Source organism: Phycodurus eques, chromosome 17, assembly GCF_024500275.1.
Source record: "Phycodurus eques isolate BA_2022a chromosome 17, UOR_Pequ_1.1, whole genome shotgun sequence".
In the NCBI taxonomy this organism is placed as follows: domain Eukaryota; kingdom Metazoa; phylum Chordata; class Actinopteri; order Syngnathiformes; family Syngnathidae; genus Phycodurus; species Phycodurus eques.
In genome coordinates this window covers 13,128,181-13,234,229 of record NC_084541.1, presented here as the reverse complement: position 1 = coordinate 13,234,229, position 106,049 = coordinate 13,128,181, and the positions used below count along the sequence as shown (strand labels likewise).

The window sequence follows — 106,049 nt, the reverse complement described above, 5'->3', positions numbered from 1 at the left end:
GTTTGAAGCCTGGGTGGGTTGCAGTTGCTCACAAGTTTAGGGTTTTGATAAGTTGACATTTAAGATGCAAGTTGTCAGGACATTAGTTCGAGCGCACTGATGTTTATTCAGCATGCTTATTCCCATATTATTCATATGACCATAATGAGCTCGCCAGCAGGAAGCACGAGTTTGCGCGCTCGGTGGAGGCTGTCCCTGCGCGCTCACGACAGCCCACGGGAGCGTGTCACACGCACGCGCGTTACAGAGAGAGCGAGTTGCGTTCGTGAGAGGTGGAGCATGGCGAGCCCCGGCAAGGAGCACCTGTACAAGGTGCTGGTGATCGGCGACCTGGGCGTGGGCAAGACCTCCATCATCCGCCGCTACGTGCACCACACCTACTCCAACAACTACCGGGCCACCATCGGCGTGGACTTCGCGCTCAAGGTGCTGCAGTGGGACACCGATGAGACGGTGCGCTTGCAGCTGTGGGACATAGCCGGTGAGTAGACCCCCCCCCCCAACGCCACACACACACACTTTTTACATCAACCAAAAGTTTTGTGACTTTACCAGTTTGATGATTTCCTGTCGAACACGTGGAAATTGTGTGTGCTCACTTAACTTCCTCAAATGTTGACTTTTTTTTAGGGAGATTTTAGGGATACAAATTTAAATATTAAAAGTCGAAATATTTTTTTTTTTTTGGGACAAACATTTAGGGGGCGGGACGCAATATTACAAGCATAACTTCGTTTAAAAAAAAAATAAAAAATAAATATATATATATATATTTGTTTTTTTTTTAATATATATATATATATTAATTATTTAGTAATTATTTGAGACAAACAAATAGAAAAGAGGTTATTTTTAAAATAAATACCTAATACATATTTTTTTAAAAGATAAAAAGTCAGATTTTGGGGGATAAAAGACCCTGATACATTTTTATTGAAAAGAAAATAGAATTTTACAAAAATAGTCATTTTGAAGATTCAAAAAATTAAATCAACAAGAAATAGATTACATCTATTTTGTAAGATAAAAAGTGATATTTTCTTTGATAAAGGATCATATTTATGTAAAATGTCATAATATTGTCAGAATAAATTTAGTATTTTTTTCATGAATCTGTATTTTTTTAAATAAATAATGCACTGAAATGAAAACATATTACCAGATTTTTATTTCAAAAAATACAATTTCATTCTATTTAATAATTATATGACAAAATAGTTTTTTTAAGATACATACATTTCATTTTTAGATTAAAAGCGAAATTGTTTTGTTTTTTATAAACGTCATAGCTTAGATTTATTATTCTTATTTTTTTCAATTTGTGATGTTACCAAATTAAATCTTTTTTCAAGATGAAAAGTAGCAATAGTAGCAGTAGTCGTATAAGACTGCAGCTGTGGAACATCACCAGTGAGTTTCATGGACATATTAAATGGCGTTGCGGGTTAGTTTAATCCCCGTCAAACACGAGTAACGTGTTTGCTCACTTGACTTCCTCAAAAATGTCTCTTTTTTAAATTCTAGCGCTTTGGGAAATAAGTGTGAGACAAGCATGCAAAAAAAAATGCTGCATCACCCTTACGCCGCACCGTTTAAAAAAAAATAAAAACTCAGGGCTAAGAATGAATACTTATTTTTTATGATATGAAATTTAAAAAAATGTTGGTAAAGAAAAAAAGGTTAAAAAGTCATAGCATTACAAGAATAAAATCATATTTTCCAAGATAAAATGTTTATTTTTTTCTATTTAAAAAAATTAATTTGTGAATATTCATAATTTTCAAGATAGAAAGTCATTTTTCTATAGAAAGTAAGATAAGATATTACTTCAGTATATATGACTAGAATATTAAAAGAATAAAGTCGTATTTTGTGTTTAAAAAAAGTTTAGCATTCACAATAATTGATTTTATTTTTGTTTATTATTATTTAGTCATATTTCACACCAAAAAAAAGAAACACTATGAGTATAAAGTGCTTATTTTTCAAAATAACCATAGTTTTTAGTAAAAACAAAAAATTTTGTGTCAAAATAAAATCATATTTTAAAAGTAATAGACAAGTTGTATTTTTTGGAATCAGTCCTTTTTTGTAAGAAAAAAGATGAATTAAAAAGTCATATTCCAAGAATAAAAATGTGTTTTCATTCATGACAAAACTCATTCTTTTAAGATAAAAAGTTGGAATTTTTAAATTTTAAAATAAAAAGTCATGTTAACGTAAAAAGTAGTAGTAGAACACAAATAGAGATTTTATTTAGATAAAAAGCTGTTTTTTGTTTGTTTAAAAACAATTATAATGTAACCAGAATGAAGTGATACTTTTGCAAGAAGTGGCAATAGTACAAGACTCAAATTGTAGTGTAATTAATTCCTAAACGAACGTCGGCCTCCTTCGCTCATGTGAGGCTTGTCAGCGTCAAGAAAAAGTCCTTCACGTGGACATTGCGAAACAATTGATGTAACGCACATACACAGCAGGTTACCAATGAGCTCTTTGTCCCGCTTGCACGGAGCGTAACATCCTCATTGGCTGCGTGCCCGTCATGTGATCAGCGGCATTTAACACAATGAGGCACACGCCAAGTATAGCCGAATATTACGAAGATAAAGTTGAGGGGTTTTCGAGTTAAAAGGTTGTATTTCCTCAAGAAAAAAAATATTTAACATAAAACTTATTTCAGGTAAAGTTGTAAAATAAGAATAAAATGTTATTTTTAAAAATCTATATTTTTTATTTAATGTTGCAGTGTTACCAGAACAATTTTTTTAAATTATTAAATCTCTTTTTTTCTCTTTTTCTTTTGGTGAGAATACGTTCATATTTTTGAAGTTTAAAAGTAATATTTCTTTTCAAGAAAAACTATTCTACATGACTAGCTTCATATTTTTTTTACTGAAAAAAAGTCAGTGTTACGAGAATGAAGTCTTTTTTTTTTTTTTGTCAAGACGAGAAGTCATGATTTTTAAGAAGAAATAGAGTAATAGTCTGGATTTAAAGTTCTTTTTAATTTAAATTAAAAGTTGGAATATTCTGTGAATAAAGTTGTAATTTTGTAATGATAAAATGTCATAATATGATGAGAAAAAAAATATATATACTTATATATATATTTATGTAGTTATTTTATTATTTTTTGTTACCACTGTCACTAATCAGTTAACAGTGGCAAAAAGTCTGTACGGTAGCTGTGTTTATTTTTTGTCCGCAAAGGAGGAAGTGCAGGGTGCACATCCTGTCACATGGCTGCCATTTGTTTCGCAGATGGGAAATGTCATGACGACGACAGCTAAAACCTGCTCTTACACACACACGAGCGGGTCTTGTGTAAATAGTCGTCGTTGGCGTCAACAAGCGTGGATCTGTGTGCACTGCAGGAATGTGCTGCCACGTCTTAAACTAAACCATCAACACGACAACAATGTCCATTAGTGTGTGTGCGTGTGTGTGTACCGTCGTGTGGAATTGTGTGTGTCACGGCAAATCAAGAGCGATTTGGTAACGTGACGGATGACGACTGCAATGGGCGCCTTCATTGTGATACTAAAACAGAATGTTACCAAAATGAAATTGTATTTTTCCAAGTATAAAGTCGTAATATTCCCAAAATCGAATTGTACCGTTGGGGGGAAAAAGTTTCAAATCATGAGAATGAAGTCCGATTTGTTAAATAATGTTGTACTTTTACAAGATGAAAAGCTGTATTTTTTTTTGAAGATTGTAATTTTGCTAGAATAAAGTTTCGTTTTTGTTTTTTAGATAAAAGGCTTATCTTTTTCCAAGAAAAAAGTCATATAAATTTAATTTGAATTAAAAATGTTTATTTTAATTTAAATACCGAAATAAACTTGTATATATATTTTTAATGATCTTACATTCATAATAAAAATACATTTGTATATTTATGAGATCAAATATATTCTTTAAAAGACAAAAAAGTCAAATTATTAGCGTAATAAAAGTCTTAATTTTAGACAAGAATTTATAATTTTTTCTCCAGAAAAGTTAGAAAGTTAAGAAAAACAAACAAAAAATAAACAAAAAACCTTAATAATCCAAGAATTAAGTTTTTTTTTTTTTTTTTTTTTTTTTTTTTACAAAACATTTTTTCAAGTTCTACTATTAAGACAATAAAGTTGTTGGGTTTTTCTTTTCAATAAAAATGTCATAATTTAAAAATTAAGTTTTCAAATTTTTTTCAAGATAAAATATCAATACTTTAAAGAAAAACTCAAAATATTATAATAGTCCTATTAAGTAGTTGTAATTAGATTTTTTTAAACCATACAATTTTGTTTGACACAAAACACTAGAAATATTACAAAACCCTATATTACAAAATTATGGTATGCAATAAAATGTTATCTTTTCCAACAAAAATAAAAAATATATAAATAAAAGTTTAAAAGAAATGTTTTTTTCAAGAAAAAAGTTGTAATATTTCGAGAGTAAAGTATTTTTTTGAGTAAAAAGTTTTTATCTAGAAAAAAAACATTTTAAAAAAGTGACAATATTATGAGAGTATTTTTTTTCAATATGTGTGCATGTTTCCAAGATGTCAGATTACAAAAAATAAAAACGTTTTAATACATCTTTTTAAATATATTTTACCCCCCAAAAGAATCATCATATGAAGTGAATCAAGTAGTATTTTTTGGGATAAAAACTACATTTATTTTTGTAGAAAATGTGGTAATATTCTGAGAATTAACTCTTTTTTTAATGCGTGTCCTTTTTATGATTGCATTTTTTTTTCAGATAAAAAGTCGATAAAATTCAAATTTCCAAAGTAAAAACTCATGATTAAAATGTACTTTTTTTTCACCCCACCCAGATCGAACATGTTAATAAATGTGCGTGTTATGGCGTAATGTTTTGCAGGCCAGGAGCGCTTCGGCAACATGACGCGGGTGTATTACCGCGAGGCGACGGGGGCGTTCATCGTGTTCGACGTGACGCGTCCCAGCACGTTCGAGGCGGTGCTCAAGTGGAAGGAGGACCTGGACTCCAAGCTGACGTTGGCCGACGGCCGCGCCGTCGCCACCGTGCTGCTGGCCAACAAGTGCGAGCAGGGCCGCGCGCTCCCCTCCAACGGAGTCAAGATGGAGCAGTTCTGCAGGGAGCACGGATTCGCCGGCTGCTTCGAGACCTCCGCCAAGGTCGCCTTTCATATTTTTCCATGCGTGTCGATGACATACAGTGGATGGAAAAAGTCTACACACCCCTGTTCAAATGTTAGATTTCGGTGATCTAAAAATAAAAGATGAAGATAAATCAATTTAAAAACTTTTTCCAAAATTAGCGTGACCTCTAACCAGTTGACAAATGACTTTTTGGGGGGAGAAAAGTAAAACTAAATAACTGGGATACTGTAATTGCACAAGTGTGCACACCCTCTTATAAATGGGGACGTCGCTGTGTGCTCATTCAAACTCAAGTTAGAAGGGAATCAGCACACACCTGCCACCCTTTAGAGTGCCTCTGATTAAGCCCAAATAAAATTCCGCTGTTCTAGTAGGCTTTTCCTGACATTTTTTGTAGGCACATCTTCCAGCACAAGCCGTTGTCCGCTGAGAGCTCGTTTATTGATGCTGCATTGGACAAAAATTATATTGAAAAATTGGGTAATTTTGTTTTCTTTTTTAAAGTCTATGTCATTGTTTAACACGCATTTTTAATGTAAGCTTTTTTTAAAATTTCAAATACCAATTGAAATTGGCGGCACGGTGGTCAACTGGTTAGAGCGTCAGCCTCACAGTTCTGAGGACCGGGGTTCAATCCCCGGCCCCGCCTGTGTGGAGTTTCCATGTTCTCCCCGTGCCTGGGTGGGTTTTCTCCGGGCACTCTGGTTTCTTCCACCGACCCAAAAACATGCATGGTAGGTTAATTGAAGACTCTAAATTGCCCGTAGGTGTGAATATGAGTGTGAATGGTTGTTTGTTTATGTATGCCCTGCGATTGGCTGGCAACCAGTTCAAGGTGTACCCCGCCTCGTGCCCGATGACAGCTGGGATAGGCTCCAGCACGCCCGTGACCCTAGTGAGGAGAAGCGGCTCAGAAAATGGATGGATTAAAATGTTTTTTATGTTGACAAAATGCAAATATAACTGAAATTTGTGTGATCTTTGAAAGTTGCTTTTAAATAACGTAAATAAATTGTATCTTTAAAGCATTTTTTACATATTATTACACGTTTAAATGCTATTTTGTTTAAAGACTGCAAAACATTTTGGAAATAAATTGAAAAAATAATGAATTGTTAAATATTAAAAATCAAAATGTGGAAAAAAAAAAAAAATCTGCTTGATTGTTTCAAAAAAAAGTTTGTTTTTTTTTAGATATTTATCTGCATCACTGTTAAAATGTGAAAAAGAAAATTGGTAGATAATGTTAATCCATCCATTTTCAACACCGCTTATCCTGGTTAGGGTCGCGGGGCGCTGGAGCCTATCCCAGCTGACTTCGGGCGAAAGGCGGACTACACCCTGAACTGGTCGCCAGTCAGTCGCACGACACATAGAGACACGGACAACCATTCACACTGTCACTGAGTGGGAACTGAGGCCACGCTGCCTGCACTAAAGTCAGGCGAGTGTACCACTACACCATCAGTGACCGTAGATAATATTACAAAATTAAATTTGCGTCACTTAAAAAAATTTAAGAAAAATAACTAAAATCAGTCATTACTAAGATTTAAACAAAAATTCGATAAAATACTTCATCAATGCCATTTTTACAAGTTGTTTTTTAATTAGAAAAAAATCGATATACATTTTCAAAACATTTTTTTTTTAAATAACTGAAGTCTGTAAACAAAAGTAAATTTGTATTTTGTTTTAAAATGTAAACGTGTACTTTTTTCTCAATTAAAAAAGTTGAAAAAGTGTCAGTCATTAGAGGGTGTACCTAATGAAGTGTCCCATGAGTCTGTAACGTGATCCTCCTCCTTCTTGTCACAGGACAACCTGAACATCGATGAGGCGGCCAACTTCCTGGTGAAGCACATCATGGCAAGCGAGCACGCCTTCCTGAGGAGAGCAGCCGCGCCCGAAATCACACTGAGACTCGACCGACAACCCCGCCAGTCAGACGGATGCGCCGGATGCTTCAAGTGACCTGAAGAAGTTCCACACAAACTCCATTTTGCACACCTTTTAGTTTCAAATCCTCTTTTTTTTTTTATTTATTTATTTTTTTTTTTTAACTTATTTGCCTTATTTTAACAACTGACACAGACGGAACTGTAGAATATTTCTTCGATTATCTTTCAATCATCAGTCACTTTAGTCACATCAAAATTCATAGGAAATTCTAATTTCATAAAACGAAAAACAATGCTGACGGAACCGTGTGTGAGTGAGTGAGAGAGAGAGAGAGAGAGAGAGAGAGGGGAAGATTTTAATCATTTAAAAAAATTAATGTTTGAACAATGATGCCCATTTTAGTTCTATTATTTCTCTTGGACTTTTTAAAAACAATGATGTAGTCACTTTTTTTTCAGCAGAAAAGTCGCAGTAGTACAAGAATATCGTACTTTATTTTCAAGTAATAAGTCACATTTCCAACACAAAAAAACAATATTGTGTAAAGGAAGTGATATTTTTTAATAGATAAAAAGAAACACTTTGAAGATGTGCAAATAAGGATTGTTTAAACAAAGTATAATACTTTATTGTGAAGTTTAAAAAATAATAAAATAAAAATTTTTGGGGATAGTTTACATTTTTTTTATACTAACTCAGTTTGTCATTGTTAAAAGATACTTTTTAATGGGTTAGAATTTGTTGTAAAACTGGAAATGTCAAGATAAATTATCTTAAATATTGTTTTTGTAACTGTGATAATAATTTTAATCTGCATAATTTTAATTTCTTAATATAAATGTATTTTTTTAAATTGAGACTATAAAACAATTTCTGAGGTTTTAAACTGTTTTGCAGTTGTACTAATGTCGTGGCTGCTGTGTGTGTGTGTGTTTTACTGTTTGCAGCATTAGGACACTAAAGGGCTAAAACAGTGTGTCATGCGTGTCCCACACATACGTTAAGTCACATCATATTTCTCCAAATATACAATTTTTTATTTATTTATTATTATTATTTTTTTTTACATTAAATTATTTATTTATTTTTAAACATAATATAGAATGTTATCTTTATTTATTGTACAGTTGCGCAGCTCCCCACATTACATTGTGCTAATAGTTGCTACGGTAACAGCAAGATGACAACCTGAGTAGAGAAAGTACTGGGATACGGATTTTACATCTTTCCTTATAGTCTGCTGCTATTTCAAATGAGAGGCAGTGCGAGAAAAGATTTTGTGCATTTAGTCGGGTAAAATTTATGATGGGAAATGCTAACGTGCTAACAGTTGTTTTGCTAACATATAGCAAGATAGCAATCTGAGTACAGAAAGCTCTAAGGATAGAGCAAAACAATTATAAAATGCTAACAGTTGGTATGCTAACACATAGCAAGATGACAGCCTGAGGGGGGGGAAGAAAAAAAAAAAAACGTGCTCAGACAGGTCCGGAAGGGGTTTTCATCTTGACGTGTAGTTGTGTACTACATTTGATGTGAATAGCTAAAATGCTAACCTGCAGTTGGTATGCGAAGATATAGCAAGATAGCAACCTGAGTTTAAGTACAGAAAATGCAATGCTAATATTATTTTGTCATCTTTTCAATGTCACTCCCCTTTAAAACTTTGTTCTGCGTGACAGAAATTTTCAATTAAAAAAATCTATCAGAATACAAAGACGCACAGTGGCATCTTAAAAACTCCACTGTGGCACAGCAAAACTCTTCCGGCATAAAAAGAATACAAATCCTCCTTTCTGTTTGACCGAACATTCGAACAGGACAAAGAAAGAAAGAAAAAAATAGCTACAGAAAATGCTAAGGGAGATTGATAAGGATGATACATCTCACTGTGAAGTCGGCCATCTTTTCTGATGAGAATCGCTACAAATGCTAACCGTTGTTATGCAAACATATAGCAAGATAGCCACCTCACTGCAGAAAGTCACTACACCATTACACCTGTATTTAGGTACTGTGTGTCGTGAGAATTGCTAACATATATAGCAAGATAGAAATCTGAGTACAAATAAAAGCACTAAGGCAGATCAAGTAGAAGTTTACAATCTTACAACGGTTGAACGGGTATTTCACGTGACATTTGTTTACATGTTAACAGTCGGTATGCTAAAACAACAAGCTAGGAACCTGAGTTTGAGTGCAGCAAATGCAAAACGTGCTAATACGCGCCCTCGAGGATTCGACATCTTTCCGTGTACTTGTGCATTATGTCTGATGACAATTGCACAAATTTTAACATGTAGACGTTAGATAGCAACCTGAGAAGGTAAAGCGCTACGGCAGATTCTGAGGAGTTTGCGTCAAACCCTAAAATCAAGTAGGCCTACTATTGCAAGTGTTAATTGCTAACGTGCTAAAAGTTGCTACCATACGGGCAACCTGAGTTTGAGTATAGAAAATGCCAACGCAGATTGATGAGGATTTTTTTGTTTCTCACCATGTAGTCCTTTACTATTTGTAATGAGAATTGCCAAAATTCTAACATACAGCAAGATTAACGGACTACGACTGAGTACGCGCAAAGGCAGCTCAATAAGGATTTTATACTCTTGCACCTGTAGTCAATGCTAACATGCAAACAGTCATGAAACGCATTCGGGATCTTCTTCCTGTTGAATTGCTCCACCATTTTGACAGGGATTAGAATCCCATTATCACGCACCAGCAACATTTCCCATAGATGACAACGTTTCAACTAAACGCGTTGTCGCCCCTTTCGCAAACCTCTGGCGCCCTCTGGTGACATTGTGGTCACCTTACAACTTTTTCATAACGACGCATTTAATGACCACACGGAAAGTCGGACATTTAATGACTCCCTATGAGAACGAAGAGTTGATTTTTTGTTACCCCAATAAAAGAGCCCAAATGAACATTTTAATTGTTTTACTTCAACACTGGTGACTATATACGTCATAAGTTAGAACATTTAAAGTGTTGTGTGTGTTTTGAGAGGAAATGGAATGAAGAAACGTCTTTGGCACCACTGTTGTTAGAAAACACAACAATTCTTCAAATCAACTTGAGTTGCTACTTTTACACACATTATTGTGGTCCAACTGGAAATGCTGTGTTTGATAGTAAATCCGTACATATTTGCACATGTAAAAGTTGCCAAGGATGAAAAGTCGGTAGTAAAACATTTACAGGAGAAAAAAAATTCAAAAACCATTGAAGAAATGAATATAAATATACTAGAATCTTTCAATTCCTGACTCTTGGCTGGACATTAATGGGTGAGTGTACTCGTTAAAGCACGGGTGGGCAAAGTACGGCCCGGCGCATTTACATCTTGTAATGTTTGCTGCAGTAATTTAGCGCTTTTCCTAAAATTAGTTAATTTGTTTTATTCATTTATTTCATTAAATATTTGTTTAATTAGTTCATTTTAAATAATATAATAACAATAAATATTTAATATTTTGAAACAATTGAATTGTTTAATTTGATAAAATGTTCGGTCAATGATACAATTTTAAAAAGGACAAATAATTGTTATTTAACAAAATGATTACAGCATACATAAACAGTTTAACTTTCTACGAATGACGCCTGTGTATTTTAAAATAAAATTTGGCTCTTGAACACAAACTTTTTCCCACCCCTGCTTTAAATGATCAAAACTGTGCCTCGTACAAATATAGATGCTGGTGTTCACTTCCAAATATGGTCAAGGAAGTTCATATTTATGACATAAAAAAAGAAAAATAAGACAAGAAATAACTGATTTTTAAAAAAATCAGCAATCCTTCATGTCCATTCTCATGTTCTCTAAATGTTCTTGAGTCTCGGCTGGCGTTGCGGAAGATAAGTGAGGCGTCAAGAGTAGGGCGTCAAGGTGTGATACGAGGGAGCAATGGGGGTCAAGGAGTCGTAGCTGCTCTGGCCTGAGGTCTCGGGCCTTGCCACAGACGCGCTCACTGAGTGCCGTGACGCTGAGGCGCGTGGTGGTCTCCAGATGATGAAGTTGGTTCTTCTCCACGAGGAGCTTCTCACGCTCGCACTTCTGAGGCACAAACACAAACACACGCATTGTACTGAACTCGTGTAATGGGCAGTTCGATTGACTTACTCAAGCAGCTGCCAACTGACTAAACAGCTGACTAAAAAAACTAACTCACTCACTTACAGACTGCCAAACCAACCAAACAACCAACTACTACTACAACAGGCTCTGATAGTGCACTAAATAAGTGCACTCCATTTATCATTTTACTACTTAACAAGCCACCAAACTAACTCACTCACTCACTCACAGACTTACTAACTAATTAACCAACTACTTGACTGACTAACCGACTGACAGACTTACTAACTCGCTCACCGCCTGACTAACACACTCACTTGCTCACTCACTGATTGACCAACCACCAAACAACTGGCTACTTAGCTAATTAACTAACTAGTAACTAACATGCTGACAAACTCACTGACTGCATGACTAACTCATTAGCTAACCCACTGATCAACCAACCAACCAAGCAAACAACTGACTACTACTTAGCCAGATAACAAACTGACTAACTGATTAACTGTCAGACCTACCAACTAAGCAATTAATTCACTTACTCAACTCAATCAACTGGCTAACTAAATAAATGACTGACTAACTAACTCATCACCTGATTCTGTCTTATAAAATTGTACAACATTGCCCCATTTCCTGTTCCCTCTATTGCTTGAAGACCGACGTATCGATTATTCGTGTCTGTTTGGCTCTTACCAGCTTGTTGATTTCCTCCTGCAGGTTGGCGATGCACTCCAGCTTCCTCTTGCGGCAGCGTTGTGCGGCCAGTCTGTTTTTGCTACGCCGCCGGATATCATGGATCAAATCTAGCTGCTGGCGTGTCAATGCGTGCTGACTTAGCAGATTCTGCAGGTCCACGCGGTTCAGACGCACAGCGTAATCCACAGAGAATGGAAGATTAACCTGATAAAAAAACACCACAACAAACGTGTTATCTGTGTCAGCACTCTAACAATCAGTCGTGCCCTCAGGCTAATAGTCTCTCTTGTGAGCACACTTGCAATCAGTCGCATGTTAGCGTGTCAATGATCACTCATGTTTGCACTCTTAACAGTCAGTTTAGTTAGCATGCTAAGGGTTAGCATGCCAACAATCAGTTGTATTAGCACACTAACAGTCTTGTAAGCACTCTTAGCACCATTATAGTGTAGTTAGCACTCTAATGACTAGCATTCTAACAATTAATCTTGTACGCACTCTAATGATTGGCATGCAAGCCATAAGTCTTACTAGCCCTCAAATGCTGCGTTCACACTCGACGCAAATTGAACCATTCAAGCGACATGCTTACATATAAAGTCATTGCAAGCGCATAAATAGGCACAAAACTGTGCCGGGCGACGTATGATGCGCGATGCAAGCGGGGCGAGCACGTGAAAATTTGCTTCTTCGCCCATTCACTCAGGTTGGAAAATGTGAAATTCAAGCCACAAATCGCATCACGAGAGCCAATCAACTTGGAGGATGGTGAGCGAAGGGCCAGTCTGGCGGTTGGGGTGTTGCGCTGGCCCCCATGGCCACTCAGAGCACATCGTCGCCGGCTGCAAGTTTCGTGGGGTCGTGGGCTGGAAGTGAACTAGGAAGCTAGGAAGGGAAAAAAAAATCATAGGAACCAGCCTGGGGATGCGTAGCACTGGCCGTGGCCACTCACAGCGCACCGTCGTCGGATACGAGGGCCGTGGGGCAGCAGGGAAAATGAGGCAAATGCGAGTATAAATAACTCTCACAATCAAACTCTTGCAAGTAACGCAAGGCGTAAGTTCACTTCGCTTCCAGTGTGAACGTGGTATAACAATCAGTCTTGTTAGCACCGTTAGCAACCTAACAATCAGTTCTGTTAGCACTCTAACAATGCTATTAGCACTCTAACGGTTAACACTTGAACAGTCTTGTTAGCACTCTAACAATCAGTCTTGTGCACTTAAGACATGATTAAAAACATAATTTATTGTACATATACACACACGCTAGCTTAGCATGAGCTCAGTTACATTTGTGACTGAACTGTCAATCATTAAATTGGGGATTGACTTGGCAATGACATCATCAAACCAAGCTCTGCCGGCCAATAAACAAACAATGGGCTGTGAGTGCACGCACGCGGGCACACACCCACACACATATGCACACACATTTACTAGTAAATAATTAACTGGTCAACATAGCAACCCCATGCAAACATTTGCAAACGAGTTTCCAAGAAATCCATGACTAACAGTAATTGTAGGTCTTTTCAGTATTTCTCCAGCAGCCCATTTAGACAACATACTAGTTGGGTCTGAGTCAATAGTGCCTGTACTGGTCAGTACTCACCTGTCTGGCCCGTTCTCTGGGGCACCATTCTCCGTCGCCGTCAGTCTCCGAGTCTCCATCCTCACCTGAGTTGAGAGACGACAGGCCCGACTGGGAGGCTCCCTCACTCTCGGACAGCATGCCTCCTTTCCACTGAGTTCCACCTCGCTCCGGGTCCTGATTCTGTGCTCGGAAGGGGTACTTGAGGTCCACCTGGAGCCAGCTCTGATGAGAGGGGCTCGGGTCGGACCCAGGGTACTCTGCTCCCTCCTCGTCTCCCGGAGCTTTACTTTTCAGGGTGACACCTGGGACTAGATTGGGATCACTAGAGAACCGTCTTCCTGGTTCTTGTTCTTGTTCTATGATTTTCTGATGGAATTGGGAAGAGTCGGACCCGGAATTTGTGTCCAGGTTGTCTCCTTTGGGATCTCTTGGAAGATCTGCTCCATCCTTGCATAGTCTTCCAAGACATTCAACTCTCCATGTGGCAACAGAAAATTTCATTTCTGGTCTTTGTTTACCATCTTTTGCGATGGTGTCCTGATGGAAAGGGCCTGCGTCGGACATAGGACACATGTCAACGTCCTTCCAGCCCGTTAGTGTTCTGGGACCTTCAACTTTCCGGGCGGAAATTGCTACCAGACCTAGACCACCGGAGAACCTTGTTCCTGGTCCTTGTTCTTCGACTTTTGTGATAGTGCTTTGATGAGAGAGGACAAAGTTGGACCTGGGTTCCAAGCTGGTGCCATATCCTGAATCCTCGGCTAGGTCCATGAGACCTTTTAGTCTACTGGGAACTTCATCTTTCAGGGTAGCACCTGGAACCAGCTTGGGATCATGAAAAAAACTTGTTCCTGGTCCTTTTTCATCATCTTCTGTGATAGTGTTTTGATGAGAGGGGCCAGAGTCGGACCTGAGATACTCTGGTCCATGCTGGTGTCTGGGAGCTTCAGCTTTCTGGATGGCACCTTCAACTTGATCAGGACCAGCAGAAAATCTCCTTCTTGGTCCTTGTTCTCTCTCTTCTGTAGAGGTTTTCTGATGATAGGGGCTATAATTAGACCTGAGACACCCATCCAGGTCCTTGCATCCTGCTAGTCTTGAAGTTAGTCGAGTTTCACGAGGTACCAGAACACGACCACCAAAAAACCTTGTTCCTGGTCCTTGTTCCTCTATGATGCTTTTCTGACATGAGGGGACCAAGTCAAACCTGGGACCCTTTTTGGAACCATTTCCTGAAGGTTCTGCTTCATTCTTGCCCTCTTTTTGGCTTCCAGGATCTTCATCTTTTTGGGTAGCAGCTGGAACCATCTTGGGACCACCAGAGAATAGGGGTCCCGGTCCTTGTTTTCTGTCTTCTGTGATGGGGTCCTGATAATAGGGGACTGCGTCGGACCTGGGACTCACATTGGCATCATTTCTTGGAAGATGGTCTCGATCCTTGCACCCTGTAAGTCTTCTGGGAAGTTCAGCTTTCTGCGTGGTACCTCGTACTAGCTCGGGACCACCTGAGGACCTTGTTCCTGGTCCTTGTTCTACATCTTCTGATATTGTGTCCTGATGAAAGGGGCCTGAATTGGATCTGGGACTCTTGTCCACTTTGTCTCCCTTGCTGCTGCCATTTCCCAGAGGCTTTGTTGCATCCTGGCATCCAGTAATTTCTGTTATTAGATTGGGACCACTGCAGAACCTGGTTCCTTCTTCAAAGGCCTCCTTTAATCCGCAATGTTTCTGAGGTATCTCTTTCCCACAAGCCAGCTGGAACTTGCGATACTTGGGTCCTCCTGTGCCCCCATCTGGAAAAAATGAGAATATGGCCCTCCTGTCATTCCCCTCCATGCAGCCAGGTGGAGCAGCTTCCCTCGCCAGTGGTTTGACAGCTTTGTGGTGATCGTCCTCCTCCTGGCTTTTCTGCTTCTTTATACAGCACCTCTTCCTCCTTGATGGCGGCGGAGGCAGGTCCGAGCTGAACTTGGGGAGCAGGAAGTCGAAACAGGCGTAGTCCAGGTCTCGGAAGCCCAGCACGGACGCTGCCTGGCGGATTTCCAGGATGTTGTGTTTACCGAAGAGCAGCTCGGACGTGTAGGCAAACGTCAGCAGCGGCTCAAATCCGCCCACGGTTACCTATGGAGACAGGAAAATGTACATCATGATTGTCTGCTGCCACTTTTTTTGGAATGTGAAACATGCCGAATAAATGTGGCTGCTACATTAGGTCCACCACCCAACGAAATCCAATACACCAAAGGATTGGCGTAGTTAATGTGTCCAATGGATAAACAATGTGACTTCATCCTCAGGAACAAACATTTTTATGGATTGGCCCCTTCATTAGGTACACCTTCCAATAAGATCCAATACAAAAACAAAAAAAATCTTCATAGTACTTGTTTATTTTTTTAGGTGTACCTAAGGAAGTGTCCAGTGAGCAACGTGTAGCGTAAACAAACAAGTAAAGTGACGTCATGCATAGGTTTTAGAATTTTTATAAACATCACCACTTTATTAGGTACAGCTTCCAACTTGAAGAAAAAAAACTTCAAAGCATGATTGAGGTTATTAGGTGGGAGATGTACCTAAACAAGTGTCCAGCGAGGCAACGCACACGTGTAAGCTCAGCATAGTGACGTCATTGTCAGAAAAAAAACATTGTTATGCATTGGCCACTTAATTAGGTAAGCCCTTAAAGACACCCAATACAAAAGAATTAGGTGTACCTAATGAGGTGTCCGGTTAGAGGCGTCATTCTCAGAAATAAACATCGTTCTACATTGGCCACTTAATTAGGTACACCCTCAACATCCAGGTGTACCTAATCAAGTGGACCAGGGAGCGCACGTGTCGTCCTTCAGGGGTAATCACTCGTGACGTCGCCCTCAGGCAGCTCTCACCTCGGGTGGCAGCGTGACGTCATCGTCCTCGCGCGCCTGGGCGCGTGGGAGCCTTGCGGCGAAGTAGTCGCTGCACGAGGCCAGCACGGCGCGGTGGGCGTGGAAACGGCGGCCGTCTACCTGCACGGTGACGTCACAAAGAGCGTCGCGCAGCCGCAGTTCGTCCAAGCGCCGCAGTACGCGCGCCGGGTGCGCCGCGCACGCGTACGTGTACGACGGCATCTGCGCGCGCGCGCACACGCATGCACACACACAACGGTGTCACAGCAACTTATCACGCATTAGAAATGAACTAAATGATGATAATAATGCTAATAATAAGCCAGGCTTACCTGTTTGTAGCCTCGTCCAGGTTCTTTAGAGGTTATGACGACTTTGAGATAAGCTTAGCGAGCTTCACACACTCATCTGTCAAAGTGTGTGTGAGGGAGTGAGCTAGTGTGCGCGCGCGCGTGTGTGTGAGTGTTGCAACAGCGCTGACTCATGCTGATAAAAGATGAGCAAGCATGTTTTCCCGTCCAACACCATTCCCGCCCGCCCTCCCGCTCTACGAACACACTTCCTGGAAAGACAAACTATAAGGCATAATACAAATAAATACCTACATTTAAAACATTACATTTTTCACAGACAGATTCCCCCCCCCCCCCCCCCCCCTATGTAATCCTCCTATAGGGGCCATTCATGAATCTGCATCATAATCATCATATCACTTTTTTTTAACTCCACTATATTAAAAAAAAACGCACCAAATGTGCAGAAAATTTAGTTTTCATTTGAAAATGAAATAGAATTGTTTAAATTCAATGCAGTTTTTACTTCAATTTAGATTAATTTTTTGACATTTTGTTTTTGTCTTTGTTATTATTGAAATGGACTGTACTTTTTGTTTTTTTATTAGAATGTTTTTATTTTATTCCACGTGCATTTCTCATTTAAATTGAAATGTATTTTATTTATTATTTTTATTTCTCAGTTGTTTTGTTATTATTTAAATGTCATTTAATTTTTGTGGGTTATTTCTTTCAATTTGTTAACTGAATTTTAATGGTTTCATTGTAATTTTTCAAAATGTATTTCAATTTTTTTTATTTATTTTAAAAAGTCTCGATAATGTGTACAAATGTATCTGAATATGACCATCAATTTTAATAAAGGCTGAAATAAATAAATAAATAAATTCATGTAAAATACAATAAATGTAACAATGTAAAATACAAGTCAAATAAAATATATAATGAAAAAAAATCATGATTTTAATATTAATAATCATAAATATAACTACACCTAATCAATACAGTCAATACATACAGTATAATAAACATTTGTGTTATTGTTTAAAAACAGGAAAATAACTCCTAATTCCTACCTAATTTCTGTATTCAAAATCTTTTCAATTATTTCTCAAGCAATTTTCTACTTTGGGTGGATTTTTCTTTCTTTCTTAGCTGTAAACTGTAATCATAAGAGACATAGATCACGATACAATACATCATTCTGTGTGCAATGAAAGAGTTTTACTTTTCTAATTGAACTACTGAAGTAAATTCAGTTTTTGAACCTTATCCACATTTATTGAAAGAACAATATTTGCTATTTTATGTTTTAAATATAGCTGAAAACAAGAAAAATAAAGCGTGTGTGTGTGTTTTAGATGCCACTAAAAGCAGAAGTGTGGTCAGATTGTGAAACAAGTGTCCCGGCGACCAATCGGGTGACTGCTTTAAATCAACTTCCTGTTTCCATGGAAGAAAGACTTTAAGCATGCGCGTGTTGGAATAAAGTTCGCTTTATTCAAAGATTGTTGTTGAGCGTTTCAGCTTCGACACATCAGCGCTTGCATCCACTTCATCCGTCAACCAATGGCAAGCTCGCCTCGTTTCCTTCTCGCCGTAACAGGAAGTGGACTGGCAAATAAGATGGAGGGGCTTGGATGACTCAGGCAGCCGATTATGACTTACTGGCTGGACTATTCGACTATTTACATCTACTCTCGAGTTCCGCATATCCAACTGTGTTTCAATGTACTGATGCATGCACACACATGACCCTATCCCTTTAAAACTAACCATAACCTAACCCAAACCCGAACCAAAACGCTATACATTCTGTTACATTTACTGAAGTAACTTTTTGAATAAAGTTTATTTGTGAGAGTAGTTTTAACTTGTACTTGACTATTTTTATGAAGAAGAAACACTACTTTTACTCGGTTACATTGAGCTACATTCCCCTAGCTACTTTTATTTGTATTTATCTCTTATTGTTATCGTGCGATCTATTGGTTTTGGGTCATCAAAGAGAATTCTGCCTCTGGCGCTTCGCACATGACTCTGTTTTGCCAATCCAACGTAATCACTAGCGACATTTGACTTCATTTCACTCATCAAACGGAGCCAGGAAGTCACATGACCGCGTGCGAAGTGCCCACGGCCTCAGACACAAGCAACGTTTACTGTGTGACAGATTTTTGTGTGAAGCTTGGCAGAAACAACGATCGCAGTGCTGGCCTCACATTCAATATATGTTCACTTTACAAACTAGAAAATGCTATGTGAGCTGTCATCTGTGTCTGCCTAAAAATGTCCGCATTTCAGCCTACAAGAGCTCTACTTCGAACTTCGCGGTTTTCTATATAATCTGTGCCTGGGGAGCCGATTGCGCTGTTTTGTTTGGGACTTCCAGGACAAAACCCAGCTATATACGAGGCTTCATATGTCGGGGTGAAAGCGCCGTATTGGGCAACCCGGTCTGTGTGTGCACACCGTGAGTCCGCGAGGTGCGTTCAGAGACACTGTAAATGGGAGCGAATGTGTTCTTTGGGACATAATTGTAAAAATTGATGACTAGGAAAATCATTATTTATATCAGTATGCTTTAGTTAAAACACTGCACGATCACACTGACATAATATGGAACTAATTATGTTTTTATTGGAAGAAAAAATATCTTGTTAATATAGTGTGTAATATGTTAATACAGTCAGTAATATGCAGTTATCATTGTCCTTTCACCATCGTTCCTTTCACAATGTGTTGTGTATTTTTGTTTTTCGCATTAAGGACAACATTCCTGTTTTTGTTTGATTTCCTCATTGAAAAAAAAGACTACTGGCTACTAGTCTGGGCTGAATGGGTGGCAACAATGAGGATATGAAATGGCAATATTTTGAGGGAAAGGCCGTCAGCAACAAAAAAAGAACGATAAACTAGTTGTTTTTTTTTGAACGGTGAATTGCTTTCAAATTTTTTTTATTGTGAACTATGAACTGAACTAGTTCATTTTTGGAACGGTGAACTGAACATTGAACTAGTTTGCGTAGAAAATGAACTTTCCCAACACTGCCCAGTTCATATTTTTGTGAATTTGATTTTCATGCTCTGATAAAAAAAAAAAAAAAACAAACAAACAAAAAAATAAAAATCTTAAAATTACACACCAGTTACTTGAGTACTTTTTTAAATAAATACATTACTCTTATTTGAGGAATTATTTGGCGGACCACTTTTTACTTGAGTCAGATTACTGTAAAGTAACAGTACGTGAGTACAATTTTTGGTTACTCTTTGGCACCTAATATAACCCCTAACCCTATTTTAACCCCCTATGCATGATGTAACTAAACCTAACCATAACAACCTAAAAACAACCCTAACCATGACCTTAATCACCTAAACAACAACAATTTAATGCTAAAAGAACCTAATCCTAACCTTAACCTAACCTTAACCCCCTGAACCTAAAGCCAAATCTCCTAAAGTCAACTCTACACCCCCACAATCTAACAATAATTCTGACAAACTACACAACGACACATAAAAGGAAGCAAGTAGGAAGTCTGACTTCGAGCGGCGTAAACCTTCGGAAATCCCAGTTTCATCAAACGCACCGTGCACATACTGCACACACATATCATGGAGGCCCGTTTTCATCTGCACAAATGCCGCCTTAAACTCTGTTTGGACCACATCACAGCACCTCGGGCTGCCTCCACGCAGCTCCCATTAAAAAAAAACAACCTAGCGGTTAACACGCGCTTAAATGCTAATCTCTGCTTCCACAAAGATGGCCGCCGACATCCCAGCACCAAACCGACAACAATGTCGCATTTGTGCCAGGATCGTTACAAAAAAATTGATTTTCTAGTTTCCAGCTGAGCGTGTGGTCAGGACGAGTCGGGCCTGCGTAGCCGCTGCAGTTGGCGCGACCGCTCACCGTGCGCCGTCACTAGCGTGCGGTTTTCCTCCGACAGACGCCGGAACTCGTCCTCCAGGCGGGAGATCTCGGCCGCCACCTTCTGGTCCTCCACCAGCTCGGCCAGAAGCTGACACCTGAAGACGACAACAGGTAGCACGGATGAAGGCAACATCGTGCTAGTATGTTAGCATCAATGTGCTAAAATGTTAGCGTGGACATGCTAGCAGGTTAGCAGATGTAAAAGTAGCCTCCGGACATCTTCACCATGTTATTCGCACTCCTAAGTACTTAATTCTGTTTTAACTTGGTGGGGGAAACTAGAAAAGTAATCCCTAGTAGTTTGAAGGTGAACTAAATTGTGACCAGAGGCGTCAATAAAACCCATCTTTATTTCACCTTTAACGTCTGACCTTTCACCTTGAATTGTTATTACAAATCAACAGGGTTCTTGCTCTGATGTGCCAGCATGTTTAGACAAGTCTGATTAAGCCTGGACAAGGAAGCGATCTCCCATTGATCTCATCTACCGTGACCATTTTGAGTTACACACCGTGAAATGGATTCTTGTTAAACAAAACGTGAATAAACAACAACAAACAAAGCCTCCAGAGAGTCACAGTATTTTCTTCCTACTCCCAAGAGTGGACTTTTTTCTTGAACTTTAAAAACAAAACAAACAAACAAAAAAACCATCCCTGTTATTTATAATGTTGTAGTTGACGTGAGGGGAGGCGTCAACAAAAACGTGCCTTTACTTCACCTTTCACGCCTGACTTTTCACCTTGCCGAGTTATTCGAAATCAACAGCGGCTTGCGCCGATGTATCACCCTTACAAAGCTTGAAGATGACAATTTCAGGATGCTCGGTCGGGTCTGACACAAGCCCAGACAAGGAACAAGTCTGTTCTTTGATCGCAGCCACCCTGGAATTCTTGAGTTACATGTACGTGATGGAAAATCTGCCGAGATATAAAACTATAATAGCTGAAAGTTAGTAGAATATCTAGAATCATGACTAGATGGGTCTGATTAATTGTTAGACAAGGAACTGGTGTGTCTTTGATCTCATCTGTACTGGCAATCTTACATGCCATTAAAAATCGATATGGTTCTTGCATTAGGACTATAACAACCAAAAACTCAAGTGCAGCCAAGGAATTGAGCTGCCATTTATCTCTTCTCCTTCGGCCATCTTGAGTTAGATACCATTAGAAATCAGTCGGATTCTTACGTTATAAAAAACAAAATCTTAAAGACAATAAACAATCGTGATTAGATGGTCAGATAGGTCTGCTAAAGCGCAGACTTTAATTTTTGAAAAGCAAAAGGCTTTTGATATGATCCGTGACAGGCAAAACTATGTGACCAGTCAGGATTGATTAGCCAAGTCAAAGGGGAATGACAGGAAGGTTTATAAAAAAAAAGTCAACAAACAGGACAAGTGAGGCTTGGGTACATATAGCAAACGGGTCTGATGGCTTTCGCTACGCCATCGTCACTCTTCGTCATCTTTGGAATTCTGACGCGAGCGAGGAGACACCCGACAAGTTGGACGAGCTACAATCCCGTCGAAAGCCGTGATTCACGCTCGCAGGTGGCGAGTGGGCAGGCCCGCCTCGACGGGTACGACTCACCCATTGGTATATATAGAAAAGTACATTGTTTCTCACACAAGCTCGGCATCGCTATGACTCAGTATGTGACTTTGAATTGTGTTCGAGTGTGTGCGCGCATATGTGTGTGTGTGTGTGTGTGTGTGTGTGTGTGTCGGGTGTGCGCCCTGTGTCGGGTTGCGGCGGACTGTAAATAAAGTGTCTATTAAAAGACGAGAGCGGATTGTTTGGCTAATCTGTTGTTTACGTCTGGATGATTGATGGCTGTTACTTTCAGCAGCGTCTATTTTGTGCATTGGACGTTTAGCATTTTACGTAGCAACAGTGTTGTGCTAATGTTGCAGTAATACATCCACGCCAAGGTGTACACAAACGTTGATGTAAATAATATTTTTAAAAAATACAAAAAATATATTGGAAAAAAAAAACACGTTTAAAAAATAAAACAAATGTAAATAGCGATTTTTGTGGCATAAAGCCATGGACTAAAAATTGAAGAAGCAATTCTTATCAAATGTTCCTATATATAATGAAATAACAATGAATGATTTGTGAGGAAAAAAATACACGTATGCAATATGCATAACATAATGAATGTACTTTTATGGCCTCAATAATTGCACTGATTACTCTATACTCTATAAAAACATTTATATATATATATATATATATATATATATATATATATATATATATATATATAAAGGAATGTACTGTTTACAGCACCATTTATGTCTATATAATATAAAAAGAAATATACCTTTTATAGTACCACTAATTGCTCTAAATATTATATAATAAGTATAATTATGAATACTGTATAATACACATGAATATATTTTAGGACATCAATATATGCTCCAAATATAAAAAAATATATCATAAACAATGTTTATATATAAATATATAAAATGTATTTTTTATGGCATCAATCAATGCACTAAGAACCCAGGAGCAATTAAAAATGCACTATTAATGTTGGAGTATAAATGCACATTAAAGTGGTGTAAAATAGGTGCACTAATTTTCAGGGACTATTACAGCAGCGTCAATTATAATAAAAACAATAAATATCAAAACATGATATTAAAACATGAAAAATATTGAAATGATACAAATACAAAATGACATAAATATGAAAAGTTTTGCACTATTTCTGCTGTCATAAATAATCTGTGTCGGCAAGATCGCTATTGATTTTGAACCACATTCTTGTACCTATTTGGGATGTAAACCTGCGCCATCTGGAGGACGAGTCATGTATTTCCTCTCGAAGCAGGCAGCACTTTTTGTCTACTGGGAATGTTGACAAACTCACTTGCGTTCCTCCAGGGCGGCGATGTCGTGTTTGACTTGGTGGAACTCCCTCGCCATCCTGCAGTGTTCCTTGTACACGTGCACGCTCTCCTTCAGGGACACGCACGGCGATACCGGCTAAACCAGAAAAAAAAAAATAAAAACACACAAAAACAAGCGTATTGCTATAGTAATACAATTTTGAAAAAGTTGCTAAAATGTGGATGGAATGGAGTTTATTTTATTATGCATGATTAATTTAACTATAATCAATTCACCAATTAAATCCTTAAATTGGTTATTTAAAATGCACTCCTTATATGTTTTAATTAATTTATTTAATTAGATAGTTATTTCATTTATTTACTATAAATAATAAAATAAAAAAACTTAAATTGTTAAATATTTTATAACGAGTAAAAAGGTTGACTATTTCTTTTTAATGAAAACAAATGTTCCTAAAATATGAAGTTTTTATTTTTAAATAAATATTTTCCTATTTTATTTTAAAAAATTTTCTATATATTTTAAATTTTTTTACCATTACAAAACATATTTTACTACAGGTTTTGTTAAAAAGAAGTTAAAATTAAAAACATGGAATTATGTAACTTTTAGGAGTAAATACAATTATTCTAAAAGTTTTTTTTTTTACAAAAATATTCGTACAATGTTTTTTAAATGTCTAACTAAAACACATTTGCAAGTACAATGTAGGTATTATTTTTTAAATCTTATTATTTACAATAAATCAATGACCCAATAGTTTAATGGCATAAATTAATACAAAATAATAATGATAACCAATTTGAGGGAGGAAACGGCGATATTAATGCAATAAATATGACACGACTCTTGATCATGTAAAATGCTCGGTTGGCCGAAGGCCAGAAAAATGGCAAAGCTGAAATTTCCCACCAAGAAAAGGACACTTGAAGTGCCACAAAATTGAGATCAAGTCACTGCATATTAATCTGTGTTCATTGCTTAAACCAGGTTATTCTCATTTCCCAGTTTCCTTGAATGCACCATCACAATTCATATTGTCTCCGTGACCTGCACACCGTGCGCCTCGCACACCTGAAGTCGTTGTTCGAGATCCGGGAACGTTTGAGCGATATCGTCGGCATCTCGTGCGTCTGTCGAATGAAAAACAAAAACACGTTCGGTGAGCACACGTCGCTAATTTACTTACTTTATTTGCTCATTTAAATGCACACATAAATCTGAATAAAAGTGCAGATAGAAAGTATAGCAGTGGTATAGTACTCCAGCCTTTGTTGGCTTTTAATTACTCTTAGAGGCCCCTGGTGGTTGTGGCGGCCCGAAGCAGGTGCTGGCGTACCTAATGAAGTGTCCGCTGGGTGTAAAGGAGCCGCAGTGGGCGTGCCGTAGCGGGGAGGGAATCAAACAGGCGGTCAGTGCGTGAAGTCATGCCAAACACACGATGACAATCCGGGCGTGACGCAACCTTCTAAAAGCGTCCACGCGGCCGTGCGGAACAACAAGAAGAACATTTGTGCTGCTATGCGGGACGTGACAACATGACAGGCCCGCAGGATGAACCCGGGTTGGGGGTTCGGGTGGCGGGTGCCGGGGTGGAGGTGGGGGGTTTAACACCTGTCTCACTGCAGATCGCTAGAGTGAATGCAGGGCGCGTGTGGGGGTGGGCCGGGCCTGCGGGCTCCATTTTGTTAGTCAGAATGCGCTGCATGTTTTCCAGACATGCTGAAAACATAGCCGGGCTTTAGAGCGTCTTAAATGATCAACCGGCACTTAAAATAAGTTGTTATCAGCATTTTGAGGGAGTGGAACACAGCTGCGAGTGTGTGAGAGAGAGAGAGAGTGTGTGTGTGTGTCTGTGTGTGTGTGTGTGTGTGTGTGTGTGTGTGCGTGTGTGTGTGCATGAACCTGATGTGTGGTCAAGGCTGAAGGAGATCCGGACTTCAGGTGCATCAGGAGACACTCTTCTGGTTGACGTGATCATTTAACCCTGCGTCACAATTATTGGCATTCATTAACATCATTGTCTTTATGCTTGATGAAGCAGCATATGGCTCACCGCCCCAATGTTGTTCTCGCACGCACTGTTGCGACTTAAAACAATTGTGTGTTTGTCACCACGGCGGCAATGCAATTTTTCCTCTATCGTGCAAGGAATAAACTTGAAAGACGACTCTCCGTGTTTGCCAACGGACTGACTGACTTACTAACCCGCAAACTGTCTTACTAAGTGAATGAATGACTGACTGACCCACAAACTGATGGACTAACTGACTAACTCGCTGACCAAGTAACTAACTGACTGATTGACTAATTACATGACTAACAAACTGACTTACTGATCCACAAACTTACTACGTGGCTTACTAACTGACTGACTAACCGAATAACAGACTGACTTGATAAATAACTGACTGACTGAGTGATCAACCGACTACCAGAGTGAACTACAGTACGAACTGACTGACATACAGACTAACTAAATAACTACCTAATAAATAAATGACTGACTAACTGGCTGTTTAAGTAATTGCCCTACTGATAAACCAACTGACTGACTTACTAACTAGCGCACTGACAGACTACAAAAGAGACTGGCAGACTTACTAACTGGTTGACTGACCGACCGACAAATTAACTGAGTTGATAAGTAACTGACTAACTGGCTAACTTACAGGCTGTTTAAATAAATAAATAACTGACTGACCTAATAATTGACTTGTTGACTAACTTACAAATTAACTTACTCACTGATAAACTGACGGAATGATCAACTAGCTAAGTGACTGGCAAACTTACTAAATATTAACTGGTGGATTGAGTGACTGACTGACTCATGAAATAAATGTCTTGGTAAGTAACTGACTGACTAACCAACTAAATGACTGAATTACTAATTGACTGACTGACAAATGTATGAACTGAATCACTGACTGACTGGTGAACAAACCGACCGACTAGCAAAGTGATTGAAAAAACAACCTAATTAACTGGTTGTTTGACTCACTGACAAAATTAACTGGCTTGGTGAGTAACACATGACTAACTGACTAACCAACTAATTGATCGACTTAGTAATTGACTTTCTGACTAAATGACTGCTGAATGAACTGAATGGCAGACTTAATGACTAATTACCTGGTTGATTGACTGACTACCTAATTAAGTAACTAACTTATTGACTAACCAATTTACTGTTTGACTCACTAACTGACTGACCAAATCACTAACTGACAATCCGACTCATTCACGACCTAACCAACTTATTAACTGATTTATTAACTATATCGCTTTTAAGATTATGATAGTATAAGGAAAATGCACATAAACTTTTTTTTTTTTTTTTTTTTTGCATAACCCTGCGATAAAACAGCAATGACACTGTCAATCAAAACAGCAGAATTTCTGGTGCGTCGCTTCTATTGGATTCCTTTGGACGGTGCACTTAACAAAAGTGCCCAGTACATGCAAAATAAATTAATAAAATGTTCTTTTTATAAAAATAAAAAAAATGCATTACTAAATAAATCAGTCAATCGTGCATTTAAAGGTGCATGGGTTACTTTACTAGTCTTTAAAGTAAACATTTGACTCCTGTCAATCAAACATGACATAATTTCCATGCATTACAAACAAAACAAAAACTGATTACCTGAAGCAGCCCCCCCCCCCCCCCCCCTCCCATAAAAAAAAAAAAACACACAACAAGTCTAATCAGGCAGGTCCGATCCACAGAGTTTTAGGGTTGGTTCTGCCGCTGGGCCCCCCTCTCATGCCCCCCTCCTCCACCACCACCACCACCACCTCCACCACCTCCTCCTCCTCCTCCTCGCTCCGCTCGCTCGCTTCGGGGGTCTCGTCTAAACCCGCTCCCGTCTACACACAAACTACACGAAAGCATCAGCAATGTGCCCACCGCCCTCCCCCCTCTCGCCTCTCCCCCTCTCTCCCCTTCATAATAAAATGTCTCGGATGACATGACTTGAACACCTCACCCCATTTCTGCTCACGCCTAAGATAGCTAAGATAAGATGACAGACAGAGGGGGAAAAAGTGATGGAATTACTTCAAGACGTGTAACATCATTGGGTCACTTCGGGCCACTTCATTAGGGACACTCCCTAATGACATCCAGTACAGCAGAGGATTGCGTCATAGCGCTTTCGTGACTTCCACTACGAGCCTATAGATGGCGGTAAATGCTATTCCGAAACGGATTTTTGTTGGCAACACAGCGCCATCTGCTGCGTCTGGTGGATCACTGCCCTGCTTCATCCCAATGTAAACGGACTGTACCAAAAAACAACAACAACAAAACAGACTCAATCTGCTCAATAAATGTGTCTACATAAATTGGGGAAATGACCACCAGTCATGTTATTATTATATTTTGTAATTTTATGTTATTTATTTGATATGTTACGACCCTAGTGAGGATAAGCGGTACAGAAAATGGATGGATGGATGTTCCATAATTGATATACTATACATTTTTCCTAGCAACAAGGGACGACGACAATAATCTAACCATTTTTATTGTTGTTTTTTTACAAATAAAGATTTTATATTATGATGATATGATGATTGAGCCCAATTAATTCTGCCTAGCAACTAGTGACTAGTCAACAACCAAGCGCTTTGGGCACTGTGACGGTGTCGATAAAGTGCTATATAAGTGCAGTCCATTTACCATTTACCGCTTTTGGAAATATTTTGTGAAATTTGTTTAGTTTTGAAGAAATCATCATTTAAAATAATTATATTTTTTTAATGTTACATAAACTATGTTATGCTACACCACTTTTATATATGAAATGATAATGTTTTTATGATGACGATTGAATCTTATGAATTCTACGGGGCAACAGGTGACAATTGGGAAAATGATCTGAGCAATTTTCTTGATTTGATTTATTTGTTTTTTTTACTTTATCATTTCAGTTGTGAACAATGAATAATTCAACTACTTACATTATGGTACAATTTTATTATAATTTTGTTTCATGTATTTGATATTTCCTCTACAATTTTAATATAAAAACTATTAAAGTATTATCATTATGGTTCTAATAATTCTGCCTAGCAACAGGTGAAAGCACAAACTTGACCAGGAAAAGAATCCCAGTAATTTCCTTGATTTCTTTTCTTTTTTTTTTACATTTTTAAATCAGTTGTTAAATTCGCATGACTCATTAAACACAAATATTAATGATGTACTAATTTACTTTAGTCCTATTTTATTAGTTTTCCTGCTGTATTTAAGCACCTGGTGTCTCTAATAAACAGAAACAAAAGCTCCTTTGCGGCGGTAATAAACATTTTACTGCGGGTGTTTATCTTTAAGACCTTTTCACAACACGAGGGCCTCATCTGGACGGCGCCGCCTGTTTAGCGCCACAAAAAGCTTTTGAACGCGTCGCGTCGGGGGGCCCAAGATAGACGGCGTGTCATTCAGGTGAGGTCATCGCGCCGCGCTCAGACGCGCTGAATGCCAAGGTCAGCGGCGTAATCCTTGCCCTCATTCATAACGGATTACACCCTGACGGGAGGGGGCGAGGGGAGGTAAAAAAAATAAATAAAAAATACAGCCGCCTGGGGTTCTGATCGAGAATCACCGAGATTACAGGCCTAGCTATTATACTCAATCCCAGAATTAATCTGGATGGCATACATAAAAATAAAAAAAAAGTGATTACATAAAGAGATTAACCAGAATCCCTCAGGATGAAAACTAACCTGTATGTTGGTACATAAGGGCTGTGGGGTACAGAATTCGAGTTTACCTCTCATACACAGGACAAATTGCTTGAAACATTCTCATACATAACAAAAGCACTCTTACGCATAAGAGTGAAACACTCACACTCACTCAAGAAACGCTGTCAGAGAAACACCTAAAATATTTTTCGCTCTCATATGCAATTGAAATGCTCTTACGTTAGTGACACTCTCATACACATTACTGAAACGCTCTCATATAAACAGGTGATTCCCCCCAAGTGTAACACTAACACATAATACGGAAACGCTGTCATGCTCACAAATGTAACGGTCTCACTTTGACTACTGTATTATTATTTTTTGCTCTCATATACAAGTGAAACCCTCTCATACGCGCTACGAAAACACATATTTGTGAAATGCTCTTCTCGACAAAAGTGAAATGCTCTCATACACGCCACTGAAATGCTGTCACATACACGAGAAAATTATATTTCCGCTCTCATACAAATGTGAAACATTCTTACATACACAAGCAAAACACTCTCCTACATACAATATCATATGAGCACATTTCAGTTTGATGTGTGATAGGATTTCAGGAGTGTTTGTAAGAGTGTTTCACTAGCGAAACAAGTTCAGCTGTGTGTGAAAGCGTTCCAGTAATCTATGTAAGAAGAACGTTTCACGTGTGTGTGAGGGAATTGAAATTAGCAATTGAAATGCAAACGGGGGGAAAAATGCAAGGTTACTTACTTGCTGTGGGATCCTGTGGTATGAAAAAGAAACAAACAGATACAAACACACACACATCATATACTTGCACACACACAATTATTATTATTTTTTTAAGTTTTAGTGTATTGATCAATCATGTGACTTTCAATTGTACAAGTACAACTAAACTACATCCAAAGGAAAAGTAGCTACTATCATCACCATTGACATTAATGGTGGAAATGTGAAATATAGGAAAGAAAAACAACACAATTGATGGGGAAAATTGATCCAAAAATGTACAAAAAAAATATTGTTTTTTGTTCGCAGTCTTTAAGAGTGAGAGTCCTCCGTTTGGCGACACTGCTGGGAGGCGGCCATTTTGTCCATCAAGGCCCAGAAAGACACACTGAAACATAAAATGAGATTCTTGAGTCAACACAACTCGGTGTCCTTTAAAATCAAACTCATCCTTGCGATTTTGTCCAATCACTACCAAATTTGAATCTTGCATATTAGAAAAACGGAAAACAAAAAGTTGTGAAGGATTTGACTTTTCGTCATTGGGTGTGGGTGGAGCATGGCAGCATTACTCGCCATGAATCAGAAACGTTTTGGGAAAATTCAGCCCCCGAGACCAGTTTCAGTTAGCACCACCAAATTTGGTAGGCAAGTCGATCATGAGTAGATCCACAAAAAAGTCTCAAGAAGCCATGCCCGAAAAGACACGAGAAGTCGGCCACTTGGGATTGAACCGGCCATTTTAGGCTCATTTCGGCCATTTCCAAAATGAGCTTGTCCAATTTTCAACCACATATATGGATATGGGCGTAGCATGATGAACAAAAAAAGGAACATTTGGAGAGTGGAAGCTGTGTGGCGGACGACAAGGGTGTCAACAAGGTCCGAACGATTAGAGATTGGAACAGCTGTTCTCAGGTATTACAAACCTCTTATTTGCACCGCTTTGCCACGGTTACTCTGTGTCGTCGCCAAGCAGCCTGCCGCTCTCCAGGTCGGTGGACAAGGACGTGCCCGAGGAGGAGGTGGAGCCGCGCCGCTGAAACTGCCGAGATTGCACCCCGTAAAAGAAACAGAAGGCCTGACGGGGCGAGCGTCATGCAAAGACATACAAACAACAACGCTGTTATATAGAACACTTCCTGTACAGGCAGGAAGTACCGCCTCGCTCACCTCCTCGATGTCAGCATTGCGCCGAGCTTTGTAGATGAACTCGCCGATGGCCACGAAGACGGACAGGACCAGGCCGGCGGCGAGCACGATGAAGATGCCGCCGATGTTCTCTACGCCCAACGCGTTGGCCTCCTTGTTGTCCTCCTCGGGGCAGCCGTTTCCTCGCCACCACTTCTCCTTCATCATGTGCAGCTTGCCCTCCTCTTGCAGCTGAAGGATGGCGATAGTCACTTTGTCTCTGTACGGAGAGCCTGGACAAATAAAGCAAGCTCTGTACAAAATAATGAAGCCTTTGGAAAGATGTTAATCAGCAGTTTTAATTGAATAGAAAGTTCCTCAATGTACTGAGTGTTCTCCGTTTGTCTAGAATACAGTCATCCCATTTGCAGGTAGTGCAAATGCGATTTGCGTTTCGTTGGCGACGGGCAGAAGCCTGGTATCGCCAAAACCATCACTTACCATGAAACCAAAAGAAAGATGTTTGTTCCACCATCAAGGACGTTAAGCCATTTTCAACACGCGCGGGGAATGATCAATAGAATTGATTCGTGAATAAAATATAACATTTACCAAATTTGGACGTAGGAGGTTTTGGTCTGTTTCCAGCGATTTGCATGTTCACTATTTGCAAATTCAATTGTTTTTTTACCTATCCACTGATATAATCGAAATTACTCTAAAATAACGCCGACTTCCTGTGTCTTTTCGGGGATGGCTTTTTGATTTCCAAAAATGTTCATGTTTTATGGCGTGTCATCAAAATATGCGAGAAGTCATGTTTTCCGGATTCCTGGTATTTCCTCACCTATGGGCGTTCCCACTCCGTATCCCTTGGAGTCGATGAGTCCTCCGATCTGCGTGAGGTTGCAGTTCCTTTGGCTGATGTATTCGATGCTGGTGGACTCCATCAGCATGGCGTAGTCGGTGGTGAGGACACGTGTGATGCCCTCCCGGTTGTTCTTGACCAATGCTGTGTTCTTCCTGCTACTCATGAAGGCCCACATCTTCTCGTAGGTGGAGATCTTGGATTTCTGCCGCACATAAACACAAAGATATGCGCAACTGCGTGTATGTGTGTTTGTTAAGACAAAATGGGGCATCTGTGCTCCAAGTCGCATCCGGCTGATTCAATTTGTTAGAGCCGTCAATACGGGCAGCAGCGTCTTATTCGACTGCTGGTAATCACAGGCTGCAATCCGCTGGGATAAAACCCAGCTGGACTCACTCGTGCTGCGTCAGTAAGGATGTGAAGACGCAGGCTGGAACACCAAGTCCACATTTATCGCTGGTAAAGACCTGACACCAGATCGTACAGTATCGTCAGTCAGTATTTTTTTAATTGTAGGACAGTCATTTTGCTCCTGAAGCTCTGCTGATGTACCATTAAGCAAGATACTCAACCCCCAAACTGCTCAGGTGAAGTCAATGCCAGCCCAGCTTTTTCCCATTTCGCTGTTCTGTGTGAAAGGTACCGATCAGGAATTGGGGTGTTGAAGTGGACCCACAAATTTTACGACATATTATTAACCACCCTAACATAACCATTACTGACTAAAACTAACCCTAAATTAAACTAGACTAATTAACCAACTAACCAACTAACTAACTAACAACACATTCAATGATAATAACCCTAACCAAAACCCATCCCTCACTAACAACAATACAAATGCTATTAACCTAAAAGTGACCTCTACTAATCCTAACCTAAATGCAACTCCCCTTAACCATAACTAACATAAACCACAGTAAGCAGAACTCAAACTAAGCCTAACCTACAGCAAATGCTACTATCCCTAACCTAAACACTACTAAATCTAACCTAATTCCTGCCAACCTAAACCAACCCTAATCGAAACATTAATAATTGTGAACAATCCTAACCTCAATGCTTCTACACTTAACAGTAACCTAAACACTAACACCACTTATCCCAATTAAACTAAACGCTACTAACCCTAACCAAAACTCTTAATAACCATAACCGTCACTAGCCCTAACCGAAACGCTACTATGTCAACCCTAACTATGCATAACCCAAACACTACTAACACTCTTCCTTAACACTAATTCAAACACTACCACCCCAAGCGAAACCTAGCCGAAATGCTTTTACCCTTAACCCTAACTTACCCTAGCTTCAACGGTACTCCCCTTAAACCTGACTAACCCAAACTTAAACGATAACCCTAACTATTTGGCTAGAAAAGCTAACCCTGATCTAAACGCTACTAATCCTAACTAACGCACAACGTAACATTCCTAATTAACCCTAGCACCAATTAAATGGTGAGTACTTACTTATAAGTTACATAAGAGTTACATAGCTACCCAGATGCAGCTAAGACATATCCCAATTGCAAGAGGTCGGAGTGTTTGTTCGTAAAAATAAGCAAACCTTGAAGAACGTCATAGTGGAGCCGTCCCTCACCGCCCCGTACTCGATCCTGGTCTGCTTGGCCAGATCGTCGGCCGAGTCGATGGGCGCGTCCATGCGCTCCACGGTGAGGAAGGCGGCCAGGTTGGCCGTGTATGACGAGATGATGATCAGGGTGAAGAACCACCAGATGCCCCCTACGATGCGGGTGGATAGAGCCTTGGGCATCAGCTCAGAGCCTGCAACAAGTTGATACTTGTACTACTACAACAACAACACCTAAACACATGTAAAGTACATTTGTTTAATCATTTCATTCATCAATACCTAACTGCTACTAACCCTAACCTAAACACCAATCCTAACCTGAATACTACAAACTATAACCAAAACTCTACTAACCATAACCTACAGTAAATGGTAACCTAAACACGACTAACCCTTATTAACCCTAACCTGAACTCTACCAACCCTAACCTAAATGTTAACTACTAACCCTAATCCAAAAGCTAGTAACCAACAAGCTAGCTACTACCAACGAGCGCCAACGTGATCATTAGCTTGTTGTTTTTTGTTGACCTTGCCGCATGAGGGCCCCAACACCAAACCAGAAGCTGTTGAGCAAGGTGAAATTGTTCTGGATCAGCGTGGACGACGGGTTGCACGGATGCGGGTTGTACCACTCGTAGGGGGTAAACCTGACATAAAAGGATAAAACCAAAAACTAGAGAGCAGAACAATGGAATGTAAAGTAATGTAATGTAAATGATATTACCTGGCGATGACAAAGAGCACACAGCTGACGCCGGTGCAGGCCAGCAGGACGTACATCCAGATGTCGGGCGACAGCGGATTGAGGAAGGAGAAGACGCCCGGGTTGGTGCCGTTCGGCTTGCGGTACAGGATGCTGATGCCCAGCGTCATGAAGGGTTTGGAGAAGTCGATCACCTTCTCACGTACGTACGTGATGGTCAGCGGCGCCACCGCCAGGTCGGCCACCTACGGCGGTAGCTGAGGTCAAATATCACTTCACGTTCCAACATGTAACTGTTAGCATTTTATTGTCAGTGCAAAAACCCAATGGATTTGGCCCTGTACTCACGTGGTCTATGAGTTCTCGTACCATGCCGTTCCACACGCCCTTGTCGTTCTGGGCCCCGTACTTGCCGTCGGCCACCAGACGGACCTCGTAGGTGAAGCCCAGGATGTTGGAGAGCTCCTTGAGGAGGTCCAGGCAGTAGCCCTCGAAGCGGTCATTCCCGGCTAGTTCCTTGTCGGACTTCTTGTACATCACGTACGGGTTCTCCTGTGTTTGACAAAGAAAAAGTCGTGACTGTTTTTCTCTCCTTACTTACACTTTCATCCCGGTCTTCTTCCTCACCAGGATGGTGGTGACGATGAGGGTCCTGTTGGCCAGCGAGTCGGTCACGTTGTTGTTATTCGTTGTTGACTTCTCGATTAGGTTCATTCCTTTCAGCGAGTTCCATGAGGCGATCTGGGGAGGGAAGAGGTGGATTTTTTTTTCTCTCACTCTATAGATTATTTGTAGTGTTTTCATTTATTTCTATTATGCAAGGTGGCTGTTAAGACAAATAGATGGCGTTATAAATTTGGCCGACGGTACAGATTCGCACTCGATCGACCGATCGCGATGACACTTGTTGATGATGTCATTGTATCTGCCTCAGTATGAAAACGACTTCAAGCAAGTCTGACCACGGAGCTGCCAATCATACGTGCGATTACATTGAAAAGTTACCTATCCTCCCTGCTTTCCCGGTAGCTCTGGAACTCGTGACGGAAAACGCTCGGCGCAGGTGTACAGGTGACGGAACGTGCCATGGACTTTATTCTTTTTTAAATCTAGTGATTATTTCTACAGCATTTTTTTGTATTTATTCTGATAGTACAAGGTGCCAGTTGTCACATTATTCATCATTTTAATCATAGGGCACATTCACGTGCCTGTGCCCTTGCATATTGTATTGTATTGTATTGTGTGCATGCCATCCGCTCACTAGACTGTGAATGAGCGTATGCTAGCAGTAATCCACACACACACGTGCACACGCACACACGTGCATGCACACACACACACGTGCGCACGCACACACATACACAAAGTGGACGAGGCATGTGACAGCTGGACGCTCAAATCCCTCCCTCCCCCTCTCAGCTGCTAAAGAGCAAAGTCACTGATGCGATAAATATTACGTACGTTAAACAAGCACACTTGACATGTCATCAAGTCACACTTGACTTTCTAGATCATTCAATGCAAACCAAAGAGGTGAGAGTGTACCAAGCAGACACAGCAGCGGTCTGACTCGTACTAAACAACTGAGACGACACCTGTCACATGTAGCAGAATGTTCTGGTAAATCTTCATTGTTTAGTTATTGATTATGGTATTTGGCTTTTCCATCCATCCATCCATCCATCCATTTTCAACACCACTTATCCTGGTTAGGGTCGCAGGGCGTTGGAGCCTATCCCAGCTGACTTCGGGTGAAAGGCAGATTACACCCTGAACCGGTCGCCAGTGAGTCGCAGGGCACATATAGACACAGACAACCATTCACAGCGTCACTGAGTGGGAACTGAGGCCACGCTGCCTGCATCAAAGTCAGGCGAGTGTCCCACTACACCATCAGTGGCTTGCTTACACTTTTCACTTCCTGTAAACGAGGAAGATGGTGACCATATTTGGAAACAAACCTTCATCCACCTTTTGGTGAGGCGACTCACGCCCTCCACGACACCCTGAGTGGACAAGGGGAGACATGGGTTAGCATTACTGTGCTCACATGGTGCAATGCATCATGGGAGCAGGTGGACCCCCTCACCCTGGCACTGCCATCCTCTTTCAGGCTGATGATGTCCAAGTCAAACTCCCGCCGCAGGCCGTCGCTCTTGTTGAGGACGATGTGGCCCGTCAGGCCGTCCCACTGTGCCTATGACAGCGGTTAACTTCTTTTACACTTGTATGACGATTAAAATAGTTAGTTCGTGGGTTTATTAGTAACTTAGTGAGCTAGCTAGCCCGGTAAGTAGTTATTTAGTTTGTCATTTATATAGTTATTAGTTAGTTAGCTAGCTAAGTCGTGTATCTAGCTGGGTTGCCAAGTCATTAGTTAGCTTGTTGTGTAGTAGTAGTACTTAGTTAGTGAGTTAGTTGGCCTGCTTAAGCAGTTAATCTGCTAAGTAGTGGTAGTTAGTTAATTAGTCGGCTAGTTATCTGCATTCCAAAGCAGTTAGTTTGCATTGATTAGTTAGTTAACTAGCTATGTCGTTAGACAGTGGAGTTAGTGGTAGTTGTTTCTACTTGTCTGGTAGTTAACAGTCAGTCCAGTGTCAAAAGTGAGTAAACTTGTTGTCTCTGGAGTCCCGTACCTCCTTGAAGAGGTTCATGTATCGAGGTCCAAATCGCCAGGGCTTGTGCCTGTGACACTGCAGAGAGCTGACGGTCATCTGAGTAGCACGCTGAGACGCCACAGACACCAGGAACACGGCGTCGTACATCAGAGCTGCGTCAGTCTGTAACACGGACACAAGGTGCGACAAACACAGTGCGACAAATATTACAAACCCCAATTCCGATGAAGTTGGGACCTTGTGTAAAAGGTAAATAAAAACTGAATACAATGATTTGCAAATCCTTTCCGACCCATAGAAGGCACTATGAAAACAAGATGGTTAATGTGCAAACTCCATATCATCACAATTTGAAATGTGGACTCGTCAGACCACAGCACACTTTTCCACTTTGCGTCAGTCCATCTCAAATGGCCTCAGGCCCAGAGAACCTGGCGGCGTTTCTCTGTGTTGTTGATATATGGCTTTCGCTTTGTATGATAAAGTTTTAACGTGCATTTGTAGATGTAGCGACCAACTGTGTCAACTGACAATGGTTTTCTGAAGTGTTCCTGAACCCATCGGGCAACATCCTTAAAACAATGATGCCAGTTTTTTAATGCAGTGCCGCCTGAGGGATCGAAGGTCACGGGCATTCAATGTTGGTTTTCGGCCTTGCCGCTTACGTGCAGGGATTTCTCCAGATTCTCGGAATCTTTTGATGATATTATGGACCGTAGATGATGAAATCCCTAAATTCCTTGCAATTGTATGTTGAGAAACGTTGCTCCCAAACTGAGAAACGTTGCTCCCAAACTGTTGGACTATTGTTGACAAAGTGATGAACCTCGCTCCATCCTTATTTGTGAACAACTGAGCCTTTCGGGGATGCTCCTTTTAGACCCAATCATGATACTCACCTGTTTCCAATTAACCTGTTCACCTGTAGAATTTTCCAGAGGTGTTTTTTGAGCATTCCTCAACTTTCCCAGTCTTTTGTTGCCCCTGTCCCTAACCTACCTACCTACCAACATGTGCAATTAGTAGGGCACAGCGTGTTAAAGTCTAGTGCATTTTCTTACGGTCATGACGCCGTCCATGAGTCCGCCATCTTGCTTGGGCCCCTGCAACCTCTCCATGGCCCACTTGTCCAGGGTGGAGGCTACCCAGGGGTCGTCGATGTTGAGCAGCCTGAAGCCCGTCATGTTCACCCCGCTGTACCGGTACGGCTCCAGGTCCAACGCAAACAAGTCCTACACCAAGCAGGAAGTAGTGGCTTCCTTCCATACATTTTCTATACATAGGCTACAGTAAATTGTACATCGGTATTCCTTGTTGCTACTCACCAAAGTGGTGAAGAAAAAGTGGTAATATTCTGTCATCATTCCCATGGACGAAAGCTGTCGTATTGCAACAAAAATATGAAAGTAAATATTTATATAGTATATAGACATACATATACAGTAAACAATTTTGTCACACTGTACCTGAGACCTGCTTGAGGACCTCACAGCTCATGCTAACAACAAATACTAACGACTGTATATAAATACTTCTAAAGAAACCTGTTTGAGTAGTTCCGAGGCCATGCTGTAGGAGCAGTCAAAGAGGATGAAGAACTCTTTGTCCTTCTTGAGCTCTTTGAGGAGCGGCCTGGCGTCCTGGTTGCCGGGCGTCAGCTGGCGGATTTTCATCTTCAGGTTCAGCTTGGCGGGAGCCTTGATCAACTCCTGCATGCGCATCAGACCTAAACAACAAACACAACAGTTGATTTTGTTCACTGCAACCAAGCACTAATGGAGCGCCAGGCCGTTGTGTAATGATAGTTAGTTAAACAGATAAGTTGCCAAATATATACCGAACTGGAAATGTTTGATCCATTGCTTAATAAAGCTTGTGCTGCCCGTGTAAAATGTCACGATGTACCAGTGCTGTCCTGGTAGACGACGGTGAGCTTTTTCCACTTGAAGAAGTTGACCACATCCAGCAGGGCCCTGGCGACCGCCCCGTACTCGGGGTAGAGGTTGATGAAGAAGGTGTCCCTGTTGTCCACCGACGGATGTTTCCAGCGCGTCTGGATATGCGGAACCTCCAGAGTGTTGCAGATGGACTGAACCGCACTCACGGAAGAGCTGTGAGACGGACCGAACACGGCCACCACGCCCAGGGACAGCTGGTCGCACACTGGACAAAGCAAAGGGACAAATGCATTAGTTAGTTGGTTGGTTAGTTAGTTAGCTGGCTATCATGGGCCAAGTAAGAATGTATTGCACAATTGGTATAGTCCACTTCATAATAACGACTGCCATTTATTGTGTATTAGGTAGGCAGCTAGTTAGTTAGTTAACTTTTGAAGATATTAACCAGTTAGTCAGTGAGTTTGTTTGTATTACATTTGTTGGTTAACTAGTAAGTTAGTCTGTTATGTAGTAAGTTAGCAGGCTCGCTCGGTATGTAGTTAGCAGGCTAAGTAGATACTTGTCACTTGATTAGGTACTCAGCTAGTTAGCCAAGTAACTAAGTAGTCAGCTAGTTAGCATCCTAAGCAAATAGTTAGTCTGCAATTACTTAGCTATCTAAGCACTTAGTCTGCCAATTAGTTAGGTACCCTGATTGAGGTGATGTGGTGAAATTAAACATAATAATCAATAAGAGGAAAACATTCTTGTAGTTACCTCTGCGCGAGGCCTCAAAGCCGTCTTTGGGGTTGATGCGCTGGATGTCGTAGGTGAGCGTGACGTTGGGCATCAGCGTCTTGTTCCTGTTGATGTTGTTAACGGCGAACTTGAACGCCAACTCGTCCAAACTCACCAACTCACGCTCGCGCGTCTCCAGGATCCCGCCTGGTATCACAGAATATAGTATAGCACCATCACTAACATACCAGTCCAAAAACAAATTAAATCTATTTCTTAAGGTTGCCTGTGAAAAAAAAAATATTAAAAACTATTTTTAGATGCATATTTTTTGCCAGTTGATTCATTGAAAAATAAGTCAATAAAAGTTGACTTGCATTTGTTAATTAATATTAATAGTTCAAAATAATGGATTGATTAATTGATAATTAAATCATGCAATTAGCAGATTTGCAATTAAATAATTATAAAATATTAATAAACAATGAAATATCATTAACAGACTTGCAAAAATTTAAATATGATCAATTCTTAATACTTAATAAATGCAATATAAGACTAAGTAGACCTTTAAATAAAAACTATTATGCATATTTAACAATATATGTATTCTTAATTATTAATATAATATTGAACTATTATGCATATTTAACAATAAAAACAAGAGACTTGCACATTATTTTCGTGAAAAAAAACAGACGAGTTGCACTTTTAAAAAACATTAAGAACTACCAGAAATATGTAATAATAAAATAGAGACCTACAAAATTAAGCAATGAATAATTCTAAATATTGAAATACTGTACAGTAAAACTTTAGGAGACTTGTTGATTTTTTTTTTTTTTATCATCAGCCATCAATCATTCTTATAAATAGTTAATAATACAATAAAACAGAAAACTTGAAAAATAAAAAAAGAACTGATAAAAATATTTATATACAATTAAAATAGTATCAATATTTAGTAAATACATTTTTTTAAATGTAGACTTAAAAGAAAATATGTGGGAATACACATTTTAGATATAATACAATACGAATAGTCATATACTTATATTTTAAAAATAAAGTCCTAATGTGAGATTGCAATAATGAAGCGCGCGCGCGTGTGTGCGTGTGTGTTGAGCTCACCAATGCGGAGAACCTGAGCCTCGGCGAGCCACATGTGGACCAGCAGAACCGGAACCACAAGAACCAGGAGGTTTATCATGTCCTTGGTGATAATGCCGTGCAGTCAGCATTTGGAACTCTCTCCAGCCTCTTCTTTTCCTCTGATGACGATGATGATGATGATGATGCAGGTCACCTCCACCATCTCCTCCACAGCCATCATGTCAACTTGAAAACAACCAGAGAAGCTGCACGAATAAAGTGCAAAATGTCTGTCAGCCCAATTCCCAGCCCAACATAATCCTTATAAAGTCCTTAAAAGTCCACAAATTGGCGAAGTGTCAACACACACAGTTGACTCCTGCTGAGTAAATAGCACAAAGCAAACGCTGCGAGTTCAAGCTACATCCGGCGGACTTCTTCATAATAAGACACGACCGGAAGTCATCGTACGAACATTCGTTTCACCCCTAATACTGTACTGACAACTGTCTATATTGTGTGTGCTTTATTTTTAATTTACTAACTCATAGTCAAGCAAGCTATCTAGCCAACTGACGAAAACACTACATGGCAAACTAACTAAACCTTAGCAGGCTAACTAGCTAACCACTTCACCAGCCAGCTAGCTAAATAACTACTTAGCAAGTTAGCTAACTAACGAGATAAACAAAATGAAAAATTTAGTGGCTTCTTCCTTGGGTCATGATAATCAATTACATCAAAATGATATTGTGAGACAAAGGCATTAAAAATATAGTAAATAAGCCATTTGTTTTTCACTGAAGGTAGCATAGTGAGGTGAAATCCTGTGATGCGTTTGTGTTTTCTGTCTCCTGTTGGTGTTGGGTTTTAAGCAGCAGATGTGCTGTAGTAATCTTCAGGTTACACGCCAGATGTCAGATTATCTCCTGAGAAACACAACTGGATCACTTCCTGCAAAACACACAAAATTTATACAACGCCCCCCAATGGCCCCTGAACGTCTCACATAATAAGAAGTGGCCTGTCATATTTTTACATGGAATATAAAGTATATGGCACAATTTAACAAATAAAACACTTGCTATACAAATAAAATATATAGTAGCAATAAAAGCACAAAATATTTTATTTTAAATTATTAACAGCGGATACATGCAGCTGATGCAAAAGTTGATTTTAAAATGTATTTTAAAATAATTTGAAAATGTATATCTATAAATTTATATTTCAGAGTATACTAACAATGTGTCCAATCTAGGGTTAAAATTTTAATCGTCAAAGAATTTAATATGAATAAATTCATAAGATTAATTATAAAATGATGTAAAAATGCAATATAATCATATTAAAAATATTTACAAATAAACGCAGTCCTGTGTACTAAGATTGAAATACGTGTTTAAGTTAAAATAAAAAACATTCTAAATAAATATGAAATCCATACAAACAAGAATAGTAAAAATAAAAAATACAATAGAGCCCAAAGAATAAAGTGGAGTTGCACATACAAAAAGTGTAAATGTAGAAAGTTTATTGTTGTTGGTGTCATACAAAGGATAATACTCCACGTGTGTAGCAAAAAGTACAAAGACGATTCAAAGGGGGACACGCGCGTGATTGTGCCTCACAGTCCCAAAACTAAACTGCATCACAATTATTTGTACAAATTTTTTTTAAAGAAACTCCATCCAAGCAAAAGCTCACTGTCTTCATGTGACTGTCATTTTGTTCTTAAGTGCAAACGACAAGCAAGTGAAACAGCGGCACCAGTGGGAAAAGAGGAGCAACTGCAGGCATGACCTTCAAGTAAATTAGGATCGTGGTAGAACGGTAGTAGGGTTTCAAAGGGGGCGTGTCCTGTGGGATGACGCGATTTCTTGACGGACATTAGCAAGAGGCATTCACGGTAAATTGAGCCACACACACACACACACACAATTGGGGATAGTAAGCTAGCATCAAGTGTTGCTACCCTAACTTTAGCGCTATTGCTTTTATTTTGGTAGGTTTTGCTATCTTTTGTTTATGTTCACGAATAAAGCACTTTGATTTGGATACTGACTGGTTTAGCATTACTTTTATTTTGGTGGGTGGCAACTTCCTGTTTCTATTTCCTCCCCGTGAGCTTGATTGGACTTAACCGCGGATAATAATTTTATTTGTGAACAAAGGACTTTGATTTGGATCTTCCGTGACTAGTTAATTAGCCTTCTTTTTTCAGCCGGTATCAACTTCCTGCTTTTGTCCATTACCACCGGCTAATGACCATCTTTTTGTGAGCAAATAAGTTTGATTTGGATATTTTGTGACTGGTTAGGTGCCGTTATTGCTGTGATTTTGGCAAGTGTCAACTTTCTCGTTGTTCCTTTGCCTTTGGCTCGACACGACCCTCAAATCAGTAAATTCCGCTTGCATATCAAGGGCCTTTTTGCGAACAAACTACTTTGATTTGGATGCCGAATGGCATGTTAGGGTGGTTTAAGACTGTAGTGCAGACTGTGTGATAAACAACAAGAGCAGAAAGGGAATAAAGTCAATCCTAACTATATTTTTACAAAGTTTTACACCAAAAGTGAGTTTTTGGGAGTTACAAATACAAACATCCTGACCACAAACTCCAACGGTGGCCAAGAACCTCCTGCGGGGAAAAGTGAACGACTCGCAGCCTTTGTGTGCCAACTAAAAAAAAAAAAAAAACTAGTCATAAAAATAGAGAAGTTTCAAGGTTGTGCGTGGAAAAATAGACTTTTTGGCCCTAAAAATACGTCATCTTGGAGTGCTAAATACCAATAGGATTCTTGCTGGTAAACTGGATGTGGGTTTTCACTTCAAAATCAACAGGATTATATTTTAAAAGTTTTGAATCACATTCTGTTGGCTTTTGAATAAAAGCCAACAGAATTCTTGCTGGTAACCTATGGATTTGAGTCTATCCTTCAAAATAAATAGGCTTCTTATTCTAACAGTATATTCTAGAAGTTAGAGGTGACAACTGCCTTTGATTTCATCAATCTTGACCAGCTTGTATTGCTAAAATGAATAGGATTCTTGCTGGAAACTGCAGATTTGGGTCTAGCCTTCAAAAATCAATAGAGTCCTTGCTCTAACAGTGCAATCTGGAAGTTTTGAGGCGACAAATGCCTCTGATTTCAGCAACCTTAGCAATTTTGTACAACAACAAAAAAAATCACTAAGATTCTTGCTGGTAAACTGGATTTAGGCATATCCTTTAAACGCAATAGGGTTCTTGCTTCAACATAGTGTTGAGAATTACAATCGGGCAAGGGCCGAACAACCTCACAGTCCTTGAGGACTGGCATTTTATATCCCGGAAAAAGAAAAAAAAAAAAATCAGTGGGGATCTTGCTGTAACAGTAAATTCTGTCAGTTTGAGGTGACAAACAACATTGGTCTCAGCCACCTGGGCTATCATGTATCGTTAAAAACCAACAGGATGGGTCTATCCTTCAAAATAAATAGGGCTCGAACAGAGCATATTCTGAGTACCAAGGTGGCAAACTAAAAAAAAAACAAATCAAGACGATTCTTACAGTGAAGTTAAAAAGGGGCTAGACTGATACTTGGTGATCCTCATGGAGGGGAGAAGTGTATAAAACGCACACCCGCATTGACGCAGGTGTACCTAATGAACTAGCAGTGCACCCCATCAGCCGCCATTGGCGGGCGAACAACAGGCGGTGTCAGAACACGTCCCTGTTGCAGCCGAAGTCCTCCCTGCGCACCCACACGGTGTCGCGCTCGGGCCCCCGTTGCGCCGCGCAGGCCTTCAGCACGCCGCGGATCTCCATGGCGTCCATCTTGGCGTCTAGCTCGGTGGCCTGCGCGGCGGTCGCCCCCTCGCGCCGCGACTTGCAGTACTCGTCGTCGTCGCTCAAAATGTCCGTCTCCTTCACCTTGGCGGCGTCCTCGTAGGGTCGCAGGTCGAACTGCTGCTCCAGCCAGAGCTCCGAAGGCACAGGTGCGTGCTGGGACGGCGGCGAGGGGGCGCCAAGGGCGGCCGAGTCAGAGTCCCGGTGGAGGTTGTTGTTGTTGAAGACTGGGTCTGTGTCCAAGACCAGGTCTGTGTCGATAGTGAAGCGGTTTCGCAGCAACTTCCTGCGAGCCAGAGAGCGGGACGGAGCCGAAGCTGCGTACACAAAACATGGGAAGATTAGAGACATGTTTTATTTTGGAAGGCTTGCTACTTCCTGTTTTCTCCTCCCATAGCCATTGGCTTGCTAGAACTCTTACCATTTAGCTTTTTTTTTTTTTTTTTAACAACTGACTTAAATTAGGATATTCTGTGACTAGCTTTTATTTTGATAAGTTTGCTACTTCCTGTCCTTGTTCAATTGCTGTTGACTAAATAGGACACTCAGTCAGCATATTGGTGGTATTCAGTATGTTTTTGTGATCAACGTTGCCGTTGATTGAACTCAATTCTCAGGTACCTTTTTGTAAATAAATGACTGAATATATATATAATATATATTGGAAATGGTGATTGCTTTAGTATTAATGCTTTTATTTTGGTATGTTGCTGCTTCTGTTTGATGTACCATTGCTGCTGACAAGAGTGCTACATTAGCATCTTGCGCTAGTATTGGACTTAGTGACAAGGGATGTACATCAAGTATTGATTTGAACGAAATACAAACGTAACAGCTTATTTTCCTGAAAAGTGTTGAGGTCACCTGCTCGGTTGACGACGGGCCTGTGTGCCCCCTTGAGGGCGCAGAGTCGCTTGCCCCCAAAGGGCACGTACTGCTGGCTGAGGGGAAGAGACTCTGTCTTGAGCAACTGCCGCCGCTGCTTCTCCCTGAGGATGGAGTGCACCGCCTTCAGCAGATCCTTCTTGCTCTCCGCAGAACTGAACACAAAAAGAAAAAACGGGGCATCGGTGCATTCAAAACGGCTAGGAAAAACAAAACATGGATTTAATTTTGTTTTTATAAAATCCAAGTGGTGACTTAAAGCCGAAACATTGAGTCAAGAACTCTGGGACACTTAAAATAAATAATATTAGCTAAATAAATGAACAAATGAATAAATAATGAAATAAACCATTTTTTCAAAGTATGAATTAATGTACTATTTAATTTCATTATTTTTTAAATGTAATTCTTTTTTTACTAATTACATTTGTTATAAATTCTCCCTAAAAACAAAAACAAAAAAATAAAGAAACAACAATAAAATTAAATGTGTATTTAAAATTTTAAAAATGAAATTAATAACTACAGAAATTACAAAAAATAAAAGTCCAAAATAAAAAAAGATACATCACAAAAAACAAGAGAACAAAAATGAATCGTAGTGATAAATTAGGTTTTTATTATATAGATACAATTTAAAAAGTAAAAATAGTTTGATTTCATTTAAAGAAAAATAGATACATAGAAAATAAAACAAAAATAAAAAAGATAAAAGGGATGAAATAATACCAACAAAAATATATTACTAAATAATAAAACAACTAGATTAAACATAGTAAGAGTCTTTAATTGGTTAATAAAAGTTCAAACCTGCAGCACAACTGGAAGGTTCTCTCCGGTCGCCCCTCGGATTCTGACCTGGTGTGAACTATTTCACACACAGCTGCGCCTTCAGAGTCTACACAGATAAAAGACAAAGATGAAATGTAACCTGCTTTCGCAAAGGAAATAAAATTGCAGTCATTAATCTATTTTCCCCACTAACTGCTAGGCCATTGGCAGACGAAACAATTAATGGTGATGATGTAACTTATTATCAGCTGCAGCATTAGCGTACTTGTGAGGGCGCGGACTTGCAGCGAGTGGGTGCCGATCATGTGACGGAAGCGGAACGGATCCCGGTCATCGTTCATGGATGATCGGTGAGAGCCGCCCTGAGGAAGAGGAGTCTACTACATTAACATGGCAACAGGGGGCACTGCAGTACACTTCATTTTTACGTTATATTTATATTAAGAAAAAATAATATGGATCCTCACCACTTTCTTTCTATGCTTGGCCGAGTCTTTGTACACAAACACCACAGCGGTTTTGAAAACTAAGGGACAGAAATAAATTCCCAAAAAATATGAGTCAGGACATCATGTAGAAATAAATCCACTTCCACGGGGCCGCGCCAGGACAATCTCATTTTTGCCGTGATGATGATGTAATAGTCATAATATTAATTCTCTGTATGGAGGCCAAGCAGGGTGCAAAAGAATAAAAGAGGGCAACGCAGGGAGACTCTCTCTTTTATGATGTGATAAAATTATAGTGCAAAGATCATATTGTGTGCAAAGTTCTCATTTCCACTGTAAACACTATTAAGTATTTCTGTAACTATTCATGTTTACAGGGGTAGATATAGACGCAAACAAAATACATTTTTAAAACATTAACCCACTATGCCCCCCAATATAAAAATAGATATATATAAAAAAAACAATACATAGCTTTAACATTTTATATCAAAATTACTAAAATAAAAATTGTCAAATTATAGTTTTTAAAGAATTGAAAAACATTTTACACAATTACACAATATATTGTTTTAAATATATAGCTCTACAATATATTTTGATATTATATTATGGTAAGAATTTTAAATGTTAAAAAAAAATAAAAAAATGCAAGGGGCACTTAACATACTCAAATATATTAAAAAATATATAAAATAAGACAACACAATAAAAATATCCAATAATGTATATTACAAAATATGACAAAAGCTTCCAAAAAAGCAGTTTAGTTTGGGTAATTATGTTCTATAAATAAGCTTTAAAATAGAGTTTGAATAGTGAACCTAGAAGGGGGACTTAGGTACATCACAGACGTCTTGATTGAAAATGGAGCCATGTTTCTATAGTTTTGTAGGTGTAGATTACCAAAGGCAGCCAATTCTGGGTCTTTCTTGCCCTTTCCCAAAGAGGCCGGAGGGTTGACCCAGACCACGCTGGAGTGCATGAGCAGATCGCCCATGGAGAGGTCTCCCACCTCCTTCTGCTCGCTGATGAGCTGATCGAACACGGCGCCAAACTCCTCGTGGAGCTTCTGCATCTCGTTGATGTGACTCGCCACCTTGTTCATCGCCTTCATGGCCACTGAACAAACATGCATACGCACGTCATGTATGAATCCCTTAATAAAGGTCTAAAGCAGTGTGTAGACTCCCTTAATCGAGATCCAAACAATGTGTATCTAAACAATGTGTGCTCTAAACCAATGTGTATGCCTCCTTTAATCAAGGTTTAAAGCAATGTATGATTCCCTCAAGTAGGGTCAAAACCAGTTTTCTGACTGGCTTAGGTGAGGTTTGAACCAACGTGGATGACTCCCTCCATCAATGTCTTAAACAGCGTATGACTCCTTTAAATGAGCCAACACCAGAAACAGCGTATGACTCCCTTAAGTGAGCCGAAACCAGAGTATGACTCCTTTAAGCAAGATCTGAAGCAGGATCTGAAGTGTACGACTCCCTTAAGCAAGGTTTAAAGCAGGGTACATGAGGTGGGGTAGGGTGGTTGGTTGGGGGGGTGGCATTGAGTCCTCGCGGCCCCTACTAAGTGTCCGGTTGTCGGGGCGCCTTTTTGGGGCCGGCGGACCGCCCTGGGTTCCTCGGTGTGGGACGTGTCCCGTCCGCTGGGCTGCTCTCGGGTGGACCCCTGGGCCTGATCCCGCCCCTCGATTGATTCGGTGGGTGGGGTCCTCAGCCGCCGCGGTGCGGCCACAGCAATTACAGGACACTTCTGTCAGTCTTAGTGCATGTAAAACGGTATCAATTCACTTGCATGTATCCGCAGGCACACACCCCTAGGACTCTTTCACTGGGTGTGGGGTCACGCACTTACTGCGACAAATAACTCATGAATATGCAAATCGCTTGTGTATCCCCTCACTTATACTCTCTTCCTCTAGACTTTTATAATTTACATAATTAATGCCACCACACTTCAGCTGTACAGTCGGGTTCACGACCCTTGTCCTTCATGCTTCTTCTCCTGTCCTTGATCCTATTCTATATTGTCCTGTCCTTCCCTCACAGGGTGTAGCACTACAGCCCCATGCAACACTCAATGTTGCATTGTTGGAGATAATGTAATGATTTACTTCTCGCATCCTGTTTACAATTCGTGCTCTGTCTTTTGTCTTTGTTTCTCTCTCCCTTCTAGAAACTTTGTTCTGTTCGACTGATCAAGTCTGATTCTCAATAAACCTCAATTATAATAACACAGCGGAAGCTTAAAAACTCCATTGTGACACAGTAAAACTGTTCCGACAAAAAAGGGATACAGATTTTCAATTCTGCTTGACATAACAGCCAAACAGGACCCAAAAAAAAAAAAAAAAAAAAAATGTGTATGTCACCCTTAGGCAAGTTCCCAATATATGACTCCCTTGATCGGGGTCTAAAGCAGTGTATGAAGCCCTTAAGTGAGGTCTAAACCACAGAGTACGACTCCTTTCAGCAAGGTCTAAAGCAAAATGTATGACTCCCTTAAATGAGGTTTGAAACAGAGTGAATCATTCTCTTAAAATCCTTTATAACAATGTACATGACTCCCTTAAACAAGGTCTAAAGTAAAGTATGGGTCCCTTAAGCAAAATATAAACCAAATGTAAACTGCAGTGTATGACTGTTAAGCAAGGTCCAACTAGAGTGTATAGGGCGGTCTAAGAAAAGTGTATGACTCCCTTAGATATCCATGACTCCTTTAAGTAAGGTCTATAAAGCAATGTGTGACAAATCTCACTGTCCAGGTGGTAGTGCTCATCGCTGTCAGGGTCCGTGAGGGAGAAGAGCTCCCTGAGCAGCAGAGGGTACTTGAGGACCCTCTGGATGGGCTTGATCAGGTAGGACTCCAGAGTGGACGAGTGCTGCTGCTTGGGGTTCCGCTCGGACAGGAACGCCTTGAAGTCCGGGTCCGTTTTTGCTAGAAGAGTTACAGAAATGCCTTCGATGTTCAGGCTCAAAACCAGAGACCACTTACAGACTGGAAAAAGGCTTGTTTACCTTTGGCGAGGACCTTGGGCACCTTAGTGTGGCTGGCGCAGAAGGCGCTGTAGATCTTGAAGCGGTCGGCATAGTAAAGGAACGAGCCGCCCAAGGAGAAGAGCACTTTCTGTGGAAACAAGTGTATGACTCCAATCGGCGTGCTCTAGACCAGAGTGTATGACTCCCTTTAGTGTGGTCTAGACAAGTGTGTGCGGCATGATTCTAGTTCTAGCAAAATCAGTGTATGACTCTCTTAAAAAAGGTCTAAACCAAAGTGCATGACTCCATTAAGTGAGATGTAACGGTGTATGACAGCCTTTAACTGTGTGTAAACAAGCGCATGACTCCCTTATCAGGTCTAAACTAGTGTACAACTCCCTTAAATAAGGTCTAAGCTTCTTTTTATCTCCACCTTGAACTGCTCCACTCTCTCCAGTCTGTCCAAATTGGGCACCAGTCTGATTCCGTCCTCCAAAGTCCTCAGAAACTCCACCTGGAAGTCCACCATCTCGCCCAGGTTGCCGAACAGAATGTCCAGCTGCCACAGAAGAGTGCAGATGTTATAATAAAAAAAAAAAAACATGATCACGGTCTGGTAGCAGTTGACGTGTATAGGATCTTACCTCGTCCTGCGTGAGGAAGCTCTCCTTCTGCAGCGGCGTCAAGTAGCACTCGATGAGGCAACGCAGGTCCTGCACAGATGAGGAGGAACAAGCTCAGACGCCCCAATGGGGAACAAGGACGGAGGGTATACGGGGATGAGTCACCACCGACTTTGACGTAAGTCTTCTCCGTGTCCACCAGCTCGCTGATTACTTTGCGCAGCTTGTCGGCGTGTGAGAGCTGACGCTGAGTGCAGGACGGCGGCAGGGCCGACACCGGGCTGGGGGACAGGGATGTCGAGGAGGAAGACGAGGATGAGGAAGACAACATCTGGCACTCGGGAGGGTCATGGAGGCTGCGGTGGTGGAAGGAGGACGCCTGTGCAGTGTTCTGAGGGGAGTTGCACATGCATTCAGTATTACAGGCATGCTGGGAGATGTCAAAGACAAACTGAATTGTAGTGATTACAAAAAAAACACACCCTTAAGCAAGGAATTTAGCGAGGGTATAAAACTCCTTCAAGCGAGGTCTAAACGAGAGCTGCCTCCCATTGGCGAAGTTAAAACCAGGCCCCTCTGACAGCTACTTCTATTTGACACAGTTTTATATCACATTGTCCATATTTGGCTAAGACTGCCCCCTTTCCTCTGATTGGTTGACTCAGTGTAGAGGAAACGCATAGCCTCTCACTTGTGAGAGGCTATGCGTTTGTTATGTTTATAGGACTGGCCCGGGAGCGGAAAAGGAAGTCGGAGATCTTTACAAGTGACGTAGATAAGCTTGAGAAATACGAATGACCTGATTTCAGGCCTCTTGGCAGAAAAACGTCTCGAACTCAGGAATGCGTGGATGATTTGAATTCATATGTCACGTTTAATGAGGCACCATCGAGACAATATTACATTGCAAATCCTAGAAAAAGTTGGTTTGGCAAAATACAGGACCTTTATGTGCGATCTAAACCAGAGTGCACAACTCACTCGTATAAGCCACTGTATGACTCCCTTAAGCATGGTTTTCCCATGTTTGACACCCTTAAACAAGGTCTAAATCAGTGTAGGATATCCTTAAGGGAGGTCTAAACCAGTCTGTGTGACTTCCTTAAACAAATTATACATCAACATCCATGATCCCCTTAAACTTAAGAGTGTATGACTCCGTTAAACAAGGTCGAAAGCAGAGTGTCAACTTTGACCTTTGTACAAATTGTGCCTTGCGTTGCGCACACAACTAATGTAGAGCTTTAAATGCGAGACGTACCCAGGTGGAATACAATTAAGAGTGACAGACGGGCAGCGGGGGTGGAAACAGACCCGTCTCAGCGGATTGCATGCCTCGTCTCTCGTTCACGCTATGCTAATGACAAAGCCCATTTTCCGTAGTGGCATTCAAACCCGTTTGGCAGCACGACCGCATCTGGACACACACAAAGATAGTGATCTTCCATGCATCCACTGTTGTTCCTTCTCAACTAAACCACAACAAACAGCCATAGAAAAGACCAAATCTAAGACACAAAGCAGAGTGCATAACTCCCTTAGGCAAGATCTAAACCTGACGGGTAGTATGATGTATTGTTGGAGAATTGTCGTTGCAATGTGCCATGCACAATAGTCACGTTGCAAGGTCAGGCGATGTCTGAGGCAAAAGAACTCTGGTACCCAACATGCACTGCACACAGAACAGCCCACAGTGTTATTTACCAATCTTCTTGTATGGGAAACAATTTCATGACTGCATTTAATGTGCAGTAAAGCTCTTCAGAATGCAACGAATGAACACAACAGATTACACCGGGGGTGGGGGGTGAAATTGCTCTGACTAAATTTGAAGGAAAAAAACTTAAGGTGCACACAACAACGTGTGTCGTTTAAAATAATGCACTCACATATGTAAATAATGATGCCTATTATGTTAAAAACGTGTAAAATAGGATATTAAAAACATGAATAGTGGTAGGAATGTGCTAATGACTACAGAATAACTGTGCATGAAAAGAAATGAATTTAACTTTATGTCTGGCTGGACTCTTACCTGCTTTGTACTACAGTGCATTTAAAAAGAAAAAGGCTTGTCAAAAATGACTCGGTTCTGAGAACCGGAGTTCAAATCCCGGCCTCGCCTGTGTGGAGTTTGCCTGTTCTCCCCGTGCCTGCGTGGGTTTTCTCCGGGGAGTCCAGTTTCCTCCCATATCCCAAAAACATGCGTGGTAGGTTGATTGAAGATTCTAAATTGCCCGTAGGTGTGAATGTGAGTGTGAATGGTTGTTTGTCTATATGTGCCCTGCGATTGGCTGGTGACCATTTCACGGTGTAACCCGCCTCTTGCCTGAAGATAACTTGGATAGGCTCTGGCATGCCCGTGACCCTTGTGAGGATAAGCGGTACAGAAAGTGGATGGATATGATAAACTGCCCAAACAACAGAGAGAGGGGAAAAAGAGAAATGTGTGCTAGGTTTCACGTTGCAGTTATGTTATCCTGTATTTTTATTGTTACATTGCAATATATAACGCATGGTTACAAAAAACAAAACCAAAAAAAAAAAAATCGCAATGTCATTTTTTTCCCCAGTATCGTGCAGCCCTAAGACCATGTGCCTCACCGAAATGAAGTTTAAAAAAAAAGAGTGTATGACACCCTCAAATACTCTAAGGTTGAAACTAGAGTGTGTGACTGCCGTGAGGTCCTTAAACAGAGCGTACGACTCCCTTAAGTGAGGTGTCACTCCGAGCGGTCAGAAGAATGAGCTTCAGTGGACTGACAGATGGATGGTGGAGCAGAGACAGATGTCAGCGCGAAATGGAGATGCCACTTCACCGCCAGCACATTAACAAGCGAGCTGCTGCTACCCCATTAATGATGTGCTAATGCATGCTATCCATTGCACAACATAACAATAAAAATGAGCCTTCAACACAAACATAGGGCAGCTCACCAGGTGTAAAACATCACAGAGCAACTTGGACGCCCACTTGGAGTTCATCCTCGTCTTCCTCTTTGACCTCCTGAAGACAGACATGCTGGCGGTCGGATCACAGCTAAAACTTCCGTCCAGGGGTATTCAACAAAACCTCCGAACATGAGTTCATAAGCCTTCAAGTTTCAGACTGACAAAAAGAAATCCCGTCTCAATCCGGGGTGGAACAAACAAGTCGAGAAGAAGAAGAGTCTCCTCTGTGAGTTGAGAAACCGGAGAGGAGGAGGCAGGGAAGGGAGGAGGGAAAGGAAGGAAGTGCATACACTCACTTGGTTATGTAAGCAGAACTGACAGCAACAACAGACAAGATGAAAGATTGATGAGATCAGCACTAAATTCTGTCATTAAGATTCGTGCATGATTCAATCATCTAAAAAGTTCCATTCCAGACCTGCATCAAAGAAATGTCTTTTCCTTTGATCCGTCGCCCCACTGGTTCGCAATGTTTTCCAGAGGACTGTATTGTAATTTTTGCCCTACGGACAGACAAACAAGCGGCCATGATAACTTCCTTGGTGGAGATATAATGTATCTAATTAATTTCATTTGGATGCATGTGTTACAAAATGAGAAATAGCCCCAATTCCAGACCTGCATCAGAAAATCATGTTTGTTTCCTGTCACCCCACTTTGGCAAGTTTTCCAGAGGCCCGTTCAGTAATATTTTGCATACTCCGCTAACAGACAAACTAACAGCTAGCAAGTCCTTTTATTCATCCCCTTCTGCATATGTCTGAATTGTCTCATTAAAATTCTATGAGAAATGTCCTCTAAAAAGTTCCATTCCAGACCTGTACCAAAAAAATTATTTTTTCCCTTGACCAATCAACCTGCTTCCCCAGAAACTTTTCCAGAGGTCTGCTCAGTCATTTTTGCATAAGCTCACTACCAAACAAACTAACTGCAACAACACCTTCCTTGGTGGAGGTTTTACGCTCACTGGCTGCACAATTTCATTCCAAAGTCTACACAACCTGCACAGACCAGACCGCACCTGGCGTTGCACTTCTCACACACATACACTGTTATGCAACACCTTAACGCCTTAATTCCAATTGACTGATGCACACATGTGCCGAGTGCCTCTTTACAACACCTCATTCGCATTACAGGTAGTTGGAGGACCACCCGTTTGAAAACAAATGTTACAAAAACCTAAAAAAAACAAAAAAAAGCCATGTGTCTTGAAGCACAACAACTAAATTACATGAATTCAAAGTTTAAAAAAAAAGCATTACCTTATCCCCAAAGCAGGTCTTGCGCCTTCGGCTATGGAGCGAGTGCATGTGTGTATATGTGAGTGTGGAAGTAGTGTTGTGTGGAGGGAGGAGCTGGGAGGCAAGCGGCAACCTGTCACCATCACCGCGCCCGCCAGCGAAAAGTGGGATAAAAAGAGATTAGTTACGCACAGCATATCATAGCTCTTGGCTTGACATGTATTAAATACAGTGTATATGAATGTTTGCTCAGAAGTGTGTACTTGACAATGATGACAAAGCCACTTGGATAAATTTTTAATTGGTTGATGAACTGATATTTTTCATTGAATTATTGAATGACTCACCTAGATTTTTAAAATAATGAAATGATTTGTATTTTACAAATCAAGAGTTTAAATGCAAAAGCAGACCTCATCTTTTGTGAATTAACGAGTTCTTTCATTTCTGATTTTAGGTTAAAGCTAATTTTTACTCAGAGTATTCTAAATCAATATGAGAAATTAAGATGTTAATTTGGGAAATGTTTTAATTGTCTTTGATGTAATTTCATCGCAAAAATCAGACAACTCAAATAATTTTGTTCAAAAACAGACAGGTCCAAAATTTTACAAAATTACACTAAAAGGACGAACTTTTCTCTAAATCGCTCTTCACGGCTTTTGTGTTTGAACTCTAAACATTTTACAAAAAATAGCAAATTTATGACATTATTATTAACAAATATATTTTTTAGATATATTGGACCCCCGCTATTCACGAGGGATAGCAACTGGGCCCGACCGCAAATAGCGAAATAAATAATTCTATATGCATGAAAAAAACATCCATCCATCCATCCATCCATCCATCCATCCATTTTCTGAGCCGCTTCTCCTCACTAGGGTCGCGGGCGTGCTGGAGCCTATCCCAGCTGTCATCGGGCAGGAGGCGGGGTACACCCTGAACTGGTTGCCAGCCAATCGCAAACAAACAACCATTCGCACTCACAGTCATGCCTATGGGCAATTTAGAGTCTCCAATTAATGCATGTTTTTGGGATGTGTGAGGATACCAGAGTGCCCGGAGAAAACCCACGCAGGCACGGGGAGAACATGCAAACTCCACACAGGCGGGGCCAGGGATTGAACCCGGGTCCTCAGAACTGTGAGGCTGACGCTCTAACCAGTCGGCCGCCATGAAAAAAACAATTTAAAAAAATAAGAATATAAATGGGGGATTAGGTCAAAACACTGCGAAAAAGGAGGGTATTGGGTTAAAAAAATATGAATAAGTGGGTGTATTGGGCTTCCCTGCTAACGCTACTGCCCCCGCGACCCAACCTTGGATAAGCAGAAGAAAAAATGGATGAATATTATTTTTCTTTATAATAATACAGTGATGCAAAACATGTGGTCCGGTGACATCATACGTAATCTAACGCATTACTTTTTATATTATTGTCAGATTACAGTTACTTTGATTTATCTGACAAGTTACTTTTTTTGTTCATGAAAAGCAGCGCTTAATATGCTTTTGGTATTAAAATGTGCTATTTTTGCTTAGACAACAGATATTTACCATTAACAAACTACAGTGCTTGGGAACATGAGGCAAGTCAATAACCAAGACACTTGATTCAGTCACGGAGCATGTCGTAAGTGTAAACCAATTTTCAGCCTTTGTTTTAGTAATGACTAATAAAACAGACAAAAAAAATACTGTATGCTTAACTATCCATAACTAAAATGCACACAACGACTAACTACAATATAGAAAAAGGGCGAAATATTTATAGACGGAGCCGTCTGGGTCAGTGATGTCACGTGACGTGTTGCACGTTTTCCGTACATAGTCAACTCACGTGTACCCAAGCAGCCAGCGAAGCAAACACAATGGACGGTGACGAGGGATTGGCATACTTAAACTGGAAATACAGTCACTACTTTGAGTTTCTCCAAAGAGGACAATACTAAGGTTCGTTGTACACTATGCGCGCGAAAAGTGTACTGAGAATGGTGTGCTTGTTTATATTTAGGTGGCTATTTGGGATGTCAAGTCTGCACTAAGTTGCTCATTTAATGTGGCTTCAACTACACTCATATTTAAGTTATTTTTCCATGTTGATGACATCATTCTGTAATTTGTGTGGCGTACATTACCAAGTAATGGGTACGGTTAAGATAATGCTTTTTTCTATACTGTGGCCAAGTGATAATCCGGCCACTTGACAGCTGCTGAAAGTAAGTAAAGTTACTTTTTTTCTAATTTAGTTACTTTTGAAATCAAGTAATCAGTAAAGTAACCAAGTTACTTTGTCAAGGTAACTGTGGCAGCACTAATGTATATATATATTTTTTAAAGAAATTTAAGGCATTATTAAAGCTACTGATTACATTTAAGACCTCTCATTCACCTAAAATATGACTACTCTGGGTGGACAATAATTTGGGTGGACAATAATTTAAGAAAATCCTGCAATATTATTTTTGAATGAATTACATTTTGGGGGGATTTTTGATCAAAAGTAGAGCAATAATTTTTTTATTGTGTGGTGTGGCATTATTAAAACATTTTGAAAGGAGGATTTGAGCATACTGTGTCACTAGTGGATAATTAAGGCCATCATTTTGGAACTTCTATGGTTTCTATCTTGAAATAAAGGCCCTATATATAAATATAAGTTATTATTATTAAAATAACACTATTAATTGTTAGTTATTTACTGCTAAATTAATTCATGAGGACAGGACTCTCTCTAGTGGACAGACTGTGACAGTACAATAACCAGTTATGATCAGACATGATGAGATTAAAAATTTTAAAAAAGAAGTGACATTTGAGAAGATGCTAAAACTAATAAAGGAAGCAAGCAATGTCTGTCAATCAAAGAAAATCCTAACCCCTTGAAGGCTTAAATAGCACATTTTTCAAAAGTCTCCAGGTGTTTAAAAAAAAAAAAAAAAAAAAAGAAGAAGAAGTATATAAATGATGAGCAGATCGACTTTCTCTGCCCTGGGAATGACGACAATCACCACTATCATCATCTCCGTGATTGCTGTTATCCCAAGTGATCAGCCCCCCTCCCCCCACTACATACCCCTCCTCTTCTCGCCCTCTGGTTATCACATTTGTAGGCAGCGATGGTGCTTTTGTCTAAAATAATGAAGCTCGCCGTCGCGCTACACACTCATTTGTCTGCGCTAAATGACAATGAAGTGACGACCATGTCTGGATAATTAAAAACGGTGCCGCCTTCGCTACCGGGTGAGATGAGGTGAGACAAAGCAGGGACAAGAGATAGAAAATTACAATGGGGAGAAAAAAGACATTTGCCAGGATTTTGTTAGTTTGTCCACAGACAACATCCGAATTCCTAAATCCTGTATCCTAATGAGCAGCTAAGGTAGAATTTTAAGGGCTAAAATTTCTAATTTAAAGAAACCGTTAACGTTAGCTTCAGCCACCTGACAAGACAACCATTTTACATTAACTATTAATATTAGCTTTCGCCAGTTTATACAACACACATTTATTTTACATCTACCATTAGCTTTAGCTATTGAACACAATCAGAGCACAGCTCCATTTGAAATACACTCTTATCTTTAACCAGCTTACACCTTCATACAGTTTGTGTTAGCTTTAGCCACCTGAGACAACTACAACACTGCTCTATTTTACATACATTCGCTTTAGCCAGCTAACATTTTCTTGCATAGATAAAAATTGCTTTAGCCGTCTAAGAGAACGACAGGGAACCTCTTTATACATATACAGTTAGTGTTAGCACAAGCAAGCTAACACAATGACAGCGCACATCTTACGTACAACATTAGTTGGCTTTAGCTCTAGCCATCTAACACAACAAGAGGACACTTCTATTTTTTAACAAAACAGACGACACAATGCACACTATTTACATACACCATTAACTTCAGCCAGCTAACACATTTACAGTGTTAGTTTTAGCCAGCTAGCCACAATGCATCTCATCTAAATTCAACATTAGCTTTAGCCAGCTAACATTCATACACAGCATTAGCTTTAGAATTAACCACCTAACATGACCACAAATCATGTCTATTTTTTTACATGTGTTTTACACCATTATAGAGCATTAGCTTTAGCCATCTAACATAACCAAAGTGCACTCCTATTTTACATACACCGTAAGCGCGAGCCAGTGAACATGTTCATTCATGGGTTAGCTTTAGCTTTGTAAGACGACCACGACCCACCTTTATTTGACATACAGTACATCACATATTTCACTTAAGCCAGCTGGCACGTTCATACACAGCGTTAGCTTTAGTCATCTAACACAATTACAGCACACTTCTGTTTTATATCCAGCATAAGCCTCAGCAAGCCAACAAAACTACAGCCTAAAATGTGTCTTGTCATTCATCCTCTGCTCATGCCTAACCTTCCAACAGGCTCATGTAAAAATAAAAAATCCTCCACAAAGGTAACTGCTGTTGCCATGGTGACAGAGGTGACAAGCGTATCCGGGGAAAGGGGCAACGAGGTCTGCTATCCTGGTAGCAGCAACCATCACAATGCCGACACACTGATGAGAGGCGACGGCCGCTTAATTACTAAATCATACGCTCGTCTCACACCTATCTCTCACCTGTCTGTCAAAATTTCACATGCAAGCACGCACGCACGCACGCACACACACACACGCACACACACACACACGCACACGCACACGCACACACCGGGTCTACTGTAACATGTATTATGGCAATCTTTTGGAAACTGTGTGAAAGGGGCTGTAGAAATATATAGCTATTGTGTGTCAACATGCACACAAACAAAGTAATGTCCTGCTTCGCTGGGTCTCTGTGTAAAAAAAACAGTGGCGAAGATTTTACGGTTTTTCCTGTTAAAACAATTCTATGGAAAAACTGTGTGAAAGGGGCAACAGATTTTGTATGTGAATGCATACACAGGAAAGGCAAGGTCCTGCTCTGCTGGATGTGTGTGTGAAAGAGACAAATAAATGGGTTATGTCTTCGATGCTGAAATTTTCGAAAAACTGTGTGAAAGAGGCTTCAAATATTGTATGTAAACACGCACAGGGATGAGACAATGTCCTGCTTCACTGGGTTATGTGTTAAAGACAGCAGACAAATGTCTACTCTACTGGTGCCTCGATAAAGTGAAAATTGTGTGAAAAACTTTGTGAAAGGGGCTATAAATTATGTATGCAAACGGACACAGACATGGCAATGTCCTGCTTCATTGGGTTCTGTGTGAAACACAAAGTAAATAAATGTTGGCTCTACTTTTTGTAATATGCCAAATCTACAGAAACTCTGAGTGAAAGGGACAATATAGACATTGTGACTGAACTTGTAGACAGAATTGTATATCCACTTTTGCTACAAGCAAATCACTAACGTCTCTTCTGTCACATCTCCGAATTCTATAGCTTTGGTCATGTGTGAACTGGCACAGACATGGCCATGTCCTGCTCACTGGGTTCTGTGCGAAAAACAAGCGAATAAATTCTACATGTCTGATGAGAACATTTTCCAGAACATTTGTGTAACAAGGGTAATTGACATCGTACCTTCTGCACATAGATCTTCTCTTCAGGAGGATCTCTGGGACTCTGTGACGTGCCCTCGTCCAAACTTTCATCCACCGTCAGACCCGACACGTCGTCCAGGATGTCCTCTGCGGACACACAAATATAAAAATGTTGTGTTTGTGGCATTATTAAAGACATTTTTTTTTTAGCCATAATTAAGGCCTTCATCTGTTAGTCCCTACTTTTGGTCCCACAGGATATGTCTTTCTCGTCATGAGTAAATAACCTCCAGCTGGAGAGTTTACTCCCATCTGTCCTGACATGCGACAGTACCTCATGAATATTAATGAGGGTCCTGCAAGTCATTTATTAAATAAATAAAAAGAGGTGCCCTTGTGCATGGATAAAGAGGACAGGTAAATAATTAGTATTAGCTCACATACCACTTTAAAGAGACCATCTAGAAGGGGGTTTTAATAAGGTCACAAAATTTAACATGTAACTTGTACATGTATAGAAGCATATGAAATATCAAAGCACTAAATATCACAGTTTGGATCTGACCCTAACTTGAAATCCTACTTGAAAAGCTAACCTTATCTATCCTATCAGTAATATTGTTTAGTATTATTTCAAAATGTTTGTACCAATAAAGGTGCTTGCTCCTAATAGATGCCTTTGACAGACATACTTACCTTGGCTCTGTGAGAAGATGTCCGTGGTGGCAGCACCGGGCTCGGCGTCGGAGCGTCGGGGCGCCGGGGGCGGGCACAAGGCGGCTGGGTCCAGGCGGGGTAGGGCGCCCACGCTCAGCGTCAGGGCATGGCAGGCGAACGCCACCCGCATGTCGTCCATCTGCAGGGCGGCGGCCGGCTTGCCGTTCAGCAGCAGGATCTCGTCACCAGCTCGTACACCTTTTTTTTTTGGGGGGGGGGGGGGTTTGGGGAAGAGGACTCAGTTGGCGTTACCTCAAAAATAACCTTTTGTTTCAGTAGGTGCTAACACGGCTCCTGTCCTGTCCTAAACCTTAATCGTGTTTTTGCAACCTAAGCCTGACTTGAAAACTTAATTTGAAACCTTAACCTGTGTTTAACGTAGTTTAAAATCCTACCCCTCACTCAAAGCTCTTTGATGCGCTAACCTTGCCAGGGTTATAAACCTTAATTTAAAATCCTCACCCTTGCTTCAAACCCTACTTTTAAACCCTAACTCGGTCTTCAAACCCTAATTTGAAACTAATTGAAACATTAACCCAGGCTTGAAACCGACTGTTCATATACGTTCAACAAAGTAAATTTTTTTTTTAAAAATCTAACCACCAACCATATCCCCCAACTTGGAACCCTAAACCTGGCTTGAAAGCCTAAACTGAATCCCTTACCCTTGATTGAAACCCGAACCTTGCCTCGAAATCCTACTTTTAAAACAGTCGGTCATGACGTTTGGAAGCACAAAGCACAGGAACACAAACATCTCCTCCAGCCACCTGTACTGCTAATTGACAGCCAATTAGCAGCCAAGAAAGACATGACAGACAGGTCACCTATGCTCACACACACACTTTTGTACACAAATGACACATTTAGCCTAAAGTTATGACCTACTTGTCTGCAATGTGAAATGTCAGCTGTATAGTGGAGCCTTTATCGGACTGAGAGAACTAAAGCCCCCAGGCCCGACTGTGCGGCCGCTCTGTGCGTGTCACTACATTAAGAGAGACGGGGTTGGGGTAACGCCTGCAGTGTTGGCCTGGTTTTCTTACGTGATTTCTTTCCGTCTCCGCACATTCTGCTCAGTGGATCAATGGAACATGCTGGCTGACCCACTAACATTGTGAGCGTGTGTGCGTGTGACACAGCAGGATGCGACGTTAGCGTCATGCTTGGCTAGCTGGAGTGAGAAGGGTCTTGGCACCTTTAGCGGAGGCGAGTCCTCCCGCTTTGACGTCAGTGATGTGAAGCCGCTGCGTGCCGTCCTCGTCCATAACAGACACAGAGAAACCTGGAAATGGGAAACAACAAAAAAATGGGAAACTTCAAATCCTAATTTGAAACCTTAACCCCGGCTTGAAACCTTAAACCAGGCGCAAAATCCCAACTTGAAAAGCCATGGCTTGAAACCTTAAACCTGGCTTCAAACCCTAAACCTGATTTGAAAACCTAATTTATAACCGTAATTTGAACCCATAACCTTTATTTGAAACGCTAAACTAGGCTTGGAACCCTACTTACCTTTACCCAGACTTGAAGCACGAATTTAAACTAAACCAGCCTTGAAAAATGACTCAACTACTGAAACCCTTTTTTGAGACTAACCTTTGTTTTACATCCTAACCCAGGCTTAAAACACTACTTTCAAACCCTATTCCAGGCTCGAAACCTGACGTTAAAACCCTAAACATTGTTTAAAACCCTGACCAAGGCTTGAATCCCCAATTTGAAAACGGAACCCTGACTTGAACTCCTAATTTGAAACCCTAAATTCTAACTTCATACCCTATCCCAAACTTAAAATCCTAACACAGTCTTAGATCCCTCATTTGAAATCATAACACAGCCTTAAAACCATAATCATTGCTAAGAACCTTACACTGAACCTCTATTGTCCCATTTAAAATGCAACAGTAATGTAACTTTTGACCATCCAATCATTTCCTTGCTCAGAATGCGTGCGAAACTCTACCACAGAGGTGCAGTCCATTAGGCTCCACGTGGCAGCCGAAACGGAGCGATTAGATCCGCTTGATACAACCAGCGCTCATTAATGAGAACTGTCACAAAACCAATTCGGCACGCCTCGTCGTCGCAGTTTTGAAACAAGTCTTTTGCGTCAAGGCGGCCTACCGTAGCCCAGCGTGCATGACTCGTCTCGGTCGAACTGGATCAGCCTGGTGGCCTTGGTACAGATCTCAATCTCCTGGTACAGCTGAAACCAACAACAAAAAACAACGGTGTGACGGTCATCGCACTTGAGATCTATGTTTTATTAATCATTCTTAACAAAGCAACTGTGCATCAAAGGTCACGAGATCAGGGTGTGTGTGTGTGCGTCCGTATGTCAAGATGTGAAATGAGAATGTGATAAGCGTGGGTGTTGATCATAGAGGATGAAGAGAACTCCAGGTGAAGGTCGCTATGTGGTCATAGGGCTTCAACAACTGCACTGAATAATATGGATGCTCACGTTGTTCTTCTGTCAGATAACAAACACAACAAGCTCATTTGCATAATTTATCACACACAGTACGCATTAATTTTGATGAGGGAGCTGTCTCAGATCCATTTAACCAAGATATAAGTGTCTAAAGGTGTTAAATGTGACGTTGGAATTTTAACGTTTACACGAATGACAAATGAGAAATCTGGATCAGATATGGATTGAATTTGGATTTACAGGCTTTTGACCCTGATTTCACATTATCTAAATCAAATAATGTTTGACAGTGGTATTTTGAACATTTTGAAATATTTAGCAAATAGCCCATCAATGTTTTTAAAAATAATGATCACCATCACACAACATCACATTTTCAACTAGATGATTATTGTTAAAGAGCTAATAGCAGGCTACTTGGATATTAAAAAAAATATCAAATATGAAGTAACAGGATGTAAAAATCAAGACTGCATCAACCTGATGACATTTAACCAAGATATCAGCATCTAAGCGTCTTAAACAGGACTATATACAGTATCACTGTTTACACTGATGACAAATGCCAAATCTGAATCAGATGTGGAGTATCATCATTTTTACATGCTAAGTGTGGATTTTCACCATAATGTAATGGCAAGATTTATGAAAGAATGCCTAACCATCATAAGGATTTCTATTTAAATATTTAAATAATTAAGTCAGTGATAGAGTACCATTTTAATAACTCACCACATCGTACACGTCCTCGTCAGGTTTGGGCACGTAGAGGAGTGTGCGGTCAGCCACCGCCACCTTCAAGCGCAGGTAGTGACCGGAGGGATCCACTTTGTTTTTCTGCAGGAGAACAACAACATTGAAAAACGTCTCAAGTAACATGCATGGATCCTAAAACCTTTGGATTCTTATGATCACCTTGCAGACGGCGCTTAAAACCTCCAGTGCCGTGTCGCCGGGCTGCACTACGGCCAGGACTGGCTGGTCGCCGGGCAGGCACACCCAGGAGGGGGCCAGGCTCTCTGGGAGCCACACGTCAGTGTCCAGGGCCAACTGGGGAAGACTTTTTACTGAGCTCTCCTGGTCCTTCTGAAAACAGGCCAATGAATATATACATGTATTTTGTAGATTAACTCATTCACTGCCATGAATTTTTATATTTGTATATACTCGAAGATAAAGATTAAAGGGTGAATCTCGGCTTGTAACAACGATTATGAAGTAGAGAAATGGCGACTCGGAAGTCGGACAAGTTTAGGCATCTCACACTCAAACAGAGCATGTGTATGTATGGTATAAAATGTGTTATGTGATGCAGTAGGTAGCAGAAAGTGTGTGGCTTGATCGTGAGAAACGATGAGACAGTTCATGGAGTGATTGGCAAACACCATGTAAAAAAAGCCACACTCGAGCCATTCTCGAGCCATTCGTTGAGTCAGCGTCGTTCACGGCACATTTCTTAGTTGTATAGCTGCAAATAAATTTATATTTTGCCATCAAAAGCCCTCTCTCAGTCTTGCTTTCATTGTTTTATAGTTTTACAAAATCAAAAAATATTAGCCTACTGTTCTGCTTGACATCTTTCTTTTCACAAAAAGCTTGTTTTCTCCACTTTGGTCAGAAACTGGTGTTTTTGCTAGAACCATCCCATGTTCTACTGCTGACTACCAAAGAATGGAAAAAGCTAGAAACAAACTATATTTTCTGGTAGTTTTGGTGCTGACTGTATATAGTAACAGAAAGCAATATTCTATGGGTCATGAATGATTGGTCAAAAATCGCTCAGTGAATGAGTTAATGTCTAAATTGCTGGCAACAAAAGTGAGTGAAAAAAGACAAGCCCCAATTAGCTATTTTGCCTCCACTCTCATGTCACCTTTTAGTGTTACACGTTCTCAGGTGTGAATGGGGAGCAGGTGTGTTAAAAGTTTGTGTTACTGCGCTACGTAGAAGATGGCACTAGGTTATAAGAAGACCGCCAACACCCTGAAACTGAGCTGCAATATGGTCGCGAAGACCAAGCAGTGGTTTAACAGGACAACTTCCTCTAGACACTCTACAGTAATACAGTCATTTATAAGATATACTAGATAATAATAATCTCACCGAAGAGCCAATGGAAGCTGCTGGTGGTCTCAAGCATCTGGAAGTCTAATTACAAAATCTCATTTGTGATCCCCTTGAGCTCCCCAAGTGGCTTTAAGGTTGCATGAGTGTGTGTGTGTGCATGCATGTGTGTTTGTGTGTGTGTGTGTGAGTGCAGCCAATTTGGCAGCCCTATCCGCATCAACAGGACCTCACACATGCAAATATTTCTGATCATATTACGTGACAGCTTCCAGCACCTTATTTTCTCTTCCTTTTTCCCTTTGCTAATACACGTTTTTCAACAGCCGAAGGGGTCCGCGTCGGGAAATCCCCCCTGGTCCTTGACTCCCCCTAACGCAGCTCGGCACCATCTGGCCCATATTGCAAGATGCTTCCGCCGTCAGCAGGATTTGCCGGAAAAAACGTGAAAAAGCCGTCAGCTGTGACCATTTGGACGACTGTAGCATTGGTGTGTTACAGTAATACGCCCTAACCGGCCTGAAAAGACAGCAAGTCTGCCAGTTTTTGTCATTGCGTGTTGGCAGAGCTTGGTGGTGAACTTTGATGACTTGACATCACTCAAAGTTGGATGGCTCGCCATAAAACACGAAACTCTTAACAAGCTAGCTCCTCAAGGTCTTGAAAATGCATCCCCTTAACAGTTTTAATTAGCAACATGGAATTTGCGAGTATACCCACTAAAAAGTCTCAGGAAACTATGTTCTCAAACGCACAGAAATTCAGACATTTTGGTTTAAAGTGACCATTGTCCCTTTAATGCTCATTTTGGCCATTCCCAAGGGTCTTAACTCAACCTAAAATTAAAGTGAAGATAGTCCCTCAGTGGGATTATCAGGCAGACAAAGACCGGTTGACAGCCTCCGAAACCCGTCAACTTTGGCTCGCCCCGAGCGAAGGAGAAGAAGAGACGAGAAGGTGTCAAAGAGGGATGAGGATGTGCTGTTTGACAGGCTGAAAAGATGGCTGGGAATAGAAATAATTGCATTACGTGTGGATCAGACGCCGGGTGGTTAGCGAGAGAGTTAATCCGGCAGATAGCGTCAAGCGAAAGACAGAACCTCAGAGGAATGCTCATGGATGTGGAAGGGTTCAGCCATGGTTCCCCAAATATGACACAATAAAAAGAGAAAAAAAATAAATCACAAAAGGGATCTGAGTGAAAGAAGGTGGAAAACTGCAGCATGTTGCTGCTTACGGCCTCGGGGCAGAGGAGAAGCTTGTGACCCATTAAACAAACGGAAAGACTCATCAGACGCTAAGTGAGGAAAAAGAAACCTCTTTTTTGGGAACAAAAAGCAGCGTTCTCTCAAACCAATGGAAACGTAACAAAACAAGAAGTAGCAACCTACCAAAATAAAAGCCGTACTAGCACTAAACAAGTCAGACAATATCCAAATCAAAGTCTTTTTGTTAACAAAAAGCTGCTCTATATGCTGGCTGATCGTTCTATCAAGTCAACGGCAATTAAACAAAGAAAGGAAATAGCAACATTCCAAAATAGCAGTAAGCCACAGCCACAAAATATCCAAATCAAAGGCCTTTGTTTACAAAAAGCTACCGGTTGCAAATCCCATCAAACCAAAATCAATGGAATAAAAACAGGAAGTAGCAAACCTATTACAATAAAAGCCCTAAACCAGATACAGAATATCCAAATCGGTCCATTGTTCACAAAAAACTCAACTTCTCTACGACTGTACATTAGTGAGATGAATTTGCGTTTGACAAAGTATAGAAAATATGGCAAAATCAAATAAAATCTCACAGATTTGTCGCTGGCCGAGTCTTCACACGTTGGTTCCGTGGGCGCTTTACCCAGCTCGACACCGTCAATGAATACCTGTTAAGATACGCGATTCACGATGAGCGCACTGAAAACTAGGATGCACGATGCAGGGAGGTTTTGTACGTGTTTGTCATGGTGTACTTGGCTGATGGTTGGGTGCTGCGCCTTGGACTTCCTGCGGGAGGCGGTGTCGAGGCCCCACAACGACGAGAAGCGACTGCGGCGTTTGCTGAAGGTGCGAGAAGGCGTGGCGTGGCTACGCCGCTTCACGCCCATTTCCGTGCGCGCAGACACCTGTGAGACCGCATAAGTACATTTCATAAATTCAAATTTGACACAATTATCGGTGTATACAAGTTAACACATTATGTTTATTATCGTGAAGAAAATGATAGAAAATAGAAAATAAAATTTGAAAAAAAAGTCCCCAAGAAACTATGTAAACATCCAAAATGCTACTATTTTATAATTAGTATATGGTGCCCGTAACACTAAGAACAAAAATAGTTACTATTACAAAGAAAACTATAGACTTTAAAGATATATTTGGACTGTGAATGTAAACACATTTACATCAATATCTTCTATAAAAAAATATTTTTATCATTACTCTCACTGTTATTGTTATTAAGGAAAAATATATACTCCGAAAGAAATGTTTTGATTGGAAAGTAAACTTAACAATGGAAAATTTGTAGAGAAATTATTATTATTGTTATTATTATTTCGACAAGAACATATAAAAAACTATTGTAAAAAAATAGTATGTATAATATAAAAAATAAAATATTATGTAATACTAAAAACATAAACTATAATAAAATATGTATTCAACTATAAAAAATTTAATATAGTGTAAAAGATTTAAAATGTGTATGTATAAAAATGTAAAAAATTTAGGAATTGAATTGAAATATTATGAGAGAAATAAAAATAATCTGTAAAAATATACAAAGTTTTAAAAATTCTGTACACAAATATAAAAAATATATGGTATATCTACAAATGCTAGAAATATTGCACTTTTACAGATTTATACATGGTATTGCACTCAATTAATATTTTGAATAACTCAGGTGATGTATGTATACTAAAAGATTACTGCACCACAAAAATTGCATTATACAAAAAAATTGCATTATAAAAATCTATTGTCAACAATAATATGTAAAGCGACAGTAAAGATTTAACTCATTCACTGCCATTGACGGCTGTTGAATTCAGATATGCATGTTAACATGGAGGACTGGCAGTGTTAAATACTTCATAGTAACGTCTGCAAATAAAACGGATGGTTGAAAAAAAATCAATTGTGTGTTGATGTCTGACAGTGTGAGACAGCAGGGAGGAGAGAGGGGGCGAAAGGGGTGTGTGAAGAAGATAAGGAGACAAAGGAAGTCAAGGGGAAAGGATGGCGGGAGGGAGGAAAAGACGGAGGTTCGAGAGAGAGGGGGAGAGAGTTAAGCCTGTTTTGTGGGAAAGCGCCTCAGGGACAGTTCATATTGATCTGCCAATCAACACTATCAACTCTGATGTATGTGTGTGTGTGTTTGTGTATGTGCAAGTTCTTTGTTTCCTGGACAGGACTCTCCGCTTCCCGGAAAACTCGCAGCTTTGACGTGAATTGTTGACTCGGTCTTTACCGTCTTGGCGAGGTTACAACCATACAACTGCAGTCTTAGCAAAGAGGAGAAATTGCATCGACGCACAAGGTCTTCTGACTATGGCATAAAAATAGTCTGTAATCTGACTTTGTGATTACAAACATAGTTTACAGATACTTGGGAAAAGGGTCCCTTCAAAATAACTTTAATGAGCTACATGCTGCTTAAACCAACTAGATGCTACATGCTGCTTAAACCAACTCTAAAGATTATTATTAGTTTGTGGCAGGCTGCTCTGGTAAATTTCTATTTTTTAGGGATTCCAAACATACAATTGTTTACAGTAATTTGGAACATGGCGTATGCGAACACCCTTGCCTACTTAGCCACATGCTGCTTCACCAAGTCATTACTATCCGATCCAATGTAGCAGCGTTTTTGGTTGTATTTCATTTTCCTTGTGATAACAGACATGCATGCAATTGCTTACAAACGGGACTAACCTTGCGTAATGAGCCACATGCTGCTTCACCAAGTAATAATCTGATCACGTGTAGCAGCCTGTTATAGTAAATTTCCATTCTCTCACAATGACAAACATACTGTACAATTGAGTCATTTCTTTGTGTCTCTAAGTGGTACCAGCGCGTGAAAGGAGGACACGGAGAAGATCCCCAGGCGTCCCATGGCCAGCTTGGTGGGCCGTGAGGCAAAGCCCAGGAGGCGCTTGGGGTTGGGGGGCTCGCCTCCCTGCAGGCTGGCTAGGTAGCAGCGGCAGCGGAAAAGGTCCATGTGGAAACGCTCCAGATTCTGCTCCCATAAGAAGATCTGAATGGACAAAAGGCCAGATCAGTTTAGAGGCGAGAAAAGAACATTCCGCCTCGCTCGAGAAGTGAGACGTGGGAGTGATGATGATGATGATGATGACGTAGCCCGCGACTGTGCAGTGCATCACAATGTGGGCCGTGGGAGGTGAAGCACATATAATAACAATAATAAATAAAGTACAGTATGTACTGTAGTTGCCTTTTATTGATGTTATTTCACAAGGCTAAAGCCACATTTTCAAGCAATGGCTGGTGCTCTATAAGACCTAACTGTCAGGCTATTTTAGCCAATCAGACGCCTGCAGAAAGTTGTTTCGGGAAAAGACACATTAACAACAATCGGTCAAGGGAGAAATATTCTTATGGTATTAAGGATTTTTAAATTCTAACAAAATCGAATGCAATAATTAAAAAAACTATATAATACTAAAACAAAAAAACAAAAAAAAAAACTATCATTAAAACTAAAAGTAAATGTACATTTTTTAAATTAAAACAAAATATATTAAATGCCATTCAATAAATTTAAATTCAGCCCAAAAATGAATTAAATGAAACAAAATAAAACAGTAATTATAAATAAAATAAAATACTAATAAATTCAAAATAAATAAAATTAATACAATATATTAAAATGCAATACATGTAAATAAAACATAATTAAAATATTATAATTAAATACAATTATAAAAAAAAGTATTAAAACTAAAAAAAAGCAAATGTACATTTTTAAATTAAAGCTAAGTATATTAAATGCAAAACATTCATTGAAATTAAAACTAAAATAAATAAAATGTAAACTAAAAAGATAAAATTTTAAATAAAATAAAATAAATAACAAAAACATTAAATGAAAGAAAAACAACATAAAAACGAATTGTCATTGTCAACACCGCTTATCCTGGTTAGGGGTCGCGGGGCGCTGGAGCCTATCCCAGCTGACTTCGGGCGAAAGGCGGACTACACCCTGAACTGGTCGCCAGTCAGTCGCAGGGCACATATAGACACGGACAACCGTTCGCACTCACATTCACACCGTCACTGAGTGGGAACTGATCCCACGCTGCCCGCAGCAAAGTCAGGCGAGTGCACCACTACACCATCAGTGACTAAAAACTAATTAAAATAAATAAAAGTAAAATATTTTTTTTTTTGAAAAAAAGTAATGTATTTCAATAAAATAAATGTAAATTATAGCAAAACAAAATAGAAACAAACTTAATAAAATTAAAATCGTAATACAGTACAATAAAAAAATACAGATATATGTTTTCATTTTATATATCAAAAATTGTGGGGTTTCTTTCTTTCTTTTTCTTTTTTTTCTTGGTCACAATATTCCCCAAAAGTTTCATTTTTAAAGACCTAAATGCCAGTTTGTGACAATTTGTGTATGATGAATAGAAAAATTAACAATTTTAAACAATTTATTTTCTAAGCTGCCAGGTGCATGCCAAAGCCAACAGGTGGCGCTATAAGCCCCAACTGTAGACCTGAATAATTTAATTTAGGGAAAAGACATGAACAACAATGCGAATGGAAAAATCATACTACTCGTAGAGTTATACCTGAAAATCACACTTGACTACTAACCTCAATAAAACAATGACAAAAAATTCCCACCAACTGCTATACCCTATCATTTTTTGTTTTTTTCCAAAAGGTCAGATTTTTGTGGCCGAAAAAGCAGTTTGTGTGACATGTGGAGGCCAAAGGCAATAGACAAAACACCATTTTAGCCTACCTGCTCTAGGATGGTCTTCCTCTTCTTGGCGTCGGTGACGGTGGACAGCTGCATGTTGCCCATCTTCTTCATCTTCTCGTCCATGTCGATCTTCTGCTCCAGCTTGCGGATCTCGCCGCGCAGCAGGCGCACAGTGTCGTCGCGGTGGTGCTGGCGGGCCAGGGTGGCGGCGCACGCCGAGTGGATCGCCGTGATCCAGTTCTCCAGCTCCGTCTGACCCGACGTCTGAAGGGACGCACGCGCGCAGTCACATTAAGGACTCCGTTCTGTGCCGACGGAATACATTCATCTTCATTGTCATTGGGACAGGAGGATGAATGCACACGAGGCAACACAGCAATAATACAAATACATAATAACTGCGTGCTAATGGACCTTTTCTGCTGCCGGACATATCATCGAGTGGGGGGTGGGCTGATTGAGTTCTTCTGCCGCCGGACCTTTCGTGACTGACGAGGCAAGCGGGGTGGCCGGTGGGCTTGTTCGTCAGCAAGGTCGCTTCTTTGATTGGCTACATTCACGTCTCACGTTACAATTCATATTCAATATTTAACGCGTTCAATAGTTAAGATTGTCAGCCCCGACAAAAAACTAAACAAAATGTTTTACAATATATAATTGATAATAATTGATAATAATGGCAACAATCAAGAACTGTTGCTAGAGTTAATTGAATATAAATTAATTTACATATAAAGTATAACAAAAGTGAACCAATAACATTAAGCTCCATCTATTGTTAAAAAGTCAGGTTGTATGTAAATGAGGTACGGATGAGGACGTGTGATAAGAGCAAAGCAGTCAGCCACCCTAATAAAATGTATTCATTGCATCTTTGTCCTCCATTTTGCGAACGTGACAGGTGCCAGCATACAAATGACGACTTGTCATAGCTCACAGTGCTCAGTGACAGCGCGCCCTTTAAACACATCAACATACCATACGTACCATGCATATCATACATATTTACACTTCCGCTGACCTGGAAGAGGAAGGCGTCTCCGGCCGAGTTGCTGAGGCAAAAAACAAAATCCTTCTTGGGGTGCTCGGGCACCGCCTGCACGATGGCGTTCTCGGCCCACAGCGCGTGTTTGGGAACGCTGGTGTGGTCGATGCCCGAGCGACCGTCCGACTCGTACAGGAACAGCGTGCAGCCTGGAACGCACGCAAACACCGGTCATTCATTTCATGCCTTACAAATCACATCAAGAAAGAAAATCTCTACTTTAAGTGCATACTCCCGAATCTTTATTTGACTGCTATGGGGTCTCAGTCACAACCCAGATAATTTGTCTTACATTGTAGCTGTGCCTTAGTGTTACACTCCATAGTCTCCACTTCACTGCAGTGGCACTTAGCCTCCCCTTGTTCCTAAATATTACTCCGCAGTCTCCCCTCGAATACGTTTGTTGCTGTGCCTTAGCTCCAGACACTACAGTATTATACACTGCAATCTCCACTTTGCTACAGGAAACGTCAGTATACTCTCATATACATTAGCTTGTACCCTGTTAGGTTGTTATACTCCGCAGTCTCAATTTTGCTGAAGTGGACCTCAGTCTCCCTTTGGATATGTTTGCTTACCCTGTTGCTGGGGCAAAATAAACTGTATCAGCGTGTCCTCCAACAGATACACACTAGAAGTGATCTAGGTGGAGACGAGGCAGGCGGTTGTTGTGTATTACTCGGGGATGAGATGGATTAGACACGGATGCCGGCATGAAATTAAACGAGGCAGAGGACAGAAAACGCAAAACACAGAGGAGGAGGCACAGCAAAGAACCCCTCTCAAGGTCACAGGGACTGTGTTGCCTTTAGTTTGAGGGTGCACAGACCTTTTAGCGAGACCCAGTAGTGTTTCCACTTGCGTCTGGCGGCCGGCTCCACCTTCTTGCCCTTCTTATGCACCAGGAAGTTCTTGACGGCCAGCGCTCCCGCCTTGCGCACCGTGCCGTGAGCGCAGCTCGCCGCCACCGCCGACTCCGACGGGTAGGCGCTGCTGAGTGTGCCGCTGCTTTGCTCGTCGCTGACCGCCGAGCTCGCCTCCTCTGAGCGGTCCCAGCCTCGGTGCGCCTGAAGGGGGAGAAATGATCGGATAAAAACTGATTTATTTTGTCAAAATATGAATCCTTTATTTAATGAGAGAGGGCAAGCAATTGGAGAATGATACAATGAATAAACAGTTTAAATACAACCTGCTGGCCGCTTTCTAAGAAGTTTCTGTCTATTTCTCTCTCTCTTCTATCTTATTTCGTCTCACAAAAAGGTACAATGCCAGAGATAGAGACAAGGTCTACATTTTTATCTTCACACTAAAACCAAGTTTATATGAGGTCTATAAAGGTTAAAAAATGGCATTTCCTAAAAAAATAATACAAAATAAATAAAGGTGTGAGGGTCCTGCAGAGCTGCACTATTTAAAGTGTAATTTGCGATCTGTAATTACTACATTCTTTAAAATGTAAAAAAAAAAAAAAAAAAAAATCTAACTCCATACATACATTTTCTCCTCGCTCCTCACTGCTGGAGCCTATCCCAGCTGTCATCGGGTAGGAGGCGGGGTACACCCTGAACTGGATGCCAGCCAATCGCAGGGCACATACCAACAAACAACCATTCGCACTCACAGTCACACCTATGGGCGATTTTAGAGTCTCCAATTAATGCATGTTTTTGGGATGTGGGAGGAAACCGGAGTGCCCGGAGAAAACCCACGCAGGCACGGGGAGAACATGCAAACTCCACACAGACGGGGCTGGGGATTTAACCCGGGTCCTCAGAACAGTGAGGCTGACGCTCTAACCAGTCGTCCACCGTGCCGCCATAAATGTAACTCTTTAGTCCAAAAAGAAGTTTTTTTTTTTACGTTTTCGTGAGTGTTGCAGGTGAGAGTTGGTGTGCCAACTCAATGTGGATGTTGAAGGGGGTGGGCGGTTTAAAAAGGTTGGTAAAGACAAGACTGCTCCAATAAAGAGAACCCTCGGAATTAAATTTTTTGTTCTTGGAGGTTTTTCAAAATATTTATGCAACACTTCGTCCAAAACACAAAGGAAGACTTGAAAATGCATGAGAGTCTTGCAAGGGGTGAGCAAGATTAAAAATGTGATCTGATGAAATGCAATCCAAATAATTGAGTAAGTATAATTACATTGTTTTTTTTATATTGTTTGTTTAAATTAAAAGTCAAAAACATTTTGTTTTGCGTGTGGGCGAGACAGAGTGGGTGCGACAACTCAGTAATGAACAACTAACATAACCCCTGTAATTGAAATTGTTCAACATTTTGGAATTCAACCTCAAATTTTAAGGACAATTAGGTCTAAAATTTGAACAGGAATCATTCTCCTTGTCTATTTTGTCTATTATAGCAATTATTATTTTGGGGCTTTTCTCTTATGCACATGTCGTATCTCAAGGGGTTGAGTGATGACAACGTTAAAGAAAATAGTAAGAATAAATGAAAAATTTACTTCATAGCCATTCAAAGCTTTGCCACATACTCTATTGTTTTTAAGTCAGAACAATTAGCTATAATGTGATAAAGTATAATTGTAACTGACCCAGCCGGCACGGTGGACGACTGGTTAGCACATCTGCCTCACAGTTCTGGATCTGCCTCACAGTTCTGGGGACCCGGGGGGTTCAAATCCCGGCCCCGCCTGTGTGGAGTTTGCATGTTCTCCCCGTGCCTATGTGGGTTTTCTCCTGGCACTCCGATTTCCTCCCACATCCAAAAAACCTGCGTGGTAGGTTGATTGAAGACTCTAAATTACCCGTAGGTGTGAATGTGAGTGCGAACGGTTGTTTGTTTCTATGTGCCCTGCGATTGGATGTACCCCGCCTCCCACCCGAAGATAGCTGGGATAGGCTTCAGCAGTCCAGCAGCCCGCGACCCTAGTGAGGATGAGCGGTAAAACAAGATGGATGGATGGATGGATGGATGGATGGATGGATGGATGGATGTAACTTACCCAGACTTGATTGTCCAGCTCTTTGCGGAAGTTCTCGTAGACACCTCCGCCACCTCCTCGTGCCTCCGCCGCGCCAGCGCTGCTGCTACCGCTGTCGCTGCCGTTGCGAAAGAGGGCGTTCTCGACAGCCGAGTACACGGAAAAGGACGCCGACATGGCCTTGCAGCGCCGCGACAACTGCTCGCCGTCCGTCGGCACTTCTGGCTCGGCCGCCACGCCATCAATGCCGCTGTCGCCGTACTCACTGCCCTCTCCCAACGCGGCTGAAATGTCCTGTCGGGAGGAGGATGCCATGTTGTGTGTAGCTTATACAGGGTACATAAAAGACAGAATTCATATTTAAAGTAGTAATTTTTGGACATTTTTCAAGGGTGTGCGCTGGGCACAATGGGAATGCCAACTCAGTCGGGACATTGAGGTGAAATTGTTGGAATTGAAATTGTACGGAATTTAACCTACATTTTTGAGTAAAATTTGGGCAGAAATGTGTGTGGGTCCTCGAATGGGTGCGCAGAATTACATCGGTTACCAGTATATGCATGCAATATGGTACAACAAATAATTTATTAATTTTTTTACACTTTTTATTCAAAAGGAGCCTTTTTTTAAATTGGGATGTTTGGTGGGAGGAGGTATGCCAATGTTATGTAAAGGCTGGACTAACCCAATAAAACAGACCCTCACAATTGAAATTGTACCAACAAGAAACAAACAAACGGCTATTTGAATGTTTAAGGTTGCCGACACCTGGACTAACCCAATAAAAGTGCACCCTTTGGTTGAAAAATTCAAACAAGAACTGAAAATGGGTGCGGTTTCTCCAGGAGGTACGCAAGACTAACATTTTAATCTGTTTATATGTGATCTGGAATAACAATTATAAATTTACATTGCCCAAGATGGTGCGCCAAATAGGGGTTGATTTAAAAAAAGAAATGTTTTATTTGTATTTTTTTTTATTCATTCAAGACGTCAAAAACTACATGAACAAATCATTATAAATACAAACCCAAAACTACACATCTTTAACACCAAAGACATTTGAATATCTATACATATACACATGCATACAGACCTACATATACACATTTTGCTATACCTTCACATATACAGTACACCTACACATATGTTAAGGAATATACATATAACCCATTTTAAGTGATTTTTTTTTTCTTTTCATGTTCCCTTTTTGTGAATAGTCATTTACAAAATAAATACTTTCCCAATGTTAACACCCTATCTTTATATCCATATTATGCACACACAATATACAAACACACATATTAATACACAAACTATACATACTGTTATGTCTATTTCAACATGTCTGAAAAGGGGTAGGAAGAATGATTAAAGATGTTTTGTTGTTACGATTACAATAAGATGAAAATCAAGTCGAAATCGATTAATCATATAGCCTAATGTATAAGGACATACAAAGATATATAAAGTAAAAAAAGAGGGGGGTGGGGAGTCTGGCGCCAACTGAAGGTGAAACTTTCCCACTAATGGAATGATGACGGTACGTCACCCAACATATAGAAAGAGCTTGTTGGTCTAAACACAATGTGGTCATTTACGTTATATATAGAACGTGTGTATGTGCTAGAGCATTAGTGTGTGTGTGTGTGTGTGTGTGTGTGTGTGTGTGTGGCATCTGTTTCCGCTGGAAAGTTTTCCACGAGAGGTTCAGTGTCCTCCTCAGAGTTCGTCTTTTAAGAAACTGAGACACTATTCATTTTCCTCCATGTTTTGCCGCCTTGTGCTTCTATTTATAGCTGCTGCTCAACCCCCCTGACACACACAGACACACCAACACATGCACAAACACAGCCGGGTGAATTTGTGATGTGCACTTATAGAGTGCAGCTTGGGGTTCTTGGGAAGGAAGCTTCTCTTGTTATGGACTTTTCTACGGAATGTGACTAAGACACAAACTCTTGTTTCAACAAATCTCATGGTGACTTTTTAGTCAAGCAGCTTTTGGCTAAATTGAAACGACTAATTCAATTAATATTTAAAGCACAAGTGTGCATCAGCCTTCGTCTGGTGTGTGCAAGAAGTCTGGAGAGAACGGAAACAAGGCCAGCGCAACCAACTGTGATAAATACTAAATGCATGTGTTATTTACTTTTTCATCGTTAAAAACTAAATATAAAAAACTTAATTGTAGATGTAATAAGAAATGTTTTACTCATAGAAATAAAGAAAATACAAATGTTGTACAAGACCACATTTTAAGAATTGAATAAAAACGAATGTGTAAATAAATTATGAGCTTTAACATCTGCAAAAATATTATGACTCATAATATAAATAATAATATTAAAATATATTTTAGACAATTAAATAATTATATTAATAAAATATTGTTATACGTTTTCATGACAGCAAAAATAGACTCCCGACCTAGAAATGAGTACAATAATTACAAATCAAGTAAAAATATTTATTAAAATAAAACATTTTGCTTTAGAAAATAAACACATTTAATTAAAAGGTTATTTAATTAAATAACAACGCATTATTAAAAATACATTATTCCCTCATCATTTTTTATGATAAAAGTAATAATCAATTAAATTAAAACAATTATTTTAAAGCCTGCAAAATGACTTTTCCTTCACATAAAAATAAGTATACTAAAACTAAAATTACATTTGAATTTAAACAGCAAATGAGTGATGAGGTCATACTCTTTAGACGTTTGTTAAAATGCGGGGCAGTGTTTACCTGAGTGGTTTGCGCGCGGCGTCCCTGAAAAACAGGACGCGTCGGCGGGGCCGCCAAGCCGAGCCCAGTCAGGCCCTCCGAGAGGCAGTGTGAGCGTCGGCAGGGGAGCGTGAAGGCTCCGTAAGCGCCGCCGCCGTCCTCCTCGCTCGGGGACAGCGGCCCAGTCTCAGCGTTGACATCGCGACCTCCGCTGCCGTCCTGCTCGCCGTCTCTGCGGCGGACCCTTTGATCCCGGAAGCCCGCACTCTGGTGGCTGCACAGGTGGTCCAAAGACGAGGCGCGCTCTGCTACACCTGTCACACACGCATGAGGAGTCCATAAAGCATTATAAATGATGTAAATATGCTTTATTAGTGTCACATTAAATATGACGAAAATATGGAATATTGGCGGTGACTAGACATTAAATATGGTGTACATTTAGTAATTCAATGGCGAAAATTACATTCAACTTAATAATCATTTGTTATGACTGATACATACATATTTCATGACCTATTTAATTATTTAATGGTAATTTGATTAATTTAATGGCATTATTTTAATCCATCAATCCAGCCATCCATCCATTTTCTGTACCGCTTATCTTCACTAGGGTCGCGGGCAGCATTATTTTCATTTAACAAATGTTTTCATTTACCTGATATTTTCTTGTATTTATTTTTTTTATTGGTATTTGTATAGAAATGTGTAATTATTCAGTGGATGTTTTAAATTAAATGACATGACAAATGTATATAATGGGATGTTTATCTATTTAATTGAAGTTCTTATGATTTCACAATTTATTCAATTGATGACTATTAATTTATCTGATATGTATTTATTTAAACACATCTGGTTACGTTTTCTTTATTTTTTTTGTATTTATTTAATGACATGATCTATTTAATGGCATTTTTATTTATTGAAATGGTTATTATTAAATTATATTTTGTATTTAATTGATGCCATGTTTAATTTGGAGTAATCAAGCAGATGAATTAATTTTCTAGAACTTATAACTTTTTTATATCTATGAATGAAATTTGTATTTTTAATGGTATCTATTTACATGTTTAATTATTGATGTATTTTTTTTTTACATTTGATGGCATTTTCATTTATCCATCCATCTTCTGTACCGCTTATCCTTACAAGGGTCGCGGGTGTGCTGGAGCCTATCCCAGCTATCTTCGAGTGAGAGGCGGAGTGCACCATAAACTGGTCGCCAGCCAATCGCATGGCACATTTAACAAACAACCATTCGAACTCACATTCACACCTACGTGCAATTTAGAGTCTTCAGTCAACCTGCCATGCGTGTTTTTGGAATGTGGGAGGAAACCGCAGTGCCCAGAGAAAACCCACGCAGGCACGGGGAGAACATGCAAACGCCAACAGGCGGGTTTGAAACCCGGTCCTCAGAACTGTGAGGGGGACCCCAGTCATCGCATTTTTATTCTTTCAAATGTATTCAATTAATTATTATTTAATGCCACATTTATGCATTTAATATAATTTGTAGAAATAAACATTGTTTTAAATTTCATTTCATTTGTATTTATTTAATGGCATTTTCATCAGTTTTTTATATTTAAGAATGAAGTTTGCATTTCTGGCGGCACGGTGACCGACTGGTTAGAGCGTCTGCCTCACAGGACCTAGGTTCAATCCCCGGCACCGCCTGTGTGGAGTTTACATGTTCTCCCCATGCCTGCGTGGGTTTTCTCCCACATCCCAAAAACATGTATGGTAGGTTAATTGACAACTCTAAATTGCCCATAGGTGTGAATATGAGTGTGAACGGTTGTTTGTTTATGGGTGCCCTGCGATTAGCTGGCAACCAGTTCAGCGTGTACCCCCCCTCCTGCCCGATGATAGCTGGGATAGGCTCAAGCACGCCCGCGACCCTAGTGAGGAAAAGCGACTCAGAAAATGGATGGACGGATGGTTTGCATTTCTAATGGCAATTTTTATTTTTAATATTAATGAAAATGAAATTAAATTATGTGTATTTTAAATTATGTTTTTATTTATTTACAGTTTTAATTAATCCTGTATTTATTAAATGGCATTTTCATTTATTAATTAATTTATTACAGTGCATCCTTGAAAACAGCATGAAATAAATGAAATCAGTCAGTCACCCATCAAGGAGGTGGTAGACAAGATGCGAATTGAGTACCTAAAGATGATGAATCAGTGCAGCCCTGTGTAAATAGTTATATAAATGTCGCGCATTGCACCTTTGGGTCCTCGGGGCGGTCGGCTGAACGGCTCCTCTTCCTCCGCCTCCTCCTCCTCTTCCTCCTCGCCTCCGTCCACCATCTCCTCCGTGCTGGTCATGTGTTCTTGGCTGAGATCCGACAGCGAGAACTCCAGGCTGTCCTCCCTCCACATGTCGGCCGACTTGGAGCGCATCTTCTTGAAACCGGCGGGCTCGTCATCGTGAGCGAGCGTGTCCGCCTCGGACGTGTCGGGCGTGGGCGTGGCCGAGGCGTCGTGCTCCTCGGGCCTCAAGGTCATGGCCACGCGCTGCGTCCAGTGCGGGTTGACGCCTAAGTCGGTCAGGCCGCCCGCATCCTCGGCATCAAAGGCTTCCGGGCCGCTCTCGGCCAGCGAGCGCGGGATGCTGGGCGTGCTGGAGGAGCGAGTGGACGCTTCAGAGTTGCGGTGCCGCTCCGGCTGCTTGGCCGACAGGGAGTGGCGAGGGCGGCGGGCCACCGACTGCTTGGCGGCGGAGGACAGGCGGAGAGAGCGCGATGACGCGTGCTTACGGGAGAGGTGGCCGGCCGAAACGCCGTGGAAGGCGTTCTCGCCGTTTTGGCTCTCCACATTTCCCATCGTGCAACTGCAGATTATTTATGACGTTTATCAGTCAGTATCAGTATTCAACTTTCTGTAAATGTGAAAAATTTTCTAAAGAAAAAAAATAAATGTGTTTTTTTTAAGAACTATACGACTTAATTTTGGAAATATAAATCTTTTTCTAGATGTAACTTTTGAAAATATTCAACTTTTGTTTACGGAACAATATATTTATATTGTGTATATATCTTGTTTTTCAAAAATATGTTACTTATTTTGGAAATTTATATAGTAGTTTGTGGGAAATATACAACTTTTGGAGGAATATATAACTTAAAATAGATTTTTTTTTAAAAATCAGAAATGTAAAGAATTTTTCTGAAATATATATTTTTGGAAATATACAACTTTTTTTATTATTATTATTAAATTATAACTTGTTTCAGAATGCTAAAACTATTTTTAATGAGAAAACACGACTTTTTACGGGAATTTGTGACTTTGATTTAGAAAATATATCACTTTTTGTGGAAATATTTGCCTTTTTTCTTCAAAAATGTACTAATTTTGTCATAAATGTACATTTCCGAAATGCATGACTTTTTTCAGCAATATGTGACTTTTTTGGGAAATCAACTTTTTTTATAGATTTTTTATGTATGAATTTTCAGAAATGTATAACATTTGCAATACATATGACTTAAAAAAAACATACAATGAAATACATGATTTTTTTTACCTTAGGTATGTGTTATAATTGTTGCAGTTTATAGTACGTGCTGGTTAAAATGTTGGGTTAACTTAATTTTACACTTGTGAAACAGTATGTGACTTACAAGATTGGGCTTTATTACTATGGCAAGAGTTTGACCCTGGAACAGAATTAGTTCAATTTCCCTTTTTTTTCTAATCTTCTTATTAACCAAAAAGCAAAAAAATTGTACTTCGTGTTGGTGCCCTTAATCCAGGCTTTTACAGTTTCTTTTCCTTAAAATTAACAATGGTTGACAGAATTTTACGCTTGTAAGACTGTTTAAATTTGACTCAAAACATTGCCTATACAATTAAAGGTTTTATGGCAACAGTTTCCTGTGGGGAAAATGTTTACCTGTTGTCAAGGTCTGGGCCTCAGCGGCATCTCGGCCTCACCATCTTGCCAGCGCATGATTCTCCACACGTCACGCTCACGAGGTTGCGCTGGGGTGGGAATATTAAGACGACCAAGCACACATCACGATGACCTAAAAAGCATCAACAAACATTGTCTAAAGCCTGCCACACACTGAGTGTTGCGACCAAACCCGACCGACTGAACTCCCACGCAGTGTACGTGATTCGTAAACTATTTTCACGAGTGGCTGATTACTCAGCTCCTGGCTTTGCAGCGATTCAAAATTTGAATCGCAGTTGTGTGGTGTTGCAACTAGCAGATTACCGCCAATCAAAATGCATCTAAACTTTCACACGCTAAAAAATACATTTCCGGGTTTTAAGAAAGCGATACCCGGCCGGCCAAAAAAAAAGAGAAAAAGTTGAGTAGTTTTTAGTAAAAAAAATATAATTTTGGGTTAAAATAGTATAAATTTTGGATAAATTGTGTCTCTTCTTAACAATTGAGTATTATATTTTTTGGGGAAAAAAATATAAATATAAAAACAAGTCATGATCTTATGAGAATTAAGTTGTATTTTTTTATGAAATTGTATTCGAGAAGAAAAAAATATTTTTAATAATGTAGCACATTTTCAAAGGGAAAAAAGTGTATATTTTTGGGAATATAGAGACACCTGGCGGCACGGTAGGCAACTGGTTAGCACGTCTACCTCACAGTTCTGAGGACCGGGGTTAAAATCCCGGTCCCACCTGTGTGGAGTTAAGCGGAACAGAAGATGAATGAATGAATGAATGAATGCATAGTGGCACCTTTTGTAAAAAGAAAAAAAAACTAAATTTTTTTCACAACGCAGATTGCGTCTTTTTTTTCCTGAAAATAAAACACTTTTCTCTTAAATATGATTTTTTTTTCCTGGTAAAATGTTGTGATATGAAATTGACCACATATACTTCTAGAGATCACATTTAGTGAAGCTGAGCCTGAATAATGTCTTAAAAGACATCCTTCAGGTGCTCACCTCCAGGATGTTCAGGTTGAAGTCGTGGGCGTGTCCTACGGCGGATTTCCAAGTCCTGCTTGGACTGATTCGGATGACCTGAAACACAGGGAGAAAAAAATAATGTCAAAAGTAAAGACAAGAGTGAGAAGTTTGCACGCAGTACATCAAGTCCCAACGTCAAGCCACATTTCTTTGAACTACACCCTGGAAACTCACAGCTTCAACCACAAACCACTCGGGCATGTGTGCACACGCCAACGCCAGCCGCCCTGCAATCTTGAAAAAATTTAAAATAAATACAAACACTCGTGCGCAGCTAAGCACGGCAAGCAGAATGAAAGGATGAAAGCGCATATGAGAGTATGATGCTATGTGATGCGTGTAATATATAACAGTTAAAAGACCACGGTGGACAAATGGCAACTTAATTATTCATATGCAAGTGGCACGGTGCGACATCAGTTCTGTAACTGAGACGCACAGCCTTGTGGTGTCGTATTAAAGAAAAACATTTGAAAGGAACATTTTGTTAAATAATACCGCTTTGTTTATGCAGCTCAAGTTAACGTCAAAGCAAACTTCATCCAGCAGCTGCAAATTTTAACATGTGAAATCCTATTTTGACAAGATTCTTATTCCGTAAGCCTACTAGCATAATTGCATAAGACATTTTTGAACGTTTTCGGAAAACAAGAAAAAACAACAACTAATTCAACAAACAAGATGAGTCCAGTTGCCTCGATTTAACCTTTGCGGAATACCATAACCTGGATGACTGAGGATCTACACTGACATAAAGAAAATACACAATTTTTAGCAAGCACATTGGTATTTCTATTGATATTGTGACAATTAGTTAAAAATGACTTAGGCAATTATGCTATTAGGCTAACAATTTGTTTTGAATTGTTTGATTTATTCAAACTGAATAAACTATGACAGAATTTTGGGGGGGGATATTAAGGAGAAATTATATTTGGGTTACAGTACATAATTAGTTACTCTAAGTAGGTTATTTAAAACAAAAACAAAAAAAAGCAGCCAAACAAGCTGTAGTTGTATATCAAAATACAAACTGAATGAAGGTTATGTGGCAAAACAATAATAAAAAAATAAGTTGTTACTGTATGTACAGTAGTCACTGATGGTGTAGTGGTACACTCGCCTGACTTTGGTGGAGGCAGCGTGGGTTCAGTTCCCACTCAGTGACGGTGTGAATGTGAGTGCGAACGGTCGTCCGTGTCTATATGTGCCCTGCGACTGACTGGCGACCAGTTCAGGGTGTAGTCCGCCTTTCGCCCGAAGTCAGCTGGGATAGGCTCCAGCGTCCCGCGACCCTAACCAGGATAAGCGGTGTTGAAAATGGATGTATATACAGTATAATAAAAAGTGACAGGAAGTTACAGTGATGTCATGAGATACGAGTGGCCGTTGTTTGGCCAATTCTTTTGCTTTGACAGCAGAAATTTGAGATATGAGCACTGCATGGTGGGAGTTTACTGAACTCACAACAAGCAGCAGTTTGAAAGATAGTGAACAATTCTTCAAAAAGAGCTGAAAGCTTACATAAGTCACTTGCAAAAACTAAACATAACACACAGAAAATAATACATTGTGCATTTAAACAGACACATAGCTTTGCCTTAATAAAGTGCATTTAGCTTCAAGCTAACAAACAATGTAAAACACACCGCTAACGAATAGCATCGGCGAAGTGGCGTTATAATAGCACTTTAAATCAATGAATATTTGAACACAAATGGTGGAGCAACACATGAAGACATAATATAATAGTACTCACAGGTATCTATTCTTTATCCTCTGTGAAGAATGACTTATTTTAATTGAAGACAAAAATGGCAAAACTATGTTTTTATAAAGTACAATATCATACAGTTCTATTTTTCTTATTAAAAATTACATTATAAACGATTTTGTTGTTGTTTTTTGTGTAGGGAGGCTGAAACGGATTAATGGTATTTCCATTAATTTCAATTGGGAAAGATGATTTGAGATACAAATGTTTTAAGTTAGAAGCGTGGTCACTGAACAAACTAAACTTGTATCTCAAGACACAACTCTGTAGGGGGTGGGGAAAGTTTGTCAAAAAAAACCAACAACTAGAGAATGTGAGGGGGCGTGGATTTGTTTAGAGACTTGGGGGCTGGGGAGGGATTAGTAAAGTAAGGCTACATTCAAAATCCTGCTAGCAGTTTTAACACAGCAAACTCCCCCTTTCAGTGCCCGGAATCACACCATCAAAACCAAGAAGGCAAAACCTTTTGGCGAAGGTTACGTATTGAACAAACTACAACTACTTCCTGTGCAAAACATGACCCCTTGAGGACTTTCAATTTCCATGCTATTTACATACTGTATCTATCCAACATGTGTGCTTTGTGTAGTAAAGCTGTCCGACTACACAGCAGCACTGACAAAAGTGTTGCTTTTCCTCTCAGTGTTTACTCTCTTTTATTGGCTTTTCTCTGTATCTGCCCTACAGCGAAGTACGTGTGTGTGTGTGTGTGTTTAGGGGTACGCGGCTATGAATAGAAAGGTGTGTGAGATAGAAGCAGACGATGATACTGGGTGAGGGGGTGGGTGAGGTTATTGTTGCTGAGCTTTAAGTGGATCAAAGTGTTTCTGCCTCAGCCTGTCAGTGTATTCACTCGCAGTATTGCAGGCATTTTTAAAAAATGCAAACTAACAAATACCTACAGTATTTAAACTCAAAATAATGAAATATGGTCACTGATGGTGTAGTGGTGCACTCGCCTGACTTTGGTGCAGCGTGGGTTCAGTTCCCACTCAGTGACGGGATGTATGTGAGAGCGAATGGTTGTCAATGTTTATATGTGCCCTGCGACTGACTGGCGACCAGTACATGGTGTAGTCCGCCTTTCGCCCGAGGTCAGCTGGGATAGGCTCCAGCGCCCCACGACCCTAACCGGGACAAGCGGTGTTGAAAATGGATGGCTGGTTAATGAAATATTGGCTTTAATTCTTATTATTGTGAGCTGCTTTGATATAACTGGATGACAATGTGGCATTTTTAGGAGGTTGGGGCATTTCGTCAAACAAACTACCTATATCTACCTTACATAATGAAATATTGACTTTAATTCTTATTATTTTTGTCCGTTGGTTTAATCAACTGGCCGACAATGTGTTTTTCTTTTTTAGCCCCAACAGGTCGCAGTTTAATCGTGAGAGCTACCAAAATCTAACCGAAGAAAATGAAATATCGGCTTTAATTCTTATTATTCTTGTCAGCTAGGATTTACTAAATATCAATGCAAACTACCTCAACCTATATCTATACAACATGACATTTTTAAAATATTTTTTCTTATCAGATGGTTTCATACAAAGGGACGAGAACGTGGCATTTTTATCAGGTAGCAGCATTTATTTGTAGTTACCTTATCAACACTAAAAAAAACCAGGAACTCTTGGCTTTAATTGTAATCATTCTTGTCAGATGGTTCAACAACAACGTGGCATTTCTTTGTATTAATATTTTTGTAGGTAGCAGCTTTTATTCATGTAAACTACCCAAGGTAACTCTACCTCATCCACTACAACAAAAGGAAACACTGACTTTTATCCTTATTATTCTTGACAGGGGATTGGATGACAATGTGGCATTTTAAAGACCTTTGAACACCTGATTTAAGATTATGTGTCATTATTAGGGATAATTAAGGCCTTTGTTTTGGAGGGGGAAAAAAGATTGCGACATTTAATATTGATGCTAATGAATTGCTCACAGTCGACTGTCAAACTGTCAGTGTGTCAGAAGGCTGATGGCAGATAAAACAGTAACAAACATTCCCGTGAGGAAAGTTTTTTTTTTCCCCCAACACATAGACTTATCATTATTATTTTTGTTACGTCTTTTGTGGACATGCTTCCTGGTGTACAACATTGGCTTTTTTAAAAGAAGAAGTGGTCCCAATGTGAATCATTCTTGTATAACGACACTTTGCACTCCACCCACAGTCATAAATTATCATCATAGAGAGGTACGCATGACTAAGCGCCATCGCCTCCTGGAGCAACAACAACAACTTGTACCATCTGTGAAGAATTAGAAATAATGTATTGCTTTGATGGGCTGGATGTTCTGCTAAGTGGTTGTTTTAAGGAGTAACTTAGCAACCAGTTCTGAACCTGCTGGGTGGTTTGGAAAGCGGCTGCTCCTAAATTTGCTAAGTGCTAGTAAGCTATTTAGTCACAGTGATAGCATTCAGCATAAACTGGTAAGAAGTAGCACTCGTAGTCATTTACCTGGTTTCGTAGACCAAGTAAATAATGTAGGAGTGACAGTAGCCTGTCCTAAACTACAGAAGCTAGAGCAGCTGGTTCAAAACCTGGTAAGTTGTAGCGCTAGTAGCTACTACTAAACCTGGTACCTGCAAAGTAGTCTTACTAACAGTCCTGCACCATTTGTAACATGAGACCTTGGCAGCTTGACTGATTTCCCCTGACCTCCACGTGCACCCTTGGGCTATGTTTACTCCCTCGAAGCCCCAAAATCCAATAGCATCCCGAACCAGGGAGGCAATCGTGCAATTATCTTGTTCTGAAACTGGTGAGTACAGAAAGACCGGTTCTGAAACTGCAAAGTACTCCAAGTAACAGTCCTGAACCTGTTGTAATATGAGACCTTGGCAGCTTGACTGATTTCCCCTGGGACCCTTGGGACACTTTTGCCCCTCCGAAACCCAAAAGCCACTGACGTCGTCCCTGGGTATACCCTGCCCTTGGGCCTTTTCCTGCACCTTTGACATTCCTCACATAGTTAACTCCCCCATCTACCCCTGTCCATTACAGCAAGTGACTAAAGTTAACACCCTCTCTGTGGGGGGCAGGAATTCCTGAATGGAACAAAACTGGGGCGGCACAGTGAACAACTGGTTAGCGTATCCACCTCAGAGTTCTGAGGACCCGGGTTCAAATCCGTCCTCGCCCGTGAGGAGATTGCACGTTCTCCCCGTGCATGCGTGGGTTTTCTCCGTGTAGTCCGGTTTGCACCCACATTCCAAAAACATGCATGGCAGGTTAACTAAAGACACTACATTTCCTGTAGGTGCAAATGTGAGTGTGAATGGTTGTTTGTTAATATGTGCCCTGCAATTGGCTGCCGACCAATTCAGTGTGTACCCCGCCTCTCGCTCACAGTCGGCTGGGATAGGCTCCGGCACACCCGCGACCCTAGTGAAGATAAGCGGTTTGGAAAATGAATGAATGAATGAACAAAACTGGGATATGGGAAGCAGCTTCTCCTGCAGCGTTACACATAAATTCAAGATCAGACACGCATGCAGGCTTTCCCAGGAATAGATACATGAAGACTAGCTCTAGCTTAGCACAGCATAGTGATATGTAGTCAAGCAGGCTCCACACCCACAGTCCCTCTGTCTGAGACATCAGTGGTTGGGTTCCCTGAAAGAGGGAGATTAGGTTCTTATTCATCCTTTCGGGATCTGACGAACCATCACAGGCGCAAATCAGCCGCCCTTCCCTTCCTCGCAGGCTCCACTCCCGACGCACAAACAGCGTCCCTGCTGCATAAATCAAACAGCATTTAAAGCTTCATCAGTCCGGTGATGAGTGGCACAACAAAGCTTCTCATTTCCACATAAAAGTACAAAAACACTAGGCGGGAGTCGGGATTACCGTCACAGAGTTTGAGACGCGCAATCGCTGCCAATTGCTGTCAACGAGCCAAGCCAATCTCACGGGAATTGTGACAGCCTGTCCTAAATCCCGGTGGCATCGTTTCTGCACGCCATTTCGGTGATGACATACCACCGCTGCCACCACTGTGTCATGTGGTGTTAAAGACGCTCATAACCCTTGTCAGGGAGCTCGTGGCCAAACGGGACAGCTCACGCCGACTGTATGAGAGAATGTTAGGCCTTGGCTGAGGTCTGCACGCGAGTAGTCTTTAGAGATCAAACCACAGAGTCAAACAAGTTGGAAAGGGGAACAAAATGACAACACTTGAGGGTCAAAGTATCTGAGAATCAAGTGCAATGATAAGCGGCACGGCGGGATCCGCTAACTGCCAATTCCCTCCACTCTGCTCCTCAAGTGGCACTAACCTCATTAAAGACGCTCCTCCGTCGAGCCGGGAGATTATGCCGCACGCTTCCCAGTGCAACCGACTGCCGCCAGTACCACGTTACAGTCGGGGATTACCATAATTTAAAATAAAATCCCCTCAGGCAAAAGTACCCCTGTTGAACGTGGTGTGGGGGGACGAGTGTGTCTTACAATTCGCTACATAAGCACAGATCCTACATCCCAAACACCAAATATTTTAACCTTCACTGATGAGAGAACCACCAATTTTCCAGCTTTGGAGGTAGTAACAAAGGTGGGACGGTTTAGGCTACGTTTACACTGCAGGGCATGATGCCCAATTCTGATTTGTGTTAAATCTCATCTTTTTATGTCGTCATTCACATTACAAAAACAAATGCGGCTTCTACTGTGGACGGAACACATCCGTGACATCACATGCATGCACACAACTGTGAGACTGCGTGTTTACGGAAGTAAATGCAGCCCCTCGCAGAGGTCTCGTCATGACGCATTTGTGGCAATTTCAAGGATTTTGCGCAACCAGTGCCCACATTTTCTTATATTTAGCAATTCTAAAGCATCTTCTTTTCGCCACTGACTGTTTTCTGCTGCTGCATCCACCATTGCCGTTTTGTGGTGTGTATGCTTTGTTGAACAATTGTGACGTTTGTTGCCTTTTGATAACGTACACATCCGATGCGCACCACGTGAGCATCCATACTGCACTCGCGTCAGATACTTATCCAATTTATATCCACATATGAAAAAAGCCCGGGTCGGATTTGAAAAAATGGGAATTGTAGAGTTCACACTGATATGAAAAAATCTGATACATGTTTATGGGATGTACAATGGTAGCTATGTGAAAGGGAATAGCGTAAACACCAATACAAAAGTGGGGGGTGAATGCAACCCATCAATTTCCCGGCTATTGAGACGTAACGGTGGCTCTGTGAAAGTGAAAAGCGGAACACAATGAGAGGGAATAGGAGGACGAAGATGACCTGTCAATTTGCTGGTTTCGGAGGTAGTAACAAAAACAATTTCCTGTTTTTTAAGACAGTATCTGATTTATAACGGTGGCTGTGTGAAAAGGAATAGAGGAACCCATCAACACAGCAAATAAATAGAATAGAAAGAAAAGAAAAGAATAGGGAAACATACCGACACGGAATGGTGGGGGACATAGGAGACCCGCCAATTTGCCGGATACGAAGGCTAAAAACATTGGCATGGAAAGGCGTGGGATTAGCAGAAAGCCAGAATTAATTATTGTCATCTAATTATCTGAATGCGGCATGCTGTCTGGACTATGTGAAAGCGCACACAGAAAATTGCCATTTCTGTTGTGTTTGGCGTGAAGGACCAAGGTGAGTAATTGCTATGAAAAAGGAAGCTGTATTACAGTCCAGCGTATTTTCCCACGTGAGAGCCCATCTCCACAAATCCACAACAGTTTAACCGCGCCGCTGCCAGACAGACATGTATGCATGTCAGCAAATTGTGGGGTAATACCTCCTGTTCCACTCGCCGTCCTCTGAAGAGTCGGCGAAATAACAAGAAGGCTGAGTGGGCGAAAGCCCGGGATAAGAGGGTTTTAGGCAAAAAGGTAGACATGATGGATGCGGGGTGGAGGGATAGATGGTGTTGATGGACTGATGAGAGGCTGTTAGAGAGGGGAGAGGATGGAACGGAGGTGCGCAGGTAGACTGAGGAATGATGTTTGGGGGAAGGTGAGCCAAGGGGTAGGAGGGTCAGGGGGATTTCCTGTCTGTGGTGGTTCCGCTCGTGACTGCTTCTATGCAACGTTATAATAATACAGTATGTAAATTATTTTATTATGAAGAGTAAACACTTAAGGTATCTTGTTTTTGAAGCGATCCTACATACAACAATGTAAAGAATATTCATAAATAAAGAAGACCATAGACAACACAAATAAAAAATGAGAAAACGAAACAAAGCAACAATTTTATATTGTGCTGCTTATTTGTGCATCCAACATCTCTGCAGATCTGCTTAGCTTTTGGCTAATATGTCCCCTTTTAAAGAAACTAAATCCGATGTTGCTGGAACCGAACAGAAAAACTGAAATATTAAGTGGGATTTGTACACGCTGAGAACCTAAACCAAGGGGAGAGAGGAGCCATTTGTTGAAATGTGAGTTAACTCGACACAACAAGGCGACACTGTTAGCGCTCAGTGAATTAGGCAAATATTGCTGAGGTTCGCAAAGAAAAAAAATTCTCCAACTGGAGAGAGCATGCCACGCTTTGGCACGGTCAGCAAAGACACGGAGGGAGGCAGGGAGGGGCTGAGAGAAAGCTGATGTCACAACAACAATAACAATGTTGACGATACTTCTGGTGTGTAAGAAAGTAGTGAATTTCACAACTGTGCATCATACAAAACTACGGTTGGATGACACAGGCTGGGAAAGTTGAACCCACGACTAACGGCTAATAGCAGAGCTGTTGATGGAGGTTCCCCAAACCTTAACCACATGAAAAACAGCGGCCGGACTTAAGCTTGCCGTATTTGTCGCTGGTTGCTAAGTGACCGAACAGGAAGTGGTCTGGTACCTTTTCCCTGTTTGGAAGTAAAAGCTGCAGCTCGGCAAAATATTTGTCACCTTTACAACGAAAAGCCCTGGCTTTACTTTTACTGAGGATGAGGAGGATTATAAAAGGCACGGCAGGATCTCAGGGAATTCATGCTCGTCCATGAGCTACACTACTTTGATGTGTACTTGTGTACTTCAGGCTTCAACTAATAACCTAAACTATCAGGAATCTAGTCAAAGAAATCTAAATAATGCCATTTAACATTCAAAGTTGGCTAACAATCACATCTACTTTTTAAAAGCTATGAAAGTTTACCAACCTAATTGGCATACCATATGTCCACGTAAAAGGTACTCACTACAGTTTTTAGGGTACCTCGGCAAAGTGCAGTGCGTTGATTATTGGACAGAGAATGGTCACTTCGAGACAAAAGACCATGTTGGTACCGGCATGTAAAGTGGGGTTGTAATAGAACTGCAAATTGGCCAACTTCCGAGGTAGTATTAGAGGCCCCGTTCACACTGCCTGTCAAAACCTGCTTTTTCCTCCCCTGTATTGTTGTTCTGTGTGAAAGGTACTTATATGGAACATAGTGTTGAAATTGCACTCCACAATTTTCTGAGGTAGTGCAGGACGCATACCAGAAGCCCCTTTCCCACCGCCGGTCATAGCTAGCTTTTCTCCCTTATGCCTCAGTTCTGAATAAAAGTTATTCCCAAGGAACATGGTGTCGAAGTCGTTGAAGTCGTTGTGCAAATTGGCCAGCTTCCCTATGTTGCTATTCTGTGTGAAACATATTGTATCAGTAGTACCACAGGCGAAACAAAGGCGAGAACGACAGTTGTGTGGAATGGAATGGAGAAATTTATGTGAATGTGAAGTTTAAGACTTCTCCTGCCTTGTTGTGGTGAAAGCAATTGTGGCTTTCCAACAACTATTTTATCCATCCCACAGACACGACAGTGACCTGTATCGTTGGGTTCTGTGCAAAATGCACAGGCGTATACATCTCTGATACCCCAATTTTGTGATAAAGGGGCTTAAGCCCGCTATTATCTGCAACAAAGCAGGTGGTATTTGGCAGTAAAAGAGAAGTCTAGGGGACAAGGGGGAGGAGAGGGGGAAGTTATCTTCGCGCGTCCCTGCACCTGAGTCAACACAGCGCTCTCAAACAAAATGAAGCCGAGACAGAGGACAAAACACCGCGACGGCGAGGAACTCTCAGCGAGAATGTTGCAGACAAACGGCATGCGACTGGAAAGACCTGAACACAAATCAGCACCGTTGTTAACAAACTTAATGAGGTATTCTGAACACACTGATGCCAGCGCTGACGATTTATTTTAGAAAAGGGAATGTGAGAAAGCCCGCATGCACGCCACCCTCCTTCCTGTTCAGTGCACATCTGCCGCTTTTGTTTTTTTGTTTTTTTTGTACGTTTACAGGCGTTCACAGGGCGTGGTAGTCAGGTGCAGCCAAATCGTGCGCACCTACACCCAAGATCATTATGATACTGGTTCTACCAAATACTGTAAACACTCGTTTACAATAAACTCAGTGTTGGGTTCCTGTCTTTCAGATGTAATTTGAACATGATCCCACTTTCACTCAATGTCACTGTGCACTTGTATGAGTGACAGGACTTTTACACAATACACAACGGATCATTCTCTAACTTTGACTTTGTAGCTAAGAAAATAGTACCTATTCCTAATTCATCCAGGTTTTCTGTACTACCTTTCCTCCCAATTCCAGCTGATCAATGACACTTACAGATCAAATTGTCGATGTACGTATTTTTCACCAATTGACCTAGTGTTGAGTATTTGGAGTCAATTTGGAGTCCTCGTGTACATGTTGACAATCATTTAGAGTCATAGGACATTTGCGTTTTGTAAAAATTAAGGTTCACTTGAAAGTCTTCAACCATTCTAATGTACGTGTTTTTGTAAAAATACAGTTGTAAATCAACCTTATTTCCACTAAATGTTCTTATAAACAAAGAAAATTTAGCTGTCAACGAATGTAACATACACCTTTTGAAAAAACTGAGCACACAAACTTAACATACGTGGGTTTTTTTAACAGTAAAGAACATTTTGCTATCAAATAGACAATTTAGACTTATCAAGTAATGTAACGTGTTTTAAAAAAAGAGAGCCATCAACAAATCTTTTTATAAAAAAATGGAGGACAACTTAAGAGTTGTCAAGGAAGTTAAAGTATGTACTTTTGTGAATATTGAAGACAATTGAGTCATGAACAAATGGAACATATGTGTCATAAAAACTGAGTCGTCAACCTTTTTTAGGTATTTTTGTAAACATCAAAGACAATTTAGATTTGTCAACAAATGCCAATGTCAGTCGGCAACAAACCTAACGTACGTACATATTTATGTCAACACTGAACACAACTTTGTCGTCAACACGTGTTTTGTAAAAAGGACAGTAAATCCAACTTAATTATTTTTGTTAAGATTGAATAAAAAAACAACAACTCTTCAACAAACTTAACACAAAATAATTTTGTAACTATTTTGGGGAACACTGAAGACAGCTTTGCCGTCAACAAACCCAACGTATATTTTTCGTCAACATTGAAGACTACATGGAGTAGTGAACAAACTTAACATGTTTCTGTAAACAGTCTTCAATGAACCTAACAATGTATTTATTTTATTTTTTTAACTCTGGGAGGAGATGCAATCATCCCACATATTCAAACCCAGAACCTTCTTGCGAGCCTATGAGTGCTAACCACTGGACACACCAAAGTTTACTCCCTGTACCATCCGTAAGTGTCTATCCAAGACAAAATACTTGAGGTTATGTGGGGTAAAAGTTTATAATGGAACTTGTTTTTTTACCCACACTTCTAGATTTGATGGGAAACTCAAGTCAGCAACGTAAAGTCTTGCTTCAACGCTTCACTTAAAGCAACCACCGTTAGCATGCAGGCCAGCTTTTTAAAGATGTCTTGGGACTAAAACAAAAGTGGATGGCATAGGATCCAGGTCAGTGGGTCCATTTCCTGGTATAGAGAGCATGAGCGCGGGCGCACACACACACACACACACACACACACACACTCACACACTCTTGCTTATTGTTGGGCCTCGTCACTATGCTGAATGGAGCCTGGCCTCTCAGTGCATTTGTGACCCGCATGAGCTCAATGTGACACTGACACTGAGTGCAGGGCCTTAGGGTAGGGGGGAGGACAAAGGCAATATGACCCTATATACACACAAAAATAAGCAAAACACACACACACACACATGCCTAAAAGGCAAACTACATGGCACTATCAAACAACACCGTAAAGAATAGAAAGCCAATGCGCCACAATGAGCCATCATCACAGCGTTTGGAGAGCAGTGCCTCGCATCACTTCCAGGTCAACAAGCGGGAGCGGAAAGTGCCCACGTGCTAGTCCGGCGTGGACGTCACAGAAGAGGAGACTAAAGCCTCTTTCGTACATACGGTTTCAGCAAAATTGCCGCATCAGTGACAGTAGATCGAGAATTTATTTACCTGTTTCGCACAAAAAAAACTCAGCGACAAATGCTTTCAAAGTAACAAGGCAAGTGAGTGTTAAACTTCCTGGTCCCGGCGTTCCATTACTGCCTTACATGCATCTGCCATCTCGCATCTGCTCGGACTACCGAAGCAGGGAACTTCACGGGGCAGAACCTTTCACACAGAACAGCGGCATCAGTAAAAAAGCCATTGTGTTTTTCACACAGAACCCAGCGAAATGGGACATTGTCGCATCTGGTGTGACAATTAAAATAGTAGAGATGGACATATACGATTACTATCGTAAATGTTTAAAATCGATCATTCTATTGATCATCCCAATCAATTAATCATGTATGCATGTGCTTATTACGTGTTTATTTTGTTACTGCTTGAAATCGATTGAAAGTGTACCGGCGACTGTGTCTATCATTTCTCCCATTGCAATACAATATGTTCTAACTAGCGGTGGCAGGCTTCATCAAAGTAAGTAGCTAACATCGATACCTTGTGTTGGCTATCGTAGACGTGATGTTGTAATATGTTAGTTCTGCTTTGCGGAAGACAAATTGCTCTATTATATCTTCTTTTTTTTTAGGTGAGAAATGATCGCAAACTGTAGAGATTCACTGTCTTTTATGCACTTGTTCCTCCCAGCTCGTTGCCATAAGATCAACTAATACACAGAGTGGTGCGTGAGTCTGCAGTATAATTAGTCTGTGTGGAAAAATGCTCAGTGCGAAGCGTCGCGCTTTTTAAAATTTATTCTTATTTATTTTAGTTATTTGATTCATCTTTTTCGCCCAACTTCACCACTTGATCCCGGCTTTCACATGCCCATCATCCCACCTCTGTAGCGTATTGGGTATTACCTGCCAAACTGGAAAATTTGCAGCTCTACTTCGAACTCTCCCTCCCACCAGTTTGACATGCAGAGTGAAACACATACAAAGACACACACACACATTTGTGGTGTTTTTACATGTAATAATCATAATCAGCATTGAAAAAAATGCAAATTAAGCTTCGAAGATGAAGGTAGAGGAATGCACGCGCACACACACAAACACACACATTGTAGACACAAACAAGCGCATCAGCTGCCATGTGGACACGTGTGTGCTGTAAGGCGACGACACTCATTGAAGACAATGAGTGGACACGGCGGGACTGTCATGCTGACGGAGGGATGGACAAAAATGGAGGAAGGAAGGAAGGAAGGAATGAGGGAAAGAGGGAGGGAAAAGTCCACAGTCATCAGGAGCAGACAAAAGGGAGGAAATGAACGAGGGAACGCACCCCTCCCCACTTCGTCACTCCTCACGTCAAGTCATGTGCGCGCGAGCAAGACGACAACCTGCGCAACCGGACGGGTCGCATGGCAAACCGACGCGCGCACACACGCGCACGAGCGTGCACGTCAACGTCCATGAGGCGTGTGTTGCGCAATGCTTCTCTCACTCTCGACACGGTCAAAAGTTTTAAGTTGTTCCCGCCTTTTACCGCTTTCTCTTCGACACCAAACCCATTCTATCCATCTATCTATCTGTCTGTCTGTCTGTCTGTCATCCATCCATCTTCATCTATTTATCTGTCTAGCTGTCATTCTATCTGTCAATCAATCCATCCATCTGTCCATCCATCTATCTATCAGTCATACCACAGCTAAATCTATCAAGCTACCGTCCATCCATCCTGTCTACCATATCTATCTGTCTACAAGCACGCAAACCTTTGCTAGAATGAACATCGAGTAGAAACATTCCAGCGCATTACTGCCATCGACTGTCACTTCTGTCAAGCCTACTATCTCGAGGACACACACACACGCACACACCACAAACACTCCTTGATTGCATGTGTGTAGACGTGCACACGGTGGGCGAAGGGGGGGGGGGGGTGTACATAAGCCTCGTATTTGCTTAGCAGTAGAAAAAAAGGAGGAATATGAACATGAAAGGATGGAAAGACGAGCTCATGTTCCTCCCTCAATATGACACATATACAGTATTTACTATTCATATTCATCCATCCATCTTCTGTACCGCTTATCGTCACTAATACATTATACTTTTTCATTCGTGTTGTTTTGATTTTAAGGCATCCCTCTACCGTGCACATGATGCGTTCATGCACTGCTGACTGGGTGATTTGTACTTATAGCACACCTGTGTATTTAATGGGCATCCCCACTGTACAAACACGTGCCTATTGTAACATATAACATACGGAGGGATTATTGATGCATTATTGATCCGTGAAGAGGCAAAAGTACCTTAAGGCATTGTCGTCCGTGTCAGCCTAAACAAGCTCACTTACTGTATTTATAAGCGCTATAGGTGACTTAGCAGCAAGGGGCAGAGTATCAAAGTGGGTCACTCACTACACACACACGCACACACACAAGTGCGCATGCACACGCAAACACACACACACACGCCGCAAGGCTTGCCTCACTAAGTCCCATCCCCCTTTACACACACACATTTGCACACGCACGCATACACACACACTATATTAGCTTTACTGTACGCACACAGCACATGGTTGTGCGACTGCGCGCGAGCGCACACACACACGCACACTTCTACACATTGACAGGGATAATCAGAGTGAATGAGATAATGACTTCTTTGCCTCCGTTCCACAGCCCCGGGCTTCAGTTAAGTCTAAAAACAAAGTACACACATTTGCGCTCAATTTTAGACACATGCACTTTTACACACGCACACACACACACACACACACACACACACACCGGTTTTATCCGCCGCTATAAATCCTTCCACGTGTCACCTCTTTTGAAAGACACCACTGCAAAGTGACCAGGAAGTGACATATTTTCAATATAAATACACCAGATAGTGAAGCCAGAGTGTGTGAAAAATAAACAGCAAGTATCTACTCTATTAGATATTTTACCTAACAGGTAATATAGCGTAAAATGCGGCAAATACTAGGATTTATTGAGGCAAGAATGTTCAAAAGTGATGTTTTGCAATATTTTCTGGAGCATATGTGTGGAATGCAGGTAAGGGAGAGGGCACAAGAGGTAAATATGTGTCTAAAATCTGACACTATTGTGCCTTGAGATATGAGTTAAATCCACTTTGTGACCATGCTAATAAGTCAAAACACTATCTCAAATCATCTTTCCCTATCGAAATGAATGGAAATGCCAGGCCAGGATGTCAGGTCCAGCCTCTCCCAAAAAACAAAAAACAAAAAACAAAAAAACAAAAACAAAAATTTCGAAGTGTTTTTTGATCAGGGAAACAGCACAATAAAAATCTACTTTATCAAAACATACTGTAATGAATTAAATAAAATGTAAAGAATCAATCGTTTTTGCCACGTTTTTGTTCCAATTCAATGGGCATTATACTGCTCCTACTCATAAGTGTGCCTGGGTCACCTGGAGGCAGTATAATACAGACATACAAATATACATCTAGACTCCTCTTTCCTCAGTAAGCCGCATTAATATTAGTCCTTCTTCGCAGAGGATAAAGCAAATGCCTGTGAGTACTGTTATATTATCTGTCTACGTGTGCTGTTTCACCGTGTTTCCTGTTATAAGCTAGCAGTGGATATGTGGTTGTTTGAAATACACCTGTAATTCTCTTTGTTTGATGTTTAGTTTGACAGTAAACTTCAACTGGGAATGGCACTAAACATCTTGAAGTCTCTTTTTTGAAGAATATTTACTCATGTTATATGCCAAACTGCTGCTCATTATGAAGTGATTTTAGTCACGTGCCACCATACAGTGCTCGTATATCGTTTTTGCTAGCAAGTCAAAACAAAAGGTCGGGTAACGCATATCAAGGTACCATTGTACTTCCTTTTTTCCATGCAAAAACATGTCTTAACTTACCATCTTGAGCATAAACGAGCTTGCTGCTACTACTACTTAGTAATATAAAGTGTCAACTACTAGAATGTATCGACACATATATTCTGTTCAAAGATGCATTTTTTCTACTTTCTCTGGACCATATGTGCAGAATGAAGGTAGAAGAGAGGGCACAAGAGGTAAAAGCGTGTCTAAAACCTACTTTCTTTGTTTTCTTACTCAAAATGCATCTTAGTTCACTATCTTGAGCATACCTGAGCTTTGTACTGGCGCTAAAACATGCAAAGTGCATCAGGAGGGTTGTCAGTCAGTCAGTTGTTATTGTACTCTGCATATGTATGTGTGTGTGTGCCACTTTTGAACATCAATGATTGATAAACGCTCGGCCCACTGAGCATGCACGTAAATAAATGAGTAGTGGCGCTCTTGCCTTTACGATGGGATTATCCCCCACACATACACACACGTGGGGTCATGTCTCACACACGTATGGGTCGAAATCCCTCCAAAATCTGGTAAAAATTAAAATAAAAAGCATGCGGCGGTACCTCAGTGCAGCGGTTTCTCAAGACGGGAGAATACAGGCGGTAGTCCCGCACACATCAAAGCGCACACATGCTGCCTCCTTGCACGCCCAGACCAGACTGAGAGCTGTGTGTTGAGAGAAAGAGAGGAGTGTGTGTGTGTGTGTGTGTCTGTGTGTGCTAGAGCCCGCCTACCCACACACACTTACACTCCTCCCTCAATTCGCAGTGGACTGCCAGCATGTGTGTGTGTGTGTATCTGTCCTCCCTTTAATTGCTGCTCATTTGCCTCAAGAGGAACGCACGCACGCGCACACACACACACACACACACACAACACAACACAAATGATTGTTTTGGGGTTTGTTTGTTTTTTTGCTTCAAAGTCAAAAGTTATGTAGGGCAGTGTTTCCCAGCCTCTTATTAAGCCAAGGCACATACAGTATTTGACATTAGAAACATTTCATGGCTCACCCCAAAAATGTTTCTTTCGAAAAGTACAGTGGTGTCTTGAGATAACAGTCTAATTCGTTCCATGACCACGCTCGTAACTCAAAACACCTGTATCTCAAATCATCATTCCTTATTGAAATGAAAGGAAATCCGTTTCGGCCTCCACAAAAAATGCATACTTTTTGTAATACCTGTATGTTTTTTAATAAGGAAAATAGCACCCTATAATGTTACACTATTTAAAAAAAATACAGTCATTACTTAATTAAATAGAATGTAAATAATGAAACAGTTTTTGACACACAGACATCGATAAAATGAGACTTTTACAACTCTATTTTTCACAGAGGATAAAGAATATATGCCAGTGAGGATTATTTTAGCTATCTACATGTGTTGCTCCACTGTTTGTATTCAAATATCCATTGCTCAAGGGGTTACAACACAGAGAAACAGATGCTATTCGTTAGTCCATCTATAGTGTTTTGTATTGTTTGTTAGCATTAAACTAAGTGGCCTTTACTAAGGCTAAGTTATGAGGTTGTTTCAAATCCATCACGTGTAACTGTCTTTGTGTTGTGTTTAGTTTGACAGTAAACTTCAACTGGGAGTTGCAGTAAGTTGATTGAAGCCTCATTTTTGAAGAAGTGTCTGCAAAACTGCTGGTAATTTTGAAGCAACCATTTTCGGCACATTTTAAGGGGTCCTTCAAAGACCTACTTGTCCAAGACAAGTTATTTTATTCAGGCTCTCAAGACAGTTTCACTGAGCAAAATTCCATTTGGTAGCCACACCTATCATGAGTAGACCCACAAAAAAAGTTTCAAGAACGATGCCTGAAAAGACACAACCATAATTCTGTCATTCTGGTTTGAAGCAGCCATTTTAGGCTAAAGTCTGGCCATTTTCAGGGGTCCTTCAAAGACCAATTTGTTCGACTGCCACCAAATTTGAAAATTGTTTACTCGACAGATGGATTTCACTATACGAAGAAGTTGAGTTTTTGTCATTGTGTGTCGGCGGACCATGGGGACTAAATTTAACACATTCAATGCCAGTCCTCCGTGTTAACATGGATATTTGAATTCAACAGCCATCATTGGTAGTGAATGTAATGACTAACCTTAAAATGTTTTGAAAATTCAGCCTCCAAAGCCAGTTTAACTTAGCAAGGTGAAATTCGGTAGGCATGTTTATGATGAGTAGACCCACAAAATGTCTCAAAAAGACATGCTTGAAAAGACACAGGAGGTTGACCATTGTGGTTTGAAGCAACCATTTTAGGCCCATTTTCAGGGGTCCTTCAAACACAGACTTTCCTGAGACATTTGTTTTAAAATTCAGCCAGTAAAAAAAAAAAAATCGAGTTTAACTTAGACACGCCTACCAAATTTTGAGTTGCTGTCGTGATTAGACCCACGAAAACGTGTCAAAAAGCCACGTCCGAAAAGACACGAGAATTCTGCCATTTGGGTTTGAACCGACAATTTTAGGCTCAGTTTGGAGTCATTCAAAAATAGACAAGATTTCTCGAGATGTTGTCCAATGGCTACCAAATTTGAAGCATGTATACTTGAAAGATTGACTTTATTTGGTTAGTTTTTTGCCTAGAGGTCTAGACTCGATGATGACTATTCGGGTAAAAAAGTGAGATGCTGCTTGCGAGAAGTGTCTGAGACAAATTACATAACAGGCTACTGATCTCCAAACTTCTGCATTGAACATTTAGAAGGGAAAACATGGCGGCTGCAAAGTGCAGGGAAAGACAGTTGCATACCAGAGCTGCACAGCACGTACGCGTGTACGTTCCCCTAACACGACCCTCCGTGGGGTCCAGGCTCAACAGGAAGTAGGCGATCGAGCGGGATGAAGCGGGGCTTAGAAGAGCGGTTCCCACAGCACTAGCCAAACACGGCGTTATTGGCTTGTAATAGAATTACGCGAGGAGTGGCGTGGAAGCGATTTAGCGGATTAAAGGCCGTGATGGCATGCCGTGACAAGCTGTGGCACAGGTGGAGGATTGTTACATAAGAGTAGATGCCAGGCAGACGTCTTTCTGTTCACTTTGTTTGTGGTTTCCCGCAACACCTGACTGCAACTTTCCGAACCTTTGTGCATGAGTTCAATTTGAAATAAAAATTATCTAAATAAAAATGATCTGTGAAAAATATCAGCCCACTCTGGCCCCATCTTGTACCTCTAATTTGATTTTTAAGACACCACCAGACAGAAGGCATGGCCTATGCACTCACGGGCAAACCCGAGCAGCCTTGCGCTGACCTGTTACCAAGGGCTTTAGGAGCTTTGCTGAAACGATGGTGGAATATCTACCTTCGGAAATTTTTTTTAAAAAAATGCCCTGGATATGTTTTCGCTGTGACTATTTATCCCGACTACGCACTTTCATAATCGCATGCAATTGTGAATTCCCATGGTTGTGAACCACGCCCATGTTAGTGAGGGGCTCGGCTTTGGTCAGAGACTCGAGGTAGGGAGGGATTAGTGAAGTGAGGCAATGTTCAAATCTTGGAAGCTGTTTCATCACTGCAAACTCCCCCTTCAATTATAGGACATACACTTTGTGTTCACACACATGACCGTGCGTGACCAAGCATGCCATAGGCTTATGGTTTAGTCAGTGGATTATTTCAAGTTGTTTTGCTTATTTGTAATGCGCAAGGTGACTTTGGACTTTTTTCACTCTGTGGATTATTTCTAGTCATTCTGTTTGTCTGTGATGTGCAAGGTGCCACTGCAGTAACTACATTTCTACATTGTATGTGAGCATGAGCAATCGTGCCGGGTCACAGGCAAAGTAAAAGGCATCAACAAAGGCAGCAAACTATCTCGTCACCCAGTTTTTTTCACCATCTTTGCCAGATAAAATTCTAATCAGCCGCCATGCGAGTAGACTGAATGCATAATATATGTATTCATATACTGCTGGGCCAAGCAGGATGCACATGCGCGCTTGACTTCTCGTACGACACGGCGGCTTGCCGAGTTCGCCTTTCGCCCCGTGTCATGTCAGCTAATCCCTGTCTGGCCAACTTATATTTTCCATTAGCGTGGAACACCGGCGTGCATTCTAATGTGGACGCAATACTACAGACACGACATTGTTCGTTTTCAGTCACACACGACGCTGCCGCCACAACGTCAAAGCGGAGAATGCAGGCATCAGGTGTTGTATGACAAGAAAGAGAGTTCATCAGGTAGAGAGTCTTGTACGAGACCTGGGATGTCATAAATTGAGGATCTTAGGGTACGTTTACAGGACAACAATCTCGGGAAAATATTTTTTAAGAGCAAGGAAACCGCCCAGAGACGTGAACAGACGTGAAGATGGACAGACAGACAGACAGACATGAGAAGATGAAAATAAGAGAAGAAGGACAGACATAAAGATGGACATATGTGAAGACAGATGTAAGATGGATGGATGAGAAGATGGACAGATACAGTATGTACTGTAGATGGACATATGTGAAGCCAGACAGACCTGAAGATGACCAGATGGATGCCCCGACAGATGTGAAAATGGACAAACGAGATGGACAGACGTAAAGATAGATAGATGTGAAATGGACAGACAAGAGTATGGACAAATATGAAGCTGGACAGACAGACAGAAGTGAAGATGGCTATGTAGCTCTATATGTGTAACCCGTGTAGCCCACTATGTTTATTGAACATTTTTTGTTTCTTTTTTAGTGAGTTTTACGACTCTTTTGGGCCGTAACAGGGAGATTACAATTTGACATACTGCATGGAAATAACGGCAACAGTCGCAGTCGTGTTATTGTACACTTTGATGAAAAAGTTTAGTATTAGGGCTGTCTTATGCCTTGTTCTTTTGGTGAAGTACCAGAGTAAGTCATGCCTGCCTACACTGTATATGTAACACACTTTCTCCATTTATTTTCACAGTCGTTCAATTTCAGTATTTACACAGAAACAGTACCCCAAAAAAAATTTAACTTGCGCTTTGAAGTTTTCAAACATTGCATCGGGGCCTGAACCAACAAACTTTTATTGCTTTCAGTTAAAAGCGGTGTCACAGAAACGTTTCTCGATATTAAGACAAACTATGCCAGGTTAGCCAAGGCCACTGAGCCATTACAGCAGATGACCCCCAGGGAGCGATGGTCAATGAGCCAATTAAAGAAGATGAAACATTTACTTGCGCTAGCAGCTCAACGGAGCTGTTCCACAAACCTGGAGGCTCTTAATACTTCACCCGCCATCACGGCACATATATTATAAGTCGTTGATTTACAACAACGTTGTTTTCCAATAAATGAAATCATCTTGGGGCGTAAATCTGAACGACTCTTAGCGGTAGCAGTTGTTCCTTAGCCAGTGAGTCCCCGTACTAGCAGCAAAACCAAAGCTCGTGGCAAATTGAACTCACTTTTTTCCTCTTAAGTCAAAACGAGATATCATCATATAGCAATTATGCAAAAAACAACATCTACGATTGCAATATCAAAGTAACAGGAAAATAACTAAACTAAAGGGAGCTGCTCCATTCTTGACTGTGTTGTGGCTCTGCACTACAGTAAAAGTTGTAATATAAAAAGTCTTAATATTTAAATAAGAATACAGAGACATCGAAAAATGGCAGTATCAATGTTTGAGGTTGGCATATTGTTACTGTACCAGAAGAGATAACAATGTGACACCTGAGGATGACGATATCGCTAGGGATAAAGAATCACAGTAAAACACGTAAAAACCATCGTAAATCAACGATGTGTACGCCAAAAGGACAACTTTTAAAGCCACATTTTCACCAGAAGTACCAGAAACTTTTTGTTCTTGGTACTTCCTATACGATAGCGCAAGTAAAAAAGGTTACAAATTAGAGCAAAGAGTAAAGCTAGGGGCAGAAAACTTGTAGAAACCATTGTAAATCAAAGACAACCTGTAGGAAAAACAGGACAATTTTCAAAGCCACATTTGAACTAAAAATACCAGAAACCTTTTCTTGTTTTTCTAATTCTTCTTGGAACTTAAAAAAAAACTTCTAGTGGCCCTGATAATTTATCCTGGATCTAATTGTAGACAATAGTTCTATCCAGCAGTCCAAACAAACCTCCTAGTCCTGGCGTCCCTGCTGTCGAAATGCGGTATTAGAGGCCGTGACTTGAAATAAAAAAATAAAAGCACCACATGTGACGTACCAGCTGCTCTTTTTGCAAACATTATGCGAACCAACCAACACACGCTTTTTAGCGCAAGGTCATACAACGCACACGTCTGCAGCCTGCAGCTCCTCATGAATATTCATGGGGAGCCGGTTAGCTCATTAAAAGGCTTTCGCTAACCAGGAATGCTGCAATCAGACAAGCTACGTGAGCACGCAGACAAACAACTGAAAGACAAATTTTAATTACGTGTCCCATCTAAACATTCATCTTAGGATCTAGGTCTGGGCGAGTAATCTATTTTATCGATGTTCTAAATGTTTTTAAAGCTTTTTTTTAGCGGAACAATGTTGAGCTTGTTAACAAAAGCACAGTCAGTGTTGCCAAAGTAGCGACTTTTTCAATGAAACAGGCATCCTGAGCAAAATCATTTTCATATTGTTTAGCCTTGCAAGATTTTATTTTAAGGACATATCGCCCAGCCCTCGTAGAACCATTAGACAGTGGTGCCTTGAGATACAAGTGATCCGACGTACAAGTTTTTTTTTTAGATACGAGCTGTCGTTTGGCTGATGTTTTGCTTTGGCTTGAAGCAAACATTTAAGATATCAGCCTTTTATAGTAGCGGTGAACTCAACTCACTTTACAACAAGCTGCAGTTTGGCAGATAGAAAACAATTCTTCAATAAACAGGCTTCAACCTTTTCAATGCCACTCATAGTTGAAGTTAACTGTCAAACTAAACATGAAACGAAGACGAACGAATAGCATCTATATAGTGGTGTTGTATCGCTTTAAGCAACAGATATTTGAACACAAACAGTGGAGCAACACATGTAGACAGACAACGTAACAAAACTCGACATATATTCTTTAAAATGACTAATATTACCGCAGTACTGAGTTACTTGTGAAAACCTTCTTCATTTGTGTCTACATGATTGTATTATACTGGCCCCCGGTGGCCAAGTCGCTCACACCAAAAGGAGTCACAAGTAATTAATCATGATGCACAAACTGTTTAATTATTTACATTACATTATTCTTTACTGTTTTATTCTTTACATTCTATGAAATTATGTTATTACAATACATTGCTATAGTACAATATTATAGAGTGCTGTTTTTCTTCTATATTTTTATATTGACGGCACGGTTGACGACTGGTTGCACATCTGCCTCACAGTTCTGAGGACCTGGGTTCAAATCCCGGCGCCGCCTGTGTGGAGTTTGCATGTTCTCCCCTTGC

At 40.6% G+C, this 106,049-nt stretch overlaps 5 protein-coding genes across 10 annotated transcripts; 1 reads left to right on the top strand and 4 right to left on the bottom strand.

Annotated features, from left to right (window-relative positions):
- Positions 1-246: 246 nt before the first annotated feature.
- Positions 247-10,003, top strand: rab38b (RAB38b, member of RAS oncogene family). 2 transcript variants are annotated; one of them, XM_061703486.1, is made up of 3 exons: positions 247-481; positions 4,882-5,159; positions 6,963-10,003. In XM_061703486.1, the coding sequence occupies exons 1-3, from the start codon at positions 280-282 to the stop codon at positions 7,116-7,118; spliced, it is 636 nt and encodes a 211-aa protein (XP_061559470.1). In that variant the 5' UTR covers positions 247-279; the 3' UTR covers positions 7,119-10,003. The 2 variants fall into 2 exon arrangements, with proteins under 2 accessions (XP_061559470.1, XP_061559471.1); XM_061703487.1 differs by lacking the exon at positions 6,963-10,003 and adding an exon at positions 6,429-6,717.
- Positions 8,513-16,746, bottom strand: bach1b (BTB and CNC homology 1, basic leucine zipper transcription factor 1 b). 2 transcript variants are annotated; one of them, XM_061703481.1, is made up of 5 exons: positions 16,649-16,746; positions 16,317-16,538; positions 13,447-15,549; positions 11,830-12,036; positions 8,513-11,112 (listed from the first exon to the last, which is right to left on the bottom strand). In XM_061703481.1, exons 2-5 carry the CDS (start codon positions 16,536-16,538, stop codon positions 10,846-10,848), a joined length of 2,799 nt encoding a protein of 932 aa, XP_061559465.1. In that variant the 5' UTR covers positions 16,649-16,746; the 3' UTR covers positions 8,513-10,845. The 2 variants fall into 2 exon arrangements, with proteins under 2 accessions (XP_061559465.1, XP_061559466.1); XM_061703482.1 differs by lacking the exons at positions 8,513-11,112; positions 11,830-12,036 and adding an exon at positions 12,043-12,717.
- Positions 16,747-19,700: 2,954 nt separating this feature from the next.
- map3k7cl (map3k7 C-terminal like) lies at positions 19,701-29,986 on the bottom strand. The gene is made up of 5 exons (XM_061703489.1): positions 29,903-29,986; positions 25,334-25,415; positions 24,503-24,561; positions 23,445-23,560; positions 19,701-20,647 (listed from the first exon to the last, which is right to left on the bottom strand). The coding sequence occupies exons 2-5, from the start codon at positions 25,407-25,409 to the stop codon at positions 20,482-20,484; spliced, it is 417 nt and encodes a 138-aa protein (XP_061559473.1). The 5' UTR covers positions 25,410-25,415; positions 29,903-29,986; the 3' UTR covers positions 19,701-20,481.
- grik1a (glutamate receptor, ionotropic, kainate 1a) lies at positions 27,383-40,932 on the bottom strand. 2 transcript variants are annotated; one of them, XM_061703483.1, is made up of 18 exons: positions 40,556-40,932; positions 39,464-39,631; positions 38,715-38,972; positions 38,354-38,535; positions 38,135-38,188; positions 37,871-38,041; positions 36,828-36,971; positions 36,281-36,388; positions 36,153-36,197; positions 34,816-34,929; positions 34,537-34,740; positions 34,210-34,433; positions 34,014-34,132; positions 33,456-33,673; positions 31,863-32,088; positions 31,058-31,308; positions 30,814-30,965; positions 27,383-30,272 (listed from the first exon to the last, which is right to left on the bottom strand). In XM_061703483.1, exons 1-17 carry the CDS (start codon positions 40,632-40,634, stop codon positions 30,840-30,842), a joined length of 2,691 nt encoding a protein of 896 aa, XP_061559467.1. In that variant the 5' UTR covers positions 40,635-40,932; the 3' UTR covers positions 27,383-30,272; positions 30,814-30,839. The 2 variants fall into 2 exon arrangements, with proteins under 2 accessions (XP_061559467.1, XP_061559468.1); XM_061703484.1 differs by having other exon boundaries at positions 30,814-30,929.
- Positions 40,933-42,039: 1,107 nt separating this feature from the next.
- tiam1a (TIAM Rac1 associated GEF 1a) lies at positions 42,040-99,328 on the bottom strand. 3 transcript variants are annotated; one of them, XM_061703478.1, is made up of 29 exons: positions 99,222-99,328; positions 82,658-82,735; positions 81,634-81,766; positions 79,964-80,568; positions 77,736-78,028; positions 75,003-75,275; positions 72,867-73,104; positions 72,014-72,186; positions 71,032-71,256; positions 69,103-69,288; positions 66,998-67,150; positions 66,836-66,910; positions 63,880-64,050; positions 63,697-63,801; positions 62,655-62,736; positions 61,726-61,812; positions 60,507-60,725; positions 59,851-59,957; positions 50,264-50,482; positions 50,113-50,181; positions 49,902-50,027; positions 49,508-49,616; positions 49,248-49,427; positions 47,382-47,597; positions 46,494-46,552; positions 46,292-46,388; positions 46,045-46,132; positions 45,214-45,389; positions 42,040-44,666 (listed from the first exon to the last, which is right to left on the bottom strand). In XM_061703478.1, exons 4-29 carry the CDS (start codon positions 80,559-80,561, stop codon positions 44,221-44,223), a joined length of 4,770 nt encoding a protein of 1,589 aa, XP_061559462.1. In that variant the 5' UTR covers positions 80,562-80,568; positions 81,634-81,766; positions 82,658-82,735; positions 99,222-99,328; the 3' UTR covers positions 42,040-44,220. The 3 variants fall into 3 exon arrangements, with proteins under 3 accessions (XP_061559462.1, XP_061559463.1, XP_061559464.1); XM_061703479.1 differs by lacking the exon at positions 99,222-99,328 and adding an exon at positions 82,856-82,957; XM_061703480.1 differs by lacking the exons at positions 69,103-69,288; positions 71,032-71,256.
- Between the last annotated feature and the right edge of the window lie 6,721 nt (positions 99,329-106,049).

What these genes read in the sequence shown, in the direction of transcription:
- rab38b (XM_061703486.1), top strand. Translation starts at nt 280, where the DNA reads ATGGCGAGCCCCGGCAAGGAGCACCTGTACAAGGTGCTGGTGATCGGC. An exon ending in GCAGCTGTGGGACATAGCCG is followed by an intron (nt 482 to 4,881) that starts GTGAGTAGACCC and finishes AATGTTTTGCAG; the next exon opens with GCCAGGAGCGCTTCGGCAAC. An exon ending in GCTTCGAGACCTCCGCCAAG is followed by an intron (nt 5,160 to 6,962) that starts GTCGCCTTTCAT and finishes TTCTTGTCACAG; the next exon opens with GACAACCTGAACATCGATGA.
- bach1b (XM_061703481.1), bottom strand. Translation starts at nt 16,538, where the DNA reads ATGCCGTCGTACACGTACGCGTGCGCGGCGCACCCGGCGCGCGTACTG. An exon ending in ACGTCACGCTGCCACCCGAG is followed by an intron (nt 15,550 to 16,316) that starts GTGAGAGCTGCC and finishes CTGTCTCCATAG; the next exon opens with GTAACCGTGGGCGGATTTGA. An exon ending in CCAGAGAACGGGCCAGACAG is followed by an intron (nt 12,037 to 13,446) that starts GTGAGTACTGAC and finishes TTTTTTTATCAG; the next exon opens with GTTAATCTTCCATTCTCTGT.
- grik1a (XM_061703483.1), bottom strand. Translation starts at nt 40,634, where the DNA reads ATGATAAACCTCCTGGTTCTTGTGGTTCCGGTTCTGCTGGTCCACATG. An exon ending in CGTCTACCAGGACAGCACTG is followed by an intron (nt 38,536 to 38,714) that starts GTACATCGTGAC and finishes TTTGTTGTTTAG; the next exon opens with GTCTGATGCGCATGCAGGAG. An exon ending in GTGCTCTTTGTCATCGCCAG is followed by an intron (nt 34,133 to 34,209) that starts GTAATATCATTT and finishes CTTTTATGTCAG; the next exon opens with GTTTACCCCCTACGAGTGGT.
- tiam1a (XM_061703478.1), bottom strand. Translation starts at nt 80,561, where the DNA reads ATGGGAAATGTGGAGAGCCAAAACGGCGAGAACGCCTTCCACGGCGTT. An exon ending in CATCTTCTCACAGAGCCAAG is followed by an intron (nt 59,958 to 60,506) that starts GTAAGTATGTCT and finishes GTGTGTCCGCAG; the next exon opens with AGGACATCCTGGACGACGTG. An exon ending in GCCCGTCGTCAACCGAGCAG is followed by an intron (nt 44,667 to 45,213) that starts GTGACCTCAACA and finishes TTGTGTACGCAG; the next exon opens with CTTCGGCTCCGTCCCGCTCT.
- map3k7cl (XM_061703489.1), bottom strand. Translation starts at nt 25,409, where the DNA reads ATGATCACGTCAACCAGAAGAGTGTCTCCTGATGCACCTGAAGTCCGG. An exon ending in CAGCCTTGACCACACATCAG is followed by an intron (nt 24,562 to 25,333) that starts GTTCATGCACAC and finishes TTCATTCGACAG; the next exon opens with ACGCACGAGATGCCGACGAT. An exon ending in ATCTCGAACAACGACTTCAG is followed by an intron (nt 23,561 to 24,502) that starts GTGTGCGAGGCG and finishes TTTCTGGTTTAG; the next exon opens with CCGGTATCGCCGTGCGTGTC.